Source organism: Pogonomyrmex barbatus, unplaced genomic scaffold (genome assembly GCF_055798465.1).
Source record: "Pogonomyrmex barbatus isolate J1 unplaced genomic scaffold, ASM5579846v1 scaffold11, whole genome shotgun sequence".
Classification (NCBI taxonomy): Eukaryota; Metazoa; Arthropoda; class Insecta; order Hymenoptera; family Formicidae; genus Pogonomyrmex; species Pogonomyrmex barbatus.
Window position 1 is genome coordinate 7040375 of NW_028297107.1, and position 144179 is coordinate 7184553.

Sequence of the window (144179 nt, forward strand, 5' to 3'; positions counted from 1 at the left end):
ATCGCATGTTTCTAAAACGGCCACTCATTTTACTCGGGATCCTGCTCGATGTTGCTTAATTTCTATCCTAAGATAAAACATGCTACTGAAATGATAATATAAATAAAGTAAACTCCCTAATAGCACATGATATCATTCCAATATTCTACATTCGTAATGAAAGTACTGTGATCATACGTACTATTGCCTAATATACTAGAGAACATTTATATGACATCTTGATGGTATATCATTTCTTGTATATTCTTAATCTCATCTTCAGAATATACCGAATATAGCAACTCCCTAACAGAATATAGCAACTCCCTACATGATATCATATGAATATTCTGTATTTATACTGAATATACTGTGATCATATCGAATATACCAAGATTATTTGTATAAAATCTATGTATCCCAAATATCAAGATGACGTCATTATGACAATGATTTAAGGTTATTTTTTGCCAGTGTATTAAAAAACGACATAAAATAAATGTAACATTTGTCACGAAATATTATCGTCATAAATATATTGTCATTTAATTGTCATTTTTAAATCATTTTTAATGAATAAATAATGAAATAATGTTATTAATTGAAATAATATAATTAATTAAACTATCTTTCTTAATTAACTATAATATATAAATAAGAAAAATATTTCCCATATTTAATACAATTATTAACAAATTCATAAATAAATAAACAAAATATATTCAACAATTTATAAACAATTTTTATAATAACAATGATTCTCATTAAACATAATATAGGTTCATGGCTCTATGTATGTAATTAAATTATCCACAAGAATTATATACGAAACCGAGATTTTAAAATTAAGGCTATTTATATGACAATATAGTAACATTTATTAACTGGAGCTATTATATTTTATGTCAAAATTTCGTGTTCACTTATATTATTGCAGATTTCATCCCATTATAGAAGTTAAGCAGCATCGAGCAGGATCCCAAGTAGAATGGGTTGGATCGCTTTAAAAACATGCAATGATACAAGATAAAAAATGTTTCATTATTTTCTTTCATTTTTTTAAATTTTTTTCACTTATTTTCCGTAAGAGATGTCACGTATATTATAGATTTTCACGATCTATATGGCTGTCTGGGATATCCTTATGCATACTCTACATGATGTACTGTTTTTAAATCGTTTTCATCCTATGGCCACATTGTGGGATATTCTCCAGTACATAATAGGGATTAATTTAGTGAGCGGTAATAACTAAGTACATTCCACAGTATATCACAGTATTTCGAATATTCGGAGAATATCATATACTTGTATGATATTATGGAACGTTCTTAGAATAGACGAGTGCTATTAGGGAACGTACTGTCAACCGTATATTTTTCTGATTTTTTTGACATTAAAGATTACAAGATTACAAAATTCAGATTAGAAAAAAAATTAAAATTGGATTTATTTTTTAATAAAATATAAAAAAATAAAAAAATGGATGAAATGGTTTTTATTATTTAATAGGTTTTTTTATTTAATAGTTTTTATTATTCTTTTTATGGTTTTTTGTCAAGGAAAAGTGAATTAAAAACTTACCTTTCTTGTTATATAAATATTGTTCACTATCAATTTCTATTATTTCATTTCTATTATTAGACTTGTGAATGCAGCCATGATAACTGATAACTCTGATAACTGTTTACACTGGCTGCTTTTCTTTTAAGTGATACTCTCTATACAAATGTTATTCTATCTTCAACAACAAAACAGTTCTATCTTCAAAAACAGTTCTATCTTCAAAAACAGTTGAAAAACAGTTTACGCGCTCAAATTTTAATTTAGGCGCGTAAAATTAAATTATCTCTGCGAGCTCGGTTTTTGAATCCGAAGTGAAGTCGAAGAACTTAATTCGCTCTAAAATTAATACCGAATGCAGATGAAATGACATCTAGCAGAAAGATGTGAATTGCTGAACGATTTTCGAGGTGAAAGAACAAACAGATGTCTCTGATTTATTAGGTGTAACAAATTAGTTAGGTATAACAAAAAAGTTCTGAGCTTTAGATTTCATACAACCGAAATAACAATTTAAATTTTATATATCTTCCCACCCTTTTGCGGTTTTAAAGCGTTGACATTTAGCCTTCTAAAATGCCATACAGTTTGGCGTTTGATGCATATAACCTCAAAAATCAGTAGTGTTCACGATGGCAATAACAAAAGAGCATATTCGATTTTCCATCCACTTCGCGTTTCATCTGAAGAAAAATGCTGCTGAAGCCACTGCAATGATTTGTGCTGCATATGGAGAAAACGCTGTAAGTTATACTACATGTAAAAGATGGTATCAAAAATTTCGCCAAGGAGATTTCAGTCTTGAAGATAAACCGCGTGCTGGACGCCCTCAAAAGATTGAAACGGATGAATTGCAAGCACTGCTGGATATAAACTCTGCGCAAACTGAAAAGGAGCTTGCAGAACAGCTTGGCGTTACGCAGCAAACCATTTCCGTACGTTTACATACGATGGGAAAGGTTCAAAAGGAAGGCAGATGGGTTCCGCTGAATTGTCCGAAGACAACAAAAATCATCGGCGTGACACTGCATTCACTTTGCTTTCAAAGTTCCGGAAAAAAGATTTTTCGCACAAAATCATTACAGGCGATGAAAAGTGGATTCTTTATGATAACCCTAAACATAGAAAATCATGGGTTGACCCTGGTCAACCTTCGACATCGACGTCAAAGCCCAATATCTACGCCAAGAAGGTTTTGCTTTATATCTGGTGGGATTGGAAAGGTGTGTTGTATTACGAGTTGTTACAACCGGATGAAACAATCACGGCAGACTGCTACCAACAACAATTGACCAATTTGAGCGATGAGAAGAAAAGAGGCCATTTACTGGCCAAGGTCATAAAGAGACGTCATAAAGTGATCTTGCTTCATGACAATGCTCGACCACATGTTGTGAAAGCGACTGAGCGACCATATCTTTGCGTTAGGCTGGGAACTTCTCCCGCACGCGGCGTATAGCCCAGACATGGCGCCTTCTGATTACTATCTATTCCGGTTGCTGCAGCATCATTTGGCTGATACACATTTCGTGAGATTTGAAGAGATACGAAAATGCATTGATGATTTTATCGCTTCGAAGCTGGTAAGCTTCTATCGTCAAGGAATTCGCAAGCTACCCGAAAGATGGCAAAAGGTCGTTGATGCAAACAGGGAAATATTTCACTGATTAATATTTTTTTGTTTGTTTTTGAATAAAGATTGAATTTTACAAAAAAAAGCTCAGAACTTTTTTGTATACCTAATATAAAACCGAACGCAGTAACTGAATGTACTGTGATCATACCGAATATACTAAAATTATTCGTATAAAATTTATGTATCTCAAATAGATGACGTCATTATGACGATGACCCAAGCAAGCAAAACGCTAGCAATTTGCTAGCAGATTAGCAACAAATTCGACCAGATATTGATCTATAGTCATCTGTGTGCGCATTAGGCTCGGGATTTGTCAACAAAGCCTGCTAACATGCTATACCAGCAGATTGGCGGCAAAAATTGAGCAGAATCTGTTGACATGTTATGCGAACAGATTTGACAAAAACCGAGCAGAGCCTGCTGACATGCTATGCCAGCAGATTGGCGGCAAAAATCGAGCAGAGTTTGCCTTAACATCCTTGTTGGACGATTACGTCTTGCATCAAATACATACATAAAAATATATAAATAATAAATGCATGTTTAAATTTTGATTATGATTTCGCTTATATAGAAAGTTTGATAAAGTTTGCATACGAGAAACAGACGCCATCTAGCAATAGTTTTCGACGGAATATCATACAAGTATATTCGAGATATTCTCCGAACATTCGAAATATTGCGATATACTGTGGAATGTACTTAGTTTTCCAATTATTGTGTTTAAATATGTGTGACAGGCTCTGCTTGGTTTTTGCTGGAGAGATTTTTGAAGAGAGTTTGCTCACATTGTCAGATATTACAGACTCTGTGTGCAATTTGTTGCCTTTTTGCAATCAAACGATGATAACAGGCTCTGCTTGATTTTTGCTAGCAATCTGCTGGCATAGCATATCAGCAAGTTTTGTCCTATTTTTGAGGACAGTTTGCTTACAACATCAGATATTACAGACTTTGTGTGCAATTTGTGGCTTTTTTATCACCAAATATTGGTAGCAGCTCAAAATCTGTTTCTGTAGGTTTTGCCAATGGGGAATTTAAGATCATTTTTTGTCAGTGTACTAAAAAATAACGTAAAATAAATGTAACATTTGTCACGAAATATTATCGTTATAAATATATTGTCATTTAATGGTCATTTTTAAATTATTTTTAATGAATAAATAATGAAATAACATTATTACTCTAATAGCACTTGTCTATTCTGAGAACGTTCGACGGAATATCATACAAATATATTCGAGATATTCTCCGAACATTCGAAATACTGCGATATACTGTGGAATGTACTTAGATCGTTACTACCGCTCACTAACCTAATCCCTAGTATGTACTGGAAAATATCCGGCAGTATGGTCATAGGATGAAAATGGTTTAAAAACAGTATCATGTAGGGCATGCATAAGTGTATCCCAAACAGCCATATAGATCGTGAAAATCTATAATATACCTCTTATGATACCTCTTATGGAAAATAAGTAAAAAGAAATGAAAAAAAATGAGAGAAAGAAATAAAACATTTTTTATCTCGTATCATTGCATGTTTTTAAAACGGTCACCCATCTTACTTGGGATCCCGCTCGATACTGCTTAACTTCTACAATGAGATGAAATTTGCAACTGGAATGATGATATAAATAAACACGGAATTTTGACATAAAGTATGATAGACCTGGTTAACGAATGCTACTATATTGTCATATAAATAGTTTTAAATAATTTTAAAGCCTCGATTGCATATGTAATTCTTATAAATAATTAAATTACATATATAGAGCCGTGAACCTACATTATGTTTAATGAGAATCATTTTTATTATGAAAATTATTTATAAATTGTTGTATATATTTTATTTACTTTTTTATGAATTTGTTAATAATTGTATTAAATATGGGAAATATTTTTCTTATTTATTTATTATAGTTAATTAAGAAAGATAGTAATTAATAATGTTATTTCATTAAAAATGACTTAAAAATGACGATTAAATGACACTATATTTATGATATATAATATTTCGTGACAAATTTTACATTTATTTTACGTTTTTTAGTACACTGTGTACATAAAAAATCTAAATCATCATAATGACATCTTGCTACTTGGAATACATAGATTTTATACGAATAATCTTAGTATATTCGATATGATCACAGTACATTTAGTATAAATACAGAATATTTATATCATGTGCTGCTAGAATATATACGATATAGACAAGCTTAAGAATATACGAGAAATGATATACCAGATGTCATATGAATGATGTTCTCTAGTATATTAAGCAATAGTACGTATGACCACAGTACTTTCAATACGAGTGTAGAATATTCGAATAATATCATGTGCTATTAAGATAATTGAAACATTAATTAAATATCTTTCTTAATTAACTGTAATATATAAATAAGAAAAATATTTCCCATATTTAATACAATTATTGACAAATTCATAAGCAAATAAACAAAATATATTCAACAATTTATAAACAATTTTTAAAATAAAAATGATTCTCATTAAACATAATATATTTACGGCTTTATATATGTAATTAAATTATCTACAAGAATTACATATGCAATTACATATACCGAGATTTTAAAATTGAGACTGTTATAGTAACATTCATTAATCAGATCTATCATATTTTATGCCAAAATTTTGTATTTAATTATATCATTATTTCATTCAGTAGCAGCTTTCATTCCAACATAGAAGTGAGGCAGCATTGAGCCAGGAGTTAGATAGTCCCAACTTAGATGTGTGGTCGTTTTAGAAACATGCGATCGTATCAAGATAAAAGATGTTTCATTCTCTTCTTCTTATTTTTTTAAATTTTTTCATTATTTTCACTTATTTTTCCGTAAGGAGTGTCACGTATATTATAGATTTTCAGTACTAGCAATCAATATCGGAACATAATCATAATCTATTGAAAATTTCCCGTTTTCTTTCCTAATACTGTCATCATTTGCTGCGAATATTCACGGCGAAATTCCATGGAAAGTGTTACCCCGGACATAGGAACGTACTTAGTCGATCGCAGTACGTATGAGAATATTCTGAGATGATCGCAATATACGCATATTGCGATCTTCTCAGAACATACTCAGAACGTACGCGTGCTGTTAGGGATAATACAAAATAAAAAATGTTTTGTCACTTTCTCTCATTTTTTTCATTTATTTTCCGTAAGAGATGTCACGTATATTATAGATTTTCACGATCTATATGTCTGTTTAGGGTATCTTTGTGCATGCCCTACATGATATACTGTTTTTAAACTATTTTCATCCGATGGCCATACTGCGGGATATTCTCTAGTACATACTACGCATTAGGTTAGTGAGCGGTAATAACATCCCAGTCAGCAAAATGTTAGCAGAATTTGCAGTCGGCAAACTGGCAACAGATTTAACCAGAAAATGTTAGCAGATGGACTTCATCTGAGGTCTCATTCTGCTTACATTTTGTTGAAGACAGAACCTGTTGACATTTTGTGTCAGCAGACTGGCAGCAGAAATTGAGCAGATCTTGCCATCAAATTGTGTCGTGCAAGTCCTGTTCGCTTTCTGCCGCCAATTTAACGGCAAACTGCAACAGGGTCTGCTCGACTTCTGCTGCCAATCTGCTGGCATAGAATGTCAACAGATTCTGTCAGGTTTTTGGCAGCAGTTTGCTAACATTGTCAGATATTACAGAATCTTAGCTTTCTAACAGCAAAAATTTATAACAGACTTTGCGTATAATTTGTCCTTTCAGGTTTGGCTCGGGGATTCTAAGTATATTTCATAGTATATCATAGTACATATTTCGAATGTTCGGAGAATATCTTGAATATACTTATAATATCCCGTGGAACATTCTCAGAATAGACAAGTGCTATTAGGACACTTGCTGAGTTCGTTAAGCGTTATAGCTCTTGAAGATTTCTACTTATGGAATTCTAATAAATTTATTAATTTTTTTTCTTGGTAAATGATTGTATATCTTTTTCGTAGCAAATGATTGTATATCGGACAGAAGATCAGTGTTGGAAGATCAGAAGCCAAAACAAAATATATACATTCCACAATGCATGTCCGATGGAAGGTATCATCGAGTGCAATGCTATTCAGGTTATTGTTGGTGCGTATATCAAGATACAGGTAAGCCAATACCAGGAACATCCTCCAAGGATCGTTCGCCGAATTGTAATCCAGCTCCGACTCCTAGTAGACCTATGAAAGGTAATCATAGTACAAGTATATTTTCTTGAAAGTTACGTACTCACGCATACACAAATGTATTTGTTATAAATTCATACATTACATTAATCGTAATGTTCATAGGATGTCCAGAGTTGAAAAAACAATTATTCCTTCGGGATTTAATGGATCTCATGCAGGAGAAAATGGAAACCTCTAGCAACGATTCTAATGAAACTACAGTTAAATGGGAGGCTTCTAAGGAGGAAAGGATAGCCACGTGGCATTTTGTAATGCTTGATAAGAATAAAAATAAGGTATACTAAGCCAAAAACAGTTACTATTTCATATTTTCTCATTAATAAATATAAGGTGATATATCGTCATCATATTCGGAGCTTAATATAGATTTTGACAATTTTTCAATTAATTATGTTATAATTCTAAGGAGAAGAGAATATCTTTCCTTCTTTTTTTAATTAGATGATTTTCCGAATTAAAATTAGTGTTTCCTGATCTGTATTTTCCTGTAATCTTTTTCCTATCATGATTCTTTAATAGTTTTTGGTATATGCTTATCTATAGGTTTTAGAAAGAAAAGAATGGAAAAGTTTTCGTACAATGGTAGCGAATAATAAACAACTTCGGAGATGTGGTAAAAAATTACCGAAATATTGTGACATCAACAATGATAGAAGGATCAGTATGACAGAATGGCTCAGCTGTCTCAATGCTCAGCGTCCAACAACAGGTAAAACAATATCTTTTACTTTTCTTCTTTTTTATCATACATGTAAATTATTGCCTAACAATTGTAAATTTTACGCATATTTCAGTCGATGATCCAGCGAAAACATTAATTACTCCAAAAAGAATAGGTCCAAATCCATTAGACCGATTCCTCAATGATGATGACTAGTATATGATGTGATATAATAAATTGTGTTCGCAATTTCATCAAGAAGCACTTCTTCTTATTACACTCTAATTACTAAGCGATTACTATTTTTGAAATTTTACCGTAAGCCTACAAAGATGTTTCTTCAATATTTTACTAATTTTTGAAAGTTCAAGTTTTAGCAGTTTCGCAAATCTTTTGAAAGTTCAAGTTTTAACTAGTTTCGCAAATCCTTAAACTTAAAATTTTCAGAACTCTTGGCGTTTCCAAGAATGATTTTTATTTGATCATTTATACTTTTTTGTCTATTTTCGAGAATTTAAATATTTACGATCGACGAATTTTCTGACAAATATCGACATCATCGTATGTGTATGTGTGCATAATCGTCAATTGTATGTATATGCCCTTGTGTATCACCTAGTCCATAAATAATCCTTTAATAATTAAGCTATCTCTTATACTAAAGATAAAATCAATACAATTTAGAAAAGTTTTCAATAAAACAACTTTCATAGCATTTTTTTCAAAACTGAACTTTCGTTACATATCTTAATCCATTTGTCCCTTTGATCATATAAAATAGTATCTAATATTAAGCATTTTTTTTAAATTTATGTTAATAATCCTGAAAAAATATCTAGTAAATTTTATTTACAGCTACATATTTCTTATGAACACAATATTTCATTCAAATGATTTTCAAATGATTGACAAGTAGTTTTTACAGAAATAGGCCTGTTCTTTTTAATTGAACTTTTCCATCTTTTTTTCTTTTTTCCTTCAATGTGCAATAAGTTCAACCAAGAAGAATAAGCTTAATGAGAATACTAACTGCATCTTTTAAAAATAGAGAGAGAAAGAAAGGGGAAAGGAGTGAGATAGGTAGATATAAATAGCATGTTCAAATCATCCATTAATGTATGCAATAAACATTTATAATAACGTATTATTTTAATAAAATGTATGTTTAATTCCTGTGTGTAGTATGTATCTTTATTCTTTCTCTCTCTTTTATACGCGCACGTGGCATACATACATACATATATGTATATACACAAATGCAATGATATTCTCTCATTCATATACATTTCTTTTTCTAGATTTTACAGTTCTTGCACAAAACAATAGTGTATTTTTTCTTTTTTATCGTAAACAGCACCGTACCGACTCACATTACAAGATGCACATCCATAGTTTATATAAACATAATTTTTGGAGAGTCAATTGCTCTCGAAATTGCTTCTCGAGCTTAGTCCATTTTTTTGGCACCTCGCATTTTCCATGCGACTAGCAAATTCCATGAAAAATACAATGAGAAACTATGAACTTGTGAGGCTAAAAGAATAAAACCATACCAAAGTACACCATATGGTAGGCTCTGAAAAACAAAATATATATGTAAACAAAAGATTTGCATACAAAATTAAAGAGTAAAATCATTTCGTCCAAAATAGATATTTGCAAGTATGTAAAATAAATATACATACACATACAATTTTATTTAATAAAAAGTTTAATTAAGAAACTCTGGATTGAAAATAATTATACCTGCCACAAATGAATGTCTTCAGATTCGCCTACAGTCAAATATGTCCAGACATCCTTAAAATAATATACTATGGCATAAAGTAATGGACCATAACCTAGCAAAATGATACCTATCATATATTTCTGCAGTGTTTTGATCTTATTTTTTTTAATCGCAGAGAGACCGAGAAAAGATAATAACAAACTAGTGCACCATATGTATTCCCACCATAATGGCTGAAATAGAAGAAAAAATTAATTCATTAAGCGATCAAACATAAATATACATATAAGAACTACAAAATAAAAAAGAAAATTTACAAAAAGTATGCTTTATTGCATTGCATCTATGATGAAATTAATTCACAATTAAAAATATAAAAGATTCATGTTATATAATTGTTTAAAATAAATTTCCAATCAATTAAACAACAATTATTGAGTTTTATCAATAGGCAATTGAAATATTTCTTTATTATACCTGTGGTATTTGTAATTCTTCAATTTCCAAGATAAATATATCCAGATGATCTAATATATCTGCAGACAGTTTGGCGAGCATGACGAAAAATAATAGGTAATGAAAAAATATACAATACTTAAGTCTTGATTTGTTTGTCGCACTGGAAATAAGTATAGTTAATATTTTTATAAATTTTTAAATGAAAATAAAACTACATGTACATACTCTTCCATAACTTTATATCTCATATTCCATACACATTTGTTTACATTTTTCACCTTCAAATCTTATTCATTCAATATGCGATAAGAGATTATACTCTGAATTTTTACTCGATTTTTTACAGACTGTATTAAAGCTTGATTGATATATAAGATATATGTGATATGCATTGACATAAATAATAGTTCTTGAAACAGGTGCATTCAGCCAAATATAAATAATTATCGCGTGCTATTGAATGAATGAGAATTGCCGAAAAATGATTCCGCGTTTCTCTCGAGTTTTCTCACCTGATTTGGTAGTGTGTGGCGATTTTCTGTCGATGACTGTAATCATTCCCATCTGTTCCCAGAGTCTGGGAAAGCGTAACTTTCGAAGCCATAATCAGCAAGACTCGCGTCGGTCTCGAATAATCTGAGGATACGGAAAAAATTCACGTTCGAACCAAAAACTAGAATCTAAGCCAATTTATGCCTAGTTGTTCATCAGCGCGTATTTAACTATTTTTAAACCTTGCGCAGTCAGATGGGAAACCAAGTTGCCCCTAACGGCCTTGTCGGGCCTTGTCAGGCCTTGTACTCGTACCTCGCGCCTTGTATATCATCACGGGAGTGAAACCAGTGACACGGTATATACAGTAGCGCAACTCTCCCGATTTCAGCGTATGTAAAAATGAACTGCATATGCGCGAGCGAGGTATGTAACCAATCAGGGCACGGATATTCCGTCTCACTTTTCCTCTATAATTTCTCCGTTTGTTAGCATGAGATGCCTATACAAGCATTTAATGTTCAACAGAAAGTGGCGGGAATATACATCTCGTAGATGTTATAAAAAATTAAAATTTTAATTTTAATTGTTAATTGTAAATTTCTTTCTTTACTGCTCTTTCCTTGATTTGTATCGAAATGAATCGACTAGCTAGAGGCACGAACTAATGATTGATGAGTTGTATGGAAGAAATAAATAATAAATAAAACATTAATTTATAAATATTAGAAGTTAAAGCATCTTAATTTGTTTAACATTGCATCTGCATTTAAATTTCATGTTTATTGTATTATTGTAATATTATTGTAATATTTTTTAATATGACACTTTTAATTATATTAATATTTGTCAATATTGTTTCTTCATTTTCTAAATCCCCTAATAGCACATAATATCATTCGAATATTTTACACTCGTACTGAAAGTACTGTGGTCATACGTACTATTGCCTAATCAGAGAACATTCATATGACATCTTGATGATATATCATTTCTCGTATATTCTTAAACTTATCTTCAGAATATACCGAATATACCCTATCAGCATATGATCTCATACGAATATTTTGTATTTATACTGAATGTACTGTGATCATACCGAAGATATTAAGATTATTTATACTTATTCGTACAAAATCTGTGTAGAATATCATCGTATCCCAAGTAGCAAGATGACATCATTATGACAATGATTTAAGATTATTTTTCGTCATTCGACGTCAGTGTACTAAATAATAATGTAAAATAAACGTAAATCCCGAGGACGTAATGAGGCGCTTATTTACTAATCCATAGGACGTCCAGAAATTTTTGTCTAAGTATAATGTGTCCTAAACATGTCTTACATATGTCTCGGGATATTCAGGACTTATACAGGATCATCCTGAGGACGTCCTGTGCTTAGGGTTCCTACGGGAGTTTTGAAGAAAAAAATATCGCGCTTGATTAAAAAATGTACTAGTCCTTCTTAACACTATGATATGTAACTATGATATGTGTATATAATATATTTATATACAATACCCGCGCGGTGCGGAGGAGGGAAAGGGGAGAAAAAATTCTTTCCCTGCACACATGTACTTTGCCAACGCAAAGCCTACAATTCCACATCGATTTACAACTTTCATCACACAGCAAAAGATAGAAAATAAAAGTTTTCCCTGCGTACGTCTATTCAGCAAATATTTTTTAACATTCATAATAAAAGTCTATTATTAAATATATATTGTAAATATATTGTATATATTATATACAAATATACACATATCACATATTGTTAAGAAGGACTAGTACATTTTTAGTATTGACTCATCTTTTTAGTAAGACCAACATGATGTTTGGCGTGTATAATTTTATGTCTCGCAATAATAACTGTTGGTTCTCTTTTTTGTATTATTAAGTTTAAATTTCATGCATATCTGATTGCATAGCATGCGTGCATAGCAAGCCGAGCATGCAAACGTGGTCACTGCGCATACTCAGTTCACTGCATTATATCGGTATGACAGATTTCTTTAAAAAAAAGTGGTCAACTTTAACTCTTAATATCTCGGTTCGCAACACAGTATAAGTACAATAGTTCATTCAGCTCACTATTCGTGAAATGATTGTTATTCGCGCGTGACAGAAATGTACTCAACAATATGGCGGTTCAAAGAAATTGTACATACCATAACCGGTACTGTGGTATAAATTTGTCAAAGTGGTGTATATAAATTTGTCAAAGGCCAACACACAATTTAAATATCCTATAGTATACAAAATTTACATAAACATGAATAAAGTGGATATCGAACTGAATATTCGTTATTCTATTTTAGATATTATATAAGGCGTATCTTCGTTTGGATTCTAGCACCGACGAAATACTACTTAAAGACCGACAACCGTGGATAAATTTTCATCACCACTAAAGGGGCTTCGGGGGGCCGAGGATAATTGAAGAACGTTGATATTACTGACCGTTTTGACTGTTCCGTAGATAAATTAATGAAGATATAACTGTGATAAAATGGATATGAAAGATAAAACAGGAATTATAAGTCATATGAGTTAAATTAGAAAATATTTTATAATTTCTTTAATATTTAAATTTGTTTATTTAGTTAACAATTATATAAAAATGTATACACTGACATATATTAAATAAAATTATATATGTATAATGATTATAAATGTATATATATATATATATATATATATATATATATATATATCATTTATAAAATGATAAAATGATTGATAAAATGATATATTGTATAATGATTATAAAAGTAATAAATTGTTATTTTTATGTCAAAAATATGTGACATTTAAAAAAAAAGATTCTATTATTTTCTCCTTGTTGTACTTGTATTCCTTTTATATACTCTGTCAATATATTACAATATATTACTTTGTCACTCTGTTGCTATATTCTATCTATTTTATTTTGCCACAATTACAATAATGTTATTAATGATTTTATGATTTTTTAATTATTTTTTTAACCTATTATTATTTTTTTGTAGATAAGTGAAATTATATAATAAGAAAAATATACGTATAAATATATTTTATATACAATTATATGTATATATATGTATATATGTTCTCATTTATATATAAACAATTAATTTTTTGCTGGAAAAGTAGTAAGTTAAAACATTAAATTATTATTTTTTTAAAGCTGGAAACAATATTAATTAATTATTACATAAAATTGATCTAATTTGCATCGTCTTTTAAAAGAGCTATCCATGTGTTTATTCAGCAAACTTGCATAACTGCATAACCATATATATATATATAAAGAACCATATAAAAAAATTATGCAATCGTATTTTTATTATAAAGACGCGCATAAGATAATTGAATAATTTTCTTTATGCGTATGATTATGCAACTTGAGATCTCATAAGAAGGGAGGGTGTGCGTCACAGCGGGGCCCGACCACGAATCAGTCGTGAAAACTCGTAATTATTTTGCGAAAAAATACCACCTCAGCTAGGAATCGAACCTGGATCTCCTGCTTACCGGGCAGGCATCTTATCCCTTCGACTACCGAGGCATGTAATGATATTTATCGCAAATAACATGTTTAGAATAACACGTCAACAATACAATGATACACATATATATGTATATTATATTACATATATACGTATATTATATTACATATACATATATACATGTATTTTCTCGAATCCCCACGACCGGTACTCCAGAGAGATGATGGTCCTATTCTCTCGATGCAAATTTGACTGGATGGGTCCTAACAGGTCGGAAAAATAGTTATCTTTGATAAATGTTTATAATTAATAATTTACTGTAAATATATATTTATCTTGGTATGACTTAAAAATTTACGTTTTATATTAAAGAAATATTATTAAAGAAAAATTATTTAAAGTCTTAAAATAATTTTTGGCTGAGATATAATACAATAAAAAATACATTGTTATAAAATCCGGTTGACATGATAACTTCATTTCTAAGCATAAAATAAATGATTTTAGTATAATAAATAAATAAATGTGTGAGTCATATATGTATAAATAGGATCTTTTAAAACCAGATTTCATTTGAAAAGCAGATTTTTTGGAATATAAGAAAATCTTAATAAAAATGATTATAACAATTTTTAAATTATTTGTGATTAAAGTTTACAAATCATAGATCTGTAATTTTTCGGCAATATAAAATAGAAGTTCTTTAATAACTTCGAATAATATTGAAATACAATTTCTTCAACAATGTCGAGATGTCGAGATGAAACAATTTTTTTTAAATTGTTTCTGCTTCTATACATTATATATATATATATATATATATATATATATATATATATATATATATATGTACAGAATTATATAATTAATGTCAGCATATAATATTACAAAATATCAAACAAAATGTTAATGAAATAACATGGAGTCATCTGTCAGTATCATATTTTTTACGTATAGTAAAAAATTTTAGAATAATATTATTTTAATAAAAATATCATTACGTATTTATATAATGAACTCGACGTTGTTAAAAGAGTCCGATTCATGAAAACATTTGTCATGTTTGAGTGCGTAAAACATTATCTCTATGATTAATAAACTTTTGCTAATAATGTAAAAATCATTATAGCGTACACATTTTTGTCATATTAGGATTTTTGTCTTACAATTAGAATATGTCAAAATCTAATTTCAAAAAATTTTTAGACATCCTGTATATTTGTAATAAAACAAAATAATAATTTGTAATAAAATAATTTGGAAACCATTGCATTTAATAACAAAAGATCTGGAATATAATTACTTTATTTTTTGCATTTTCTTCTTTTTTCTGTTTTCGCGCGCTGAGAGCATTGTATTATCATACAATGAGAAAAAAATGCTGTTGAATTAACAGCATTAGTCTTATTGAAAATTTGTAATTATTGAAAATTTGTAAAAAAAAACATCGGAGGTTTTCTCGATTATTTGATATGGACCTGTCCATGGTACTTCCAATTTCTTTGATCGTTCTCTGCGCACTGTTTCGTCATGTAGGAGGATCTTATCTCCTACTTTGAAGGTTTTAGTGTTCGTATTTTTATCTGCATAGTTTTTTGCCTTTTGTTTTGCTTCGCGGATATGTTCTTTTGTTAATTTTTATGGCTCGGAATCATTCTCTTAGTTCTTGCGCGTAGTTGTCATATGTGTAGTATGGTCGGTGGCACTGTCAGGGCTGTAGGTAGTGTTGCTCGGTGCCCGTACATCAATTCGAACGGTGTATAGTCCGTTGCTGTATGCGATGTCGTATTGTACGTGAACATCGCATATGGGATCCATTCATCCCAGTTAGTTTGATCTTCGTTTATATAATGCCTTAAATATTCGGTCAAAGTCCTATGCGATCTCTCCAGAGCTCTGTTGCTTTCAGGATAAAAGCGGTTTAGGTGGCATGATACGCGGTTGTTTAGATTTTTGTTATTTTTAGGAGGGTGCATACATCCCTGAACATGTCACTGATGAAGTTTGTTCCTTGATCTGTCACTTTCTCCGGAATTCCGAATTCGCATTTTATTTTTATAGTGAACTCTTTGACAATCGTGCTTGCTTCCTGGTCTGATATCGGTATTGCTTTATTTTGTTAAGTCGGAATGTTAGTAGATATTTATTTCCTTTCATAGTGACCGTGAGTAGTCCTACAATGTCTAGGGTGAATTTTTGAAACGATCTTTCCGCCATGTCGGTTAGTACCAGAGGCATTTTGGTTTTCCTGCTCAGTTTGTTTTTCTGGCAATATTCGCATTTGGTGATGTATTCTTCCACGTCTCTTGTTAGTCCGTGCCAGTTGTGCGTTAATCGTATCCGATTCACAATACGTGTTATGCCTTGGTGTCCTCCAAGGGGGGCATTATGATATTCATACATTATTTGCTCCTTTTCCTCTTTGTTATATTCGCGCTCTTTCTTGTCGCGTTCGATGCTGTTTATCTGTGTGTCGGGCGCGATCGGGTTTCTGCTGAACGCGTCAGTGTTTGTATTGCCTTTGCCGGCCTTGTGTATTACCTCATAATCGTACTCTTCTAATTTGAATCTCCATCTGATTAATTGTGAGCCAGAGTTTGTCTTGTTGATCTGTAACTATTTGGAATTTTGTTCCATACAAGTACGGTCGAAAGTGTTTGACGGCCCATATTATGGCTAGCAATTCTTTCTCTGTTGTATTATAGTTCTGTTCCGTTTTATTCAGAATTCTGCTCGCGTAGGCAATTGGTCGGTCTTGGTCTATTGGCCCTTGCGACAATACCGCTCCGATGGCGTAACTGGATGCGTCTGTCGTTAACATAAATTGTTTAGTGAAGTCAGGGTAGGCTAGAACTGGTGCGGTCGTTAGCTTTTCCTTTAATGTTTCAAATGCGTTTTGTTGCTCCGCTGTCCAAGTGAATTTTTCGTCCTTTTTTGTTAATTTTGTCAGTGGCTTCGCTATCTTCGAAAAATTCTCAATGAATTTTCTATAATAACCGGCTAATCCTATGAAAAATTGCATGTCTTGTACCTTTTTAGATACTGAAAAGTTTGTTACGGCCGTTATTTTTAATGAATCCGGGATTATACTATTTTCGGAGATAATGTGACCTAGGTATGTCACCTTTCTTAAAAATTCAACATTTATTCGATTGTAGTTTCAGATTGTAGTCTCTTAGTTTTTTGAATACTTCAATTAGTCTTTTGTTATGTTCTTTTAAATTTGATCCGTATATTACGATGTCATCTAGATAGACCAGGCATTTGAGGCCTTGTAGTCCGGTTAGCACGGAATTCATAAGTCTCTGGAATGTTGCAGGCACATTTTATAATTCAAAGGGCATTCTATTAAATTTTTAATGTCCGTAGGATATGGAAAACGCTGTTTTTTGTTTGTGTTCCTCATGCATTTGATGGTATCCTGATGCTAAATTCAATGTTATAAAATATTTCGCGTTTCTTAATTGGTCTAATATGTCGGTGATATTCGGAAGCGGGAAAGAATCGCCAGTCATTAAGTCATTGTTAAGTCGTTTAGTTTCCAAAAATCTACAACTATTCGTAGTTTTCGTTCTTCAGATGCGTCTAATTTTTTTGGTACTACTAGTAAGGGCGCGTTCCACTAATTCGTGCTGGGACGGATTATCTCGTCATCCAGCATTTTTGCTATCTGTTTATTTACTTCTGCCTTGTACTTCTCTGGCAATCTATACGGTCGAACATTCATCGGCGCGCTATCTGTTCGTGTATTAATTTCGTGTGCTACGGTGTGAGTGTGCGATAAACGATCGTTTTCTAGATAGAAGATATCACAAAAACCTTTGCAAATCTGGTATAAGGCCTTCTTTTCCTCATCATTTAAATGCTCGGTTCGCAATTGTCTGTGCAATTTTTCTTCACGAGTCTGAATAGGTTCGTTGTTACTTGACACCTCCACGGTATGCATGTGTGCGGCGTCTCTTGTCTTTATCTTATCCACCGTGAGAGGCGTTGTTATCTTTACGGATTCTCCCGTGGTATTTATTACACTTATTAGGCACACATTTTCTTCTGGTACGACCAAACAATTTCCTATGAAAACTCCGGGTTTAATTTCGACTGCGTTTACTATTCCAATGCTATTCCGATCGGTTACCGCTTGGATTATGGTTTCGCTGCGAAGTGTTAGCACGGTTTTCTTATATGGGTAGAGTTTGAAGGTTGCGTTACCAATATGGACTTGTTTTTTTCCCGTGGTCGCATTTTACTGTTTATTTAAAAAATCTAGTTCCAATATCCTCTCATAATTTATTGGGAAATCATCTCTCACCATATACATAGTATATCGTATCTCTCGGTCTCCTAGCGTTATCGTTGCTCTTATCTTTCCGAATGTGAATCTTGTGGCCTGTAACTTCGGTTAGAGCTAATCGCTCCTCGCGCATTAGTGTGTTTCCCTTTAAATTTCTTATTTTTATTAATATCAGGATGGCGCCTGTGTTTAGGAGGAAGCTCATTTTTCCCTTTTTCGTCTCTCATAAGATCTCTCGGCAAGGTAATCAAATCTAACATGGCGTGTGAGGCGTATTCACCTGTCACTTGATGCTCGCGTATGGCTCGCATTATTTTTGTTCTCGATTTCTCTTCTTCTTTGTTGTCGCCGCTGCTTGTGAACGACAGGTCATCGCCCCCTTCACTGCTTATTCTTTTTCATTATTACGGCGGTATTTATTTGTTGCTCTTTTCCGTTATCCTGTCTCGTCCGTCTCGGCTGTTCTTTTCTCGGACGGTTCAGTGATCAGCACTCGTCGCGCTTATGGCCTGCCTTTTTGCAATACGAGTAGTATTTCTCGATATTATTTACGTTCGCTGGTTTTTCGGTTCGCGGTAGCGGATATCTGTTTGTGTATTGGCTTGAACGACAATCACGCGCCAGATGTCCTAGTCTACCGCATTTGTGGCACTCCAATTTTTGATTGCAATTTTTATTCTGTTCTTGATTGCCTCTTGCTTCCTCGTTATTATAGACTTTGGTAGGTTGACTACCTTTTAATTTTTCTTCGGCTGTCGCGTCTAGAATCGGCTGTTAAATTCGTATAATTCCTGGAACGTACTATTGTTTGTATTTCGTCACATAATTCTAATTGGAAATTTTCTAGGGCTAATTCCTGGCTAATTCCTTCGTATCTAGGATTGCCTTCCATTGCTCAGCGGTGTGCTCGCAGCCTTCTACCATAGATTGATAAAGTTCCATCGCTAGTTTATCAATGCGGAGTTCGTATTTTCGCACACTTTCTCCGGGTTTTTAGCGGGTTATGTTAAACTCTCACTGAATGTGCGTAGTGCTATGCTTTGCCAAATAACACATCTCGATTTCTCGCTTCAATTGCGCGAACGTGCGTATGTCCCTCGTTTGGAAATCGTGCATGGCTTCCCCGCTAGCTTCGTGCACAAGATTGCTTTTAATGATGATTTTTCGTCGGCAGGATTTATTTCGCTCATCGCGTAAGTGCCGCGTTAAAAAATTTTTGAACTTGGTTCCGCGACGATCCATCCATCTCCGGGATCATATCGCGCGCTTCTTTTAGCTTCATAAACGTATTTACGGGGTCTCGCGAATTTCGGACGTCGTCCATTGTGCGCCCGTATATTTCTATCGGTTCGTCTTTTTCTGCACTCCGATCGTAATTTGCGGCTTCTACTTGGTTTAGGCGGCCCTGTAATGCTCGCATGCTTTCTAGTAACTCGGCCAACATTATATCTCGCATGTCGATGCTTCTTGGAAGCCCGGATCGGGTTTCCAATGTGACTGACTTAGAGTGGTTCTCATTCTTTTTACTTCGTCTTTCAATTCTCTGTTTATTACTTATTGCTCTTCCGCGATCGGTTTTAATGATGTGCCTGAGGGTTGATTTGCCATTTTCGCTGGATTTGTGTTTCGTGAAGCGGTGTGGAATTCGATTGGATCGAATACACTACTATCGTAAGACGTCAACGAAAATTCTCTGCGACTAGGATTACTGCGTTCGTGCCGTCACTATTATCAGATCTCATGTCAGTTGATCGTAATAGAGCGTCGTCGCGTCTCTCACTCGGTAGTAGGGTAGTGACTATATCGCTGAGCGAAAACACGCGTTCAATTACAATATTCGGATGTAGTTCCGGTTGACTCGCCAGACTATCGTCGAAATAATAATTAACTTAAACGCGACGTATATTATCGCGCGGGTCGCGTGAATTTTCCATCTGCTCGAGACTCGGGCTGAGCGCTCGGCTGGCTGACTCGCGGTGTAGCCACGACGTATTCCTTTTGGCGGGAGTTTGGTCAACTTCCTCATCCGACATCTATTTAATCGCTTCTCTCGATATCTAATGCGCTTGCCTTAATTTTTTATAACTTACGTTACGATCGCAATTCATATGTTGGTGACGTAGCGCTGGCTGTTGCGTTGATAGGTCGCTACTTTTCCGGTGTCGCTGATATGCTTGGCGTTGTCTCTCTACCGGCTCTCTCTCTCTCATCGCTGGGATGTCAGCTCCGTTTTCGGCTTTCTCCTTACGGCTGGTCGTTTGCCTTTTCCAGATCACTGGGTGCTGCTGCTGCTCCGATCCCACCACTGCCACCAGATTATGTTGTGCGGGTCGTTTCGAAGGAGGATCGATCGGAAGTCGGCGTTCAAAAGCACTGACACTTGTTTTCCTTTCCAATAAATTTTATTAAATAATACACTTTGTCCTTATTAATTCGGACCGCGACAGACGTGACGGCAAGACAAAATCTCAACGAGTCTCGCTCTTAGCACCGGTCTCCCGTTTTTATCCTATTCCAGGTGGCCGGTCCTTGCAACGTAGTCAAAAATGCTCGTCAGTGTTCGTGATATATTTCGGAGTCGCGCGACAACTTTCCGCGTAAGGGCTGCGCAACCCGATTGGCAATTACTTTACATGGTTACAAAATAAATGCACGATTAGCAATGCAGTTTAGTGATCACTATCGATTAACAAACGTAATAATAGTGGATGGATAAAGTATCGCACGCTTGCCGCAATCCGCTTCGTCAACGGTGGGCGCGATTGCGTTCTTGACGCCCGCGACATCCCTCTCTCTTTGATAGAGGGAACTACGAAGAGTTTTGAATTCCGTGTGTTCCTACTTGGCGCTCCTGACATGCCGTTTAGCTTTATAAGTTTTTAGCTGCAGAGTTTCAGCTGCATTATTAACTGCAGGAACAATAGGAGAAATTGATACTGAAACTGTTATGTATACTGTTGAATTTTTTACAATTCTTAATAATAATTTCGATTCTTTAAACAATCGCAATTGTAATGATCCAAATCCAAATGCTTGTGCTCTATCAGAAATTCGACTTTATGTGGAAAATGATCTAAAATAATTATTAAATGATTGTTCTAAGTGGCGCACCATTACAGATAAAGGTCTCAAAATACCGTCATGTTTTGAAGGATTACAAATTAGTGTTACGTTTATTTTACAATTGTAGAACGATTTAAAACGCGACAAAATTAAATTTTTCATGACTTCTACAGTTAATCAAGATCTGTTGGAAAATCTTTTTTCCATGATACGTACATATGGCGGAATATAATCAATATCAAAGATATAATCAAAATCAAATATCAAACATATAATCAAAATCCGAGTGCAAAAGCCTTTCGATTATTGTTACAACAAAAGTATTATAGTATTAAAGTATACATAGTATTAAATTTGTGTAAGTACAATCTTCAAATTGCTTAGATGATAAAGATGAAATTTTATTTCCAAATATGAATACATCTACATCTCTTCATCGAATAACATTCGATACGATCACATCAATTAATACATCTAACGATTATGAAAATAATGATAAACAAAATGTACTAAATAAATGTTAAAAATATTAAACGTTAAAAAAATTGTTACTGATACATCATATACAATATAAATAATGAAACTCTAGAAGCGTCTGCTATTGAATATTTTGCAGGATTTGTCGCTAAAAAATGTGTTGCAAAATCAAATTGTGATCAATGTCATGTCTCATTTATTAATACAAATCACGAACTGACAGACGCAAGACAAATATTAATATATTTTCGAGTATATGAGACCAATAATGAGGAATTAAAACATCTATATGTACAGAAGAATTTTCATTTGTATTTTGATTAATGAATGCAGTATTTGATGCAGATTATCCTAATATGAGAGGAAATTATAATACATTAGATATTCTATTTCTATTCATGATACAAGCTGTACACACAAAGTATCCAAATTGGTTTTAACATGAAACTTGTAGCATTCATCGAAAAAATTTGGCATATTATTTGATGAAAATTAAGATACATAAAGATTTATTATAGTTTGATTAGAAGAGTGATTAAGATTTTAAAAAAGTCGTCATAAACTTACACAGAAATTAAAAAAATGTACAAAACATTTAAAAATTTTTTAACATTTAGCTACTTATGAATATACTCGCGGCAGTACGTGCAGAACGAGTATGTACTGTATGTACAGAAGGATTGCGGTTCTATCAGTGGTACAATCTAAAACATTTCTTTACATTTACTCTCACTTTGTATCGATCAAGTAAAAGGATCGCGGTTTTTTAAGCGGAACGATCTGCAAAAATTCTAAATATTACTCGCGGCATTTTATACGGATCGAGTAAGAAAATTGTGGCTCTTTGAGCGGAACAAGAATTTTATACATTTAGGGTTTCCAAATTAATTTGTTACATAACTGTATGCATAAAGAAAATTATCAAATCGTAATTCTATTCTCTAAATAGAATATGTAAAATGCAATTGGATAATTTTTTTATGAATATGTTTATATAACTATATAAATTATTCTGGGTATATCTTTTCTCATGGCACTTTGTGCGGATCGAATAAGAAGATCGCAGCTCTTTGAGCGGAACGATCTATGAAAAGCATTATAATGCAGTTCGCAGCCTTATGGCAGATCGAATAAATATGGGAGACAAACTTGGAATTCTTTCATATTAAAATATTGTATTTCTTTTTTCACGTGGCATCTCCTGAAAATGCTCTATATGAGTAGTTAACAATTGACACGTGAATCTTATTATAGGTATTATTATACATGTAATAAGATATATATATATATATATATATATATATATATATTAGGTGTACAAAAAAGTTCTGAGCTTTAGATTTCATACAACCGAAATAACAATTTAAATTTTATATATCTTCCCGCCATTTTGCGGTTTTAAAGCATTGACATTTGGCCTTTTAAAATGCCATATTTTGGCGTTTGATGCACATAACCTCAAAAATCAGTGTTCACGATGGCAATAACAAACGAGTATATTCGATTTTCCATCCACTTGGCGTTTCATCTGAAGAAAAATGCTACTGAAGCCACTGCAATGATTTGTGCTGCATATGGAGAGAACGCTGTAAGTCATACTACATGTAAAAGATGATCAAAAATGATTAAAAATTTCGCCAAGGAGATTTCAGTCTTGAAGATGAACCGCGTACTGGACGCCCTCAAAAGATTGAAACGGACGAATTGCAAGCACTGCTGGATATAAACTCTGCGCAAACTGAAAAGGGGTTTGCAGAACAGCTTGGCATTATGGCAGCAAACCATTTCCGTATGTTTACATACGATGGGAAAGGTTTAGAAGGAAGTCAGATGGATTCCGCATGAATTGTCCGAAGACAACAAAAATCGTCGGCGTGACACTGCACTCACTTTGCTTTCAAAGTTCCGGAAAAAATATTTTCTGCACAAAATCATTACAGACGATGAAAAGTGTATTCTTTATGATAACTCTAAACGTAGAAAATCATGAGTTGACCCTGGTCAACCTTCGACATCGACGCCAAAGCCCAATATCCAAGAAGGTTTTGCTCTGTATCTGGTGGGATTGGAAAGGTGTGTTGTATTACGAATTGTTACAACCGGGTGAAACAATCACGGCAGACTGCTGCCAACAACAATTGACCAATTTGAGCGATGCATTAGAAGAAAAGAGGCCATTTACTGGCCAAGGATGTCATAAAGTGATCTTGCTTCATGACAATGCTCGACCACATGTTGCGAAAGCGACTCAGGACCATATCTTTGCGTTAGGCTGGGAACTTCTCCCGCACGCGGCGTATAGCCCAGACATGGCGCCTTCTGATTACTACTTATTCCGGTCGCTGCAGCATCGTTTGGCTGATACACATTTCGTGAGATTTGAAGAGATACGAAAATGCATTGATGACTTTATCGCTTCGAAGCCGGTGAGCTTCTATCGTCAAGGAATTCGCAAGCTATCCGAAAGATGGCAAAAGGTTGATGCAAACGAAATATTTCGCTAATTAATATTTTTTTGTTTGTTTTTGAATAAAGATTGAATTTTACAAAAAAAAGCTCAGGACTTTTTCGTACACCTAATATATATATATGTATATATATATATATATATATATATATATATATATATATATATAATTTTTTAAATATGTAATATAAATCTTATTATACGTATACATATTATATATATATATATATATATATATATATATATATATATATATTTTGTATAAGTCAGTGATAAATATTTTTAAAACTCTAAGAAATTCTTATCATGCATTAATTTTTTATATCCATTTAGGTAAAGCCGATGCCATAAAGATAGTAAATTAGTAAGAGCGTTTACTATAAGCGTAAGAACATGTAGTCGAACATGTAGTCGAACTATTGAAAGATTTTCATAAAGATGAAGTAAGACAATTGGGATGTAATCTTGGATTGTCGGTGGCGCGTCATCCGTTCCTATGATTTGCATTTGCAATACGAATTTTTTGCGTGGATGAGCCTTACATAGAGAAGGATTTCTCTGAAACATAGGTATTACAAGCGCGAAATAAAAAATATTAAATTTCACGTTTGTTTTTTTAATAAATTTTATATGAATTGTTGCTAATAAATCATAATTGCGTTTATTTGTAAATGATAGTGAAAATCCAATAAGTATCAACCAAGTATCAACAGATGCTTTAGAAAAAATAACATTATTAAATCGTGTGGAAGGTGCGATGAAATGAAATAACGTCAGCAACTCCGCAAGGTTTTGTCATATCGTGGCAACTCTCTTGCCTATTCGTAACGTAGAAGTTTTGGTATTAGAAATTATATCACGATAATCAACAATATAAAAACATATTATATAACGATTTCTAATTCGTATTTTAGATATTTAAACATTTTTTAACCTTTATAGGATGATCGAGGAACTTATAATTAACTACGTAATAGGTTGTGCGAGGAAACTGTATTCAAGAGTATGGAGTGAGAAAATGTTATTCCTTGCAAAACTAATTCCACGTGTGTGTAAAATAATAAAGACATATTAAAATTTTGGTAAAAATGAAGATTAGGGGACCACCCTTCAATGGCTTTGACCTTGATATATGTTATTAAGATTATGACTCTGAGTGACCTTCAAAAAGTTTTATCCGTCGGACATCTTTCGTTAAAAAGTTATAATCATAAAAAGTTAATTAATATTATTATTAATTAACTATTATTATTATTAATTAATATTAGAAGGGCAATAAAATATAGTCAAGCATATGAAATAAATGGTAATTAATATATTAATATATTTGTACAATAAAAAATATGATTTTCAGCAACATTCGTTAATATTAGTACATTTTGGCATTTCGAACATGTCACTTCACTTTGTACAACTTTCTTCTCATATAGAAAATTCCACAAACAATCAAAATTATACGTCATATTAATAAATTCATGCAAATGCATATTAAAATATCATATATGTAATTATATATGTAATTATCTTACATGTATTAAAGTTCTTTAAGTGCCTGACTGGCTAATATATATTGTCAGTATGATAGTAATATCGGTACGATACTGGTGATCATAACACTACTGATCTGTGAAAATCGTTGATATCTGTAAACAGGGTATCTGTAAGTGTACAATAAACATGTCCTTCAACATTGAATTGTAATTGTTGTTTATTTCTATCGACATTTTTCACAGATCGGTAGTACCGGTATTTTTGGTATTCAAACTTATATGTATTTTTTTTTTTATATATGGTTTTTATATATGATTTGAAATTTAATTTTTATCAGTGTATCAGCATATAGATTTGAATTAAACTTCGTGCACTTATTACAGTGATAAGGATTGGGTTAGGTTAGGTTATTCCTTTCGGTAGTGGAGCTCCCTCGTAGGGGGGAGGCGAAACATACTGATTCCACGCATACACTTTTTAATACAAAACAGGGTTCCACATGGGTTTACAACTTTCTACGCAAAGTTGAATTTAAATGTATACATCAAGCGACGGCTAGAATCTTTTGATTGTTACTCAGAATGATGACCTTGACAATATATGTCAACGTCATTGAAATCCGTGAGGCCGCCCAACTTATGCAGTTTTATTTTTATTTCATACGCTTGACTATATCTTATTGTCCTTCTAATATTAACTAATATTAATTAACTTTTTATGATTATAAGTTTTTAAGGAAGAACGTTCGACGGATAAAACTTTTTGAAGGTTACTCAAGTCATGACCTTGACAACATATGTCAAGATCAAGATCATTGGAGGGTGATCCCCTAATCTTCATTTTTATTCCTCCTCTTTCTCCTCTTTCCTCTCTTCCAAATATGTGTATCTAAACATTTAAGATCTAGCTTCACGCTTCGCGTATAAACCTATCGTTTTATTGTCATCGTATTCATTGTTACGTCCGGTGGACTTCACGATTCTTCTCTCTTTTCGGAGCGAATGGGCGAGCTCCGATACAGCATAAAAAAAATCATTCTGAATAAGTAAACTAAAACAATTTCTACGAGTTCCGTGGAAATTGCCAGTCTGTCGAACATGAATCTCAGACTGTTGAGGCTCGCTTTTCGAACTAATAAATAAACTATAAAACCCGATTGAATTGCAACTAAGTTAAAATAATATTTGACAGCCATATGTCGAACGCAAAGAAACCCTTAGTACATGGGCGACGACGGAAAATCATAAATTGTCAAGTATCTATTTTCTTTCATGGCAAGCTCCGTACTCGAATAGCCTTCGTGGCGTCGATTATTTAATCCGCCGACCATCCATTCGGCCAAAAATATTTGGACAATGCCATATGTTGATAAAGGCTCAGACTCACTAAGACTCTATCATCCCTAAAAATTCTCTCCGTACCAATCAAACTCTTTTTCCAAAATTCAGAACTATGGTAGGTTAACTCCCCCTACATCCCTAATGACTTGCTAATTCCTATTCGTTAAAGAGATATTCTTAATTTCCGAACCGAAGCAACAGCTTTTTACTAAGATCCTCGAAGGAAACGCACTTGGCACCTTACTCTTTGATCGACAATCTCTACGCGCTTTGATCCGTCAATTTTTTCACGAGCAAATCTTTTTTCTTACGGACATTCATGTGCCTTCGCGTTCGTTCGCATTCGTTTTTTAACTTTCGGATGGATACGATCTATAATCTATCCATCACCACTTAAATATCGATTGTGTCCCCTTGCTCTTCTCCCCCTTACTTATCTTTCTGAATCTACCGTGCTTAAAGTTTAACACTTTTACACTTACATTGTTTGTTTAAATTATTCTATTACTTTTTTTTGTTTATTTACTTATATTGTAAAAACCGGGCATGGCTCTAAATATTTTAACGTAGAGTCTTATTCCGAACTGCCATGCCCGACGACCTCCACACTTTTGTAACATCCGCGTGCTACACTTACATGCAATTTTATTCCACTCTCATGCGCCTATTCGAAAAGATATTAACCGTTACCATTATCTACCGAGTAATCATTATGCGTATCATTTCTCCTTTATGTTAAGTATTTTGTGTTTTAATTTTGTATCTTGCTCGTTTCACATTAATTAATTAAATGTTGACTTTAATAATAAATTAATTTATTCATTAATAATTTAACCCTCTTGTCACGCTCGTTCCCGCCCGCTCTCGGGGATCGCATATGGTCCTAGCAAAAGAGATTAAATTCTCTTGCTTAAATTAACGGACGTACGTCACGCAGTCGGAGTCATAGCGTCTTTTTCAAAACGTTGACCCGTATCGGCTGACCTGTATGGTGCGTTCGAACTGACTTGTAGGCACGCTCCAGAGCGGCTATCTGCGAGAGAATTCGATGCGTCCTTCCTTGCCTCAACTTTTCAACTAATAATTTCGGGGTCTGAACGTAATATCATGTTTAATATAATAAAGATATGCAATAAATATATTGTATACACAGAAGAGAGAGAGAGAGAGAGAGAGAGAGAGAGAGAGAGAGAGAGAGAGAGAGAGAGAGAGAGAGAGAGAGAAAAGAGACAAAGGAAGGACCAAATCAATAAAGGTAAAAGAACAAGTTTGTGTATATTTCGTTTTTAATTCTTGTCTATTTTTAAATGTAACACACACACACACACACACACACGCGCGCGCGCGCGCGCGCGCGCGCACACGCACGCACGCACACACGCACGCACGCACGCACGCACGCACGCACAGATAGTTTACTTTTTTTTTATTTTTATATACCTAAAGAAAATGAAACACCAAATATCAGCAGAGGTGGAATGAAGCGTGCCGAATGAGATGAAAAGAGAATATTTTTTTTTATCAAATTTTATTGCGTGATTGAATTTTAAAAGAAAAAAACAAAGTTAATATGAAGGAAATAACGTTTTTAATGTTATTTATGTAGTTTTGTGTGTGTGTGTGTGTGTGTGTGTGTGTGTGTGTGTTACATCTAAATCACATACTGAAGCGTGAGTCTATGTCGTGTACGCTACACAGTATAACACGACGGTTAACCGGGCTAGCTTCGAGAAGAAATAAAAGAGAATAATGATATGACAATAAATCATATGATTTTTGTTCTTTCTTTTTAGCTTGTATATAATATTAACAATGTACGATGTGATGACTTTAAGTTGTTGAGTTGACGACGCGAGATATTATTCTTTCTAAACTTTTATATTTCTGTGTGAAATTATTATGATATATATTTTGTAGAAATACATATGTAAAAATCAATATATTTATTTTCTAATTTAAAAAAGTGTCTCTTTATTTTAAAAAATTAATTGTAGTACTTTTATTAATATTTAGATATTAATTAAAAAAATATTTTAAAAAATTACAATTTTTAATAATTGTTATTATTAATAGTTTGCAATAATTATAGTTTAAAAATTCTTTTTAGTCTCAAATTTATTTTCTTTTAATACATATATAATGTACATATTATATATTGTTCAATGAAAACCATAAGATAATCACTTTTTTATCAGAAGAGAAATGTAAAAAATTATTATTACTTAAAGATATTAGACATGTGATACAATATATATGTATAATTTAAATACTAAAATTATTGTATTATTAATTACAAATTACTTTTTTAGACAATAATTTTAACAAAAGACATAAATAATATTTTAATAAATAATAAATTCAAAGTAAATATACAATACTATGATGTAGAGAGAGAGAAAGAGTAAAATTGACCTTACGGAAAATACGAAAGAAAATGTTAACTATATCGCAGAATGTAGTGGTGTGTTTCTTCTGTTTTGTATCTTCGAAAATCAATTTACAATAGTTTTTTAATTCAACAAATAATAAAATAACACAAACTTTGAAAAAGTTTAACTTAATTAAAACATACATAACTAGTAACAAATTATTAAAATTCAAATCTCAACTTTTTGTTATTTTATTAAATTGTTATATTATTAAAAATCCGGTATTTCTCGAAAAAAGAGTATAAGGCAATAATTTTATTTACCATACGCACGCCACATTTTAAATTACATTTTGCTCCATGACAAAATTATAAAACCACAATAACTTTTGGATGTCTTATCACATTAAAGAGTCATTTAATTAAACTAATGCTTCAACATTCAATATTTCAAAAAATTGTTGTACACAAAGTTTTAAAAAAAATGTTCGACAAATACGATCACAGGCAAAAATTAGTGGCATTTTTTGATGCCATGATTATAAAATTGTAAAATCTTGTAATAGAAATGGAAAATTATGAGAATAATTTTGAAAAAGTTAAAAAAGTTTAATATGCACATTAGTTTTATTTTAACATCTCATTTTTGTCATGTAATTTTAAACAAGACACATTTTATTATCTTCTTTTTATTTGAATTGAAACAGTTTTTATTTTTATTTTTATCGAAAAAATGAACATTGAAACAGTTTTTATTTTTATTTTTATCGAAGAAATGATCCTTAAGATGGTTCGAATCGAGACATCAAGAGAATATTCCATTCTTACTAGAGCAATCGATTTGACTGATGGTGAATGGAATTTGTGAATAATTTATCTTTTATCTCTTAACCAAAAGTTTGACATCCTTCGGGTACTTTTTTTCGTATATATTGTTCAAGACTTTTTAAATAATTAGACACGACATTATGAAATCGACATAGAATGGGAGAAATGCATCTAACACTGTATCCTGTCCGATACATTTTATTTGCAACGCTATCTTCCTCATATTTATTAAGTTCATTTCTATAAAACCGATAAATACGACACATAATATGTGAAAAAATATTACAAAAATTATAATTATATTTTATAATTTTGTCATGGCTTCAAAATTAATTTTTAGTGTGATCGTATTCGTCAAACGTTTTCCTTAAAACTTTACGTGCAGCAATTTTTTAGGATACTATTGAATCATTGATTTAATTAAACACCTCTTTAATGTGGCAAAAGATTTTTGAAATTGATAGTAGTTTTATAATTTTATAATACAAAAAATGTATTAAAATAAAAAGTTAAAGAATTAAAAATAAAGTGTTCCTAAAGAATGTATTAATAATTAATGAAAATATATCCAAAGTCTATTTTCTATCTATTAAAAAATTATATAATATCTTATATGTTAAATAAAAATTTTTTAACTTCGTATTATTTCTTCGTATTATTTCTTCGTATTATTTCTTCTTAGTAGTATTATTATATATCTTTAACAGCTTGAAGCGTTACGATAGCTAATCAGCTTACAATTGTTCGTAAGAATGAAAAACTGCCATGATGCTTTTCGCTGCTAATGACATCAATTATTATCGATAGTTATTTACGGAATATGACCTGAGAAATTAAATGAGATAATTTGTTACAAAACAGATGTTCTAAAACATGTAAATTTTAAACATTAAATTCTTTTTAAAAAATCCTTCTTTTCTTCTTTTCTTCCTTTCTCCTTTTTCTTATTGTTTTCTCTTAAGTAATTGTTCGTAAGAGCGAAAAACTGCCATAATGCTTTTCGCTGCTGACATCAATTATTATCGATAATTACTTACGGAATATGACTTGAGAAATTAAATGAGATAATTTGTTACAAAACAGATGTTCTAAAATATGTAAATTAATTGAGAAAATTTAACGAAGGTTTAATAATACATATTTATAGTATGGAAATCTAAGAACTATTTTTATTTACAATGAAAAAATTATGAGATTATCTTAGATCGCATTTAAAAATAATACAAAAAGTTTTGTGGTGGTTTAGAAACTTGAATTTAAACTTGAATTACTTAAATATAAAATAAAAATATGTTTCAATCAAAATGTAATTAAGAAATAATGATAAAAATTACAATTTTTTTTTATATAAGTACTTTGAGAAAAGATTTATGTAAACTTTCATCGTAATGCGAAATTAATTATTCTGCTAACTTAAATTTTTATTAATCTGAGAATAGTTACCTGGAGTATTTTCTACATCCTATCGTCAAAAAAATGAAATCACATCACAGCTTAATGTCCTTCACTTAATGTCCTTCTTCCGTTTGTTCATTATTTTCTTGGTTTTTCCTTACTTTTTTAAAAAAATGTTGATTAAATCTATATCCATAATATCCTTAGATATTAATAAATTATAGAACAATCAATAATTTACAATAAGTAATGAATAACAATGACTTTTAATTGGGGTGTAAAAACATCCCAGGTTCTGTTTATGCAAAAAAATGAAGTGACTATTCTCGGATTAAAAGTACAAACAAAAGAATAGTGTACAAATTAAATAAAGTTTTTTTCTACAAAACAACTAATTTCGGCATAAAAGTTTACATGAAAAATCATGAATAGTTATATAAAAAGAATTGAGATTTTCGTTATTATTTATTAATTACATTTCGATTAGAGCAGGGGTCGGCAAAACGTTGAAATTGGGCATAGGTGCTCGCGAGTGCCCGCTTGTTGTGCACGTCTCAGGAGCGTATCTAATATTTTTAGTACCTTGGGATTATATTCTGCATTTCACACTTACAAAAATAGCGTTGCGTGTATATATGAATGATAGTGTAGTCTTAAACTACTAATACTTGAATCTTTGTAACATCATAAAATTTTTTATTTTTATAACAGTAGTTTTTTTATAACAGTTTTAGCTAAACCGTTTAAAGATAAAATATGCAAAAATATATTGTAATATATAGGACTTAAAATGCATAAGTTTTTATGAATTCAACTTATATCTAATTAATTTTTTATTAAATATCAAATAAGAAAATACGCCCTAGCATGTTTTGATTGTCCTAATAATAATAATAATAATAAGCATTCATTATAGGCAAATTTTAATTAAAATGCTTATCTCTATTTTTAAATATTGTAAGTTGTTAAAATTTGTGCTAAATTAAAAATTGTGTAATTAATACATTTAAATATGTTTAACGAAAATTTAAATATAACAAAGAAATAAACAATAATATAAACAATAAACAATAATATAAACAATAACAATGTATTAAAATATAAACTTACAATACAATTATAAAATTATGAATACATATATCACGTTTAACAGAACTTAGCGCACATTAAATTGATTATTTTATATGTTATGCAACAATCTCGTCGACATTGTAATTATTATTAACTAAAACATAGTAAACTTTTAATTTATTTCGAATTTTTAAAAAAATAACGAAATATATACTACTGTGATCAAATATAAACGAGATTTTTAAATTTAAACTGCGCGGGTTCATCGATTCTGAGAAATATTTTTTTGATTAAGTTGGTAGTACTGATTTTGACATCTGTGTGAAATTTTATGTCATTCTCTTCATTTGTTTAATAGTGAACGCTCATTTTTGTGAATATCCAAAAGTATTTTTTTCGATTTTTATGATGTGTGATTTTGTTGGGCAAAGAAATTGTATTTTATTTTGTTTGCGGAATGAAATTTCTGCTACTGAAACATTCAGAATGTTGCAGAAGGCTTTTAGTGACCAGGTTCTATCAAGACCAAGGATATTTGACTGGTATAAAATGTTGAAAAATGGTCGAGAAAGCGTAGAAAACGAACCACATCAAAGACGACCAAAAACATCAATTGATGAACAACATATGAAGTAAATCAAGGATTTGGTGCTCCAAAATCATCGATTGACAATTAGAGAACTTGCCGACTGTAAACATTTCATTTGGATCAGTCCAGACCATTTTGAAAGACCATTTGTGCTTGAGAAGAATTAAATCTCGTTTGGTTCCGAAAACACTCAATTTTTTGGAAAAACTGTGTCGCGTGAAGTGTGAAACAATGATTTCTGACTACCAGGACAAGATGAAACGCATGATAACTGGAGATGAGACTTGGATCTATGCGTACGACCCGGGAACAACCGACCAATCGAGCGAATATCATGCAAAAGGTGAGGCAAGACCAAAAAGATTGTGCCAAAGTCGCTCAAAAATCAAGGTTTTGTTAACAGTTTTCTTTGATTATCGTGGTGTGGTGCATTATGAATTCCTTCCGCCGGGCCAAACTGTCAACAAGAAATATTATTTGAGTGTTATGCGTCGTTTGCGTGAAGCTATTCGCCTCAAGAGGCCAGATTTATGGGCAGACAACTCATGGTTTTTGCACCACGATAATGCGCCATCTCACACTGCACTGGTTCTTCGTGACCATTTCGCCAAAAAACTCGACCCATATCGTTCCACAATCACCGTACTCGCTTGATTTAGCACCGTGTGACTTCTGGCTATTCAGTAAACTCAAAAGACCGCTCCGGGGACACCGTTTTGAATCGATTGAGGAGACACAAGCCGAAACAAAGAGGGTATTGAAGGCCATTCCGAAAGAAGAGTTTTCAGAGTATTTCGAGGATTGGAAAAAGCGTTGGCATAAGTGTATTGCATCGGGAGGGGATTATTTTGAAGGCGACGAATTTGATTTTGAAGAATAAATAAAGATTTTTTTCACTCTATAACAAAAATCTCATTTATATTTGATCACAGTAGTACGTAATCGTATTAAGAAAATAATTTTATATATATTCTTATTTATTATATTGTTTATTAATTTTTATACATAAAGTTATATATCAGCTTATTGTAATAAATATTATACGTAAAATATAATAATCATAAGGATTTTCGTTTCGTACTATCAATTCTGCAATTCATATTATTAATTCATTATTAATACTGTTTATTTTTTTCAATGGATACGCTATATGTCAACAATAGCGAACAGTAACCGAGAACGTAGGAGACATCGAACATCGTACAGCGCATCGCATCGAGAGCGAGAAAGTACGATAGTATCTCTATTCTCCTCGCGCAACGCTTCGAGTGTGAGAGAGTAGGATAGTAGTCTTATTCTTTTCTACCGTCCGAGGGTAGTCGAAATTGACACTATGCAACGTACACGGATATAGGCTCACGGTTCAGTGTATGCTGACACACACATTGAAGCATGAACCCATGTTCGTGTATTCTGCACGGCGTAACGCTGCGTAAACACGATGGCCCGCCAGGCTAGCCGAATCAGGCATTAGCTTCGAGTGGTAGAAAAGGATCTGTTCTGTTTTCTCTCTCGAGCTTATAGCAAAACTAACAATATGATATTGGACTTTAAGTTGCCGAATTGGCGACGTGCGACATTATTATCAATTTATTTTCAAAACTTTTACATATTTCTGTAAAATTATGATATATATTTTGTACAAATATGTAAATATAAAAATCCGTTGAATGTTTATTTTTAATTAATTATTTAATTTAAAGTAATTACCCAAGTAGCATGACGCCATTATGATGATGATTTAAAGTCAGATTTTTTCGTCATTCTACGTCAGTATACCAAATAATGATGTAAAATAAATATAACATTTGTCACGAAATATTATCGTCATAAATATATCGTTCTTTAATCATTATTTTTAAGTCATTTTTAATGAATAAATGAAATAACATTATTATTTACTATCTTTCTTAATTATAATATATAAATAAGAAAAATATTTCCCATATTTAACATACAATTATTAACAAATTCATAAACAAATAAATAAAATATATACAACAATTTATAAATAATTTTTATAAAAACAATGATTCTTATTAAAAATAATATAAATTTACGGCTCTATATATGTAATTAAATTATCTACAAGAATTACATATGCAATCGAGATTTTAAAATTGAGACTATTTATACAACATAATAACATTCATTAATCAGATCTATCATATTTTATGTCAAGATTTCATATTCACTTATATCATCATTTCAGTAGCAGGTTTTATCCCACATGCAAGTTAAGCAGCATCGAGCAAGGTTCCAAGTAAGAATGAGTGGTTAGAAACATGTGGCGATAAAAGATAAAAGATGTTTTTAGCACTTTCACTTTTTTTCATTTTTTCATTTTTTTTACTTATTTTTCATAAAAGATGTCGCATATATTATAGATTTTTAGTACTAACAGTCAATATTGGAACGTAACCGTTATTTTGTCGTCATAAGTATCACATCATCGGTCTGTCACTTATAGACGTCATTATGTGTTCCTTTTTGACGTCTTTTATGACGTGAATTTGATGATATTAATGACTTAAAATAGACATTATATTGACGACATCTTGCTATTTGGGTATTTAGTTAATTTAATTAATTTATTATTTAGTTAATTTAATTATTATAATTATTACTGTTATTTTATTAATTTACTGTTATTTAATTAATTTAATTATTTAGTTAATTTAAAAGATGTCCCTTATATTAAAACAAATTATTTCTAGTACTTTTAATAATACTTAAATATTAACTATAAAAATTATAGTTTTTAATATAGTTTTTTTATTTTTTTTTTAGAACAAATATCCACAAATACTTTTTCAAAACAATAATTTTAACAAATAAATTAATTATATTTTAATAACTAAGTGATTCAGAGTAATATACAATACTATTATAGATATATAAATATTTTAGTCTTACCGACAATGAGAATAAAAAAATGTGTGTAAAGCTGGCATCCCATTTTGCGGAAAAAATCGTACAAATTATTGAGAGATCTGATTTCCTTTTTAATAATTCTACAGTTCATGATAGGTTAAACAAATAGTTTTTGCATTAAAGCGAAAAAGTCGATTTGGACAAAGTGAGACGCCAGGTTCACGCTGTGGCTCATTTTGTCCTAAACGAGTTCCGACGTTTGTAAACGTAAGATTTTGAAAAATTTATAGTTCTATAAGAGTTCTATAAAGAGTTCTCTCATATAAAAACAAAAAAAATTTTAAATAAGTTGAAGTTAATTATCAGTGCAATAAACAAACTGAACAGACCAATAATTCAGAGTTTTGATTTAACAACTATACTTTTCTATATAGTTCTATTTAGTTATTATTATTCTATTCTATTATAGTTCTTATTCTATATAGTAGTAGTTAATAGTATAGTTCTGAACATATTAAAGGATTTTCTAAAGAGTTCTAGGCATTGGCGATGATGTACGATTTTTAAATAAAGATTTTTAAATAAAGAAAAATCAGTCAAACGTCACATTCTTAAACAGAAATATATATATATATATATATATATAATCATATGAAAAATATGAAACGGTTGAAATCTCGAAATTCTGATTTAACAAATATACTTTTCGTATAATCCTGAACATGTCAAAATGTTTTCCAAAGAGTTCTAGACATTGGCGATAATGTAAAAAAATGTATGATTTTTAAATAAATAAATACAGCCCAAATAAGTATTAATATGAGACACTGTTTAAATATCGACACATCTGATACACTTTTCGTGTACTTCTGAATGTATTCTGATGCTTTGATAAGAATTCTAATCACAAAAAATATTTCGACCAGCGTCTCATACTTTTCCGTTTGTCTCTTTGTTAATTTTATTTTAATTTATTAATTATACGGAGTTCTCAAATTGTATTGTTTTTAAGACAGCTTGTATTCCCAGACAACACGCATGTCTTAGTGTCGGTCCACAATAAGTATTTAATCTTTAGTCATAAGAAATTGACCAATCATAGTAGATTATTCTTTTCATATTCGATTATAATTGGTCAATTTCTTACTTCTTAAAGCTTAAATCACCTATTGTGGACCGACACTAAGCCATTTAAAAGACGTCTTATAACAGACGTCTTTAAGACTTTACCAAAAGAAGTCATAAATACGTCTTTTGGACATGTCTTAAAGACGTCTTGAGAAAGACGTCTTAAAAATATCTTTTTAAGACTATATGAGTGTCGGTCCACAATAAGTATTTAATCTTTAAGTCGTAAGAAATTGACTAATCATAGTCGAGTATTCTTTTCATATTCGATTATAATTGGTCAATTTCTTACTTCTTAAAGCTTAAATCATTTATTGTGGACCGACACTGAAGATTATAAAAGACATCTTTCTGACATCTTAAAGACATCTTTTCTAAGCATATGTTCCATAACCTCAATCTATCATCAATATAACTTCTAAAAGTTCTAAATGACAGTTCCAAACATAATTATTTACATTACCGATTGTGACATTTATCGAGAAGCGATTACACATTTATTAATTGGAATAAATGACCAATTTTGATATAATGTAACCTATAAAAATATTGGCAGTCAGTTTATCTAGTACTCCAATATTTTATATTATTATAATATACAAAAACGCAATTAAGATGAACTATTCGGAAATGTATTGACAAGAGGAAAAATACGAAACAGAAACTGGAATTACTTGATAAATTGGTATATCAATGATTTAAGTGGTCCACAATAAATATTTAATCTTTAAGCCGTAAGAAATTGACTAATCATAGTCGAGTATTCTTTTCATATTCGATTATAATTGGTCAATTTCTTACTTCTTAAAGCTTAAATCACTTATTGTGGACCGATACTAATAGCTACACAAAATTTCTAATGACAAAATTGATTTCTGATAAATAGATAAATCAAAGTGTAACTATTGAACGATGTACCAATTTATTTAATAATTCCAAATTCTGCATCGTATGCTTCTTCTTGTCAATATTTTTCGTATAAATAATTTTTATGTCATTATAGAATGTCCAAAAATTCCAAATAAGACGTCTGAAAGATGTCTAAAAAATGTCATTTATTGAAAAATAATAATAAGACGTTTTTAAAACATCCAAAGATAAATCGGATCATAAATATCGGTCCACAATAGGTGATTTAAGCTTTAAGAAGTAAGAAATTGACCAATTATAATCGAATATGAAAAGAATACTCGACTATGATTGGTCAATTTCTTACGACTTAAAGATTAAATACTTATTGTGGACCGACACTTAAAGACGTCTTAAAGACGTCTTTTTTTTTATAATTTAATAAGACGTCTCATAATATTTAAGACGTCTTTTAGACGTCTTTAAGACGTCATAATGTTCTCTGGGTTATGTTTTTTTCTTATTTAATATAATTTTGACATTTATAAATATAACATATAATTTATATAGTTATTTTTTTTAACTTAAATCTATTTTTATTTTCATAAACTATTATTACTTTATTAATTTTACGTATTTGATGTGCCGTACGAATTCCTTAACACTAATAACATTTTAGAATAAGGAAAGCGAAACATATTCATTCTGTGAGTCTAATAATATCTTATCGATATGTTTCTCATTTTGTTTCCTACTCTGACTAACTTTTCGAAGAGGGCGTTAGCGTACAGTGAATTTTTTCTGCCTCGCTAACTCTTGTAAGATCATTAGTCTTTAATAGTCTCATCGGTGATTCTAGTAATAATCTCATCGGTAATTCTAGTAAAAAAAGGAAAATTTTTTAACAGCACACGACATATTGTGAATCATTCCATTTACGCTTTTCTATCGCGCGCGTATATTCTATAGACGTAACATTTATCACGAAATATTATCATAAATATATCATAAATATATCATCATTTAATCATTATTTTTAAGCCATTTTTAATAAATAAATAATAAAATAATATTATTAATTACTATCTTTTTTAATTAATTATAATATATTAATAAAAAAATATTTTGCATATTTAATACAATTATTAATAAATTCATAAATAAATAAATAAAATATATACAACAATTTATAAACAATTTTCATAAGAAAAATGATTCTCATTAAACATAATATATTCATGGCTTTATATATGTAATTAAATTATCTACAAGAATTACATATGCAATCGAGATTTTAAAATTAATACTGTTTATGCGACAATATTAACATTCGATTGTTTATACGACAATAGTAACATTCATTAATCAGATCTGTCATATTTTATGCCTTTGTATTCACTTGTATCATCATTTCAGTAGCATCATTTTATCCCAACATAAAAGTGGAGCAGCATCGAGTCAAGATCCCAAATTGAATGGGTGATCATTTTAGAAACATGCGATGGTACCAAGATAAAAGATGTTTCATCACTTTCTCTTATTTTTTTTTAATTTTTTGATTTTTTTTACTTATTTTCCATAAGAGGTGTCACATATATTATAAATTTTTAGTGCTAACAATCAATCGGAACGCAACCATAATCTACTGAAATCTATTTCCTGTTTTCATCCTTTCCTAATACTGTCGCTGCGAATGTTCGCGGCGAAATTCCATAGAAGATGTTACCCTGGACTTATGTACGTTCTTATGAACATACTTAGAACGTACTTGATCGCAGTACGTATGAGAATATTCTGAGATGATCGCAATATACGCATTGCGATCTTCTCAAAACATACTCAGAACGTACGCGTGCTGTTAGGGTTAAGTATAGAAAGAATTATGAGAAGTAAATTCAAAATTAACACATATCTACAACATAGAATGAATCAATGACAAACTTCATAAAGTTTCAATTCATTTCTTTTGTAATTGTACACACACACGCACACACACACACACACACACACACACACACACACACACACACACACACACACACACACACACACACACACACACACACAAATACGCATACCATAAATCTTATCAATTAATAGATTTTTTTTAATTCTATAATTTTTATCTAAAATTTTATTTTTAATATGTACAACGATATATACATATATATCGTAAATATACATTTTTTATATTTAATAATTGTGTTCATATTTGTATATACATGTATATACATATGACAATGGAAATAAACTTATATATGAATTAAATGCAAGTTAAAAATTTTGAATAATCTTTTTCTGATTGTATTTGTTAATTTGCATAAATTATTGCATTTGTTTCTCTTTAATTACATATATAGTTTTATTTTATTTTATGTTTATTACTTTAAACTATCCGCGCTGCACACTCAATATTATGGCCGACCATTTCACTTCAGATCAAAGGTACCGACCATAGACCTTATAGATATGGACTGGCAATTGCTACAGTTTCTGCATAAGAAATAGTGTCTGCGGGAGATTAGACAGAGAGAGACATAGTTTTTGATACATCTTTCTTTTAAGATGTCCGGAAATATGTATTGCGCATGAGTTCGAAGCATATGGCGAATTAATATAATAATATTGTCGCACTCGCGGCAATATTGTTATAATATTTGTTATAATATTGTTTGCTCGCGTCACTCTCGCGCAAGGAAAGGAAGAGACGGTTAAAAAGAAAACACACTTTATTAAATGCTAAGTACAGGAGCGATAATAAGAGCTTTACGTAGTTAAATAATAATTCGCCGCAACACAGCTCAAACTCGCGTGCCGCGCCGACGAGTCTCTCGCCAAAATAACCACTTGACAACCACTTGACAACCGCTTGATGACTGCGTCGGCAAGGAATGATCTTCAAATTGGAAATGTATGAAGGTAGCGTCGAGCAGAACACCGCTCGGTTGTAACACTACCCCCCTCCTCTTTGAAATTGTCGTCCTGACAATTCCAGGGAACTCCCTCGCAGAAAACTCGGCTTCTTCTTCCATGGTGAAGCTCTCAGGGAATCTGTCGGTTTCCTGCTCTACCCCTGCTGCTGCGGGTTATCGAGCGCCGAACCAGTCCCTTCACCCTTCCCGGAAGTTCCGTGCCGCTGCGAGGTCAACTTCCTCTTCTTTCTTCTTGATGCTTCTTTAACTTATGCTTGTGTCTTGCGCACTTCTCTCTTGAATCTTCGGACAAGGGGGGAGAAGCTTCTATGGATCCTTTCATCCTTACGGACACCCCAAGTCCCCATCTCGGCATTTGCCCTAAGTCCCTCGGAAAAACCACGGTTCAAAAAAATCGAGGGCGAGGCAAACTTCTTAAAAAAAAGATTTCCTTAGCCGGATGTTCGGGCAGATAGTAGAAGATCTTCCTCTTAAGCGATGTCAACTAACCTCAAACAAGAAACACAAACATAAACAGTATCTATAGTTTCTACTATTAAAGAACTTTTTTTTAAACCTTATCTCTTTACATATCTCTGTACATATTTTTGTACACACTTACAGGTTCAGTTTCGATTCTTTTTCTTTCCTCAAATGGAGCTAATCTATCTAAATATACTACCTTATTTTTATGCCTTTTCGTTTTTCGAATAAATGCAATATTGCAATAAACTACATCGTTCATTTTCCTAACCACCTCATAAGGTCCTTCCCAACTACTTTGCAACTTGGGAGCCCTATCTCGCATTCTTTGAGGATTATAAAATCAAACTTTCTGGCCAGGCACAAAATTCAGTCGCCTATTCTTCCGATTATAATTCATTTTTATTCTTTGCGACCTTAAATTCATACGTTGACTCGCAACATTATGGATATTAATCATTCTCTTTCTTAATCTAATATCCTCCTTCTTGGGGAACATCATCGGTTTTAGGAGGGCAACCACGAAGATCTAATGGTAATCTTAATTCTCTACCTAAATTCAAATTCTGCAAGAGAAAAACTTGTGACTTCATGCTTAGAAGATCTGTAAGCTAATAATCCTAAAGGGACCCAACGATCCCAATTTTTCTGAAACAAATTTAGACAAATAATTTAACAAAGTCTGATGTTGTCGTTCCACCTGATCATTAGATTGTGGATGAAGAGGAGTAGTGCGAGTTTTCTTTATCCTTAAAATTCGACATAATTCCTGAAACATTCACGATTCGAAATTCCTTCCTTGATTCGTATGTCTCTCCAATGGCACTCCATGCCTGGACTATTTGACTTATAAAGACTTCCGCTACCGTACAGGCTTTGATATTTTTCAGTAAAAAAGCTTCCACCCATTTTGAAAAACAATCAGTAACTACTAATAAATATTTATTCCCGGAAAAAGAAATCGGTAAGGGGCCTAAGTGTCGGTCCATAATAAGTATTTAATCTTTAAGCCATAAGAAATTGACTAATCATAGTCGAGTATTCTTTTCATATTCGATTATAATTGGTCAATTTCTTACTTCTTAAAGCTTAAATCACCTATTGTGGACCGACATTACACATTCATCTGCACCCTCTCAAAGGGAGCACCTACATGATAAATCTGAAAAGCAGATTTTCCCTTTCCAGCAGGACCTTTTTTAGCTACACAAATTTTGCATTTCCTGATCCAATGTTCCACATCTTGCTTGCAAGTCGCCCAAAAGAAACGCTTCCGAATCTTTTTAAGAATTTTATTTACTCCAAAATGTCCTCCTGTAGGAGAATCATGAGTCTCTTCCAAAACCTGTTGCATCATTTTATGAGGAACAACAATTTGAAGAATAACAGTTTTTAAATCAAGAGACTCCCATTTCCTACAAAGAACTCCATCCTTAATAACCAAAGAATCCCATTGAGATCAATAAATTTTCGAAGAAGCATTCGGAAATAATCTTATGTTGAAGAGGACGTCTACTTATTTCCTTACTCCGAAGAATTTCAACAATCGAAGGATCTTCAAACTGCGCTGACCGCCAATTCTTCGATTCTCTTCCTTCTAAAACTATTCTTCTTAAATATTCCTCTTTGTTTTCCTCCTTTTTTCTTTCCACTCTGGCGCAATAATTGCAATCACCTTCCACACAGGGGCGTCTTGACAATCCATCAGCGTTTCCATGCAATTTCCCTGCTCGATGAGAAATTTCAAAGTTATATTGCTGAAGGACGTTCCAACCAGCGGGCCAACTGATCTTCCAATTCCCTAAAAGACATCAACCAACAGAGAGAAACATGGTCAGTTCTTATTAAGAATTCTCCATATAAATATAATTCTCGTCCATAAATGATGAAAACTTTTCAAAGACTCAACTATAGCTAACAACTTTCTTCGAGTTACACAATACTTTCTTTCGGTTTTACTTAAAACCCTACTAAAATAAGCAATTACTCTCTCCTCTCCTTCTTGAATCTGAAATAAAACAGCACCAATGTCATGATTCGAGGCGTCAGTATCCAAAATGAATTTTCCTGTCTCAATTGGAAAGAATAAGACAGGGGAAGAAATCAAACATCGCTTAACAAAAGCTTTACAAATGCCTCCTGACAATGTTCATTCCAAACAAACCTATACTGTTTCTCTGTCAAAGAAAATAGGGGTTTTGCAATTTGCGAAAATCCTTTAATAAATTTTCTATAATAGGAGCATAACCCTAAGAAACGAACTTGCTTCTTATTCCGCAGAACAGGCCATTCCTGTACGGAAGCTATCTTTTCAAAGTCAGTAGAGATTCCTTCTTCCAAGACTTCATATCCTAAATATTTAACTTTCCTTCCAAACAGGGAACATTTCTTTGGATTTATTTCTAAATTTGTCCTGAGACGAAGAAAAACCTCCCGTAAATTAGCCAACATCTCTTCAAAGATTTTATTGAAAATCACAACATCATCTAAATAAACCAAACAGATTTTATTTAATATCTGATGAAGAACCCTTTCCATTAACCTGTCAAAAGTCGCCGGGACATTACATAATCCAAATGGCATCACAGTAAATTGCCACAAACCGTTACCTACTGAGAATGCCGTTTTTTCCTTATCTTCTGGACGAAGCTTCACCTGCCAGTACTCACTTTTCAAATCTAACATGAAAAACCAAGAATTTCCTGACAATTGATCAAGAAGATCATTAATTCTTGACAATAGGTAACAATTCTTCTCAGTAATTGCATTGAGCTTTTTGTAATCCACACAGAACCTCAATGTTCCTTCTTCTTCACCATAACCGCAGGTGAAACCCAAGGACTGTGGGATTCTTCAATCACCCCTTGCTGTTTCATCTCTTCAAGAATTTTTTCTACCTCATCTCGCATCTGTAAGGGAATTCGTCTAGGAGTCTGCTTAATAGGACTTGATTTTTCTACAGAAATTGAGTGCTCTATTACCGAGCAATTTCCCGCTACAATATTTTCCGAAAAGATTTCCTAAAATTTCTCGAGAAATTAAAAAAAACTTTCCTTTTGCAAATCATTTAACCCTTCCGAATTTCTATCAAAGAAATTTAATAAAAATTCAGGAATTTTCCTTTCTGGGAAACTAATTCGAGAACAAAATAGGTTCCCCTTTTTTCTATAATTGTCATTACTAAAGAGTGAATTAAAGATCCTATTCCCAACTTTAACAAGAAAATCTGCTCCCAAGATGCACTCATCCTCAATTTCCGCCACATACATCGGAAATTCTAAGGAAAACTTCCCTAACTTGACTTTTACATTTGTTTTAAAATCAATGGGAATTTCTTGCCCAGTTGGATATCTCAATTTTTTTTTCCTACCCAAAACCGTTGCCTTCCCCTAACTAACCTTTTATTAAGAATCGAAACATCTGAGCCTGTGTCAATTTTGAAAACACAATTTTGATCATCTAACCTTTCTTGAAAACAAAAATTTCCTGACTTTCCACTTAAATTTCCAAAAGAAAAATTCCTTTCCCCTGCGGTATTACATTTCCGCGCCGAATCCTGCATTACATCGCTGCAAAGCTCGGCGAGTCTGAGTTTCCCTTCCTGAATTAACTAATGAAGGGCACTCTGTTCGGAAGTGTCCCTTTGCTCCGCATTGCCAACATTCGTTGGCTTCTCTTTTAGGACCGGACGTCTCTTTTTGTTTTCTATTAAAATTACTAAATTTCCCACGATTTTGTTTATAATCACGTGCGAAAATTTCTCCTTTGTTCAAATAATTTCGTTCATGTCCGACCTCAAAACTAATTTTACTCTTACGATCTCTCTCCTGAAATTTGGGAAAACTATTTTCTTTAATAATTTTTACCGCTATAGCTCTTTCCATAGCGACTCTCAAAGATATGCTCCTCCATTTGAAGGGTCTGCTTAATAAAACCGTCTGTCATGCGACAATAAATTGCGAGCACGCAATTTTATCCTGTACGTAGAGTACGTACAGGAGAGAACTCCGGATAGGCCAAACGAGACAATCGCTCCAAGTCCGAGCCAAGCGCAGCCAATTCCTCCCCAAATTCCAATTTATAAACTGCATATAATAATTTTGCGCCGAAAGTTTTTCCTCAAAACGTAATTCTAGTCTAGAAATTAATTCGCTCTATTGCGAATTTTCCAATTCTGTTCCCCCCTCTAAAACTGAAGCCAATTCCGCGCCTTCCCTCTCAAACAGGAAGCCAATATAACCACTTTCTCCGAATTTCCCCATCTGTTTATCCGAGTGATCAATTCGAGATTGAGATAAAAATTCTCGTAAAGGAACACTCCCGTCATATATATCGGGCTTTAATTTTAAACCGAGACCGAGATTTAAAATTGGATTTGACTGGTCTGGTATAGGTGATTCATGCTCCTCAGACTGCCGCACCGATCCTTCCTGCTCTTCCGCTCCGTGTCGCCGCTCCGCTCGCTCCTTTCTAAGAAGGCGAAGCTCCTCGATAGTCATTCAGAGAACCATTTCCAGGTTCGGAGTCGTTTTCGATTCCTCCGTTCGCACGCAAGCTCTCTTCCTAGTCGAGACAACCCGTTTCTCTGACGCTCCTTCCTGTCCCTCCTTCGTGACTGTTTCCTTTCCTTTCTGTTCCGCCTGACGCTCCGTCATGTTTTTCATATCCCGGACGAGCCTCCAAAAATGTCGCACTCGCGGCGGATTCGCTCGCGTCACTCTCGCGCAAGGAAAGGAAGAGACGGTTAAAAAGGAAACACACTTTATTAAACACTAAGCACAGGAGCGATAACAAGAGCAATTAAATAATAATTCGTCGCGACACAGCTCAAACTCGCACACCGCGCCGACGACTCTTTCGCCAAAACACTTGACAACCGCTTGATGACCGCTTGACGACTGCGTCGGCAAGGAATGATCTTCAAGTTGGAAATGTATGAAGGTAGCGTCAAGCGGAACACCGCTCGATCGTAACAATGATCAAAAACAATAAATGTTGATGAAGAGTAAAGAATGAAAGATTTCATAGTCAAACATATAAAATGCAATAAAATAAAATATATATAAGAAAAGTGAAAAAATATATTAGATAAAACTTTAGGTTACTTTGTGGAAAGAGTTTTAAAATAAACGTTTAAATACATATGTAATTCTATATCGAAGTTTTTATTTTTTATGGTAAAATAATCTGTAAAATAAAAAAAAAGTAAAATAAGAATTACAATATTTAACGAATCATGCATGGCATACTTGCTGCATATTTAAATTTTAGTTTTATATAGTTTTTAATGTTGTTTTATTTTATATACATGATACACAATACTTTTTTAAATAATGAAATTATAGAGAATAATTTTCTTTTTAAAAATGCGAGTTTTTGGAAAAATATAATAGTTATAATTATTTTGAACAATAAATGTTTTGAGATTAATAATAAATGGTTTTCTATAAATAAGCGGTTCGTGTTGTTTATACTTATTGCACTTAAATTTCTTGTTCTTTTTTTTCCATTGCTTACAAATATATCTGTTCTACTTTAAATATTGAAAATTCTAAGCAACGCAAACCTAATGTTTTAATGTTTTAATGTTTTAATTAATAAAATCTGTTAAAAAAGTGGGTAATAGAATGTAAATTTTTTTTTAATTTTAAATGAAACAGTTAAATAACTTTTTTTCTAAAAATTATTATATATTAAGAATATGATAATTGAATTGAATTTATAATTTAAAGCTCTCAAAATTTATAAAATTTATTTATTTATTTGTAAAATAAAAAAATTTCACAAATGCTTCTATAATTATTAAAATATGCTTAATGTATGTTACTTTACAATAAGTTCTGCTTCATTATTACTTACGAATGAAAAAAAACACTATTTTCTGCAGAATAACTCACTCTGCAAATAACATACTTTCGAACCATTATTTCTTTTTAGAAATATAATATGATATTCCTATCGATATTTCGCAAATACGATACTCTGCAAATAACATACAAATAACCTCAAACTTTCCTTTAACTTGTATAAGTATACACCAATAAGAATGCATTAATAGTATGTCAAGCATGCGCAAAATTTCCGGATACTTTTAGAAAAAGAGAGACGTTTCTCTTTTCAACCTTCCGCGGCATAATCATATCTGTATTACCAGTCCATACATATAAGGTCTATGATCTACTGTGGTTCAAACGCTATGAGTGGTCAATTGCAACGTGATCAAAGGGATCCCACCGACGAAAACAAAAAAAAGTATAACTTTTTCTCAAACATATAGTTGCTTAAATATGAGGCGGTGATTAATTGTTACGTCTGACAGTGAGTTGTGCGGCCATTGCTTAGTTCTTGTATTCATCCTGTGATAAAAAAACTATCTTTTGTTATAATTAAAAAAATTTGTTTTTGAGCAAAGTTTTGTAAAAAAAAAAAAAAGTCTCAGAATCTAATCAGGATTATGTTATATATTGGATATTGGCTCATTCTTACATGACCCACGACATACGACGTTGTAGAACAGGTTTTAAGGCTATATCAGATTAGCGGTTGCCAGATTACGGTTGCTGATTAATGATTTTACTATTATCAATCACATTGATCATAACTAGAATCTGCTACATTGTGATTGGCTGAAATAGAATCGTCAACCGGCAACTGTTGCGGCACAACCGCTACTAGTCTGATATGGCTTTTAAGCCCGTTCTACAATGCGTCGTGTGTCGGTGTCGTGAGCCGTAAAAATGGATCAATCACAATTAAGTATTCTCACATTCGACTATGACTGGTCAATTCTTGTGGCTTGCGGTTTGCGACACCAACACATAACACATTGTAGAATAGGCCTTAGAAAGCTGTTCTTAATAATTAATATTTCAATATAATGTTTCTGAAATTTTTGTTATATAGCACAAAAAGTTTCAAAAAGTTTTCAGATATTTTTCAAAAATATTTCAACCTTCTGAAAGTTTTCTGAACCTTCTATTGTGTATTCTATTTTATTTTAGAAATCAAATAAGAAATATTTCTATTAAATATCTTGGTAACACATTAGGAACATTTCAATATTAGCTATTACATAAAAGTGAGATCCAATCGGACACATTGCTGATTGGTCGATTAAATAAAAAAATTTTTGATAGGTGGCTTACTAGAAAATTTCTAGACATCGGTTGTGAATGGTGTGTTCAATTGAAAATGTATGCATCTAGGACGCTCTCATTACATAATATTTCAATGTAATATTTCTGAAATTTTTCAATGATATATGTTTTTAAACATTACGTAATATAAACATTACGAAATATTTCTATGAAATGTTTCAAAATATTTCTGAAATATTTTAGTAACAAAAGTAAGAAATGATTTCAACGAAATATTTCCCAAACATTTCTAAAATATTTCTATGTTATATTTCAATATTAACTTCCGATTTATCTTCCCGAAAGGTTTCTAAAAAATATTGTGCTGTGTAGGTTATGTATATAAAGTCATAACTTCAATTTATCAACATCGAGAATATAAATGATGAACTGCAATTGTTGTAATCTTTTAAAGCTTGTTTGTTATAAGTGATCTTATAATTTAAAAAGTTATAGTTTAATTTAAAAAAAAAATTTTTTTGATGATTTTTTACTTTTTAATTTAATGGAAAATTACATACTTTATGTAACTTAAGAATACATTTTTAAATGTGTTATTTAAGCATGTCCAAAAAAGCATTGTGTGCCGCCGGCTTAATACGATGCTTACTTCTTTTCATGAACAGCAAATGCAGCAGAAGTCGTTCTAAAAAAATTTGAATCACGTGACATTCTTGCTGCCGCAGTGTACTGAGTATGAAAAGATACCTTTACACGTCAGTTCTGACTTGCATTAGTTCAGTTTAATTAAGTTCTAGTGCAGCTCTAGTGCGGGAATAAAAAACAAACCGCTCGTGCTGTCTTGGAACTAGGCGATGTTCCTCACTAACCAATTTCTCGAAAAAAAAAAAAACCAATAGCTCTTCTTCAAGATTTTGTCGATTAATTTTCTTTTCGATTAATCGATATTTTTTTCTCGACATTAATACATTAATTCTTTATTTTAAAGACCTGTTCTACAATGCGTCGTGTGTCAGTCGCAAGCCGCAAGCCACAAGAATTGATCAGTCACAGTCGAGTGTGGGGAGAATACTTGATTGTGATTGGCCCATTTTTACGGCCCACGACAGTAACATGACGCATTGTAGAACAGGCCTAAAGATCTATCTTTGCTTCATTTTGAATCCTCTTCTTTTGATAAAAATGCCTCTAAAAATAGCTTCCAATTGGCTGTGTGTTTTTAGAGGCATCTTTATATCTTATAAAAGAGAATTGAAAATATGGGCCTTTGATTATGGATCGAAAATCGGCATGTTCCAGAACACGACTGTCGAAAAGATCATAATCGTTGTCGCTCACTGCCGACGACTATGAATTTTCAGCCTTAATATTTTAGCACGTTCCAAAAACGTTCAAAAGAAAATGTTGCACTTTTTAATATGCTCGCATATATACAAATATGAATACAAATTTATATTCGTATGTAAATACAAGTTACGTATTTTTTTAATTGAAATGCACCATTTTTGTACAAAAAATATATATTATATTCGATACGTTGAATTTATGAGATAATAATTCTTCCTTCAATGTTGAACTTTATTTTTTAATTTTTTTTTATGGTGTAGAGAAGGTACCAAAGGCGCACCTCTTTCTCTTCCTCCTTTCTTTTTCTCCTTCTTCTCTTCTCACATTTTCATTCTCATCGAATCATGTATAGATATCAATTCTCTTTCGAGTTTAAAATTACGTCTGTTTTAAAATTACGTCTCACCACTTATGCTCGCTATTAATCATTACATGTGATTATAAAGCTCGCTCAAGCTTCGATCAAGATACAAATATCTTTATCGTTCTACAGAGAAAAGACAAGATGAATAATTCGAGCTGCTCTCAACAACGCGAGCCGAATTTTCTCGAACATGCGTTTTAAGACTTGTGTTCTTCGAGGTTTATACATCAAGTATTGAAAAATATTATAGATGATCGAGATATCTACAATGTGTTCACAAACTAAACTCCTTTTCTTCAAACATTTGTTTGGATAATTTTTTTAGAATGCAAATACAGACATTATAATCAAGCATTATAACTATAAATAGTCTTCAAGATTACAAGATTACTGCGCCTCATTTTGGGAAGAGAATTTTTATCACTAGATGAAAAAAAAGAAATCAGGTACGTGTAATAGTATGAATAGTAAAAATAGTAAAAATAGTAAAAAAAAAACATCATCCTGTCAATCGGCCGCAGTTATCAATGATTGCGCATCTAATAGACTCTCGGTTAGAAGAATCGAATTATTCATAATTGGGGCACTAACGGTATCGCCAATTCTGTTGTTACTGAAGGGATAAAAGCTGTCGATATTCGTTTGAAGAGAATAAATACCGACCTTATCTACCGGTGAAACGCAGTTGTCGTTTATTCGAAGTTGATTTATGTCGTTTTGTAATAATCTAATGTAAAGTTCGATATGTCTTTGTCCGCCATTACGGATCTCAAGAGTTGGTATCCAACGAAAGTAGCACTGCGTCCAAAGTTCTAGACTAGAAACCGTGTATAAAGGTTTTATAATTGTCCTATTTTCTTTCTTGTCGCTACTATGGGGAATAAATAAAGGGTTATAAAATAACAAGATGTCTTGATCGTTGAATTGCTCTCGCCAGTCCCAAACACTACGCAGTACGAGAGGTGTGTTAGGATCCTAAAAAATCCAAGAGGTAATGCTCATATTATTTATTATTGATTTGACACTTGCGGCAATGTAAGTGATTTCTGAACTGAAATTGTTACCATAGCTGCCACTGCTCGATCTCTCTCGCAGTTGAAAATAAAGGTATCGAAAATAGAGACATGTGCCGCGTCCCATAGTGTAGTTAAATACGTTTCCGTGAATTCAAATTCCGTTGGATATTGCTGACATAATTGCCAAACACAGTCAAGATATAAGAGAAATAATGGAGACTGTGTAAATCCATGAAAATAATTTGCCAGCATAAATACGTCTTGAGCGTTTTAACTAAAATTTAGCCGAGCTAGATGCTATGCGTACCTTTTCCGAATTAGCTTTCACGATATGGCCTAATCTATCGCAAAACGGATGGCCACCAGCGACCCATTCTTTTTGTAACAACGATTGGAAACCTGTTATAGTACGAAAGTGGTGATCCAGTAACAGTTGTGCTAAACTCGATATAACACAGCACAAGTCTCTGGCAGCACCTTCTAAAAAGAACTTTTGTTTACAAGAGATCATTGCTCGTTTGACAAACTTAATTTCTTTTTTTCTCTTCTTTAGAAAGATTACATTTTTCTTTTATGCCAGCCGCATTTGAAATAGAACTCAACAGCTACCTTGTAAGATGACAGAAATTCCTAAATTAAGACGATCGCAGACTTCGACAGTCTTTTGTAGGCAATACGATATGTATTTAAGCCATTTTGTATTCTCTAATAACGAATAAAAATTATTATCTTGAATCCAGAATTGTCGAATGTTTTCTGAAATAAATATTTAATTTTTAGAAACATTCCTTTCCTTAATTCTTTTTCTTTTGCAGTTTAGATAGTCGGTACTATCATTCGCGATGCTGCACGCACGCACACACGTACACGTACGCATACGCATACGCATACGCATGCACACACAAGATCACATACAAGATGAAAGATTTACCTGGTGCACATAAACTAATAAATTTAGTGAAACTTGCCGCTATTAACTTTACGTTAATTTCTTTATTCAATTCGATAACAACTGGAGGTATTTTTTGAGGATGGCTTTTACGAACGTTTTCAAACATAATATTTTCCTGCATCCTCTCTGTAATCGTTGGTAATAATTCTGACATTTTTACTAATGCAGCACCATGTTCATTTGTCCATGACCATACTGGTGGTCTATTACCTTGAAAATGTCTAGCTGCATCTGTTAATTGATTGTCAGTCACAGACGCAGGTACCACTACATATTGTGATAAACTGTAAACAATGGTAATGAATTCACCCATGTGATGCTTCAAACATTTATATACGTTATACAATGAATTGTGTTGTATAACAAACAAGTTACCTAGGACAAAAGTGAAACTTGGCGTTAACCATGGATAATCTCCAACCTTTTCTCATCTCATCGCTACATAACGTTCTCTTTAATTCATTTTGCCAGTCTGAGACATCTCGAAATAGTTGTACATTTTTATCAAGACTACTGTAATAAGCTTCTCTATAATTAGATAAAGATGCATATATATCATGAGAAAAGAGATAGAATGAAAGGAATGGAAGGAAGGCTCTCTCTTTATGATATAACATTGTAACTTTGACACAATGTCACTTGAAATTGAAGTACAATACTAACTTGTAATCATAGGCAAATAACAGTTGATGTCTGCTAGGGAAAGCATGATGCAACAGCGCAGTTAGAAGATTCTTACCATGCCCAAGGGGTGAAAATTTGAAAGAAAACAACCATGTCCTTAGATTCTGCAATATACAATACAATACATAATTCTTATGACAATGACAATCATATTGTACAATAAAATTACTTGTTTTAAATAACTCTTAGCTAATTATAAATTAAAGTGACAAAAAGCTATATATTTTTCCATTATAGAGTTTCTTAATGTCAACTCAAATTAGTTACTACGATATATATCATAAGAAAGCGTACTTTGCAAATAATAAATATCCCTTTCACTTTGGACGGCACTGTATTACCAGGAATTAGCTTTCTTTTCTTATCACCCACTACTATATAAATTTCATCAATATTTGTCAAACATGTATCCATATATCCATACAAATGGTTTTGTTGATGAATAACATTCTGTAACAAATTTTATATAATTTTATCAATCATTTAAAGATTTACCTTTCATAATAAAATTTTTAAGTTAATGATGTTTATTATTATACCTCTCCGTTTGAATCACTACTAGTAACAAAAGTAAGTTTAAAATTGGTCACTGACAAAACACCAGATATGCCTTGTTTCAGGTCACTGACGGGTGAAAACATAAGGACACTTTGAGCCTCGGCAATAAGAACTTCTCCTGGCAATAATTTTATGTTATTTTCAATTAATGAATTACGTCGACTGGAACTGAAAATCTATGAAAAAGAAAGAGAAAAGGTTAGCAATCGAGTAGCGATTTAAATTCAGATTTATCTCAAATCTCATTGATTGAGATTTCGAATGAGAATTTATAATAACGAAAGATCACAATTATATGGACGAGAATATTTATGTAGCTAAATACAGTTGGCAATTACCTGCATCTCATGTTCTTCCAATCCCACATAACTAATAAAATTGTTACTACTTTTGTTTTCCATGACAGATATTTGATATTTTCACGATGTGATAAAAACTGAAATTTACAGTTTTATCACGGATCGTGTAGACGCATAGACGCATAGATGTATAGATGAACAAACATGCAGACGTGCAGATGTGCAAATTTGCAGACGCATAGAAGCGCAGACGCGTGATGACGAGAAATGCAAATGTGAAATAATGATTTGTTTAATTTTTTTCGCATAGTTGAATCTTAATTTATTAGTAATTTTTATCAATTTTGATATCGTGTTCGGAAAAAACAATAAACCCTGCTTGATAAAAATGATACACCGATGTACGAGCACAGTATATACAGTAGCGCAACTCTCTCGATTTTAGCGTGTACAAAATTGAACTGCACATGCGCGAGTTAAATAGGTAACCAATCACGTAACTAATTTTCTATCACATTTCTTCTTGGATTTTTCTATAGCGTTCTCTGTCATTTAAATGCTTGACAAACTGGCGAGAACAAACGTTTGACATATAGGGTGCAGTCCACTTGGTGCTACAAATGCTTCGAAGCATTTTTTGATTGGTCAATTCATAAAATTCTTTATTCTGATTGATTAATCAAACGCTTCGAATTTTTGTAGCGTTAAGTAGACCTTTTGTAGCCACAGAAATGAAATAAAAAGTTTACTCTGTGAGTGTCGGTCCACAATAGGTGATTTAAGCTTTAAGAAGTAAGAAATTGACCAATTATAATCGAATATGAAAAAAATAATCGACTATAATTGGTCAATTTCTTACGACTTAAAGATTAAATACTTATTGTGGACCGACACTTAAGTGTCAGTCCACAATAGGTGATTTAAGCTTTAAGAAGTAAGAAATTGACCAATTATAATCGAATATGAAAAGAATAATCGACTATGATTGGTCAATTTCTTACGGCTTAAAGATTAAATACTTATTGTGGACCGACACTAAGGCGTGTTAGTGTCGGTCCACAATAAGTATTTAATCTTTAAATCGTAAGAAATTGACCAATCATAGTCGATTATTCTTTTCATATTTGATTATAATTGGTCAATTTCTTACTTCTTAAAGCTTAAATCACCTATTGTGGATCGACACTTAAAAAAAATAAATAGAAGTGTTCAGTGTTGAGTGGATATTGAATATTGATTAATGAATAGTGTTCAGTGAATAGTGATTAATAAAAGAAAATAAAATAAACTAAAAACGAAGAGTTATTTTTTCTTTGAAGAATAATTAATTTGTATAAAGATTTATACAGATTTTTTATTATAAATTTAGAATATTGAAAATTTAATTTAAAAAATATTATTTTCTTTTGAAAATAATTATTTGTTCTTATTCTAAAAATAAATGAACATTATATTTAATATAATTGTAATTGTATATATGTATAAGTATATTTATAATACTTTTAAAATAAATTGTTCTTTCTCAATACAAAAATATTTTTTATTATTGTATACTATTGTATACTTACATTTCTATTTATTCATTAAATTTTGTATTATTTCTAAATTTTATAAATATAATTGTATTTTTTAAATTTTATAAATTTAAGAATATGTTATATATTTACATTAATTTTTTTATTTTAAAATAATAATATTATTTAAATACGTTTATTTACATACGTTTATATATTATTTTCTTATGTTAAATATTTTTCTTATATTTTATGCAATTTTTTACCAAAGTTAATAATATAATATAGTTTCTTTTTATTAATCAATATTTATATATTTTTACGTATATTTTTTAAATTATTTTCTTTTATATTTCAAATTTGATATTTATATTTTATATTGTCTATAAAATATTTTTTATTATTAACTACGTATTTATATCATATTTATATTATTTTTATTTAATTTATCTCTTAAGCCAGCAGCACACGATGCTTTTTTTCTTGCTGGTTTGCTAGCTGAATTTGCGTGCTTGCTGAGTTCTTGTCTTTGATTGGTATATTTTTTTAGATCTAAAAAAATATACCAATCGAAGACAAGAGTTCAGCAAACACGCGAATCCGAAGAAAAAAAAGCACTGTGTGCCGCTGGCTTTAAATATGATGCTAGCATAAATATAAATATATATAAATATATATAAATATATATAAATAATAAGTTGGAAAAAGAGAGGAAGTAGTATATACATTCGATGTACTTAAAATAAAATAGATATATATTTAAAATTTGGTAAAAGCGAGATAGAGCATTTTAGTGCAGTCTAGTATAGCACCGAAGAGCAGATCTAGGATTGATTATCTACTTAGCTCGCGCATGTGCAGTTCAATTTCGTACACGCTATATCAAAGGTGCCGACAAGGAGTTGCGCTACTGTATGTACTGTGGTACGAGCTAGACTGATGGCCATATTTTGAGCAATCTTGAGATCATTATAGGAGACTCTATAAGAAGAGACTTGCTAACTCATCACATGACATTAATAAACTCTGATTGGCTGGGGTATGGATTGCATATCTGTGCTCCATGAAACGAAATAGATGTTTCAATAATCTATTTTGACAAATACATGTTATGTACTGTTACAGTATTGTGTCATAGTTATACGTCATATGTAAGTTAATTTATTATATCATTACAATTATGAAAGAAAGCAATATATGTAGCAATAGCAATATATGCAATACACAGGATGTCCCATAATTCTTAATTAATATTTTAAGGGGTGAAGGAGGATGAAATTTTGAACTAAAAATTCCTTTCTCAATTTTGACTCAGATCATTATTTACCGAGTATTAACGATTAAAATTGATCAATCAGATTGCGCCCAATCGGAATATATAGAAGCGTAGCGTGTTGTGAGGCCCCTCGTGCTTTTTGTACATTCTCCCGATTAAAATTTGTTTTTCTAATTTTTTATATTAATAAATAAATGAAATAAAATTAATTAATTAATAAATAAAGTAAATAAATAATGAGTAAATAAATAAATAAGATAAATAAATAAATAAATAAATAAGTGAAAAAAGTTACAATTAGAAATTTATCTAATTTCTGATTGTTTTTTAAATATTATTTATTTATTTGTTTATTTATTTAATTCAATTATTTAATCCATTTATTCAATAGTTATTTAATTTTCATAGCTAACCTAGCAGCGATGGGAAAAAAATAATTACGGAATATTTGTTATAAGTGCAAAAAAAGACTATTAGCAAAAAACATTATCAAAATAAATTGTTTCTAAATAAATTGTTTAAACGATCTCTTCAAAAATTGTTTTGACACGTGTCATAGTTCTTATGTATAAATATTATAAATTAATATTGTTGTAAATAAATTAATTAATAAATTAATTACGTAGATTAAATTATTTACGTATTCGTTAATTTCGGATTTTAAAACGATAACGCCATAGAATTGTAAGAATCGAATTGTAAGAAAAAATACGTAAGAATCATACATGCCAACATTATGAAATAATCAAAATAAATTTTTCACAAGCAATTTGTTTAAACAATTTTTTACAAAAACTAATTTTAATTGGAAACTGATAGTTCCATCGATTTCTAAAAAAAAAATACGTAAGAATACATAATACATGTCAAAACAATTTTTGAAGAAATTGTTTAAATAATTTATTTACAAACAATTTATTTTGATAATGTTTTTTGCCAGTCTTTTTTTGTATCCATAATAAATTAGAAATAAAATAAAATAAAATTTTAATTGAAAGAATGTATAGAAAGCGCGAGGAGTCTTAAAGCACGCTACACTTCTGCGCTACACTCTGACTGGGTGTAATCTGATTGATCAACTTTAATTGTCAAAACTCGGTAAATAATGGTCTGAGTCAAAATTGGAAAAGGAATTTTAAATTCAAAATTCCATCCTCTTTCACTCGTTGAAATATTAATTAAGAGTTATAGGACACCCTGTATAAGCAATATATGTATCTACATTTATTAATTTAAAGTAGTTGTAGATGTATAAAATCAGTGGCACCTGATGCTTTTTTCCTGTTGGTTGTTAGCTGGATTTGCGTGCTTACTGAGCTCTTGTTTTTGATTGATATATTCTTTTAGATTTAAAAAAATATATCAATCGAAGACAAGAGCTCAGCAAGAGTTAAGAAATTGGCCAACCACAATCAATTATTCTTTTATAAATCGATTATGATTGGCCAATTTCTTAAGTTTTACGCTTTAAAATCTCATTAGTGTCGGTTCACAATTGTATTTTTTAAAGCTTAAATTATTGTGGATCGACACTTAGACGCCGCTTTAGTATCGGTCCATAATAGGTGATTTAAGCTTTAAGAAGTAAGAAATTGACCAATTATAATCGAATATGAAAAGAATAATCGACTATGATTGGTCAATTTCTTACGGTTTAAAGATTAAATACTTATTGTGGACCGACACTTAGGCTGATGGCAAAGAATGAGACGTAAGCACTTATGTTTATCAGATTAATCTCGAGCATCAATTACGTATTTTTCAGTGACATAGTTCACTTTTAGATTTTCATCGGTAGCCATCTCACGGTTTCACCGTTTGTCATTTTCATTGCGATCACGCAGCGAAAGAAATTATTAGTACCAATAAGTGTCGGTCCACAATAGGTGATTTAAGCTTTAAGAAGTAAGAAATTATAATCGAATATGAAAAGAATACTCGACTATGATTAATCAATTTCTACGGCTTAAAGATTAAATACTTATTGGACCGACACTAACATAACTAGAAATAGTGAAGACCTATTCACATCAAAATATTCCAAAATCTACACTGAAAACAACTTCACGATTGTAAATATAATCTTAATATTTAGCAAAATAAAGAGGTACGAACTTAGAAATAGATATTTATATCCATGCAAAGAAGATAAATACATCAACGGCAATAAGGAAGACAATTACTAATAATTGTAAGTTGCAACAATTTGTTCATTTATTTGAAATATATAAACTTTTATTTAAAAAATTTCTCTATTTCAGTATCTGTATTTCAAACAAACAGGAGCATAAGAGATAAACTTTGAGAGCTAAGCCCGCTTGAAAACGTCCAAAATGATGAGCTGCAACTTATCGAAGAGTATGAGTCGTTAAATGAGTCTGCATCTAACGAAGGAGTCTACACATCAAATTTTGCAGGAAAAAAACTTTAATCATAGAAATTACAAATCATAATTCAGGTAATGAAGCTGATAAAGAAAATATAAATGGCAGAAATGGTAACTATTTTAAATGTGATATTAAATAAGTTTCCTGAAAATGTCATAATTGACTAAATGACGTTTATTTATGGCAAGTTTAATAAATAATAAAAAATGTAATTACAATTTGATTTCCTTTCTGATTCACTCTATTTTTTAAGTATTACATCTTCTTAGTTTACATCTTGACAATAATGTGTTATATATATTAGCAATTTATCTTTGTAAAAAATTTGAATATTTATCTACAACAGAATACATAGTCATTAAAAATTAAAATTAAAATTTTCTATTGCCAGATTTAAAACCCAAAAAACTGCGGCCATTTTATCAATTAATATGCCGTGTAGGTAAGAAACACTAGATTTTCATCGTTTAATCGGATGCATTCGTTTACGTAGTGTTTTGTGCATTCTCTGTGCTTTCTTATCTGCTTGTCACGTGATCGAAATTTACCGAACGGATAACTGCGTGAATAACACGGATCTTACCTTCCAATAGAAATTGAGCCGATTGTTTGAATGATAAATAAAGACAATTTTATACATAAATTTATATTCAAATAATTAAAATGTAATAAAACTTTTTTATTGTATAAAAGATATTTTATTGATATTAAATTTAATTGATATAAATAATGGATATTATAAAAAATATTTAATTTATAAAGTTTACTTAAACGTCAGATATTAATTTTTTGTGAATTATATTTTATGAATTATATTATTATTTTTTCTGATTTCTTTTTATTTTTATTCTTATTTTTTCTTATTTTTTTATTTCATCTTATTTTAATTATATTATTATTCTTATATAAGTAAACTTGGATTAATTATTTGTTTCTGATCCTTTTCGCTATTCTAAAATTCATTTTGGTGTTCGTTTACGCAGTACTGCAAGCAAAACATCCAAAGTAGGATTTCTGAGATAGCTGCACAGATGAGATACATCCCTGCGTAAACGAACGATGAACTGCGCTGCAGTCACTTTTGCAGACGGAATAAACGAACGACATCTACGGTGAGTGCATAAACTAGTGACTGCATAAACGAATGCACCCACTATGGGTGCGTTCCACTTATCTCTCGCAACGATTACGACCACGACTGCAATATTTACCGTTTCACTACCTTGTGGACGCTGTGGACAAAATTTTAAACAATCGTGCCGACCCACCTACGAATCGTGGACTCGATGCGGTCGCGATTAATAACGTCATCTATAACGTTCGCGATCACAACGGTCGTTATGTGGAATGAGTTTGCGGACGCTGCGAGCGTTAAGTGGAACGCACCCAAAATGATGAAATCCATCTGAGACTCGTCACTTCTCACTGATTCGTTCTAAGAGAAAACTTACGATCGATGCCCGGGACTTACACGATATTTTCTCGAAAAGTAGAGAGGATAATGTTGGTAACAACGAAAACTTTCAGGTAACATAATTTTAATTTGCATGCAGGTTAGTAAAACTATTCAAGTAGTAATCTATTAGTTTGTATAATCTTTTTCTGATATATGACATTTTTTGACATATGTGCACACGTATGTATGATAAATATTTTATTATTGTAATATTTTGTAAATGTAACTTTAAAAAATATTGTGACATTTAAATAAAATTAAATAAAAATGACACACAAAGATAAAAAATATAAATAGAGACATGCATAGAGATGAACAAAGTGAAAAATAATAGTATTATTTTTATTATATGTATATATGAGTGGATAAATTATTATTACACGTAATAAAACAATTTTAATTTGTCAATGTTTTGACGTGTCCTGATAAATATCATTCATAGTTGTCATGCATCGATTTTTTGCATTGGAATTAATTTTCCATCATTGTCAATTGCAGAATAAAATCTGTGCGAGATGAAAATAACATAAATAGAGAGATAAGAAGAAGAAGATAAGAAGAAGAAGATGAGAATAAACAAATACATATCAGATAAGTAGCTAATATTTTTATAAAATAAAAGATTATGTTTCTATATGCTGTCTGTAATTGTAGATATTGTTGGATCAATTCTTTGATTAATTTGTTTGTTCCAGTTAATCACATGCTTGCAGAATATTAATAGTCAGAAAATGATTTCCTGCGGAGCAAGATCATCAAATTTTGAGTGTGAATTTTTATTCCCGAGTGCGTTTCAATTGTGAACAAAAATTGAAATCACATCCTAACGTCGAATATCAAAGCAGGACATTGATCACGTAAGTTTTTCCTTAGAACGAATCAGTGAGAAGTGATGAGTCTCATGGATTTTATCATTTTATGATCACATAATTTTAATTCCGGTAAAAGCGTGAGATATTTAGCCCCATACATCACAACATCCTTTAGAAACCTTTTTAGAAAGATAAGTCGGAAGTTAATATTGAAATATAACATAGAAATATTTCAGAAATGTTTGGGAAATATTTCGTTGAAATCATTTTTTACTTTTGTTACTAAAATATTTCAGAAATATTTTGAAACATTTCATAGACTTAGTTTATATTTAGCCGTCTAATCCCGGTTCACTTCAAAATGAAGTGGATTTAGGGAGCGTTTACACCAGATTGATCTCTGCTAAGAAAAGAGGATTAAAGTGGATCGAAAATTAATCTGTTTACACTTAAGAAATATTATTTCATTCCGAAGTGAATCGGGATTGAGCGGCTTGGTGTAAACTAAGTCATAGAAATACGTAATATTTAAAACGGGAATGTCCCATTTGACCATGTTGTTATTGATCACAGCCACTCACAGCGGCCGGTGCTTAGAGGTTTTCCTCTGTTCAAATGTTATGAATAGCTGGTGGTCAATTGCAACGTGGTCAAACGGGTGCCACCCGTTTAAAACATATATCATTGAAAAATTTCAGAAATGTTACATCGAAATATTATATAACAGTTAATATTGAAATGTTCCTAACAAGTTACCAAGACATTTAATAGAAATATTTCTTATTTGATTTCTAAAATAAAATATAGAATATAAATATAGAATTTACACAATAAAAAGTTTCACAGAACTTTCAAAAGGTTGAAATGTTTTTGAAAAATATCTGAAAACTTTGAAACTTTTTGTGCTGTATAACAAAAATTTCAGAAAACATTATATTGAAATATAATTATTAAAAACAGCTTTCTAAGGCCTGTTCTACAATGCGTTGTGTGTCGGTGTCGTGGGTCGTGGACCGTAAGAATGAACCAATCACAATCAAGTATTTTCCCATATTTGTCTGTGATTGGCCCATTCTTACCCAGTCCACGACTCACGACACCGACATACAACGCATTGTAGAACAGGCCTTATAAAGAATTCAATTCTCCATTGGAATGCTATTCTTCTATTGAATATCGTATATCGTACTCGTATGTCGTATGTCGCTGTGTATATTTATCTATACAGCATAATTAGAAACTTTCAAAAAGTTTTTAGAAAGATTTAAATATTTTTGAAAGTTTTCAGAAAGCTTTCAAAAATATTTAAATCTTTACAAGTCGACTTAAAGTCGACTAAAAAAAAAATCAGCAAATAGTAATTTGTGCTGTGTGGAAATTGACAACCGCCTCATATTTAAGCGACTATATGTCTAAGACAGAAGTTGGCAAAACGATGAAATTGAGCACGGGCCCGCGAGTGCCCGCCTGTTGTGCACATCTCAGGAGCGTATCTAATATTTTTTGTACCTTGGAAAAGTTTCGTATTTCACATTTCCAAAAATAGCGTTGCATGTATATATAAACGATAGTGCAGTCTTAAATTACTAGTACTCGAATCTTTGTAATATCATAAAATTTTTTTATAACAGTTTAGCTAAACCGTTTAAAAATGAAATAATATGCAAAAATATGTTGTAATATATAGGACTCAAAATGCATTTTTCTTATAAATTCACTTCTTACAAACTCAACTTATATTTAATTAATTTTTTTATTAGTCAAATAAAGAAATGTGTAAAGCATGCTTTGATTGTCCTAATAATAAGCATTCATTATAGGAAAATTTTAATTAAAATGCTTATCTCTATTTTTAAATATTGTAAGTTGTCAAAATTTGTGCTTTAGCATATAATTTATTAAAAATTGTAATATAATTATTACATTTAAATAACGAAAATTTAACGAAAATTTAAATATAACAAAGAAATAAAACAATAATATAAACAATAACAATGTATTAAAATATAAATTTATAATGCAATCATAAAATTATGAATACATATATCATGTTTAACAGAAATTAGCACTTTAAAATTATATTTTTAAATCCAGAAGAATAGTTCTTTTTCCGCGAAGAAAACTTCCAACAGTCTGAAAATAAACATCTGCTAAACATCAATCTGTTAAACACTCAAAATAAAAGAAAAACAGTAATTAAGCAAAGGCATGATCAAATTTTGCTCTTGTCTAGAACAGTCAGACACATTTGCGATCTTGTAATTTAACGTGATGGATAATCAAAGTAATAATAATAAGTATAATGAGTATAGTATAATGAGTATGTATAATGAGTATATTCGGTTCTATATATTCATACATGAATAATTATTTTTTATTATGAAATTAAATAAATCGTGATTACGCGAACAGATTCACATTTGAATGCAATAATTCGTTTAAGTTGTGCCAAAACAATAATACCTAGTATATCGTATATAATATCGAAAAACTATGAATCAAATACTAATTAAATGTTATAAGCATTGTTTATTTAATATTGTTGTAAGAAATGTTTATTTAAAATATAGATAGTTATTATTTTATGCTAATTCTGGGTCTGAATTTGTGCGACACAATATTTTTTGACTCCTTGAACAACACGTTCAACGAACAGACGTTTCTGCTATCCCCTCTCCTTTCTTTATTGAGCCTAGCAACCTAACGCTAGCCCTAGCGCGCTCAACTGTTGCCCGCAGGCATTGGGCGCCCGCGAGCAGTGCCCACTTGCCGACCCCTGATTTAAGAAAAAGTTATCGCCACTGTTTATCTCTTGTATTCGTCCTGTGATAATAAGATTATTTCTTTATAATTAAAAAACTAGACTCCAGGCAAAATTTTGTAAGAAAAAAAATTATCTCAGAATATAATCACAATCTTTTCATAAATCTAGAATTCCAATCATTCTCTATATTTCATAGAAATAATATACCCACAAAATGTTTCAGAAAATATTCAGAAAGCAAAAAAGCAGACATAACGTAAATATGAAACATGCTTGAAATATTTTTAATTTTATTGATAAGTTTCTGCAAGCTTTCTAACATATTTCGGCATTGTGTGAAAAAATTATAACTGAAATATTTCCGACATATTTCAAAGATTTATTATTGAAATATTTCATAAATATTTCAGAAATTACATTTTTGAAATTACATCAAAGCGAACATATTGTTGTAGCCAGGCCTACAACCAATAATAAAAGTAGTCCGCATGGCAACAAAATTAGGTTGCACGAACCTCGAAAAGTCTTTCGAAAGATTACACAAATGTGTGATCGCCGAAATTGCGACCAGTCTTTCGAAAGACCACAGAAATGCATCGCGAGAACATTGCGAAAAAGCTGATCAGCAAATTCCTAAATTTAATGCTCAAATCGAGCGTAATATTGATTAATCAATATCACGCAACCGATCGACGCAATCGATTAGAATGCTGACCGGGCATCGATCAGACTATATAACCGATTATACAAGACGGAATAGTCAGAGTCGGGAATCAATCAAACATTACGTGTCGTTCGGAATCGTTACTATAATTATCGCGCAAGATATTACACGAGCACAGCGAAGTTCACGCGAGCCGTACTATCAACGTCTCAGGTGACATACTCGGTCGACGGCCGCCAGAGTAACGCGATACGCGCCCGCCGACGTTTAACCGTGTGTGAAAGAAATAATATAAGCAATCCAAGAAATTGTGCAGTTGTTAAATAAATCAAGTATCCTAAAGAAAGTGTGTTAGTGATTTCAAGATTTCCTTCCATTCGTTCGATCCTGCTCGGAGTCCCAACTCCTTAGGCTTAACGGACCCGACTATCTCTAAAAATTAACGTTGTAGCCCATCCGGGGTACAACATTTTGGTGGCAGCGGTGGGATGGTCAAAATCATCCCCAAGAACAACTTGAGAGGATCATCGTTAATCAAGCCAGCAGAATCAAACGAGTAAGCCCCGACGCATTGCATTACGGGCAGAAGAAAAAATTTTTTTTTCTTGAAGAAACAAGACCTGTAGAAAACAGGCGGACGGAAAAAAATAAGCCGCCCAAACAAAATAAGACCTGCAGTAATAGACAGGCAGAAGAATCAAATTCTCAATAAGCAGAAAATACGAGACCTGTAGAAAACAGGCGGACGGAAAAGGCCCCGTCAAAAAATAAGCCGCCCACGAAATTGTGTCAAGTGTACAGTGCAATATTAGTAGAGTGCCGACCTACGACAACGAGTGTCCAGTGGCAGCGGAGCAACGACCAGAGAGTCCACGAGCACCGAGAGCCAGCCAGCGCTGACCGTGTACAACGATACCAGGCAGCAAGGACGCTTCACCGACACGCACTACTACACGCAGCCAATTGACGCACCAGCACAAGCAGCGAACATGCGAGCGTATGCGATTTATCTACTAATGTAAGTCAAAGAAATTATATTTTGAAAAAGGCGAATGTCCGCAGCGAAGGACAACGTAGCAAATGCGACTTGGCCAAAATCTCGGTCAATAAATAATTCTGTAAACTTTCCGCATACTATCTCCGCGTTAAATACCGCGAGAAACGCATTAAAAGAAATACGCGATAACGTGCGCCGCGTACTACAATACGATAGTGACGAAGACGTCCACGTAATAACAGAACGCGAATTTTCATACGACGAAAAAGATTACAGCTTGCTCGAACTGAACGACACCGACTCTCACATTAACACACACGTACAAGCGCGAAAAAACATACATACAAACCTACGAGACGGAAGCATATTCAATTCTTTTAATATATACCAATCATTAATAAACGAAATGGCTCACTCACCTGTCGAACAACAGAATGAAATCGACAACGAAATTTTACAATTACGACATTCGGTCGAGAGACATGGACCGCAAGAAAGTCGAACGAACCGCCGCGTCACAATCGACGCACCGCCCGATAACAGTCTCATTCGAGAATTAATGGACGAAATACGCGATCTCCGTGTGCAAGTCAACGGATTAAGACAACAAACACAATTGCCTATGGGCGAACGAACGAGAATATCTCAGGATTTTCTACCGCACCCGTTAGATCTAACTTACGGACGTTCGTATCAAGATATACGAAACCAGCCGGGAAATGCACTGGCATTCCTCACACTGAAAGACGCGCGTAACATGATCCCAGAGATCGACGGCACGTCACGAGGACGCGTGTACGAATTTCTAAACGCAAGTACGTACGCGATAAAAAATATACATCCCGCGGATGAACATTCTCTATTAGAAGCCATTCTTTGCACTAAATTCAAAGGCAAGGCCATGATGGATTTCCGTACGCGAGATATAATAAACTTTGAACAATTGAAACGAGAATTAGAAAAAGAATATTTGAGCAAACGAAGCACCGCACATTTGCAACTCGAATTCAACTCGCTCAAACAAAAAGCAAACGAGAATGCACAAGAATTCGGCAGACGAACCGAAAATATAGCCATGGAATTATACGAATCCATGGAAGAAGGAAAAAATCATACGGTCGAACAGCAACGCGCGATCTTAGAAAATATAAAAGAGCAGGCGCTCCACAATTACCAGAATGGTTTACACGAAGAAATTAAATTAATTGTACGATCGCAGCGATATCATACAGGAAGCAATCGCAGGAGCAACCGCGGAAGAAAAAACGCGAGGACCTAGCATGCGAACGCTAACCTATCGAAACCGGCCAGTATTTAAAACGCATACACCTAGTCCGCGTTGTGAAAAATGCGGAAAAATCGGTCATTACGGATACGATTGTAGGACTAGCCGTTTTTCAAATAGATATACCCTGCCTAAGCCAGAAAGGTAACCACGAATAAATACAATTGAAAAACAGTGTAGCTATTGCAAAAAGATAGGACATTTACGGCACGAATGTTGGACATTAAATGGAAAACCGGAAAACAGCAAAATTTCCGGAAAAATTTTTTCGAATTCGCGAAGAGAAAATTCCGCGAAGAATTTTAAAAATAAAAAGAGCGAAACCGGCGAAGATAAATCGACCGTCCCGCGTCCCGCGTCAGAGTATCGCGTGGCACACGTCAAGGGGACACCGCTCGTTAACACTGGATTAAATGCAATCACATTACCGATTGCAGAAGCCAAAGGTAGAAAAATAAATTTCTTGTTTGATACAGGAGCATCAGCAACAATAATAAAACTGAAACATGTTCTAGACCACGTCCTAATATATGAAGAAAAAACTAAGCTAACAGGCATAACAGGACATGAATTAATAACATTGGGCAAAACACATATTACGGTGCAACTGTCGCGAGAAAAGATACGACACCCCGTATACATAGTGCGAGATAATGCGCCAATGGAATATGATGCAATCCTAGGAGCAGATTTTATTTGGAAATACATGACTGCGTTCAATCCAAGAATAAATTTAGTACAATTTCAAAATACGAAATTCAGACTGTACCCATACAGGCGCGTAACCTTAGGGCCGCGCAGCGAAACAATCGTGCAAGTCACGACTAACCAAAATATAATGGGATTGACAAAACCAGAGGAAATGATACCTGGAATTTTTATTGGATGTTGCCTAGTCGAACCACGAAATTATACGTGCCCAATAAGTATAATAAATATTACAGAAGAAGAAAAAATTGTGCAAGTACCACAAGTAATAATAGAAGAAATAAATACACAAGAAAAAATAATACAAGAATCTGTAAACGCAATACAGACAAAAAATAAAGAGACAAAATCAATAGCTCGAGAAGAGCAAATAAACAATTCCTTGCGCACAGAACATTTAAATGAAGAAGAACGAAAATCTATATTAAAATTATGTCACGAATACAATGACGTGTTCCACCTAGAAGGGGATACATTATCATGCACAACAAAGATTAAGCATGAAATATCTGTACGAACAGATTCGTCACCAGTAAACGTACGACCTTACCGTTTACCGGAAAAACACAAAGACGAGGTAAATAAACAAATTCAAGAAATGTTGAAACAAGAAATTATCAGACCGAGCGTCAGCCAATGGAACGCACCACTATTAGTCGTGCCCAAAAAGACAGATGCGTCAGGAAAAACAAAATTACGAATTGTAATAGACTTCAGAAAATTAAACGATCTCACAATCGGAGATTCATTTCCGTTGCCCAATATAACGGATATACTTGATCAGCTGGGTAACGCAAAATACTTCACGACACTGGATCTCGCATCAGGTTACCATCAGATATCAATGGCGGAGCGAGATAAAAATAAAACAGCATTCTCTACACCACACGGTCATTATGAATTTAATAGAATGCCATTTGGTCTGAAAAACGCACCTGCAACCTTCCAACGATTAATGAATTCAATTTTAACAGGGTTGCAAGGAATTAAATGTCTAGTGTATCTGGATGATGGACGATATTGTAATATACGGTCCTAGCTTAATAGAGCATAACAAAAGATTAAAATTAGTTCTCCAGAGATTAAGAGAGAACAATCTAAAGCTCCAACCGGACAAGTGCGAATTTTTAAGAAAAGAAGTGATTTATTTAGGACACATAATTACGGAAAATGGAATTTCGCCAGATCCATCAAAACTGCACGCCGTAAAAAATTTTCCTATGCCCAAAAAAGTAAAAGATGTGCAATCATTTATCGGATTAGCCGGATATTACCGAAAATTTATCGAAGATTTCTCACGAATAGCAAAACCTCTAACAAAACTCACAAAAAAGGGAGAGAAATTCGAATGGACCGAAAAACAGCAAAACGCATTTGATACATTAAAAAATAAATTAACGACGGCACCGATATTAAAATATCCAGACTTTACGAGAGAATTTCTCCTAACAACGGATGCATCGGACTATGCAATAGGAGCCGTCTTATCGCAAGGCGAGGTAGGTCAAGACCAACCCGTCGCGTACGCCAGCCGTGTACTATCGCGAGCAGAACAGAATTATAATACAACTGAAAAGGAATTACTCGCAATAGTATGGGCAGTAAAACATTTCAGACCTTATTTATACGGGACAAAATTTAAAATAATTACCGATCATAAACCGTTAATATGGTTATTTAACGTAACAGATCCCGGATCACGTTTAGTCAGATGGAGATTAAAATTGGAAGAATTCGATTATGAAATAATACATAAAGCTGGGAAAGCAAACGCTAACGCCGACGCATTGAGCCGTAACGTAGCAACAATAACAGAAGGGCAGCAAACTGACGACGTCGCGTCAGAAAAACAATATAAAGAAGAAGAAAAGAAACAAATATTATATGAATATCACAACGCACCTATAGGAGGACACCAGGGCGTTGAACGAACAATAAATAGAATACGATTACACCACAACTGGCCAGGATTAAAAAGAGACGTTGAGCAATACATCTCAAAATGCGAATATTGCCAGAAAAATAAATTGCAACGACGCGCTAAAGCACCATTAATGATAACAGATACGCCAACAAAACCATTTGAGAAATGCGCGTTAGATATTGTAGGACCTTTGCCTATAACAACGATGGAAAACAAATATGTATTGACATTCCAGGACAGTTTAACAAAATTTAGCAAAGGAATACCAATACAAAATCAAGAGGCGACAACAGTAGCGAAAGAATTTGTCACAAAAATTATATTAGAATATGGAATTCCAGACAAAATATTAACCGACCAAGGAACAAATTTTACAAGCGAATTATTTAAGAATACGTGCAAATTACTAAAAATACACAAATTACAAACGACGGCCTATCATCCAGAAACAAACGGAGCACTCGAAAGATCACATCGGACATTAACCGAATATTTACGGCATTATATTAATAATGATCAGACAGACTGGGACGAATGGATACCGTATGCGATGTTCGCATATAATACGACACCGCACACCGCTACGGGATTCACGCCGTTCGAACTGGTATACGGGCACCAGGCACCACTACCTACGGCCCTAACTAGCTCACCGAAATCATCGTATACATACGATGACTATGCGCAAGAACTCCGTGAAAGAATACGAGCCGCGAATCAAATAGCAAAGGAAAATATAAAAGAAGAAAAACAAAAAGCGAAGGAAACATACGACAGGAAAACAAAAATACGCACGTTCGAAATAGGAGATAAAGTCCTACTACACGACGAAACAGTTCGGCGAGGGAGATCAAAAAAGCTAGACGCGTTATGGATCGGACCCTACACAATTCTAGAAAAATTAAGCGATTTAAATTATAAAATAAAAATGGGCCGCCGAACGATAAACATGCACGCGAACCGAATTAAACCGTTCGTGGAAAATTAAAAAGGAAATAAAAAGAAAAAAGCACACAGTACAAAATAATATAAGAAAAATAATAGGAAAATAAAAATAAAAGTATTAGGACTTACTGAAGAAGAATCTCAGCAGGTCCGGAAAATAATCCAACATCCACAGGTCCGGAAAATAATCCACAGTTATAAAAACACTATAGCACTACACTAAAGTACTACACTACAATACTACACTACAAACTATAAAACACATAAAAAATTAAGCCCCAGGAGAGCGGTCCCTCGCCTGCGCAGGGTTGGCCGCGGGGTCATCCCCCATATCGTCCTCGTCATTGGCCGGTAAATCCTCCAAAGGAGCATCCTCAGGGTTGTCAGCCACTTCGATATCTGCCGAAACGGCCTCGGGCATACAAATTAATAGTTCATACAATTCTACCGACCAGGGTAACTCAACCACCCTACCGGCACCATTGGCGACAAAATAAATAGAATCCTCGCCGACGAGGAACACTCCGTCACAATAGAATCGGTTCACGATCCACAACCACTCCCGCACACGACGGAAGTGGTCCTGAGCAGCAGGACTATCCATGAACTCGCGAGCCTCGGCATCATCAACCTCGACGTCGAATTCGTCATCCGACGCTTCCGCCGCGGCCCGATCGTCAAAAATCGGCGGCGACGCGTCTCGACCATAATTCCCTTGAGAACCCATGGTGTCACAAGGAAAGCACTTCGACAACTGGCGAAATGCAGCCAGAGGGCTCATCGCGAAAATGAAATATTAGAAGGATCGCACCGATATAATAAATACGACACCAAGAGAAACAATATACGTCGTAAAAAAGCAAGCTAAACAGATTCACAGGAGAATCGTTTAACTAAGATAACAAATTCAGAATAAAGTAATATTACACCTGGGAACAGGATAAAAAAGAAAAAACGCCGAATTCGAGCATCAAAAAATTTTCATGAGAAATAAGAATTTTTTTTTAACATTGCAGAATAAGGATATGGATAATCAATGGAGAAGAAGAGAAAAAACTACCATTTGAAGTAGAAAACTTCAAGCATCACCCCGGAATATATTTCGAGGAAATAGGAAAACTAAACATAATCGAGTCTGGAAGATAATTATAAAAATAGATATTTCGCCAATCGAAAAGCGAACAGAACAAATAGAAGAATACATTCAAAAAACGCAAAATATATGCACGATGTTACACCTCACAAACAAGGGGTCATGTCAAAACTATAATATCATCATTGAAAACAATTATCAGCGGTTAAAACACTTAATAAAAAGAATAAACGCTCTGTATAAAGCACAAGAGACAAAAACGAAAAGAGGACTAATAGATGGAATAGGAACTATTGCCAAAACATTATTTAGAACAATGGACAATGAAGATAGAAAATTAATCAATGAGCAACTAAGTATCCTAGACAACAAACAAAAAACGACAGAGCACATAATAAAGAACCAAATCAAGATTATAAACGCGACAATAGCGCACATAAATAACTATGAAGAAATAATTCAGAATAACGAAAACATTTTAGCTAATGCAATCAAAAAATTAGAAATGACGCTAACAACAGAAATAAGTAGCGAAAATATAAAAGAACACTTTATAATCACCAACGCAATACTTGCAGCAGTGACACAAAACGCGGAAGACACGTTAGAATACCTAACGGCGATAAAAAGTGGAATATTACACCCACGACTAATACCGTTAGAAGAAATAATAAAAAGTCTTAAAGAAGCAATCACACAAATACCACAAGGATCATATTTCCCATTTAAAATAAGGGAAGAGGATTGGCAGACAATAGAAAAAGTAACGACAATGAGCGCGCACTGCGACAAAACAAACGTATACACAATCCTACATTTCCCATTAATTACACTTCCGCTATATGAAATATTAAACGTAATACCACTACCGGTACCATACAAACAAAATATATCCGCACTAATTGAGACGAACAATCCATTAATCGCTTTGGATACTAACAGACACACGTACGCAAAACTAACTCACGAAAAATTAAAACAATGCAAGCAAATAAATACAAATTACTTGTGCGAACAAATCTTTCCAATAAGAAATGTAAAAACCGACCCGCTATGCGAAATAGATATATATATAGAAAACGACAACGGTTATAATAATTGTAAAATTAAATATATAACAATAAAAAATAGCATATGGATAGCCTTAAGCAATTCATATTCTTGGCTATATTCCACACCAGCGAAACAAACTATTACAATTTCATGCAAAAATAATAAAGAAACGCGTACAACCATTACAAACACAGGAAAAATAACGTTATCAGACAATTGCAAAATAGTCACATCAGACGCGACAATAAAATCTACAAGCACCAATAAAGGAAAAGAGATAAAAACATATCTACCAAAATATAATATCACACTACTAAGCGAAACGTTCAAGGCAAATAAGACAGAGAAATTAAAATTAAAAGTTACAAGACGCAACAGACCTGACAGAATTAACAAAGAAATTAAATGACATGAAAAACGAAATAAACAATAACGAGACACCTTTTTTCCAACAAAAACACTTTGTATCCAGTATCAATTACCAGCTCATTAATAATAATCATTGTTATCGCAACAATAATAATTGTATTAAGGAAGAAAAAACAAAACGAAACAATAACGCACGCAATGTAAATCGCGCCGTTAGAATAAGCGAAAGTATTCGATTCTAAGTAAACGATTATACCAAAAAATGTATCGGGAAAAAACAAAAATTATGTAAAAAGCGAAAACTTCGTACCTCCGTTTTCTTTTAATAACAAGGGGGGGATGTTGTAGCCAGGCCTACAACCAATAATAAAAGTAGTCCGCATGGCAACAAAATTAGGTTGCACGAACCTCGAAAAGTCTTTCGAAAGATTACACAAATGTGTGATCGCCGAAATTGCGACCAGTCTTTCGAAAGACCACAGAAATGCATCGCGAGAACATTGCGAAAAAGCTGATCAGCAAATTCCTAAATTTAATGCTCAAATCGAGCGTAATATTGATTAATCAATATCACGCAACCGATCGACGCAATCGATTAGAATGCTGACCGGGCATCGATCAGACTATATAACCGATTATACAAGACGGAATAGTCAGAGTCGGGAATCAATCAAACATTACGTGTCGTTCGGAATCGTTACTATAATTATCGCGCAAGATATTACACGAGCACAGCGAAGTTCACGCGAGCCGTACTATCAACGTCTCAGGTGACATACTCGGTCGACGGCCGCCAGAGTAACGCGATACGCGCCCGCCGACGTTTAACCGTGTGTGAAAGAAATAATATAAGCAATCCAAGAAATTGTGCAGTTGTTAAATAAATCAAGTATCCTAAAGAAAGTGTGTTAGTGATTTCAAGATTTCCTTCCATTCGTTCAATCCTGCTCGGAGTCCCAACTCCTTAGGCTTAACGGACCCGACTATCTCTAAAAATTAACGTTGTAGCCCATCCGGGGTACAACAATATTATGTATCTGAAACATGTCTGAAATATTTTTTTGAAAGGTTTCATATTTCATTGATAGTTTTCTGAAAGCTTTCCGAAATTTTTCGGTGCTGTGTGGGATGAAACTTTTCATCATCAACGACATAGAGTGCTTACGATAATCCAAGTTTCGAGTTAGATTCACTAGGACCAAAAAATATAATATATATAACCATCTAGTATCTTCATGAGTCATGACAACTCACTCAACGCTGTCTTATATTCCCTGAGTTGAGTTAGCTGTGATTAACTAATAGAAGATATCGAAGATACTATAAGTAAAGTAATTTTGCAAATTTAAAATATTTATAATTATAATTATAATTATTTATGTTATTAACATTATTGTTACATAATTAAAAAATGTTATCTAAATTATTGTAATATCTCAATATTTAATTAAAACTTATATATAATAATAAACTTATATATAATTATGTTTATTAAGACACATACATACCAACATTATTTTTTTTTGTATATATCTGCAGTATAATGCAAATATATCTACAGTAGACATTTTCTTCTTAAATCAGATTTGCTTGTGTAAATAAACTAACTAATTTAATTCGCTGAATATAAGACAATATATAAGTAATATATTATATTACTTATAATATTTTCGATATCTTCTGCCAGCTAATCACAGCTTTTTTTCTTTTTTTTTTAGAGAGGAGTAATCTTCGAAAGACCTCCAACGGACGACAGTTGGAGAGTATGGGAAGTGAGTGGCATATCGGACAAAAAACCATCCAGCCTCGTCTATCCACTAAACCTCCTATAGAGGAGCCAGCACGACCATGGGGAGGGCCCCTGGAATGTTGATGGAACAACTCATCACGGACCCCTCCCCTGAACTAACCACAGCTAACTCAACTCAATGAATATAAGACAATGTCACATCCGTAGTCAGTACGGAAGAAATTTTTCCCTTCAATCTCTACTTATGTCAAGAAGCGCGTTCTACAATATCACCAAATGTCGAAGGTCGGGCATTTCGGGCTCTCATCGACGCCTCTTCGTGCGCGGACACCATTCCTCCCAGTTAGTCTTAGAACTCGCGTCGAACCAAAGGGATCTAAAACTCAGACCCTAGCTGTAGTTAAAATTCATTCGAAGTGTCTCTATATATATAGCTTTAAGTTTAAACTCGGATAGAATAAATTAAACTAATAGAAGTCACTAGTGCTAGTAAGTTTTCATTAAGCCCTGTGTAACAACAATTAAATCTCGAACATTAAACATTATTGGAGTGTAACAGATTGTTGATTTTTTAACTATACCTCATCTAACATTCGAAAATTCCGCGTTCGCGAGGATCCGTGTGCACCAGGATCTAAACTGCGTTCCACGTCATGTTTCGTAGCAACGGAGTCGGGTGAGGTCCAATCGGACACATTGCCGATTGATCGATTAAATAAACAAATTTTTGATAGGTGGCTCATTAGAAAATTCCTAGGCATCGGCTGATGTGAATGATGTGTCCGATTGAAAATGTGCGCATCTGGAACGCTTCCTCGACAAGAAGCTGGGAAAAATCAAGGTAAAAAATTCTCTTAAATTCTAAAGCTACGTTCCGATGTGGCCGCGATCGCGTGACAACAGCGTTGAGTTGAATTATCATAACTCATGAAAATACTAGACGGATATGTGTATTATATTTTTTAGTCATGTAATCTAGTGGAACTAATTCAAATTGGATTATCGTAAACATCCATAGTTAAACGAAAATCTAGTGTTTCTTAACCTACAACATATTAATTGGTAAAATGGCCGCAGTTTTTTGAGTTTCCAATCTTGGAGTTTTAAATCTAGCAATAGAAAATTTTAATTTTTAATGACTATGTATTTCGTTGTAGATAAATATTCAAATTTTTTACGAAGATAAATTGCTCGTATATATAATACATTATTGTCAAGATGTAAACTGAAAAGATGTAATACTTAAAAAATAGAGTGAATCAGAAAGGAAACAAAATATTGGAATTACATTTTTTATTATTTATTAAACTTCTCATAAGTAAACGTCATTTAGTCAACTATAACATTTTCAGAAAACTTATCTAGATAGAGAAATATTCAGATTCATCATAACCTGCAAAGAGAGAATTTCCAAATGAAACATCTTCAACATTTTTGCAGATTATGATAGAACAGTTCTTGGTTTAGTTACATGACAACCAAGATTTAGGAAAAAAAGAAGCTAAACTATCATCGCGTTCGGAATACCCTTGATGTGAATAGGTCTTCATTACTTTTAGTTATGTCACTAATAATTTCTTTCGCTGCGTGATCGCAGTGAAAATTACGAATGGTGAGATAGTCACCGGTGAAAATCTAAAAGTGAACTATGTTATTGAAAAATACGTCGATGCCCTGACGAATACAGGGCATCTTAGGCCTGTTCTTTTTGGCTTGGTTATACTAGTTTACAGTTTATCTTTCTTTCTTACACTAAAAGAAGAAGTCTCTGAACCAGTTCAGCTAAAAAAAATAGATCCCTAGTCTTCTTCATCATGGATATATTATGGCTATATTTGGGGAGCGCACTATTAGAATTATCGTAGCATTCTTAATTTATAAATAAATGAACAATAAAGATGAAATAATGTGATAGTGCTAATAGCGCGCTTCTCGAACACAGCCTATATACAGGGTGTCCCAAAAAAATAGCCAAGCGATCATATGCAGGTAGAGCAGATTAAACTGAATCGAAAAGTCCTGTATTATTTTGCGATTTTTGCAATAGTTAACAAGTTATTAATTTATAAAAATAGTCAAATTGCAAACACGCGATGAGATAGGACTGCCCAGTGAGACACGCGTCTGCCAAGCGTGGAGTTGTTGATTGCAAGCAGCATTGGCTATGCTTTCATCTACGTATAGGTGCGCCTGGTGTGCTCCACGCGTATCTAGCAATGGCGAATGCATGTCTCAGTGGGCGATTTTATCTCATCGTGCGCTTGCAACTTTTGATTATTCCATACACATATATATATATATATATATATGCTTGATTTTTGCTGCGTTTTTGCCGACACAGTTGATAAAGAGGGAACGTCCCGTTGACCATGTTGTGATTGATCACTCATAGCGGCCGGTGCCTAGAGGTTTTCCTCTGTTCAAACGCTATGGCTGGTAATCAATTGCCTCACCCGATAAAGCAGATCGCGCCTATATCCGCCGCGTCGTGTTATCGTTAATTTTATCGTCGTGACAGCACACTGAGCTCGATTTCTGCTGCGTTTCTGCCGACACACTGATAAGGCAGATCGTGCTTTATACCTCGAAATTTTGTCGTTACGATGTGATGGCACACTGTATTCTGTTTCTGCTACCAGTATCTGATGTTACAAATCGTGTTGCATTCTTGCCGCATTTCTGCTGTCACAGCGTGAAAGATTAAATATGCCAGATATTTACTACATTTTGCAACATGTCTTTACGGCATATCATGCTAAATTTTAGAGTATTTTTTGTTGAATACTGTGGCAAAACAAAAATGTTTGAATTTTGATGTATTTATGATGACAAGCTTTGTTTAATTTTTACAGCATCTTTGCAGCATGTTATAATGCAGTTTGTTCGATATGCTGCATTTTTGCTGGCAGTATCTATTACAATATAGCAGTTTATGCTGGATTGATGCTCGATTTTTGCCGGCATAACATGTATCATAACTTCACAATTTGTGCACGTTTGCTATCTGGGATATTATAATTGTATTAAGTAACACGTAATTAACGTGTAATTGATATGATTTAGAATGTCTCGTGCAACTTTCGACTATATTCAATAAAAATAGTCAATAATTATTTATTTTAAGTATTAAAATTACTAAACAACATTCTTTTAATACTTAAAATAAATAATTTTTAATATTAAATTGGCCAGTAATAAATTAGATTTCTATAAGGAATGAGTCACATTTTATATCTAAATCTAGAAAGTCGAAGTATAACCATAACCATAATTACATGACTGTCATCATGTGCCACTTATTACTACCAGAGAGAAGCCTAAGAATGATCATGAACACGTTTTAGCTGTACCCTTATTCGCGTAGGTAATGTGCAGGATAGACAGTCGTGTCTTTATCTGTTGCGTCTAGCACGGAAGAGAACCACAAAAATGTGCACATTACCTACGCGAATAAGGGTACATCTAAGACTGCGTTCGAAAATACATTAGTGTAGCACTAATCACACCGGTCATTCGGAAAACTCAGGCTGGTGTCCCATGGCGCGGAAATCCACAGCGGAACGGAACGCTCGAACCAATCATAGCAAAAGCACGAACGGAATGAACGAGTTTTCTTTGGTTCTTTCGCTGTGATTGGTTTGCGCGTTCCGTTCCGCTGTGGATCTCCGCGCCATGGGACACCAGCCTCAGTGTGTACTCGTGTACATTCGGGTAAGATCGTTCGGAAATATCGAAAAAGATCACACCATGTGCCACGAAACCACTCTTCGAAAAAGCAGGAGGAGTCAGTGTGAGCTAGTATTTTGTTAAAGTTTAATTCAATAACCTGTCATAAACCTCGAAAAAAAAAATAGTCGGTGTTTGACCGTTGAGTGGATATGATGTCTTTTGTCTCCACATAAATTTTTGTGTTGTGTGATGCAATTTTTTAAGGATAAAGAGAAAGTAGATAGAAGTAGATAGAAGAATATAGATAAATTTATAAAGAAGGGTATAAGCAAGAAAAAAAGGGAAAAAAGTGAGAAGAGGAGATAGAGGATCTGTATCATATACCCTGGAGTTGAAGACACATAATCAAGGATATATCTGGCACTCTCCACCCCTTAAAGTATAGTTCCCCAGATGTTGAGTGTCTCCGTTTGGGAACACTCACACTCGAGGGCACACGGTACCCCTATTACTTTCCCACTGAAATCACCAAAACATACCAATGAACGATGTTTCCGAACGCAGCCTAAAACGCATCCGTGACCACTCTCAGGCTTCTCTCTGCTACCAACAGTGTTCATGGAGCTCGTCGAACATTAACGCTACCAATGGGATGACACCCATTTGACTACGTCCCGATTGATCACTAGCCATTCACAGCGCTTGAACAGTGGAAAAATTCTAGACATTGGCCCCTGTGAGTGGCTAGTCAATTGAAACATGGTCAACGGATGTCATCCCGTCATGATAACATTGATAGCGTTCCTAGCTAGCTCCGTGAACAGATGTTAGTGCTAAATAGCGCTGACAGCGAACTCCATGAACGCATCTTATATGCATAAGAAAAATTACCCAATCGCATTTCTATCATAAAGACACATGTAGACTGCGTTCCGATATTCACTGTCAGTACTGAAAATCTATAATATACGTGATATGAACTATATATTTTCAGTATTGGCAGTGAATATCGGAACGCAGCCGTAAAATGCAATTGGATAATTTTCCTTATGCATATGGTTATGTTGCTATATAAGTTTATCTGAATAGGCCCTTACTGCTACAAAATCTCGAAGCATTTGATTAATCAATCGGAACAAAAAATATTATGAATTGACCAATCAAAGTTGCTTTGAAGCATTTGTAGCACCGCAGATTACGTTTCATGCATTTTGGGGATGGAAATAAAGAACTATTATATTGGTTTGTTTCCTTCTGCGCTATGCAGAAGAAGTCTGCACTCCGACTCTCATTTCGGAATTGCATTTCGAATTTTGTGTGTCTTGTACCTGTCATTTTAAACTAAATAAGAAATTGAACATTATTATGGATATGATTAATTATGCAACAAACATGGGTTTTTTATTTTTATTAATATAATTGGTCTACACAAAAAAATTCATTTGTTTCCGAATGAATAAAATAAAAAATATGGTACATACATTTCGCTACCTTTCTTTTGGTAATCTTACATGCGAAAAGGAATATGACGAACGATATAAATATTACAAAGTCTATAGACAGGCGTTTGGCGTCATCTTATAGCGATGAGATACTTAGATACATACAGTTTGGTCTCTCTTGCTAGTAATAGCTCACACGCGATAATTTACAATAAAAGAATAATTTTCGTTTAAAGTGCAAATATTTCGTTTTTAATAAATATTGCTACACGAATTTCGAATAAATAATGTATCAGAATGTGTGTATACATTTGAGAGAAGGGGAAGGGAGAAGGAAGAGGAAGGAGATTGTTTGCAAAGTAATATACTCTTATTGTTTATACGCTGACAAAATTTAACAATTTAAAAAACAACGTTACTTAACCCTCTATAACTCACAATTATTATTATGGAATTTCATAACATATATCAAATTAAATTAATAAAATATGAATAATCGTACAGCGCGCATCATTTCTTGATAAATTTTATTTGGATCAATATTCATTGGAAAAAGATTGGCGGGGAACGAGTGCTGAAAAGGAAAGGAGAGGAAGAAAAAGCTAGAAAGATAAAGTTTTCTTAATTTTAGTACAATAGTATCGCGCTATTATCTAATAGTCCAGTAAAATAACAATTATTACAATGCATTAAAAATTATTATTACTTGGAAAAATTACACCGAGTTATATAGGGTTAAACAGATGATTGTCAGCTTATGTAAAAAAAAGCTACTCACATTCGTACAATTTGTATATATAATATATAATCTGTTGTCGCGCAGAATGCCGTACACTTCAATAATACTTAGTAAAAAACAATATGTGTATCTTCATTTTACATATAACATGATAAACTGGATATAATATTTTTTAATAGCCCCACGGAGAATATGTCTGATATCTGATATAAATAACGATAGGCTTGTAAATTAATTGGAGTCACTGGGAATATATATCTTAAATAGATTCGAGAAGAGAGTAGACCGAAATTGAATTATTTACAAAGATATGAAATCAATGCTATATACAGGAATGACAATTCCTTTCGTGTGATGCATCGATCGCCGGACCGAAAAAAAACGAGAAAACAAAATACGAATACGTGATATCTTTATATCTTAAGATTCTTAAGTAACGGAAGATAGGCGGATCATTCGATTCTATCGATAAGTACAATGATACGTTCACTTTGTACGTATCTCTTCCAATCGCAATCGTAAACTATATTAAACTATATTAAACTTTATTCCACTTTTGTCCATTATTTGATGTACAGTGAATAATATGTTTTATATATATATATATATATATATATATATATATATATAGTATGGTGTGTGTGTGCGCGCGCGCGCTATATACATATTATATGTGTGTATATGTGTCACTCACTCACTCACTCACTCACTCACTCACTCACTCACTCACTCACTCACTCACTCACTCACTCACTCACTCACTCACTCACTCACTCACTCACTCACTCACTCTCTCACACACACACACACACACACACACACACACACACACACACACACACACACACACACACACACACACACACACACACACACACACACACACACACACACACACACACACACACACACCACAAAATATGTTCTACGGTACTTTTTAAGACGATACGATACGATTAAATTGCATAATATTGACATCTCTTCTCTTCATTTAGAATAAGGTTGCCGATTTGATAATAATCATCGATAACAATAATTTGAAATGTGTATCCAGAAAACAAATGTGTGCGCATGTCCATACATCCATCCATACATACATACATACATACATACATACATACATACATACATACATACATACATACATACATACATACATACATACATACATACATACATACATGCGCATGCACACACATATCACCGCTAATAAATGGACGCGCGAAAATATTTAAAATATAATCGAGCGCGAATGTTTTATGCGACATCTTATTATGATTTTTATTTAATATAGTCGCACATCATTCAACTTTTTAATGTTGGATATCTTTACTTTTTATGAATCAAGAAATTGAATGAGAGAAAGAGAGACAGAGAGGGGGGAGAGGGAGAGGGAGGAGGAGAAAGCGAGGGGAGGAAGGAAGAGAGAAGGGGAGAGGGGGAGAAAGAAGGAGAAAGGGAGGAGGGAGAGAGGGGAAGGGAAGGGGGAGAGAAAGATGGGAGGGAGGGGAGAGGGAGGAAGGGGAAAAGGGAGAGAGGGGAAGGGGGAGATGGGGAGATGGAGGGAGGGAGGGAGGGGAGGAGAGAGAGAGAGAGAGAGAGAGAGAGAGAGAGAGGGGGGGGAGACGTGTGCAGAATAACGAGCATAAAATTATTATCATCAGTTTGTTCAAGTCTTGATCGTTCATGTTACCATACTTAAACTACTGGCATAACATCCTGAGACAGTTGTCTTCTTGTGATTCTTGTGACCAAAATTCTTATAATTTTCTACTTCGACTCTTTTCTCTCTTTCCTCCTTTTTTTAGTAAATACGTGTAATTATATCTTTTTTTATATTTCGAAACGTACAGAACGTAATTTGCATTTAAAGTAATTTAAATTTGCATAATTTATCTTTGTTTTTTGCATTTTCTTCTAGGATAACAATAGTTATAAAGAGAATTGATATTAGTCATATAAACTTGTTGTTATTACAAAGATGAGGAATATGTTTGTTGGTTGAAATAAATTAATTCCATTTGGTTATATATTTTGCATACTGGCACTCTGCCCACTCGTTATACATACAAAAGTAACGAAAGCATGTTGCAATCTCGTTATATACACGTTATATTGTTTAAAACCTAATTCATACATATTAATTTACAAAGGAGAAAAACTATTTAGAACATCCTAACTGCATCTCAATACTTGGTTTTCGCTTTTTCATTATTTTAACATTATCTTTAATTTCGATACATTGCACTTAAATATATTTGCATATGTGTAATATTTTATGTGTCTAGTAATTGCCATAGTAATATGTTCCTTTCTACTAACTAGCGTTTTCAAATGATCCGCGCTAAGATTCTGTTGATGGATTATGCTTTCTGATGATCGATGGATTATGCTTTCGATCCAAGACTGAACATTAAAATTGTCAAAATTGTCAAGAAACAATACTCTCTCGTTCTATTTCCAATTGGAATATACGCATCGATATACACACGATACATATTTCTATTGTGTATTTTTGACACAACATCACGTATGTCTATAGCATACACGTGAGTGCAATGTCCGTTCTTAATGATTATTTATTATCAGTGGGAGTTCGTGACACGTTACACGATCATTATACTATTCACATGTCGAATAATACCATGTACATTAGTGCATTATGACGTGTAGAAAAGTTTAGTCATAAGGCATCGAATCAATTTGCGCTCCATTTAATTTATCGTCTCATTAAACCGGAAATAGTCGCGCAACAAGCGTTACTTTAATAGCAAGAAAACAACTACCAAAGTTTATATATAAATATTTTTCGATTTTGTTTCTAATTTATTATAAAATAATCAATCATACTGTAGAGAGCGGAGCGGAGGGGAGGGGATGAGAGAAGAGAGAGAGAGAGAGAGAGAGAGAGGGGAGAGGGAGAGAGAGAGAGAGGAGAGGGAGAGAGAGAGAGAGAGAGAGGAGAGGGAGAGAGAGAGAGAGAGAGAGAATATTAATGATTGGATTGATTGATTGATTGATTATTCATGCAGTGAAAAGAAAAATTAAAGAGAATCTGTCACATTATTGCGCAGTTATTCCCCGTATGACATTAATATACTTAAGTATACTTATACGTTCACTATGCTACTATTTACGCTTAATATCGAGAATACACATGATATATTAAATAGTGTAAATTTTATTGCTAATTAATTTGACTGAGATTCCAATTTTGTTATGTAAAATGCAAAATCATTCTTATCGAAATAAAAAATGATAACTACCGAAAGAAATAGATATGGCATCGCAAAGCAACTCAACAATATATCGTTTCTCTCGTCGGAGTGTAAAGTATTTACAATAGTTTATTAATGGATGTCTTCATTAAGTGTATCATAAATTATTATATTTAAATTCTTAAAAGTGAGAAAATTATAAAAATGCACTATTGCATTTCTTACGAAGGAAATTTGCTGCAGTTGATTTATATGTATATGTAATTACGCAACACGTGTGATTTGACTCATTTTACATTAAGTATGCATAATTATGCATACTTATGCATTGTAATATAATTATATTGCACGATGGTAAGATGATACGTGAAATAACTTTCCACTTCAAAGATCAAACGATACTGGGTATCTCTAACATTTAAATTATAAATATATGACTATATATGTTAGGCTCGAGTTTGAAATTAATTTTCTTCGATTTCTAATTTACCGAATAAGAGAGATTTGTACATTGATAAGTTAACGCAGTTAAAATATTAATGATGACGATAAATTATAATTATCGATTATCAAACTTTATAACAATGAAAAGATAGATAAAGAATGAAGAAATATGTGTATAAGAATATAAGAGCTCCACACACACACACACACACACACACACACACACACACACACACACACACACACACACACACACACACACACACACACAAATATAATATACACACATTGTGTGTATGTATGTGTGTGTGTGTGTGTGTGTGTGTGTGTGTGTGTACTGTAAGGATGCGCACAAGTGCACGTGCATATATTTATACCAAATTAATTATTCTTCTCAAAGATGTACTCTAGATACATACCGTTTATTTAGATCCTCATAAATGTTAAATGAATTTACGAATCGTACGATGATGATCCATGATCGTGGGCGGGACTTGGTGGAGTTGATGGATTTGAGCTATTGTTCGAAGCTATCGAGTGTCTAGGACTGCCACCAGACGGATGCTCCTATATAAAAAAGATGTGCGTGTATATATATATACGTGGCGTACACACGCACGCACAATTTTATATATATATATATATATATATATATATATATATATATATATATAAAATCCTTTTCTTATGCGCCGTATCCTTTTATCTTATGCGCGTATAGATATTGTATTGATAATTGCAAAATTGAAATTCATCTTTAAATCGTATGACATCAAATTATATACGAATACGATAAACTCATTAGTCATGTTGTTTCCAACCTATTCTTTAACTTCTTAACGATAGTTTCACTAGGTATGTCGTTACGCAGCTTTTTCCCCATATATTATACCTGCGCGACGACAACATAGTGATAACGACTGTCGTTAAGAAGTTAGAGAATAGGCCTACAGGGTTGGGAAGTAACTCGTCATTTATTTCGTCAACGAAGTTACAGTTAGAGTTACTTTTTTTCAATAACTTAACTTCGTTTCTTTTTTCCATTTATAACTGTAACTTAACTTAATTACATTTTTTTTTAGTAATTAATAATTTAATAGTTACTTTCACCGTTACTTTATATTTCAAATTTATTTGTCATTTAGCGCTATTGTGTCATTCCATTCTTGTTTTATATTTAATGATAAAATAATACAATAGCTACGTTCAGCAGAGAAAGCAGCTTTGCAACTGTTGTAAAAGTCTTTGATATGATGAATTTTTGTTAGTTTCTCCTTTAGTTTCTCATGGATCTAAATGTATAAACTAATCACATTTAATACGATGGCTCCGGTCCTTAGCTGATCTTTTCGTTTGGCCGGCGCCGGTCCTAGGGCCTGACATTGCATTTTTCGTCTAGGTGTTGGTCCGTGGCCGTAGACCGACGCTATCAAACTTATCAAATAAGATTAGTGATTCATAAAATATAAAAACGACATATTTATACTTTTTCAATAATAGTTTATTAAAGTAGTCTAAATATAAATTTGATTTTTTTTTTCACGCGTATCGCAAAACGTTACAACGTAAATTTACGTTACGTTTATTTATTTTTGTGTTTTTATTTTCTATGTTAATGTATTGGCCAAATTTTAGAAAAAGATTGGAACAGAATAGTCGCGTCGAGCGTATCATTTTTTGTTTATGCTCTATATGACTTAGCTTGCGCTCAACTCTGCGCCGGTCGAACGGAAAGAACACCGAAATTGGTTCCGGAGCCAATATGTTAAGAATCTTACACAGTTGCAAAGCTGTTTGAGTTGAACACAGCTAATAGCACTAACAGTCTGCTTCTCACACTTTTAGACTATGTTCGAAAACATTTGAATACCCCATGTATCATTTTATCTTTTTATCCATCATTTTATCTTTGTTTTTCACCGAATGTTAAACAAGAATAAAATGATGCGTAGGAATACTCGGATGACGTTTCTGAACTTAGTCTTAATGTGATTGCTTAGATGTAAAATAAAAACCAATCAAATTCGACTGTTATAATAAATTTAAAGTTTTAAATTTCGTTTAATGTTGTTGCAATCAGTCCTTAGAAATATATTACAAGAAATATATTAGAAATATAAGGTTTTATATTTAAAATAGCAATGCACAAAACATTATAGGAAGTAAACAGAGAAAGTAATTAAAAGAGAAGTAACTAAAAAGTAACAATTCGTTACTTTTTGAGTAATTATAATTGTAACATGTTATTTTTTAAAATCGGTAACTTGTAACGATAACTAGTTACTTTTACAAGGCAACTTTCCCAACCCTGATTGTTTCTATGTATTACGACTATAATCAATTTGTATCAGTATATATGAAAATGATAAATTTACCTTGTTATGTAAAGATGCGATACTGCCAAGAGAGAGTGGAGTGTGCGAGCGCAAGTGTATCGATTCGGAATCAATTTGATCTACTGGAGTACGCGGTAAGGAAGGAGGCGTGGCAGTTGGTCGTGGTGGTGCAGGACCTCTTCGTGATGTTGTCGAACCTATATATATATATATATATATATATATATATATATATATATATATATATATATATATATATATAATGTTAAGTGAAATATATATATATATATACACACACACACACACACACAAAATACACGCATACACGCACGCACGCACGCATATATTTTATATGTACATATATTTAATCTGATTAATTATTATCCAATAGCTAATTAACTGAAAAGTATATAAAAGTATATTTCTCACATACATAATTTCATTTGTAACATTATAAATATGAGAAAATTGAATTGAACTTGTTACAGAATTGGACTTTATAATGGATTAGTTTATGCAAATTATTTTAGATAAATTTACCGTTGTGCGGTGAATATCCAGAATTTCTTGACATATGCGAACTCAAGCGACGCGCATCGGAAGGGGGATGCCTTGGAGGCAATGGTGCTGGTTTGTTGGGTGTTTGAAGTGTAGAATCATATAACTATAAAGAAAATATCAAGTGAAAAGAGAGATATTTGTGTTTGCCTTGTTAGAATAAACTTATTCGATCGAGAAAAATTATTGATTCATTGTTATTTAAAAAAAGAAAATTTACTTACTCTTTGTTGACTACTGTGGAGATGAGAACTGCCATGATGACTCGTATGTTGTTGATCAGCAGTTTCCAATGTCGTGGGCAAATCTAATAAACGCTGTATCTATAATATAAAAAAAAAATATATATATATGTATGTGTGTGTGTGTGTGTGTGTGTGTGTGTGTGTACATGCGAATACACATATGTGGATGTCGTAATATTAGAGATTATTGAATGCCTTAGTAATCTTTTAAAATGTACATGTTTATATTTATGAATCATCTATAATGTATAATAATAAAGTCATTTATATAATAAAATCAAAATTTTTGAATATCAAACTTTCCACGCACTTGTATCCCATTTCCTGGACCCATATGACTAATATGATTGAAATTTGTTGGCGCAGAAATCATTTTGGAACGTCTGTCTGTGGGTCGAACGGCTCTATTGCCTTCTCGCAATGAAAATCTTCGTCGTGGTCTTGTCATTTGCCTACCACTTGCATCCAGCGGTATCAAATTTAACACTTCTATTCCTAGAACAACATTTATAATGTTAAGTGATGAAATTAATTTGTACCTATCCAACTAAAATCACTTGACAAACGATACAGCGTATAACGTAGCAAAAGCTGTGCCACATATAGTTCAGATGTGAAATTTACTTACGCTGACGTAAATTGACGTTGCTGAGATAAATAACATAAGGCATGTCATTTATTACGCAAGACGTAAGAGAACCCGAAACATTTAACGGTCGAGCTCGTTTCACATTAAGCGTTTGTAGCCAGTCTCCAGTTGTACAGTCAAATACGTCGATATGAGTCTCGCTATATACTAACAGATATTCATCGCAATAGCCTAAAATTTAAAAAACAATTCATAAGCGTAATGAGGATAATAAATGTCTTGTATCTTGTACAAAGTAGAAGCCAAAATTCCGATAATCGTATTTAAGTAGTAATATAACGTGTCAAAATTCAATAACTATAATTCGCGATGATCGCACTTACTAACTGCCGTAGGAACTGCAGGATACATTATCTCTCGATCTCGACTCTTTCTTCCCTGACTATCGACATATACTGCTAATGTATGGAAGACTAATAAGAATTCACCACGTGGCAATTCGATGCAACGTAATGCATCCACGGCGCTATAGGTAAGGAAACCCAAGAGTGTATTCTCAGCATGGACCAAAGCTGAAGTAAGTATAAGGAAATTGAATAAAGGTGCCAGTTTCGACAATAAGAATGAATGATGACCAATAAAGAGAATATGTTTGTTTTTCTTTGGATTATACTTACAAATAGGATGATGATCTCCTAAAATACTGTAAATAGTAAAACCAGACGGATAGCCAACACACAAGCGACCTTCGGAAAGGACTTGTAAGGTTTGTGCGTGACATGGTAACATTAATTCGCGTATACGTTTATGTCTCGTTTTCGTACGTGTTATCTCATAGATAATAATCTGCGACGCATTCTGTGAAAATAAGATGTGTATGTTGATTGAGCTAATGTACAATATATCAAGAATATATTGAGTACATATCGCACATGTCACGAGTCTTGTCACTTACTTGTTTCTTTATTGCAACGCATAAGCAGTAATTAAGTGGATTACGACGTACTACTCCTGTCGTTAACGTGATACACCCTTTGGTCTCTGCGACTTTAATCCATTCGACTTCGTCTCCATCCAAGGCACGTACTGGAACTAGCCGTACATGACGTTGTTTTCCGCTTAACACTACAATTAGTTGTTCCTCATTAACATATTCGAGAAGATATATCTTTTTCCCTTCTCCGACTCTTGCAATTTCTGTAAATTTATTAAAATTTACGCTCGTCTATCATCAAATATCATCAGATATAATTTAAATAATCATAATTTTTCATGTAAACGAGTAAGTTCTTTCGCAATTTTAAATATCTACGAAGAAAAAAAGGTCAAAATTGTTCACGGTAAAAAAAGAGTCTAAAGAGTGAAGCATCGGTTTCATTGGATGATTTCAATAACTTACCACTACGATCTAAATCTAAACAGAAGAGACCTTCTTCTGTACCAATGACTAGACGATCCGGATCAATAATAGCTCCTGACATTACATTTTTAATGAATGCCAAGGTATTGTCCAACAGTTCCTTCGCTCTAAAAATCTACAATGAAAGAGAATAATAATATATCAATGTAATGTTAAAAGCAGCAAGTTTAATATTTACATATGTAAGAGACAACTCTCTCATTTTCTGTAATAAACATGTGATAATAATTAAAGAACAAATATAGAAAATAGATATAAGAAATGGAAAAAAAAATAACGACCAAAATGTAACGTGTACTGTATTGTACTGTCTAAATTTCTAACTATATCCTAATTTCTACCGTTGTGTTTGGAAGATTGTTTCTTTTCAAAATCCTATGGAGTTCGCTCAAGGCTACTACCCATTTTGTTTTCTCGCTCTCCGTATCTGCCAACATTAACGTGTGATTTCTCAAACCAGGAGGCTCCAATAGTGATGTAGTTATCTAAATAGAAAACCAGAACATTCCATACAATTTTCAGATAAACGATATATATTATCGCTATTATTAATGGCTCAAAATCAGAATACACCGGAGGAGCTTTTATCGTAACTATAGTTTGATTAAAATGTTGCATTTTTACCCTAAATATACACGGAATGTCCTTTTTTGTAGCGTGTATCACATCCGAATCGCGAACAGAGCTGACACTGAATTCTTCATCTCGCATATCCAAAACTTGCGAAACATATATGGATGGCAAAGCATTACGATCTGGTGAAATGTCATAAAGAAATAATTTAAAGTCGCAAACTACGACGAATTGACGCACCCAACCCTTCTTGACACCACCCATTTTTGGCACTTTAACGTATCCTTCGTACGCAGTACCTATTCCACGTGTAGGATCGATTCCCAATGGTCGTTTGGCTGAAACAGACATGTTACTGGTTAAGTGACAAAAAACTACAGAGGTATATATCACGAAGGTACAAAGACGCGATAGTTTTAACATATCCCAAATTATCTTTTATGCACGAGACCGATTGAGAGTCGATTTCGTATGTATCGACCGTCTCTAGAATCGCTATTTTTGATCAACGTTGAATCGAACAAAATTATATCTTTCAGATGAATCTATATGAATAGTCATTTTGAATTACTTACTTTGATCATGGGGTACAGGGCACATTGGAGGTACTTTATCGCAACAAGGCATGTGGCAGGCAAAACCGCAAACTTCACATACGACTCCTTGCCTCGTTAAACCGACCATTAAAGACGTGCAGTGATTACACTTTGTAGGTGCTGAAAATGTTCGTACGAGAAATTGATGTGACTTAGGCTTTGGTTGTAAATTAGTTTGACCGTGAGAAGACGAAGATTTGTTCAAAAGTTCGTGGGATAACGGCGAAGTTGGATCCTAGAAAAATATCATTATACACACTGCATTCAAGAACATTATAATTTTACTTCTTGAAAAAGTTGCACTTACGATACTAAGTTCAGACAAATTACTTTTACTGCTCGTAATACTAGGTGCACGATTGTCCTCAATATCACCTTCTACACTGTCGACACTTCCATGACGTGTACTACTGGTTGTTTCCTTAAGAAAGTGTTCGAGATAGGACATCTGTGACGTAGGACGTTCTAGAACTAACAAAAGACAAAGATCGAATTAATAATACGGATTGATTAATAATCAAAAATATCACTTGACAATAAATATAAAATATTTGCAATCAATATATATAAAATATTTGCAAGAGTGAGAGAGAAATAATATCATTGTCTTAAATATTACAGTTTCAGTAATCATGTTTTACCTGAAAACGAGCATGATAAACTTCTTAGTATAACATAAAGTATAAACATACATGCTTCTCAAGGAAGAAAAAAAAAAAAAAAAAAAAAAAAAAAAAAAAAAAAAAAAAAAAAAAAAAGTTTTCCTCCTTCGCTATGTCAGAGATATAACAAAATCGCAAGAATGTAGCACATTTTAGCACATGCTTCATTATGGCAAATATCGCATGTCTCGTATGTGAGCTAATACAGACTGGATATGCGATTACCCGGAATAATGGATCGCTAGTGAAACTGGAAATGTTAAGAGTTTTAACCGATCTTTACACAAAGCGAAATAACTCACACAATGCACATAACTGTTAATCGGTCGATTAAGACAGTCAATCAAGATCGATCGAATAAAAATTACCAAAACTACGTCATTGGAAAACATAACATTTATAACATTCATCAACACAGTTACAAGTCGGACAAGAGCAATATCGGGCGTGACATACCATATTCGTTTATCACAGGTGTTAAAGGTAACACAGTGCTATGTTCTCGGTAAAACGAAATGACAAAGCGAATAAAGTTGCAGGAATATATGACATTTTCCTCTTTTCTTCATTTCATTTTGTCAGATTTTCCTTCGGGAATAGAAGATAGATAACAATAAAATAATAAACGGAAAATAAAACATAGCGCTGCGCTTTATAATTAGCAGTAAAACTTCCAATCCAAAGTCGCTTTTTGCTGCCACATCATTTACCAGGCGGCGATACGATGGCGACGGCATTCTGACCGACGAACGTGTTGACTGGAACGAATCTAGTTAATAAGCGACAAGTCGTGATGCGGGGACCACGCATTACTGGTAAGGGTGATGACGGCTGATGTACGATGATACGTTGGGGTTTGGTGCTAACGATGTTTGGAGATTTGCTTGTTGTATCGCTGGATGAGACAGCTGTCACAAATATAGTTTGAAGATGAGCAATAAGAGGCCCCACACGCAGCTCGTTACGCCAATAAACAGAGGCACTTTGTAGTCTAGAAATCAGAATCGCATACCGTACTGGAGAATCGAGTTACTATACTTCACAGATCCCAGTAATAACGATCTCTATCATTCGTATTTTGCACATCAATACGAAATTAATGTAACATTCGCATTTTTCAAAATTCCTTTCGCGCGATAGATAGAAATGATATATTTTTTATTTTGGAAAAATTGAAGCGTCACGTTACATAGTAAACAAGATTGTCGCTTTTACTGAATAACGATCGTGACGAGCGAATATCTTTATAATCGTCCTTTCTATATCCTTTACTTCAGTACTATAATAATACACATACATACGCACACATTTATATATGTATCTGTATGCGCGTGTGTGTACGTGTAAACGTATACGTGCGTGTGTATATAGTATATATTGTATAGTATATATGTATATATATGTGTGACGTGCACGTACGCGTGTATGTGAACGCGCGCTCGCTCATGCACACCAAGATCAATTCATTTTCTCATAATTTACGATTTTCTTCATGTTGTATTAACTATGCCTTTCCACCAGAGTTGGATAATAACTAGTTAAAAAGTTTTAAATTAACTAATAAAGTTAAAAAATTAATAACTTGCAACATAACTCAGTTAATTTTAAATGAATTTATTTAGAATAATTAGTTATTTTATATTTACGAATATACTTTAATTAGTTATTTTTGAAACACATAAACTTTAACTTATTAATTTTTCTTCATTGTTACAAATTTAAGAACATAGAAAAAAAAATTTGTAAAAGAAAAACCCTGATTCCTTGATATAAAAATAAAATTTCTTCTTGCTATTTCATAACAAACTTATTATACTAATTTACACATAAAATATTAAATTCACTTGATGATCGATATTGTAATTGTTTTGTTATGTAGAATATTTTAGTTTTATAAAGTTAGTAGTTTTATAAATTACAACATTTTAATTTATATCAAAATTAAATTTAATTTATATCAAAATTTATCATATTCTGATATAAATAATGCTTTTTAAAATTAACTTTTAATTTAATTAATTAAAAAATAATATTAGTTCAATTCTATTTTTCACGCATTCTCCAGTAAGTTTATATCAAGCTGAGATTAGTAAAATCGGTGAAAGAAATCATCTCATCATCATCAAGTATGATATTATATATATATATATATAATATCGTATAATATATATATTAAAAGTTTATATTATATATATTTTAATATTACACACACACACACACACACACACACACACACACACACACACACACACACACACACACACACACACACACACACACACATATATATATTAAAAGTTTGTATTAGATACGATATTACAGCAAATAAGTTTTATATCATAATATTTTCTCTTTGCTCATCACACATCTTCGATTTTATATATAACGAGAATAGATATTTGTTCAAATAGACGCTACAATAATTGCATTCATATTTTACATCAAGTAATTGAGATAAATATATCGAGAGAAGAAACAAATAAAAAAGAAAAAAGAAAAAAGAAAAAAAAAATCGTTTGTCCAATACGCTGTCTTTCTTCTCTTACCAGCATGTAGAAAAAATTGACAAAACATAGTTGCAACACAAGTCTTGTTAAGAAAGAACTGAATGTGTTCGAAACTTATAAAATCAAGAAAGAAGTAGAATAAATATTAAGTTTGGAAGAACATTTAGTAAAAGAAGTAAACGGTGTAATGTATTACAGACATGACAAGATATTATTAAAAAATATTATTAAAAAAAGAAAAAAAAATGGAGGACTTGTCTCGCGAATATCCAAATCTTATAATACTTATAAACTAATAGAAAAATAAAATTGATTGTCGAGAATAGACATCACATTATTTTGTGATAATTTCATTACATTTTCATAGCATTCCTATCATTTTATGATAATTAGGCCATATAGAATTCTATAAAACTATTGTACTATATACGTGATTATTCTATATACGTGAAGCAATATCCTTTCATTTCGAGGTACTAAGTATTTTAAAATAAAGAAACAATCTTCTTCCGATTGTATACATGTAACATTCTAAATTTTGTCTCATCTCGAAGACTTATTTTGTGTATGATAAATTATTTTAGATAAAAAACAAATTAAAACAAAATATACTAAAATAAACTAAAAAGATTACTTGAATATTGTAAATCATTTTCCAGTAAAAATATAGCGAACCTCTTGTATCTATCCGAAGTTAAAAATACGTAATCAAAAATTTTTAAATAAAACGTAAATATAAGTGTAACTTGAAAGAAATAATTGCATGTAAAGAAAAATAAAACAACTATCTATATAAATACATATGTATGTATACATATGTATTCGCAAAACAACTATATCAGTTCGAAAATATTCATGCAAAAGCTGTTATCGAAAGTGCAAGTATAATTATAAAAGAATTTCTATAAAATTAGAATAGCTTCAATAAAATATTTGATATACGATATCGTATCGCGCGAGCACGCGCGTATATGTATTAGTACATTTTTATGATACGAAACTGGAAATCGAAGACATATTCAATGCTTGAATAGAGATCGACACATTTGCAAATCAAGTAACATAACAGCTGCGACTTGCATAACAAAAACAGACGTAATGTTTCCATAATGACATAACGAATGAATTTTTGTGCATTTCCCGTTTTCCACATTGTCAGTCGAAATATACTTACAGCCATCCCCGGTATCGAGACGCGCTTGCAATTCTTTTACTTGCATGTCTTTTCGCTTCAATTCATGGGACATGGTATCTAATCGTTGCTTGAAGTCCCTCAATTCCCTAAAAGAAAAGAAAACGATGGAGAAAAAAAACTCGTATTCGTAATAATTCGCATAATTTCTCTTTCTTTCATCAATAAAAAATCGTTATCAAGGAAAAATTACTTTTGTGCGGCTATCAAATCGGAGCGAGTCTTAGTGAGTTCCTCAGAAATCGCTTGCTTCGCTTGTATCTCACTTTGCAAAGAGCTCTGCAAATTCAAAAGTTCCATCTTATCGAGTTTCTGCGATCGACGGTTTCGCCAATTTTTGTCCGCCATAGTTGTTCCACTTCCAACGCCGCTGACTCCACCGGAATGCTTCAGGAATTCCAATTCTTCCGTCATTTTAGTAGCCAAGGCCTGTAATTAGAATAAATAATTTAAAATAACAATTAGGAAAGTTAAAATAAAAAATTTTTCCTCTATGAATAGACCAACATAAATCTTCCTCACACGTTGGTATCTGCGACAAACATTTGAGAACGTTCAAACTTAGAGCATGAGCGCATACCTGCAAGTAACCACGAGCATCTTTCTCGTCCGATACCCATTGAATAATTTCGGTAATTTGAGCTTCCCATTGAGTGATAGCTTCCTTTTTGTTTCTCAATTCCTCATATTCATCATCTAACTGTCTTCTTTCACCTTGTAATCTATTAACGCTGTCACTGAGAGCACCAAGTTCCAATACGAGTTTCTTATTTTCTTCGACCAGCATAATCTTTTCTCTCTCGTGACGTCTGTTTAACTCGTTTATAGTTTCTTCGCTGTCCGTAATGTTCTCCAATCTCGCAGCATCCAATTTCTCCTTGGTGAGCTGTACCTCTCTCTCCAATAATTCTCTTCTAGTTTCCGCTTCATGCAATTGTTCTTGCAGACTTCGAATCTCGAGATTAAATCTGCTTTGTTGTTGAGTTAAGTTTTCGTTATATTGAACCTCAAGTTTCTCAACTTCCGCTTTTAACCTATTAATTTCCTGAGTGGCCAAAGCGTGATTCGCACTGGCGTCGTTTCCAAGAGATCGTTGTCTGATTTTTTCCGTTTCTTCTTGCATTTGTTTGCAATATTCCTCGCTGCGTTCCCTCAATTTTCTCTCTTTGCTAGTCTCCGCCATCGCTTCGTCGATTCTATTCTCCAACTCTCTACGTAGTTTCTCGGCTTTTCGAATATCGTGACGCAAAGTGTCGACCTTTTGCATCGCAACTTCCAATTCTTCCTCTTTATCTCGAACCTGCCTTGATAACTTTTGCTTCTGTTGTCGTAGTTCGGACAATTTATCCGAGACTTCCGTATATTCCGCCATCGCGAGTTTACGTTGCGTGAGCGCATCCTTCAACTCCTTGTCCTGAAGTTTTAGTTTCTCTTGCGCGTCCAACTTGTCCTTGATAGCTTCTTCTTTCTCCGAGCGTAAACAACGAACTAGTTTCTCCAGTTCCCGGAATTTCATCATGTCGCCGTTATCCAAAGTTCGCAATTCTCGTGGAACGTCCATAGATTTCAATTGCGATTCCAATTCTGTACAAAAGAAGCAGGTCTCGCGTCAACACCGCGACGAAAACGTTATATGCGATCGATATACACAAATTACGACAATTACGACTATAACTTTACCACAATTGCGTTTCGTAAGCGTATTTATTTCATCCTGAAGCTTTCTGGTAGCATTACTAGAATCGGGCGAGATACCAGGCGAAGAATGGCTTATACCCGACTGATTTTTCATATCGTCGATAATTTGTGTCAATCGTGCGTTTTCTTCTTCGAGTATCTGCAAGCGCTTGTCTGTTTGAGATAGAGTGGAAACACAACCAAGATCCGATATGCAACTGTAACCAGTTCAAAATTAAAACCGTAGCGGCAAAGATATGCCATTGATAAAAGTCGGCATATTTTCTCAATCAAACTCAAAGAAACAATGAAAACATTAACGTGGACATCGCATTGCCATACGCGTTATAGAAATATTACGTAAAACAAAGCAAATAAATGTTTCGTACCTTCCTTGCGTAAAACTAAACCCAACGAATGGTAAATGAAGCGCGGAAAAGGCAGAATTAGCGGCTGGCGGAACGGCATCGGAAGTGCGAACATCAGTATCGTCAACGTCAAAATTCGACGTATCGCTGGGTGACGAAACTTCAGGAATGTACGGTGCGGTGCTATCTCTGAGCGTATCCCAATCGACTCCGTCGAACCAAGGATGCTTCTGCATTAAAAAGAAAAATATAACATATGGGTTAGGAATCGACACGATAAGTCATAATTATCACAGTGACAATTTTTCGAAGTTTACCTTGAAATCGTCAATTCCGTTTTGACCTAATCTAAATTCAGAGCTGCAAATCAATTTCCGCATCAGATCTTTGGCTTCTTCAGAAACATCATACATAGCGTCCGTAGGAAAGTCAAAACAATTCTACAAAAAAAAAAAAAAAACCGTTTATGCCAACAAGCGACGAGTCTTCGAAAATCAAATAAACACAATCGAGCAATCGGGACGAGATTTAAAAGCATTACCTTGTGATTCATAATTTTTCCATAAGTTTCGACTAGAGATTCCGCATAAAAAGGTGTCTCACCATAGAGCATTTCGTACATGCATACTCCGAGGGACCACCAATCGCACTCAGGACCATACTGTCCCTGACCGTCCTCCATTGCCTGATAAGTATATACAGAATGATAGAAATAACAACGAGTGCATCGTGACGCGATATACACATACGGGAAACATATAAGAGGATGAAAGTCGTACTATCGAAATTATGGTCGTAACGGGATATTTATCGGCGCAAGGCGCAATATGTAGAGTCTTTTACCCTCAATATCTCTGGTGAAATGTAGTCCGGGGTACCAACTGCGACGTTACTCTGCACCGTACCATCCTCAAATAGTCGCAAACAAGAACCAAAATCAGCTAATCTGATATGACCATTCGCGTCTAGTAAAACATTGTCGGGCTTAATGTCACGATGCACATAGCGCAAGTCATGTATAGAACCTATAGCTAGCACCATCTCCGCTATATAAAATCGAGCCATATCCTCGGGTAGACGATCCTCAAATTTGCTCAGTAACGTCAATAAATCTCCACCGCAATAGTAATCCATGACGAGATACTGTAGAAACGCGATACACATAAAAGTAACAGTCAGACAAATGGTTAATCGATATCTCGTAAAACGACGCAACTATCTAATCTATTACCAAGTTATTGTCATCTTGAAAGGCATAGTGCAGATTTGTGATCCATCTGCGATCACCATACACCAATACATCCCTCTCTTCTCTAAAGCATGCGGTTTCAGCACGTTTCAACATCTCCCATTTGTTCAAAATCTTCATAGCAAACACCTTGTCCGAGCCGCGCATTCTCACTACGCATACTTCCCCGAACGCCCCTCTGCCAATGACTTTGACGATTTCAAAATCTTCTCGCGTCAACTGCAAACTCTTTATGCATGAAGCTATCGGTTTTACTGCAAGCAAACAAAGCCGTGTGATCAATGAACGTTCGCACACAACAGCCGCGCATAATGCTCGAAGGGAAGTTTTCTTACCAAACTCAATAAAATCAGAAACAGTCTTCTCGCGACGTAACGAAGAGTTGCAGCACTCGTCGTACAACACGAGTAAAACATCGATAAGCGTCTCGATTGAGACGGTGTGACCCGCTCGTCCACCTTGGGCAGAGCAGCCAATGAACAGACCTTCAAGTTGGCGTAACTTTCCTCCTACGCCTATGTAGCATATTTCCAATTCAAACATAAATCGAGACGAAAACAAACAAGAGTAGAGATTTGTATAAGCATATGTCGACACATATCACAAATGCAATCTTTTATCAAATCTAACATACAAAATGCTATCTCGTTCGATATGTGGCCACACACGATCGTAGTATCGTTACCATTGTTGGGAAGTTCTTTCGGCATAATATCAGAAGGAAGATGGCCATAAAGATATCGCGACGAATCCGACATGTCGCTTCGTCGACAAGGCTGCTTTTTACCACAATCCAGAACAGACGTTTCCATTATCATTATTCATCATCTCCTTACGCCACATGATTACGTTCTGATAAAATTCCTGTAACATACAATGTTTCTATGATACACATATCTATGATACACAACGATCACTCAATGCAATTATCTCTTAAATATATACATTTGTAAGACACATATAAATCAAATAATTCTTGTTCCCATAAAGCAATGCTCTTGCAAAAAACGCAAAGATAATGGAAGCGAGATATCTTGACATATCTTTCTCTTTTCCAAATAATATATGGAATAATCTTCCTTTCACAATCTTAATGCTACATCAGCTTTTATTATCCAGTTCAATTACAAATCAAAGATTATGGAGAAAGAGCAAAAAAGGAAAATGCACAAGAAAACAAAGGAAAAGATGAAAGAAAAAAAGAAAAAAATTCAAAAGGTACTTGGAAAAAAAATACAGAAAACAAAAATAATCAGAGTGAAAACGCACCAAACAGAATTTATGCGCAAAATATATGTGTAAAAATTCTCTATCGAAAAAGACATTTCCATATTTCAACAATCAACTTAAAAAAAAATCTATTTAGAATACTATCTTGGAAATATCGAATCGCGTATCGAATGCTCGAAAATAAAAAAAAAAAAATCGAAATATATCAACATAAGAAGACATAATCGAATAAATCAACTTTCGTCCTTTCTCTCTTTCTTTTTCTCTTCACATCGCTATGAAACTGTCGATGGATAAAATACGTTAATACGCACGAAACATTCCAGTTTCATTTATTTCGTTCTCGGTCATCGCACTGGGATTATTCATGTAGAAAATTACGTAACTGCTACAAAGATAGCTAAAATATTCGACGAAAACGTGCAACGAGAGAAATACGTCTAAATAAAAACGCGCAGGGGTAAAAATAGTGCACCGAAACAGACATCATAGCTACGAACGAAATCTAGAATTTGACAAAATTGCGAAAAGTTGTGTCGCGATTCGTCACTATCGAAACGCATAATGAGATATCACATCATCGTACAACATCGTAAAGACGCGTAAGAGATGTTGTTGCGAGAGAAGTCGCGAATCATCCTAAATTTCAGATTTATAACCTCGCTAGACACACCACATTGCCATCCGAGCAAACGCGTGACGCATAACTCTCTACTATTGTATAGCAAGTAATTACAACCGCGAAAGATCTTCGTTCCAATCAACCGATTTCCCGAATATACCTGTTGAAATGAGACGCGCCCTGCTTTCAATGCTCTCCTCAATCGTTCATTACGCGCACCATTCGGTTATCACAAACCATCTTGTACAGCCATCTCCGAACACCAACAATTCAATTGACCCCCTAGCAAGCTCTACGAAGAAAAAATATGGCAGCTTTACGTCATTAAACGTAACCGTTACAAATGAAACGTAGATGGATAACGCTATATAATATCCGGACACATGCGAGCCGTAGATATAGGAATATAGAGATAGGGCACTTTCTTCCTTCGCACTTTCTTTTTCCTGTCAGGACACAGTATAAGTAGATAGTAGATTCATTCTATGTCGGCATCTTTTGATCTGGGAGTCGATCATGTAACTTTTCCCCTAGGGCGGAAACGTGAAAAGTGAAAAGTTTCACGTGAACTTACGATCATGTACTTTGCGGGATCATGTAACTCTTTCAAACGTGAAAATGTGAAATTTTTCTGAAAACGTGAACTTTTCTGCTATGTATCTTGATGACGGAAAGGTGGAAATCTAGGGAATTAATAAATATGCTTCGGAATAGACAAGGTTAGGGCTGCGTTAGGATTAAGTGTAATACATATACAATTACAATACGTAATACATATACAATTGGTTATTAAAAGATGTATATAATACTGTACCAATAAAATAATTTTCATTATAAAACCTATAAAACCTATGAAACTATGTTTCATAATTTCACTTTCCATCCGATTTCGCATCCAAGCTACATACATAATCGCTGTACATGAAAAGTTTCATGTGAAATGTCAAACGTGAAAAATGAAAAGTAAAAAGTGAAAAATGAAAAGTGAAAAATTTCACGTAAAGTTACATGATTGACCCCCTGAAGTGAAATGGTCGGCCATAATGTTGAATGTGCAGCGCGGACAGTTTAAAATAATAAATAAAGTAATAAAATAAAATAAAATAATATATGTAATTAAAGAGAAACAAATGCAATAATTTATGCAAATTAACAAATACAATAAAAAAAAGATTATTCAAAATTTTTAATTCGCATTTAATTCACATATAAGTTTATTTCCATTGCCATATGTATATACAAATATGCAAAACACAATTATTAAATATAAAAAAATGTATATTTACGATATATATGTGTACATATTGTTGTACATATTAAAAAATAAAATTTTAGATAAAAGTTATAGAATTCAAAAAGATCTATTAATTGATAAGATTATTTATGATATGTGTGTGTGTGTGTGTGTGTGTGTGTGTGTGTGTGTGTGTGTGTGTGTGTGTGTGTGTGTGTGTGTGTGTGTGTGTGTGTGTGTGCGTGTGTGTATAATTACAAAAAAAATGAGATGAAACTTTTTGAAGTTTTTTCTTTTCATTGACTCATCCTATGTAGGTGTGTGTTAATTTTGAATTCACTTCTCAATAATTCTTTCTATACTTAATTTTTTTTCTTTTACTAGAGTCCAAGTGAAGATATGCCTTATATAATATCTAAAACAGAATAATGAATATTCAGTTCAATATCACAGTATATATAGTAGTGCAACTCTCCGTCGGTGCCTTTGATGTTGCATATATTAAAATAAATTGCGCATGCGTGAAAGAAGTATGTAACTAATCAGGGCATGATATTTCGTCTTACTTCCTCTTTTTATTATAACTTTATTTCTCTTTCTAACTTGTACACAATGTACATTTAGAATAGAAATGTACAATGCGGTGCAATGATTCGCTACTATCATAATAGCGTATAACATTACTGATATTGAGTCGATGACCACATGCGCGCGATTTTATTAGCAATTATAAAAATAATAGGTAACTTTTTTTTAGGGTTTTTTTTTAATAACAGTTAATTATTTAAAATTTAAATTTTTATTATTACTATTTATTCCTTGTTTAAAAATGTACATGTAAAACAAAAAATATACCGTAAAGTACAACATGATAAAATAAAAGTGAAAATATTCTTAAAATATAACTAAGTATGATCTAGTTATTTTATTTTGTTTTAATTTCAAATAAAAAATATTGCGTTAAATCTTTTATGTTCTTTGCGTATACAACTATACATATATCCATACATACATATCTCTGTTATACATCACTTTTTCAGATCTAACTATATAAATTTATAATTTATATGTTACATTAGAAATTATATATTTTATAGATATATACTTACAATTATGTAGAATAAATTAGTATTATGTAAAATAAATGAGTATGAGGAAGAAAGATAAAGGAATAGATCATTTATTAATGTTGAAGTATTAATTTTTCAAAACTTTTCTTTTTGTAGATAATAAAATTATATGTAATTATGCTGAGTGTGTTTCTTTATCAAACAATTTGGTGATTCTGAAAAGGACATCTGGTAGTTCTGAAAAGAATTGTTTAAATATTACTGGAACTCAGTACTTACAAGGGAAGTATTGGAAGTTTCCCCCTCCTCCCCGATTTTAATGAGCTTCGAGTATGTTAAAATATGGCCAAAAATAAGAGATACATATTTTTTTTATCTGCGTTCTCGAACGTTAAGAGGGTGAAATTACCGAAAAAAATCAGTTCTTTTCTTCCTGAGTAAAATCGTTATCATCCAAATCGTTAAACATATAAAAAAAATTTTAAACAAAAGTTTTACGGCTACAAATGCACTTTACAACAACGTACTTGAATTTTTCAAAAATGTTACATTTTCGAGCCCCCCCACTCTCTTCCCTTAATTTTCCCCTTAAAAATTTTTTAATTTTTATAAGGACATGAATTCAAGAGCATTTTATGCTGAATACAACGGTATGTAATAAAATCATTTTCCGAAATCGCATTTTTGAGAAATAAGCGAGAAATACCTCTATATACCCGCATCATTTGTATTCGTCTCATATCGCGTTGGTTGCGCGGGTTAAAGGGGGGGTTGAATACGCAGTTCGTCAGTACAGTATCAGTGCAACAATAATTATTGAAATAAGAGCTTTTTAATACTTTTTTAATACTTGTTTTATACTTTTCAAATACTTTTTATTATAATAATAATAATCATCAGAGCAAAATTGTATCAGACAGCTCGTATAAATTAACAAGAGGAAAGAGAGGCCAGCGAACAAGCGAAAACGAAGTGACGTGATAAAAACAAATTCGAATAAACAATATTTATTGTAAAAATAACAATTAGCAGATTTTACTTTCAATATAAATTTGATTATCCATTTCGGCTTTGCAGAGCCTTCTTCAGCAATTTTTCTTAATAAAAGCGATAAAAAACAAAGGGGAATTGTAAGTGCATAAAAACTGGTTCAGTGAAATTATAGAATATATTTAGATTCAAGCGCAAATAGATAAAAGATTATAAAAATGTGAAAAATATAATAATTATAAGAGTGAAATTAAGAGTTAATAGTCAGACACATAAGTTTGTATGCATTTAAAATTTCCCTTTGTTTTTTATCGTTTTTGTTAAGAAAAATTGCTAAAGAAGGCCCCGTGAAGCCGAAACATACAATATCAAATTTATATTGAAGGTGACACTGCTAATTATTGTTTTTACAATAATTTTAGTTTTTACAATATTGTTACTCGAATTTGTTTTTGTCACGTCATTTCATTTTCGCTCGTTCATTGGCCTCTCTTTCCTTTTATTAATAATAATCATAAGTATAATCATAATCTTAATAATGATAGTGGGTTTATTAAACAATATTTTTGATGATATATCAAAGAATGTATGTAGTACCGTGAACAATTAAAAACAAGTTACAAATAAAGAGATGATTATTTTTATAAAATATCGTTCATTTAATTTTGGTCGTACGGCAACTATTGTAGTGCTTACAGTAGCTATTGCAATGTTATGAATATATTTTATTGATCAACATTTATATTTCATAATATCTTATTATCGCAACTTTACGCAAGAAATAGATTTGTGAAGATGTAATTTTATTTATGCATATATTGTTTACATAAGCATCAAATAAAATTTTGATAAAAATTTTGAAATCTTTGTTTTATTCCTTCAATTCTTCTTGAATTTGTCTTACTACTTCTTCAAAATTCAATTGCTTTTCTTTATATATTTTACCGAGATATCGACGTTACATAACATTTTTTTACATTGTATGCGTAATTTTCTTCGTCGTCAGTGAGTTCTATTTTTTCTGCATTTGATATATCAAATGCGATTTGAAAATCCAATGATTCTTCCTCTTCCATTTTATGTTAATTATTAAATAATTACTTATTTAACTAGCTAATTTATAATGAATTTAATATATTTTTGTAATAACTGATTATTTTACAAAAAATTTGTTGAACAAGAAGATTGAATAATCTTGTATAATATATTAGATCATGTATTACTATGTTTAAAAATCTTTAAAAAATATTATCAAAATTAATAAATTATTGATTAAAAAATTCTTAAGTTAATTAAAATAAATAACTATAATTTCAACTTAAAGAATTTATAAAATAAAAATTGTATGAAAATATAAACAGTAATAAAAACTTCCATAACTTTTTTTTTAGTACATATATTTAAGTACATATTCATTTATAAAGCTCGTATCTCTCATTTGTATCAATTGATAGTATTTTAGAGAATGAAATTAATTATAAAACTGCGAATTCGCTGCGATTTGCATTCTTTTATACTTAATATTTGCAAACAATGTTCATGTAAATAATATATGCAAATAAAGCTATGCCTTAGCAAATATATTTCTTGCGTAGCGTTGCGATAATAAGACATTAAGATACGAAACATAAATGTTGATCAATAAAATATATTCATAATATTGCAATAGCTACCGTAAGCATTGCGATAGCTACCATACGACAAAAATTAAATAAACCATATTATATAAAATTAAATAAGTCATATTTTATAATCATTTCTTTATTTGTAACTTGTTTCTAAATATCCAAAGTGCTTCGTACGTTTTCTAATACTTCATCAAAAATATTTGACTTCCGTTTAATAAAATCTGCTTTATTACTATTATTACTATTCTCATTATTATTATTATAAAAAAGCTCTTATTTCAATAATTATTGTTGCACTAATACAGTATTACATATATTGTTACACTGATACAGTGACAAACTGCATCATATTCACCTTCACCAACGTTGTCCCGCGCATCCAACGCGGTATGAGATGAATACGTATGGAGCGCGTATATAGAGGTATTTCTCGCTTATTTCCCAAAAATGCGATTTCGGAAAATAACTTTATTATATATCGTTGTATTCAGCATAAAATGCTCTTGAATTCATTCTTATAAAAATTAAAAAATTTTTAAAAATTATGGGGAGGGAGTGAGAAGGGTTAAAAAATATAACATTTTTAAAAAATTCGAATGTTGTAAAGTACACTTGCAGCCGTAAAATTTTTGTTTAAAAATTTTTTTTTGATATCTTTAACGATTTGGACAATATTTACTCAGGAAGAAAAAAAATTGATTTTTTTCATATCTTTATCATCTCTTATTTTCCATATTTCAACATACTCGAAGCTCATTAAAATCGAGGGGGACACTTCCGATACTTCCCTTGTTAGTCCAGTGAAATGAATACTTAGTATGAAAAGCGATATATAATGGAGATATAATTAATGTATGGATATATGTATAATAATAATTATATACGCAATGAAAAGAACAATAATATTTATATATTGAATTAATAAAATTCAACGCAATATTTTTTGTTTAAAATTGAAAATAAAATAAGGTCATATTTAGTTGTATTTTATTTTTATTTTTATTTTATGTTGTACTTTACGGTTTTACGTATACATTTTTAAACAAGGAATAAAGAATAATAAAAATATTTAAATTTTAAATAATTAACTTTTATTGAAAAGAAAACCCCTAAAAAAAGTTACCTATTATTTTTATAATTGCTGATGTTCTAATAAAATCGCGCGCATGTAGTTGTCGACTCAATGTCGACAATGTTACGCGCTACTATGATCCCGCGAATCATTGCACCGCATTGTACATAGGCGCATAAAAAAAATTTATTTCTTGGTATTTATTTCATTATATATTCTTCAATGAAATATACATACAGAAATAAAGTTAAATTTTAAATAAAAATTATTTTAAATAAATTTTATCAATTTGTATTGCTATACTATATTATGTATTACACAAATAAAATTATACATGGCTTTTCTAAAAATAAAAATTAACAATCGTTATTAACGAACTTAGAGAGAAAGAACCTTCCCCCTCTTAATTATGGGTTTGAAAGAAGGAAGTGGTGAGAAGCTCGCGCGGGGATTCTGACCATTTCCACCTATAAATATGCGTGCGGAAAAAGCGGCCGCGGGCTTTCTTCGGTATTAACTAGGCGATGACATTAGTTTGTGGCGCGTGATCAACTTTAGGGTTAAATTCTTAAATTTATAATCAATTTCTGTAATATTTCTCTTAGGAGAATTTAAAAGCCTCCTCGACTAAATAAAAGTAATTTTAAATTAAAATAATTGAGAAAACTGAAATCTTAAATTCTTCTTAATTAAAATCAAGATCATAATTCTAGATCCAAAACCGCTAACAATAGCGTAGCGTACCATTTAGTCGCAGCCAATGGTGTTGCGACTGAATAATTTGAATTTAGAATCTTAATAATAAATAATTATTTTCAAACGTATTCATGCCCAAAAGAGGAGGGCGCAAAGTTCAAATTAAAAGATTAAGATTTCAGTTAAATCAAACGATAATTTTAAATAAGAATCCCTTCTCATTGTTCCTAAAATTTAAAAATTTGATAAAAAAAAAACAAACTAAAATTAAGAAAGACAAACTAAAATTAAAATAATTAAGCAAATTCTTAAATATAAATTAAGAAAAATTGATTTCTATGTAAATTATTCAAATTATAATCAAATTAATAAGAAGGATCCTCGATACAAAATTTATAAAATTCGTTTCTTATTTGGGGTTGATTAATTCACAAACCGGTCCAATCCCAGGGTAAAGTACTTAAATGTATTGAAAACAGACAATCAGGACGTAACAATGTACTCTTAGCGCTCCTCGTGAGTTATAATCCTTCAGGCGGACCAAATCCCATATTTTTTCCTTGTTGCATCGAGAAGAGATACAAAAATTGGTGACAGCGGATTCACGAAGCGAAGATTTTGAAATCCAGATTCGTAAAGCACCTTGAAGAGAGTGTCGAAGAAGATCCGAACGCGCTTGCTGTAGAGGAGACGCAATAAAGACCTGAAAAATTACGCAGTAGTAACGGAGTGGAGAAAAATCTCCATTGATTGTCTTTTCATTGAAAGAAAACAAATAAATTACTGACAGATACTGCAGCACGCCGCATCTGATAGAGAACTAGATGAGAGTACCGTGAGAGGACGAAAGGGATTCTACTAGCAACAAACGGTCGACGTCTAGAGCTACCGACACAGGAAAGCAGAGGAATCGCCGAATCGTACGACTACCAAACTACGAGGAAAATAGCACGACGTCAGCAGCAGTTGCCGCACGCAGTACACAAAGGATTCGAGGGATTTCCAGCCAAGCGAGCCGAGAGCAATATGCGGATCGTCCTAATAAACTGTAAATCTTTTGTAATTTTCTGCAGAGTAAATGTCCAAAGAGAAGGATATTCATGTCATACCGACCCCGAATAAATCGTGACTACTTAAATCAGCGCGACGCATGCTTGAATTTAACCACGAACTCCTGTACAAATCGCGACTGACGCTTTAGCCGAAATCTGAAAGAGCTCATCAAAACTTTAATTTCATATGATTCAAGCGACAGCAAAATTACTTACGCCGGTAAACGTTATAAAACAACGCGAATTTTCCTTTGACGAAATCGACACAAGTATATTAGTCACTGATGAAACTGATGTCCAACCGAATAACGGACTTATGAGATTTGAGTAGAACTCCGAGTCAAGTGAGCCATAAACCATAGGCGTGAATTTTCATCAACCTTATACGAAAGTAATATCTTTAATTCCGAAGAAATTTATAAAATACAAAAAATGGCACAAAATCCAATTGATTCAGCAATGGAAGAAATTCGTGAAATTCGCCCAGAGAATATTCAAAGTCGCTCGACTACACATGCTGAAATGGCAAAACGGAATAAAATCGACGTGAATATGGAGACACCCGCATTATTAAATGAGTTGCTACGGGAAATCAGAGAAATAAGAGCGCGCATGGATCTTTTAGAAGAGCGCATTGAGTTCAATTGCACACATTTAGATGAACGTAACAGAGCATATCGCAATTATAGGAGTAACGCTATGGATATTACCTACAGACGCATGCAAGACAATATCCGAAACCGACCGGAACATCTGGAAATTATTTAAGATTAGGAGGCGCGAGATATGAGATCAGAATTTGACGGTACCTCGCGAAGCCGCGTTCGAGAATTTTTAAATGCAAATGACTATGCTATGAAAAATATTGATCCGACAGAAGAACAAACATTATTAGAAACTAAAGTATGCACTAACCTCAAAGGAAAGAAAATGTTAAACTTTTACACTCGCGATATTCGAAGCTACGCACAAATAAAAGCTGAACTCGAGAGTGAATATCCTAGCAAACGCAGTGCATTTACAAATAGAGTTTAATTTTCTTAAACAAGAAAACGGAGAAAACGCTCAAAATTTTAGTCGAAGAGTAGACGTACTGGCCATAGAATTGTATGAATCCATGATCGAAGGAGAGAAACGTAACTCTGGGCAGCAACATACTATATTAGAAACAATTAAACTTCAAGCTTTGCATAATTTTCGGATTAAATGACGAAATAAAGTTAATTGTTCGATCACAAAAGTACCGAACTCTGCAAGAAGCTATAGCAGGTGCGAGCGCGGAGGAAAAGGTGAGAGGTCCAAGCAACCGAGTAAATTTTCAATATGGAAATAAAACTGACGCTACGCGACAGATAAAAATCTCCATCCCTCAATGTCAAAAATGCGGGAGAAAAGAATGGGTCACTACATACGAGATTGTCGTAGTAAATTCACATTATCAAAGGTCGAAGGACATCCCCGCGTGAACACTGTAAATAAATACTGTAAGCATTGAAAGAAAATCGGGCACGATGAATGCTGGTCATTGCACGGCCGACCCGTGAAAGATAATACTACGCGTCAAAACGCGATCGAATAAAACTACTTGTGAAAATCATAACACGAAGGACAATCGCAAGATAAAAGGAAGATCAGAGTCACAAGCTAGCGATGACGAGGATAGCGAGAGCTAGAATTGTCCGCATCACCGTTGAATTTCTCATGTTAAGAAAATGTCATGCGTAGAAATCGAGCTAAATCTAATTAATCTGCCCATTCAAGAAGCTGAAAGCGGAAAAATATATTTTTTATTTGACACAGGTGCGACTATCTCACTTTTAAAACTAAAAGCGTTAAAAGGAAAAATTCAAAATTTACGAAAAAAAATTAAATTAACCGGGATAACGGGACACGGAATTTCCACTATTGGAAAAACTTATCTAATGATATTATTAAAAACCAGTGAAATTCGACATCCGGTATATATAGTAAAAGATGATGTATCTATGGAGTACAATGGAATCTTAGGAATGGATTTCATACGAAAAAATATAATTGCGATTACGGGAATAAACTCGTGAAAATCAAAGGAATAAATTTTAAACTTTATCCCTGTAAAAAGGTTACCTTGAAACCGCGCAGTGAAACTATTATACAGGTTACAACCGAATCGAAATATGATCGGTATTATGCAATCGGAAGAAATGTCGCCGGGTATTTTCATCGGAAACTATCTAGAGCCTCGCGAATACTTCTGTCCCGTGAGTATTCTAAACACTATGGAAGCAACAGTAGAAATTCAAGTGCCACACGTGATTATCGATGAATTAATGGATAAATCTATCGAAACGCGATAAATACGTAGTTGCTAGGCAACCGCGTATTGCCAAGCGTTCGAACGCATGGATTGCTAGGCAATCACGGACGCTTTCGCGGCACGCGTGTTTCTGCGCACTTCGAAGGAAAAGTCCAAGAATGCTCCGACTTTTCGGATAAGAGGAAACGGAAATACCGCGAGCGTCCGGTATTCCACAGGAGAAAAGTCCGAGAATGCTCCGACTTTTTCGGACGGGAGGAGGCAAAAATACTGCGAGCACCCGATATTTTGCAGAATAAAAGTTCGGGAATTCTTCGATTTTCCGGACGGGAAGGAAACGAGAATACTGAGAACGCTCGGTTTTCCGTGGATGAAAAACTCGAGAACACTCCGATTTTCCATATAAGGATAGAACATGAATATTGAGAATGCTCGGTATTCGGACGAGAGGAATTCTTGCGTCGTTCGGATCGGATCGGTGATTCGGAAACGGACGGGTCGGATTTTTTCTGTAAAATTCGCCGGGTTTATATACCTATTTTTGTGCTGACGCGTCAACACGCGATTTGTTAAATTGTTTAAACGATCAACTGATCTGTCATACCGTCGGCGCGTGACCGATCCGCAGCACGCATTGTTCGGTCGCAGTCGGGGATGTTCGGGCGGCCAGAGATGACGTGGGCCGTATAGCGCGCGCTAGTAACGGAACCTTTACATATGCTCCGTTACAAACATAAGTATGAAGTTGATAAACAAATCCGCGAAATGTTAGAGCATGGAATTATACCTAGCCTAAAGGCCTACTTAATCTAACATTAGTCAATGGAATGCGCCCCTTCTAGTAATACCAAAGAAAGCCGACGCATCCGAAAAATCGAAATTAAGAATTAGTAGATTTTCGAAAATTAAATAATCCTACGATCGGACTCGTTTCCTCTTCCTAATATAACCGATATATTAGATCAATTAGAGAACGCAAAATATTTTACGTTAGATCTTGCTTCCGGTTACCAGATATCGATGGCTAAACACGACAAAGATAAGACAGCTTTTTCTTCGCCCTACGGTCACTACGAATTTAATTGTATGCTGTTTAAGTTAAAAAATGCGCCCGCCACATTTCAACGATTGATGAATACAATCCTAATGGGAATACAAAGATTGAAATGTCTAGTATACCTAGATGATATCATAATTTATCTAAGCTTAAAAGAATCCAAGCTTAAAAGAACACAATCAAAGGCTCGTAGAAATACTTAAGAGATTACGGCAAAACAATTTAAAATTATGACCGGATAAATTTTTGAGAAAAAAAATAATCTACTTAGAGCATATTATAACCGAAAATGGAATATTGCCCGATCCGACTAAATTAGAAGCCGTGAATAAATTTCCAGTACCAAAAAAGATAAAAGATACAATCATTTATACAGTCATTTATCGGACTAGCTGGATATTATCGAAAATTTATTGAAGACTTTTCTAAAATAGCTAAATCTCTAACGAAATTAACAAAGAAAGACGCAAAGTTTGTCTAGACATCAGAACAGTAATACGTTTGAAACATTAAAAAATAAATGAACGTCTGTGCTAAATTATCCAGATTTTTCACGAGAGTTCATTGTCACGACGAAGCATCCAATTACGTGATAGGAGCCATGTTATCCCAAGGTATGGTAGAACAAGATCGTTCGATCGCGTATGCTAGCTGAGTGCTATCGTGAGCCGAACAAAATTACAATATCACTGAAAAGGAACTACTTACGATAGTTTGGGCTGGAAAACATTTTAGACCGTATCTATACGGGACGAAATTTAAGATAATAACGGATCATAAACCGTTAATATAGTTGTTTAACGTCAATGATCCCAGATCAAGACTGATCCGATGGAGACTGCAACTGAAGAATATGATTACGAGATATTCATAATTATTCATAAGGCAGGGAAAGCCAACGCGAATGCGAATGCATTAGAAATATATTGACGGTTACACGAGACGAAGAGATAACTAATTCAACCCCCGTAAAAAAATAACGAAAAAGAGAAGCAACAAATATTATACGAATATCACGATGCGCCCACAGGAAGACATCAAGGAATCGAGCATACTTTAAATCGAATTCGAATGCATCATATCTGATCAGGCATCATTAAGGATGTAGAAAGACAAAATGCGAGTATTGTCAAAAGAATAAAGAAAAAAATAAAAGCATCTTTAGTAATTATGGAGAAAAGCACTTTTAGTAATTATGCCTGAAAAACCTTTCGAAAAATGTACTTTGGATATCCTTTGGATAGAACCCCTGACTATAACTAACAGAGGTAACAAATATGTATTAACATTTCAAGAGTGCCTAACAAAATTTAATAAGTCAATACCCATCCCTAATCAAGAAGCCGCCACAGTCGCAAAAGAATTTATTACTAAAAACATCTCATATAGAACAAAACTCTCCAGTAGACATCCATTAGATGTCGATCATGGATATTCGAAACATCCATTTAGACAGCCATTAAATTTCCAATAAACGTCCAGAAAAAATCTACAGTTCCGCTTTGTGGAAGTCTATGAGACTTCCATTAGATATCTTTCATAGACGTCTGTTAGGTAGATCGTTAATAAAGGATCCATGGAATCTCGGTAGACAACCCCATATGCAACAAAAACCTCTAATAGATGTCCATTAGAGATTTATCATGGAGGTTTGTAATCTTAGACGTCCATGAACCCTTCAGAAGACCTCTACAGAAAAAGTTAATAAAAAGAATTTTTTATGATGCTGAACAAAAATATTTCTTTGAAGGAACGAAGCGCACATACGTAACGTGCAATAGAAATCTAATGAAATCTTTTTTTATTTTGTAAATGTCGGTAACGTCACATAATTTTTCCGAGGGTCATCCATCCTTGTATTAGGTGTACAAAAAAGTTCTGAGCTTTAGATTTCATACAATCGAAATAACAATTTAAATTTTATATATCTTCCCGCCCTTTTGCGGTTTTAAAGCGTTGACATTTGGCCTTCTAAAATGCCATACGGTTTGGCGTTTGATGCACATAACCTCAAAAATTAGTAGTGTTCACGATGGCAATAATAAAATAGCATATTCGATTTTCTATCCACTTCGCGTTTCATCTGAAGAAAAATGCTGCTGAAGCCACTGCAATGATTTGTGCTGCATATGGAGACAACGCTGTAAGTCATACTACATGTAAAAAATGGTATCAAAAATTTTGTCAAAGAGATTTCAGTCTTGAAGATGAACCGCGTGCTGGACGCCCTCAAAAAATTGAAACGGACGAATTGCAAGCACTGCTGGATATAAACTCTGCGCAAACTGAAAAGGAACTTGCAGAACAGCTTGGCGTTACGCAGCAAACCATTTCCGTACGTTTACATACGATGGGAAAGGTTCAGAAGGAGGGCAGATGAGTTCCGCATGAATTGTCAGAAGACAACAAAAATCGTCGGCGTGATACTGCACTCACTTTGCTTTCAAAGTTCCGCAAAAAAGATTTTCTGCACAAAATCATTACAAGCGATGAAAAGTGGATTCTTTATGATAACCCTAAACGTAGAAAATCATGGGTTGACCTTGGTCAACCTTCGACATCGACGCCAAAGCCCAATATCCACGCCAAGAAGGTTTTGCTCCGTATCTGGTGGGATTGGAAAGGTGTGTTGTATTACGAATTGTTACAACCGGGTGAAACAATCACGGCAGACCGCTACCAACAACAATTGACCAATTTGAGCGATGCATTAGAAGAAAAGAGGCCATTTACTGGCCAAGGACGTCGTAAAGTGATCTTGCTTCATGACAATGCTCGATAATGCTCGACCACATGTTGCGAAAACGACTCAGGACCATATCTTTGCGTTAGGCTGGGAACTTCTCCCGCACGCGGCGTATAGTCCAGACATGGCGCCTTCCGATTACTACCTATTCCGGTCGCTGTAGTATCATTTGGCTGATACACATTTCATGAGATTTGAAGAGATACGAAAATGCATTGACTTTATCGCTTCGAAGCCGGTGAGCTTCTATCGTCAAGGAATTCGCAAGCTACCCGAAAGATGGTAAAAGGTCGTTGATGCAAACGGGGAATATTTCGCTGATTAATATTTTTTTGTTTGTTTTTGAATAAAGATTGAATTTTACAAAAAAAAGCTCAGAACTTTTTTGTACACCTAATAGTATACACGGTCAAGCTTGCTTCACCTACGTGATCGGCTGAAATCAGATACTAAAACAATAGTATAATTAAACTTAGAATTTTGTAAAAATATAACAGATCTTCGATCAGTAATTGTTATCACATTGTCATAAAATTCAAATAGTCTCAATGTTAATGTCCTGATAGCGTGGATAATTTTTGTAGATAATTTAATTAAATACATAAAGGAAAATTATATGTTATATGTTATATGTAAAGATTATATGTTATATGGATTTTTAATATCATGTTCCATGTGAGTAGTGTTTATAAATTTACGTATACATTCTATTTACTCATTTATATATTTATTGATCGTTAAATACATGAGATATTTTTCTTATTCGATATATGTTTTCTTGTATTTGGTATAATCATCTATATACAATCAAATACGAATAAATAAGATGCAATAAATTTTTAATTTATTTATAAGTATATATTCTCAATTTTTATCATAAGTAATCATCTGCAAAGGATCTAAAACCTCCAATTAAACTTTGTATATGATCCATGACAGTTTCATAAAACATCTGTAATTTATCCATACACTCTCCATAAGATTTGGTACTATCTCCATTAGAGCTTCATCATGGAGATAGTATAGATCTTCATGAGAGACTTATCTGACTTTCATCATAGAGATAGATGTCGCATAGAGGCCGTGGAGATTATATAGACCTCTAATGGATGTCATATTCCGTGTGGGACCATCTACGTGAAGGTTCGCTGGATGGCTAATGAACATCCATGATGGAATCCTTGAAGACCGTCCACCGTGGAGGTTCGCTGGATGGTTAATGGATGTTCACGGTGGAATCCTAGAGCACCATCCTCCGTGGAAGTTTGCTGGACGGCTAATGGACGTCCACAATAGAATTCTAGAGCATCGTGAAGGTTCGCTGGATAGCTAATGAACGTCTACGGTAGAATCCTAGAGCACTGTCCACTGTGGAGGTTCCCTGGACTTTCAATGAACGTCTATCTAACTTCCATCATGGAGATAGATATTCGATGGAAGTTTAATGGAGTCATGGAGGTTCAATGGACGTCCACTGGAGGTTATGTTCTATGTGGGATACTTGAACACGAGATACTAGAAAGGATATTAACCGATCAAGGCACTAACTTTGTAAATGAGATATTTAAAAATGTGTGTCGACTAATGAAAATTGACAAAATACAGACAACAGTCTATCATCCCGAAAGTATTCCTTGAACATATGCATCGAACACTGACAGAGTACCTTCGCCATTATATAAACGCTGATCAAACAGATTGGGACGAATGGATACTGTACGCGATTTTTACCTTCAATATTACACCATATACGGCAACGGAGTAAACGCCATTTGAATTAGGACACCATGCTACCCTACCGTCAGCCCTAACCCCGCCAAAATTGTCGTATACCTATGACAATTCAGGAACAACAGAAACTAAAAGAACGACTATGAGCAACAAATCAAATCGCAAAGAAACATTTAAAAGAAGAAAAACAAAAGACAAAAGAATATTGTGATAAAAAAGTGAAGGAAATAAAATTTAAAGTAGGACAAAGTATTGTACGACGAAGCATTACGCGGGAGATCAAAAAAGCTTCATTATGGATAGGTCCGTATGTAATCATAGAAAAGAATTCTGATAATCTGAATTCTGTAAACTATACATTAAAAACTGGACGTAAAAAATTGCGGATGCACATAAATCGATTAAAAGCATTTATAACAAATTAAGTCGAAAGTTAATGCAATTGATAAAATATTATCTTACAGAGTAATTATATGTGCTATCTAAGGATTACAGGAATTGAGCACAGAGATGCCATTTAAAATAGAAAATTTCAATCATCGTCCTGGAATATACTTTGAAAAAATAGGACATCTACATCAAGTGGAATCATACTGGAAACTTGTCATCCAAGTAAACGTTGCCTCATTAACGAAAAAGTTAGAACAAATGCAAGGGTGCATAAAACAAAAAATATGTGCCAACTTATCGCGTTTGCGGATAAAGAAACGTGCCTATCTTAACAAAATCATAGAAAAGGAGTATGACAGATTAAATTGTTTAACAACCAGAATGATATCTATGCATAATTCAGAAAAGAAAAAGAGATTTAATTAATGCAATAGGCTCAATCTCAAAAACATTATTTGGTATTATGGACGCAAATGATGAAAAGTTAATAAACGAACAACTGACTATACTACATGACACAGGTAACATTACACGCCTTAAAAAATCAAATAAAAGTACAAGCGCCCATATAAATGATATTGAAAAAACGATACAGACAAATGAATAGCTTCTCGCGAATACTACAAAGAAATTGAGAGAACAATTATTAGTGAATAAAAAGCGAATTGATATATACGAACAATTCATTGCGATTAGTATAGTTTTAGCCGACTTAACATGCGTGTGACGCGATGAAGACATCTTAAAATATTTAATATCAATAAAAAAACGCCTGATCATATATTAGAAATTCTTAGAGATACAAGTTTACAATTATCAGAAAGACTCCCATTTAGAATAAAAATACTTTCTATTTAGAATAAAGAAAAGAGTATTGTCGATAATAGAATAATCGATAATAGAATGGTCGATAATAGAAAAATCAACCGTTAGTGCATACCATGATATATACACTATCCTACAATTTCCTTTAATTTCACTTCCAAAATATAAAATATTAAACATACTTTTGTTATCCGTTCCAGATCAGGGAAATTCTTTTGCGGTTATAGAAATAAATAATCCACTATTAGCCACTATTAAACACGGAAGGACATACTTATGTAACACACGCGGAGCGAATTACAAAAATGTATCAAAATCCACGACGAATATTTATGCGAAATTCTCCTATATATCGTGTCAATGCCGATCCAATTTACGAAATTGAAATTTATTTGAAAACTAAGAAACATAAAAATTGTAATGTAAAAAACATTATATCAAACAATACTATATGGATAACATTAAGCAATTTCCATTTATGATTATATTCTTCAGCGACAAAGCAAATAATTATTATTCAATGTAAAGACCATGGAGAAATAAAAAAAACGATTGAGAATACAGACAAAATCACATTAGAAAATTGCAAAGTAATAAAGATACTATAGTAAAATCGCAAAAAATATCGCATGAAGCGAAAATAGAGTTATATTTGCTACAATATAATATTTCATTATTATAGAATAATATTTCATTATTATAGAATAATATTTCATTATTATAGAATAAATCAAATTTCGAAAGTAATACATAATAATGTAACACCAATAAAAATACAAAAGATTATTCAAAATTCTTCGGAATTAAATAATTTACAAATAAAATTAAATAAAGTAAATGATGATCTTGCTAAAAACGAGAGTTTATTTTATCAAAATTCTTTATCCAATGGCAACTAGCGGGCTTACTAATGTTAGTTATTAGAGGAATAATAATAAGCGTAACAATATTTATATTGAGGAAAAAAAAACAGAGCAAGCCTACGAAACGTGTAACCTTAGAATTACCCAAACAACACAAAGTCGACTGTTAATCGACTATAAGTCGGCAGAAGAAGTCTAAAATCGACTTTAAAGTTAGACTGAATGTCAACTTATAGCCGACGATTAGTCGATAAATGTCCCAACCATAGTTGACTATAAGTCACTCATATCAGTCGACTTAAGATTGACTTTATGACAACTACAAGCTGATATTTTTTATTTAGTTATGGCGAATAGACTGACTTTTGCCCGACAATAAGTCGACTATTAGTTAAAGTCAACTTTTAGGCAATATTCATAGCAGTATTAATAGTGGTATTATATAATAAAAAATTAAATGAAATTCTTTTTACAAAGCTTTTTATTATAAAATATAAAACGTTTCAATGTCAACACGAACATAAACTTTTACATTATGAAACTTTCAAATAGACAGAGAAAACAGCGCAGGAACTAGAAAGCAGAAAATCGCAATCGTTCCTTCAAATCTGTTCTGTAAAAGCAGATAAAAAATAAATAGCAAATATTTTTTTATGTAGATATAAAAAAACATAAAATTGTAGTATTAATTTATGAAAGAACTTATCTCTGAATAGAGAAGACAGAGAAGACAGCGCAGGCACCAGAGAACAGAAAATCGCAATTGCTCCTTCGAATCTGTCCTGTAAAAGCAAATTGAAAATTAAATAGCAGACTTTTTTACATAGATGAAAAGAACATGAAATTGTAGTGTTAATTTATAAAAGCACTTACCTCTGAACAGAGAAGACAGAGAAGACAGCGCAGGCACCAGAGCAGAAAATCGTTAATTGTTTGAATCTATTCCATAAAAGCAGATTGAAAGTTAAATAGCAAATATTTTTTTACATAGATATGAAAAGAACATAAAATTGTAATATTAATTTATAACAACGTTCATCAAAAAGTAACAAAAAAAGATAATATTACTTTATTAATTTTACAATTTTTACAATGTAACCTCAAATTTTGAAAGGCACTAATTTTTCAAGAAATTAGCAAATATATAAAAAAATATTTTTTAAATGTATTTTTAGTAACATTTTTTAAATTTATTTTATAGTTTTTATTAATAATAGCAAGAAAAAAAAGAATTACTTTGGATTATATCGCTGGTCACATCGAGTCACGTTTTATTAATATCGCGCGTTGCGTTGCAACATAATCTAATGTGAACGCCGAATAGAAATCAAATAAACTCAGAAAGAAGTATACTAGCGCTTAATTTAGTGCGTTCCACTTAACGCTCGCAATATTGACTTGGCGTCAAATATAAATAACAAATTAGAATTCTTATAGTTTAATAACGCATTTGTATAATTAAAAATGAACATAAATTTGACAATATTACTCGATTAAAAGTCTCGATAAAAAGTCGACTTTAATATCCTCGGAAATAGTTGACTTTAAGTCGACTTATTGTAAGACTTATTGTAAGACAAATAAAGTCGACAAAAATTACAGAAACATTACAGAAACAGTTGGCTAAACGTCGACTTTACAAGTCAACTTCAAGTCGACTAAAAAAAGTCGATAATTAGTCGGCAAACAGTCATTTGTGCTGTATGGGTAGATACAGAAAATGAATCATCTTCCTAGATTTATTCTCAGATGCAGTAATAGTACACGTTTCTAGCATAAAAGAGTAGCTGTGATAAGAAAAACTCCGTTCCTCCGTTTTTCTTTCCTAACGGAGGAAGGACAGTGATGCTAGATTCAAGACGAAAGTTACGAGAGAGTCAGAGAGTGGGGATGCCGCACACAAGGAGAAAATATGTTCGTGAGAGTTCGGAAGTTCGGCCGTCATCGGGTAATAGACGAGGCTAGCAAACCTAATCCTGATTCTTTCGCTCTTTATTCTCACAACTAGCCTGCTCGTTCGGCGATTCTGATTTCTGACCATCGAAACAATCGCGCTTTATGATATAGACTACATTCGCTTTAGCACTTACAATTGTAAGCATTATATTAATAACATTGACATACAATGTTCGTTATATTAAAAAAAAATGGAAATTATATCTGTTATTTTAGGAAGAGTTATATCTGTAATTAGAAAATAATAAAGAATAGATATAAGAAGATAGAAGATAGAAAAATTAGAAAAATTTTATTATATTGTTGCGGCCGTGTGGTATTCCGTTCGGCGCTGCTAAGAAATAATCAATATCAATCGATAAGAGTTCGAATAGAGGATCGGCCCTTGGCAACGCGTCGTTCTCCGACTGTTTTTCAGATTTGACGGCCGGATTCTGCGGTGGCCGGACGCGTTTCTGTACCGTTGGTTTAATAAAGAGCGAGTCTTTCTTAAAACAGTGTTCTTCTTTTCCGAGAGCGCTCCGCCGAGTATCGCGATCACGGGAAGTAACGCCGCGAACGCGACAATTTTGGGGGCTCGTCCGGGATCGAATTTTTCGATTCGTGTGTGTGTGTGAGAGAGAGATAATGGCGGAGCGACAAACAGAAGAGACGGGGACTGGACAGGAAGAGGCGAAAAGTCGGAGAGTGATCTCTGCGAGGAAAAGGGCCTGCACTCGAGCGGAAGGACCGGAGGCGTCTCCGAATTTGGAGGAGATTCTTCGCTTAACGCTAGAGGAGCTTCGCTCTCTGAGGGAGGAGCGCGCTCGTCGAGAGACAGAAACATTTTCTATGCCCGGTCCGCAGGAAGAGATTTCGCAACGTCCGATATCAGGCCAGTCATTTCCTTTTTCAAATTTTAATTCCGACTTGAAGCTTAAGCCCGATATTTATGATGGTAGTGTTCCGTTGCGCGAATATCTTACGCAATTTAATTTAATTGCGCGGGCGAATAATTTGGGAAACGCGGAAAAGGCTGTCGTATTAGCGTCATGTCTCCGAGGAAAAGCGCGTGCGATTTTGGAAGGGGGCACGGATTTTGAGAACTCTCAATTTGAAAATTTAGTCGCGCGTTTAGAACTACGTTTTGGAGAAAATTTATCCTCGCAAAATTATTATTATCAATTTACGAATCGAAAACAGAGATTCGGAGAAGATTTAGCTGCATTAGGCTCGGATATCGAGCGTTTATCTCGATTAGCTTATCCTGAATGTTCTCCTGGAGTTCGTGACAAAATTGCTTGTTCTCAGTTTGTACTTGCATTGTCTGATGTGAATGTTAAACAGACATTGCAGCTAGAAGGGTTAACGTCTTTGAGGGCTGCGGTAGAAAGAGCTTTGGCTATTAAAATTATTAGGGAGAATTGTTTAAAAGAGCGGAGAAATTTTAATTTTAAGGAGGTTAAAGATTGCTCGAATTATAAGAGCAATCCTGATTTGAACGGGTTCAAAGTAGAATCTCGTGGAACGAGGGGATTAAATTTTATGAAAAAGAAGAATTTTAAAATTCAAAAGAAACAGGAATGTTGGCAGTGCGGAAAACAAGGGCACTTCCGTTCCGAGTGTCCATCACTTTCTATTTCACAGCAGGGAAAATAGGTTTTGTCGAACTTACAGGGGCGGGCTCGACAAATGGAAGAAATGCCCCGGGTGTTTGTAGGCGTTTTGAGAGAGGGTGTGAAAAATCAAGAAATTTTGTTTTTCAAGGCTCTCTTAATGGGAAAGATTGTTTTTTTAAATTGGATACGGGCTCCGATGTGACCTTAGTGAGTAGTAAATTTATAGGGAGAAAAGGGAAGCGTTTTTCAGCTAAGGAAGAAAATTTGAGATATCCTACGGGGGAAAGAGTCCCGATTAATTTTAAAATATTTGCTAAGATAAAGTTAGGGAGATTTGATTTAGAGTTACCGATTTTCGTTGCCGATATTGGAGAGGATTGTATTTTGGGCGCGGATTTCTTTTCACGAATAGGGATGCAAACTGTTATAGAATCTTTTCTCCGTGGAGGTCATAGGGAAGATTTTTGTCGTCGAATTAAGCAAGAGGACGAAGCTGTGCCCGCGGAGTTGGAAGAATTCTTTAATAATAATTCCCGAGAGTTGGAGGAAGATCAGAGATTAGTTTTCGCTACATTGTTGCGAGAATTTCGTGACGTGTTTTCGGAGCAAGCTGTTGCAGGAAAGTGTGAAGTTCTTCAACATAAAATTGAATTAATGGATTCTTGTCCTATCAAACAGGCTCCTAGGAGAATTCCAATTCATATGCGTTCAGAAGTTGAAAAAATTATGGAGGACATGAAAGAACAAGGGGTAATTGAAGAATCTTCAAGCCCTTGGGTTTCTCCAGCAGTTTTGGTAAAGAAGAAAGATGGATCTCTTAGATTTTGCATTGATTTTCGGAAATTGAATGCGGTTACGAAAAAAGATTCTTATCCGCTACCAAGGGTTGACGATCTTCTTGATCAGTTATCGGGAAATGCCTGGTTTTCTACTCTAGATTTGAAGAGTGGTTATTGGCAACTGAAAATTCGTCCCGAAGATAGGGAAAAGACTGCTTTTTCTGTGGAGAATGGACTTTGGCAATTTGTTGCGATGCCTTTTGGTCTGTGTAATGCCCCAGCTACCTTTGAACGTCTTATGGAACGGGTGTTACGGGGTTTACTTTCGAAAATTTGCCTGGTTTATTTAGATGATGTGATAGTTTTTGGCAAAACCTTTGAGAAAATGAAAGAGAATTTAAGAGAGGTTCTTCTGAGATTTCGTGCTGCGAAACTTAGTGTTAACCCAAAGAAATGTGATTTATTTAAGAGATAGGTAAAATATTTGGGTCATATTGTTTCTTCTGCCGGGATCACTACGGATCCTGAGAAGACTGAAGCGGTCACTGAGTGGCCAGTTCCTCAGAATAAGAAACAGGTCCGGAGTTTTCTTGGATTTTGCTCTTATTATCGGAAGTTTGTTAAAGGATTTTCTTCAATTGCGAAGCCTCTATTTAAATTAACTGAGAATTTGACTAAATTTGAATGGACTGAGCAATGTCAAGAAGCATTTTTGAGGTTAAAACAGGCATTAACGTCTGCACCTCTTCTTTCCTTTCCGAAGGGGGAAGGAAAGATGATTTTGGATACGGATGCTTCAGGTTTTGGAATAGGGGCGGTACTTTCACAAGTTCAGGACGGCTGTGAGAGGGTCATTGCTTATTATAGTCGAGTTTTGAACAAACCTGAGCGGAATTATTGCACAACAAGAAGAGAGTTATTAGCTTTGGTAGATTCGATGAAACATTTTCATCATTATTTGTACGGAAAGAGTTTCTCTATTCGAACTGATCATGCTTCTTTGAGATGGTTGATGTCCTTCAAAGACTTGGAGGGACAATTGGCTCGCTGGATGGAAAGGTTACAACAATACAATTTTGATGTTGCTCATCGAAAGGGGATTATACACGGTAATGCCGATGGTCTTTCGAGACGCCCTTGTGTAGAAGAAAAATGTAGATTCTGTTCTAAAGTGGAAGTTCAGAGAGGGCTTTTGGAGGATAAAGTAGTTGCTCGTATTGTTTTGCGTGAGGATTCTTCTGAGGATTGGCGAAGGGCTCAAATAGAGGATCAGGAACTGGCAATGTTTTTACTTGCGAAAGAAAATGATTTGCGACCTTCTTGGGAGGAAGTTTCTTCGAAAGGATTGTCAGCCAAGATCTATTGGCATCAATGGCATGCCTTGGAAGTCCAAAATGGGATTTTGCATAAGAGATGGGAGGCTCCTAATTTGAAAAACAGTTTTCTTCAGTTGATGGTCCCGCGAAGCAAAGTGAAGCAGATTTTAGAAGAAGCTCATGATACTCCTTCTGGAGGGCATTTCGGGATCAATAAAACGCTGGAAAAGATCCGGAAACGTTTTTATTGGGCAACCTGTAAGAAGGATGTTGAGGAATGGTGCAGAACCTGTAAGATTTGTATTGCGAAGAGGGGTGCTGCAGATAAGGGGAAATCTCCTTTGCAGATCTTTAATTCGGGAGCTCCTTTTGAGAGGATTCAGATGGATATTTTAGGCCCGTTACCTGTTTCTTCTTCAGGCAACAAGTATCTCCTAGTTGTTGTTGATTGTTTCACTAAATGGGTAGAAGCTTTTCCTTTGAAAAATATGAGAGCTACTACGGTAGCAGAAATTTTTGTTAATCAGGTTGTTTCTAGATATGGGGTCCCGTTGGAACTTCATACTGATCAGGGAAGGAATTTTGAATCACAGCTCTTTCAAGAATTGATGAGAATTTTGGGAATTAGGAAAACGAGGACGACCGCTCTTCATCCTCAGTCTGATGGTCAAGTTGAAAGACAACATCAGACGATTTTACAGTATTTGTCAAAGTTTATTGAAGAGAATCAAAAGGATTGGGATCGTTGGATTCCCATGTTTCTTCTTGCCTATAGGACCTCTAAACATGAGGCTACAGGCGTAACTCCTTCAGAATTATTTTGCGGAAGAGATCTTACCTTGCCGATGGATTTGCTAAGAGGTACTCCTCCCAGTTATGGTTTTTCCGAGTCAGCGGAGGAGTACGTTCGAAATTTGCGGCAGAAGCTGGATGAAATTCATCAGAGAGTAAGAGAGAGATTAGAATCAAGGTCTTTGAAGATCAAGTGCCGCTATGATCGAAAGGCTAGGCATCCCGTTTTTGAGGAAGGACAGAAGGTTTGGTTATTTAATCCTCATCGTAAGAAGGGTAGGTCTCCCAAACTACAGAACGATTGGGAGGGGCCTTTTGAGATAATTAAGAAAATTAGTGATGTAGTTTTCTGTATTTCTCGTTCAGGTGGTCGGAAAAGCAAGGTTGTGCATGCTGACAGGTTAGCTCCGTATAGGGAAAGGGAAGAATTTTAAGTAGAGATTTTCGGGGCCCGGTTTTCCAATTTCGACATTACTTTTATTTCTTGTTAATTGTTTTGAGTTACTGTGTTCTGTTTTATTTTTCTTTAAGCTTCCTTCCGTCGTGAGAAGCGTCGTGGGGAGATCCTCGAGCCTGACCACCAAGCAAGATCTTCAGGCTCGTGCTTCAAACTGAAAAGAAGTCTGCCTCGCCCCCGGTTTTCCGAGTCGTGGTTTTTCCGGGGGACGATGGGCGAATGCCGAGGCAGGGGCTTAGTGTGTCTTTTAGAAAGACGAAAGGGTCCACGACGATTACCCCCACTTTGCCCGAAAAATAGAAGAGAGAAGTGCGCAAAGCTCAAGACGAAGAGTCAAGAGTGAAACGCGCGAGAATTTCAAGAACAAGATTCTTCTGAAGAGTAGAGAAGACTGGGATTGGAAGTAGCGGCGCCCGGTAACCTGAGGCAGCAGCCCAGGGTAGGGCAGGAAGTCGCCAGGAGCCCAAAAGTCTTTTCCTAAGAAGAAGTTCTTGAAAGAGGAAGAATTGTCGGGACGACAATTTTATGAAGAGGGGGGCAGTGTTGCGGCCGTGCGATATTCCGTTCGGCGCTGCTAAGAAATAATCAATATCAATCGATAAGAGTTCGAATAGAGGATCGGCCCTTGGCAACGCGTCGTTCTCCGACTGTTTTTCAGATTTGACGGCCGGATTCTGCGGTGGCCGGACGCGTTTCTGTACCGTTGGTTTAATAAAGAGCGAGTCTTTCTTAAAACAGTGTTCTTCTTTTCCGAGAGCGCTCCGCCGAGTATCGCGATCACGGGAAGTAACGCCGCGAACGCGACAATATTTTTTTGTATTTTTGTATTTTTTATATTTTTTAATTTTATTTTTCATTATATTTTTGCACATTTAACAAGTGTAATATGTGCACATTAAAACAAGATAAAGTCTTGTGCAGATGCGATGTTCTTTATAGATATTGTATATTATTTATTTAAACTTATTGCTATTATTTACTATTATTATTACTATTATTATTATTATTTACTATTATTATTAGTATTTATTTAACTTAATGCTTTAATGCATTTTATGAAACACAAGCAATTATCCTTTTTATTGTTGTATATTAGACGAAGATGGACCAGCAATATCGTCTGCAGCATCTAGGTGAAAACTTTTCTTTTATTTTACCGAAGAAGTAATATATAATTTATCTGCCGACATAAAAGATAAATGCTTTTCATCGAGCTTCATGTTTAAAGCAGTTTCGTTTCTTGCTTTTAATGCTGACTTCAATACACAAATGGCATTTGCAGTAATTGACGATATCTGTTTCATTTTTTAACATCTGTTAAGAGGGAAAATATTCTTTCCGGAGCTGCATTTGAATTTGGGAGTGCTCTAATAGAATCTAATAGAAGAAGGCTCTTAAATTGGGATATTTGGTTTCATTATTTAAATATTGTCTTTGTAAAATCTCCTTCCACATCAAAATTTAATTTTAACAAATCTTGTTTCTCTGTTACTGAAAAATCTGAATTTAAGGCAAACCACTTCTTTCTTTAAATCGTTTTCGTCAAAACCACCTATTCTTGCAGCAATAAAAGAAAAATCATGAAATGATGTTTTCCTATCAGTACTCAATAAAGCTATATGTGGTAAAAGAATTTGTAATTTTGATAAAAATGTATCACTTAATCTTTTGAAAATTTCTTCGACTGCAGTTATGTAAAATCGCAAACAATTCTCTCGAACAGTTGCAACCATGTTTGCGTGTCCAGCCTCTATCAATTGATGAAGATATTCTTCGCACTCCGATCCTAAAAAAATATCATTTAAAGATTTATGATTTTCTGTCTTACAAAATGTTATATTTGGCAAATGTTTCAAAATTTCTTTTATAAAATTTGTACAAATTTCTTTTAAAAAATCAATTGATTTTGACTGTAACAGATGTATCCTCGTTTCCTCAGCTTGAAAAAATGCATTAAATACATTAAAAAAATGTAATGTATATTTTAAGAATAGCAAATATGCTTTTGTGCATCTACATTCTGCATGACACGTAACAAATTTTCCGCAGATGTACCTTTTTCGCTCACGATCATTTCATTCAAAAAAATGTTGTATCGTATTCCAAGATTGAAGAAGTCTGTCGATACACGCGTGGTGAGAAAGCCATTATGTATTACGTAACTTTACAATTTTGTGAGTCCTTTCTTCAAAACTTAATTTGGTGAAAATAGATCATCGCTTGGGACTACAAGTTATATAGCTTGTAATTCTTTTCAAGAATTCCTCACAAGCTTGAGATATCTTGAGATAGCTTGAGCACACGCGGCATGCGAAGCTAATGAAGCAGAATGGTATGGACATGATAATGTCAATACATTATTGCACATCTCTTCCAATTTTTTCTTGAAAGATAAATGTTTTCCGATCATAACGGATTGTCACATGACAAGGCAACAAAAAGATATTGAAAAAAGTATTTGTAGTTTCACATATTTCATATTTAAATGCATTAAACAATTTTTCCGCGCTGCAATCTGTTGCATCGATATCAATTAATTTTACTAGTTGCGAATGAACTTCTAATGTTTCAATATGAACGTATCGAACGTGAAATGTCATCCATTTTTCACTAGAACTATTACTACTATTTGTTGATTCATCTATAAAAATAGAAAATTTTGTATTTTGAATATTGTTTTGAATATTGAATACGTGTCATGCAGAATGTAGATGCACAAAAGCATATTTGCTATTCTTAAAATATACATTACATTTTTTTAATGTATTTAATGCATTTTTTCAAGCTGAGGAAACGAGGATACATCTGTTACAGTCAAAATCAATTGATTTTTTAAAAGAAATTTGTACAAATTTTATAAAAGAAATTTTGAAACATTTGCCAAATATAACATTTTGTAAGACAGAAAATCATAAATCTTTAAATGATATTTTTTTAGGATCGGAGTGCGAAGAATATCTTCATCAATTGATAGAGGCTGGACACGCAAACATGGTTGCAACTGTTCGAGAGAATTGTTTGCGATTTTACATAACTGCAGTCGAAGAAATTTTCAAAAGATTAAGTGATACATTTTTATCAAAATTACAAATTCTTTTACCACATATAGCTTTATTGAGTACTGATAGGAAAACATCATTTCATGATTTTTCTTTTATTGCTGCAAGAATAGGTGGTTTTGACGAAAACGATTTAAAGAAAGAAGTGGTTTGCCTTAAATTCAGATTTTTCAGTAACAGAGAAACAAGATTTGTTAAAATTAAATTTTGATGTGGAAGGAGATTTTACAAAGACAATATTTAAATAATGAAACCAAATATCCCAATTTAAGAGCCTTCTTCTATTAGATTCTATTAGAGCACTCCCAAATTCAAATGCAGCTCCGGAAAGAATATTTTCCCTCTTAACAGATGTTAAAAAATGAAACAGATATCGTCAATTACTGCAAATGCCATTTGTGTATTGAAGTCAGCATTAAAAGCAAGAAACGAAACTGCTTTAAACATGAAGCTCGATGAAAAGCATTTATCTTTTATGTCGGCAGATAAATTATATGTTACTTCTTCGGTAAAATAAAAGAAAAGTTTTCACCTACATGCTGCAGACGATATTGCTGGTCCATCTTCGTCTAATATACAACAATAAAAAGGATAATTGCTTGTGTTTCATAAAATGCATTAAAGCATTAAGTTAAATAAATACTAATAATAATAGTAAATAATAATAATAATAGTAATAATAATAGTAAATAATAGTAATAAGTTTAAATAAATAATATACAATATCTATAAAGAACATCGCATCTGCACAAGACTTTATCTTGTTTTAATGTGCACATATTACACTTGTTAAATGTGCAAAAATATAATGAAAAATAAAATTAAAAAATATAAAAAATACAAAAATACAAAAAAATATAATAAAATTTTTTATTTTTCTAATTTTTCTATCTTCTATCTTCTTATATCTATTCTTTATTATTTTCTAATTACAGATATAATTCTTCCTAATAACAGATATAATTTCCATTTTTTTTTTAATATAACGAACATTGTATGTCAATGTTATTAATATAATGCTTACAACTGTAAGCGCTAAAGCGAATGTAGTCTATATCATAAAGCGCGATCGTTTCGATGGTCAGAAATCAGAATCGCCGAACGAGCAGGCTAGTTGTGAGAATAAAGAGCGAAAGAATCAGGATTAGGTTTGTTAGCCTCGTCTATTACTCGACGACGGCCGAACTTTCGAACTCTCACGGACATGCTTTCTCCTTGTGTGCGGCATCCCCACTCCCTGACTCTCTCGTGACTCTCGTCTTGAATCTAGGAGAGGGGTGTTGTAGCACGAACAGCTACCACGATAAGTCTTGCATAGTAACGAGTCCGCGTTACGCCGGCAAGTTTGCGAATTCCTGAACAGCGTGCGAAGGTCCCTCGCTGCATTTTACCATATATGGTCCGAATGAGAGCTTTAGCGCGAAGCTGTTCGAAACCGCGGATATTATAAAAACGGCTAACTAATCGTCGCCCGCGAGAATTTGTTTCTAAATTTCTGACATATTGTCTCGATCTGCGAAATTATACTTTAACGCGAGTGTGTATGGGAATGTAATATATTATCTACGAAATGTTAATTATTTTAAGAGATATAATCTGTAATAACGGGGAAAATAAAAGGCATTTACAAGAATAGTGAGTGTTACTGCAAGTTTTTCGTGTACTGCTATCAGCGCTCCTTGTGGATTCCAACCCTTCAGGTGGACCGAATCCAATATTTTTTCCTTATTGCACAGAGAGACAACAAAATTTATTATATAAAACTAAGTTATTACATGATAATGTATATGCAAATATGCAAATTAAAAAAATAAAAAGAAAAAATACATTAAATAAAATAATATGTTAAACGCATTGTGAATATATAAATAATATATTAATTGTTAATAAGTTTTTTAAAAAATAGTAGTATTTGTTAGTATTTTGTATCTTTATCAATGTTAACTCTATAAAATATATAAAATATATAAAACAAGTATTATACTATGTAAATAATGAATGAATGAAATAAGTAAATAATTAATAGAAATAAAAAGTTCATAAATCATAGACTTATACAAAACAATATAGATTTAAAAAATAAAAAAACAAATATTGACAAATATTAATATAATTAAAAGAATGTCATATTAAAAGATACAATAATACAATAAATTTAAATGCAGATGCAATGTTAAACCTTAAATTAAGATGCCTTAACTTTTAATATTCATAAATTAATGTTTTATTTATTTCTTCCATACAACTCATCAATCATTAGTTCGTGCCTTAGCTAGTCAATTTATCTCGAATCAAGGAAAGAGCAATAAGGGAAAAAATTTAACAATTAAAGTTAAAATTTTAATTTTTTTATAACACCTACGAGATGTATGTTCCTGCTATTTTCTGAACTTCTTGAACGTTAAATGCTTGTATAAGCATTTCATACTAACAAACGGAGAAATTATAGAGAAGAAGTGAGACGGAATATCCGTGTCCTGATTGGTTACATACTTCGCTCGCGCATGTGCAGTTTATTTTTACATACGCTGAAATCGAGAAAGTTGCGCTACTGTATATATTGTGTCAATATCCACTTTTTTAATTCATGTTTATGTAATTGTTTATTCATGTTTATGTAAATTTTGCACACTATAGAGTATTTAAATTGTTGTGTTGGCCTTTGACATATTTATACCACAGTACTGTGGTTATGGTATGTACAATTTCTTTGAACCACTATATTGTTGAGTGTGCATTTCTGTCATGCGCGAGTGACAACCATTTCACAGATATTGAAATGGTTGTCACTCGCGCATGACTTTTTTTTTATCCGGGAGAATGTAGAACTCATAGTAGAGCATAGATCTTATATGTATGGACTGATAATACAGATATGTCCGTGGGAAGTTGGAGAAAGAAATGTCTTTCTTTTTCTAAAAGTGTCCGAAAATAGAGTTATGCGCATGCTTGATATATACTATACATTAATGCATTCTTGTTGGTGTATACTTGTATGCAAGTTAAAGAAAAGTTTGAGGTTATTTGTACGTTAATCGTATTTGCGGAATATCACATCATATTTCTAAAAAAATAATGGTTCGAACATTAGATTTTGCGTTGCTTAGAATTTTTAATATTTAAAGCACGATAGATATATTTGTGAACAGAAAAAGAAAGAACAAGAAGTTTAAGTGAAATAAGTATAAACAACACGAATCGCCTATTTATAAAAAACCATTTATTATTAGTCTCAAAACATTTTTTATTAACATATTGTTTAAAATAATTATTAAATTATTAAATAATTATTAAATATCTATCATATTTTTCCGAGAACTCGCATTTTTAAAAGGAAAATTATTCTTTTATATTTTTTCATTATTTAAAAAACAAATGTATTGTGTGTTATGTATATGTTACGGCCAATGTGTTTAACGTGGCCATTTTGTAAAATGACCGGACATTGTATGTTGTTGACCAATTGTTTTCTGTTTGGGCATTCTGTTTGGGCATTTGTGTATAATGGGCAGATATTTCACAAATGGCCCGGACATTATACAGAATGTCTATTAGAGGGTGATGGTCAATGTATTGAATCGCTCTGACAAGGAAATTAAAAAATGTGTTTTTTATTGAGACAACAAATTTTTAATTAAAATTTGTTTTAATTAATTTGCTTTAATTAAAATCAACATACAGTCATTATAATCATAATTAATCAGTTAAGGATCATTTATTGAAGCAAGGAAACAAAGAATTATGGCACTTGGAATTACAGAGCTGATTACGGTAGCTCTGCACGCGCACTTTCTTGAAACACTTTTTTGGTTTTGCAGTTGCATTTCTTATATGTTGTTGTAGTCAGATCTACAACCAATAATAAAATAACAATCAATAATAAAAGTAGTCCGCATGGCAACAAAATTAGGTTGCATGAATCTCGAAAAGTCTTTCGAAAGACGCCACAAATGTGTGATCGCCGAAATTGCGATCAGTCTTTCGAAAGACCGCAGAAATGCACCACGCGAGAACATTGCGAAAAAGCCTATCAGCAAATTCCTAAATTTGATGATCAAACCGAGCGTAATATTGATTAATCAATATCACGCAACCAATCGACGCAATCGATCAGAATGCTGATCGAGCATCGATCAGACTATATAACCGGTTACACAAGGCGGAATCGGGAGAGTCAAGAGTCAAGAATCAAGCATAACGTGTCGTTCGGAATCGTTATTATAATTATCGCGCAAGATATTACAAGAGCGCGGCGAAGTTCACGCGAGCCGTACTATCAGCGTCTCAGGTGACATATTCGATCGTCGGCCGCCAGAGTAACGCGATACGCGCCGAGCCGCCCGCCGACGTTTAACCGTGTGTAAAGAAATAAAATAAGAAATGCTAAACTCAAGAATTTGTGCATTTATTAAATAAACCAGTAAAAATAAAGAAAGTGTATTAGTGAATTCAAGAAGATTTCCTTCCATTCTTTTGATCCTACTCGGAGTCCCAACTCCTTAGGCTTAACGAACCCGACTATCTCTAATATTATCGTTGTAGCCCATCCGGGGTACAACAATGTTCTCCCTGTAACTCTGACATGCTGTTGTAAGAAATGCAGCCTCCCTCAGAGAAATTTGAGAAGTTTGCTATCCTCGCCTTTGCAATAATAGCAGCTAAGTCTAATAATCTTTCTTTGCACGGATGTATTTCTGCACGCATATACTTGTGTTGCTTGAGTTGGCCATGTTCAGAACACATGAGTGTGTACAAGTCATTATCAACTCTTCATCACTGCTAAGATATATTTAAGAATATGTGAGGAGCGATAGGCAGAGTACAAGCGATAACAGATGAAGATAAAAGAATGTTAGTTATAGGCAGAGTATATGAAGCGATGAAAGGTAAAGATAAAAGAATGTCAACATGGATTCAACATACACTGCCCAACGAACCGTGCATTATATAAAATGTCTGGGCCATTTGTGAAATACCTGCCCATTATACACACTGCCCAAAACAATTGGGCATTCTATACAATGCCCGGTCATTTTACAAAATGCCCATTAAACACATTACCTTAATATATATAAAATAAAACAAAATTGGAAATAACATTAAAACCAAAATTTAAATATGCAGCAAGTATCTCATGTATGATTCACTAAATATTATAATTTTTATTTTACTCTATTTTACAAAATTACGGTAAAAATAAAAACTTTGATATAGAATTACATATCGTTTATTTTAAAACTCTTTTCACAAATTAATCTGAAAGTTTTATGTCCGATATGTTTTTTCATTTTTTTAAATATATTTTTTATTTTATTGCATTTTATATGTTCGATTATGAAGTTTTTCATTCTTCACTACAATATATATTGTTTTCGATCATATTATTATTATATTAATCCGCTTATTATGCTTCGAACTCATGCGCAATACATATTTCCGGACATTTTAAAAGAAAGAAATATTAAAAAATATGTCTCTCTGTTTAACCTCGCGCGGTTACGCGGACATTGTTTCTTATGCAGAAACTATAGCAATTGCTAGTCCATATCTATAAGGTCTATGCTCAGGAGAGAAAAGATCTTCCCCACTACTCACTAAACTCACTAAAACTCCACGGTGGCCACCACCGGCGCTACACGGGTGGGGGTCCGGGAATACCAGCGGCATATTTTTAGACCCCTCCACCGCGCTAATTCGTCCCTACCAGGAGGGGAGTGCGGTCACGACACCCCCCTCTTTACCTCCCGAAGGGTGGCCACGGATATTGAGCTGAGTGAACCTACTGTATCTACTTATACTATAGTCCAGGCAGAACGAAGGAAAGAAAAAGGGGCGGATTCATCGGAAGGGGTGGGGCCCATTTGACCACTTTGCAATTGATCACCAGCCACTCATAGCGTTTAAACAGAGGAAAACCTCTAAGCACTGGCCGCTGTGAGTGGCTGTGATCAATCGCAACGTGGTCAAACGGGATGCTTCCAGGCGGAATATACTAATTTGTGAATACGAGAAGTGTATTTCTTGTACAGCACAATGAAATTTTATACAGCAGGTAGACATTAAAGGTAGATACAAGAGTACTGACGTGTGAAATATTACAAAAGTCTGATACTTGCGACCTCGGTCGATAAATATTGATATGGACGATGAATATGCTGAGTATCGGTGCTCCACATATAAAAATATAATAAAGAACTGCGCGGTGACATTCAAATCGTGCTTTAAACTTTTTATCCAGGATGTGCAAGTAAACATAAGATTTATGACAAAAATAGAGAATTGATGCCATACCCTGGTTTATTTGAGAAAATTGTATTGGAAAGTGAAAAAGAAATTAATATGAAAAAATTATCGACGCTGTTGGGGAACAGTAGACTAGATTCTACAGGATGAAGCTAGGATGGCATCGAGCAATGAGAGTAAGACGTCTACTGAGTAAATATTTGACGATTGACGGAAGATAGACTGGCTTAAAACTATGATGGAAATGAAAGATGAAACAGCATGCAAAAAGAAAATCAAAAGATGATTCAAGGAAGTAATCTAAAAAAAAAAAAAAAATTGGGAAATATTAAACGAGAATTAAAAGACTTGAGAAGATAATACAAAGAGGAGCAAGTAGATTAATAAAAGGAGGACAAGGGAGCTACGATGAAGAGTGAAGGTTCCATCAGCGCACAGTGCGATATGCACATATCAGCCGCTGCTTAGGAATTTTCCAATGGATCACCAATCAGAAAATTTTATATTTAATTGGTCAATCAGCGTTGTGTGCTATCGAATCCCTTTCACAGTGAAGCAATGAAAGAAAAAAAAAAAATGTTACAATTATTAAGTCCAAGATTCAATTAGAAAATAAGACTACAAAAAAGTTGATAAAAGAAAAAGTAGATATCAAAAATATGAATAAAGGAATAACAATTAAAAAAAGGAAGGGAATAGTAATCATGAGTGAGACTGAAGAGGAAATGCAAAGATTAAAGGCAACAGTACAGAACAGATTAGGTGAAAACTTTAAAGTGACGGAATCAATCCAAATGAAACCAAAGATAAAAATTATCAATATTGAAGAAGAAGAAATAGAGATGAATGATGATAGCTTAATAGTTACTATCAAGAAACAGAACAGAATTGATGCAGTCAATGAAAGTTTGTATATGCAAATTTTAGTGAATAATGAAAAGAATAGTTAGAAAAAAAAGAATGACAAGAGCCAACTCAGAAAGTAGAAAGAGAAGAACGTTCCCTAATAATTGAAACAGATGAAGAAACACATGATTTATTGCTGAAGAAAGAGAAATTGAATGTAAAATGGAGGAAATGTGCTGTATTTAATTATATTAACGTTAAAAGATGCTGTAAGTGTTGGGGATATTGTTGTACCTTTCGGTGCAACAAGGAAAAAATTCAGGATTTGATCCGCTTGAAGAGTTGGAACCCATGAGAAGCGCTGGTAGGAGTATGCAAAAAACTTGCAGTAACATTCACTATTCTTATAAATTCCCTTTATTTTCCCCATTATTACAAATTATTTCTTTTAAAATAATTATGTTTCCGTAGATAATATATTATATTTCCGCACTCGCGTTAAATTATAATTTCAATCGCGAACCGAGACGATATGTCAGAAATTTAGAAACAAACTCCCGCGATCGGCGACTAGTCAGCCGTTTTTATAATATCCACGATTTCGTATAGTTTCGTGCTAAAATCCTCATTCGAACCATATATGGTAAAAGGTGATCTTCATTCGCAGGCTGTTCAAGAATTCGCAAACTTGTATTTCCGGTGTAGCATGGATTCATTGCTATGTCGAAATGCAAGACTTATCGTGGAAGCTATTCGGGCCTACAATCTAGCTACAACACCTCTCCTCCATTGGAAAAGAAAAATAGAGGAACGTTTTCTTCTCACAGTTACTTTTTTATATTAGAAACGAGTACTATTACTGCATCTGAGGATAGAAATTTAGGAAGATGATATTAATTTTCTCTATCTTTCTCTATCTTAATTCTAAGGTTACACATTTCGTGGGTTTACTCTGGTTTCTTTTTCCTCAATATAAATATCATTACGCTTATTATTATTCCTATAATAACTAACATAGTAAGCTTATCAGTTGTCATTGAATAAATAAAGAATTTTGATTCATAAAATAGACTCTCATTTTTATCAAGATCATTATTTACTTCATTTAATTTTATTTGTAAATTATTTAATTCTAAAGGATTTTGAATAATCTTTTATATTTTTATTTGTGTTACATTTGTAACACAATTATCTTCGAAATTTGATTTATTCTCTAATAATAAAATATTATATTGTGACAAATATGACTATATTCTCGCTTTATCGATATTTTTTGCGATTTTATTATAGTATTTGGTGTTATTAATTTGCAATTATTTTCTAATGTAATTTTGCCTGTGTTCTCAATCGTTTTCTTTATTTCTCCGTGGTCTTTACATTGAATAGTAATTACTTGCTTTGTCGCTGAAGAATATAATTATGAATGTGAATTGCTTAATGCTATCCATACAGTATTATTTGATATAGAAAAAGAAGTTTATTTATTTATATTTCTAACATACAAGCCAAAGAAGGGGACTTGGTTTACAATCAGTCTAATCCATTCATCCATCCAACCTTCGCGGCACTATTATGTATATACCCCTAAAAAACGAAACTGTCTTTAATAATTAATATCTAAAACTTTTCCTATGCTATCCTATCAACTAACTAAATTACTTAATTCTATCCTGTTCTTACATACTCTGCTCCTCTTTAATCTATTTTGTACCTATTACTCTATAACCTCTGCTGTGTCCTTTGCTATTTTCTCTATCTTCGCTTCCTGCTGTTGCCTTTGTCCTCTCCTTATTTTTTCGCTCTTGTGTATTCCACTCTAAACTTCTTCTTGTCTTTCCTCTCTTCCTCACAGTCCTCCATGCAGCATTCCTTTTCTTTCCTTTATTTTCTTTTCTTGCTCTACTTCCTCTCCTTGACTTCTAGTTAATTTCCTTGTACCAGAATTCTTCTCTTTCCTTTACATCTTCGTCTCTTATTCCTCCTTTACTTTCTCTTTCTCCTTTCTTCTTTTGTTTCTCTTATTTAATTCCTCCTCTATTATTCCTTTCTTCTATATCTCCCTTCCCTTAACGTTTCCTTTCCTCTTCTCCTGTGAGTCCTCCTATATTTTTTCTTTTCCATACCTTTTCCATTTTACCAACCAATGTCTTCATTTCTTCCTCCGTTTCTTTTTCCTTCAGATCTTCTTTTTTCTCTTTTTTTCCTTGCATCTTTCCTATTTCTTTCCTATTTCCAATATCCTGTATCCTTTTCATAATTTATCTTCTTTCCTATCATTACCTTATATTATTCTCTTCATTTATTCTTTCGCATTCCTACTTCCCTTCTGTCTTCCTTTTCCTCCTCTTTCTTCTTATCTGTTGCCTATACTTTCTTCTTTCTTTTCTTTCCTTTTCTTTTGGTTACTTTTCCTGTTTTCTCTTGCCTCATTGAGAAGGTTTCCTCTCCTCTGTTTTGTTCTGTTCCTCTCTTCTTCTCTTCTTCTCCCTCCTTTGTTCTCTTCTATCTCCATCTCCTAAGTCTTCTGGATCTGAACTTCTATTCTCCTATTTTACAATCCTATGCTCTTATAATCTTACAAGCAATCTTACTATCTAATAATAAACTTACAATCTTACAATATACAATTTCTTACCTGCTCCCTTTTTCTCAATTATCTACAGTCTCACATTTCCTTCCTGTCTCCTATTCTACTTATTATTCTCTGCCTTTCATTGATCCTGCTATGCTACTTTTTGTTTGCCTATAATTATACCAACTTCTTACCTTGCTTCGTTCACTAATCTCCTTTTCACTTACCTCAGATTTTTCTTTTGCTTCCGCTGCTCTTCCGATCTCCTTTTCTAACGCCTCTAATCTATCTTCTATGTTCCTTTGTCCGTACATTATTTCTTTGTCCGTACATCCTCCTTTGTCCTTATCTTTTCTAGGTATTCCCTGAACATTTTTCTATCCTTCTTTATTTTTGTAACCTCTCTCTCTCTCTTTCTCTCTCTAACTGTTCGCGTAATTCTTTTTCAACGTCTCGATCTCATTCCTGCCTTCTTTCTCATATCCTACTCTAAACTACTCTACTCCTTACTCTTTTACTTCCTCTCTTTTCCTTTTCCTTTTCCTCTAACACTATTTTTGACTATTTTCCTTTCTTTAATTTTCCTATTCTACTTATACTTCCTATTTTATCCGCCTCTTTTTCCGCCATAACTTCTCTTCTTTATGCTTAAAAAATGTCCTAAAACTTCTTATTTCTCATGTTACGTCCAAATCCCAGGATTTCCTTATTCAAAGGATGAAGAGTTTATTACTTAAAATAATGGAATCTAGGAAGGAATAGAGAGGTTAACGGAAGGACAACCTCTTGCTCCTCACGCGGTAGGCGATCAGAACGAGTCGCTCGCGTATTAAGGTTCCCGAAATGAGATTAACGTCACGTCGCTATAACACTTCCCTCGAGAACGTTGTTTCGCTTTAACGTCTCTGAATGTTTGCATTAACGTTCGTTAATTCGACTCAAGGAATTCAACTTCTAACTAGGGATTGGACCTTGTGCGATCTTCGATGATTGGAATGGTTGAGGTTTTAATTTAAGTGAAAAACACGAATTTTAATTAAACAAATAAAATTAAAAATTAAAATTAAAATTAAAATTAAAATTTAATTAAACAAACTCTTAACATCGAATTTTAATTAAACAAATAAAAATAATTTAAACAAATAAAACAAATACAATATGACGTAATTTTACAAATAATCAGAGTAAAAGTTTATTGGAAGTTACATTCAAAAAAAAAATAATAATAATAGATTGGCTACATAATATTTTATAGTATTACAACAAATCTGAGTAAAAGTTTGTTAGAAGGTACATCCCCCATAAAGTAAAGATAATAATAATAATAATAATAATAATAATAATAATAATAATAATAATAACAACAACTTATGATTAACATTTTAAGAATGTAGTTATTTTCTTAATATTATTTGTGTGTGTGCGTGTGTGTGTGTGTGTGTGTGTGTGTGTGTGTGTGTGTGTGTGTGTGTGTGTGGTATTGAAGATAGAGGGGAAGAAGGAAGGTGCGTGTGGATTTAGCTAAACTCTCGAAGTTTAATAGTCGATGGAGGGAACATTTTGTAAACGAATCGGATAGGGATTAAAAATGGATAAGGAACTTCGGGGATGTACATAGGGATGATGTCATCGGAGCGGTTTGTGGTTACGTAGTTTCAGTTAATGAATTCGGGACCTGGTAAAAGAATCCGGAGCGAGAGTTTCGGTGGTTATAGGAAATTGGAATAGGATGTCTTGGAACGTGAGTTTCTGTCCGAAGAATACCGGCGGTACCGGTGGAACCTCTCCAATGAATTTCACGCTCGACGTGAAACTCGCTGGTGAAAGTGAAGTTTGTAGGCGAGGTAGCGACGGTAGGGACGGAATGGGAGGTGTTGAGGCCCGCGAGAGTGAGGGAGAGGTTCCCGGGTGGATAGGGGACGGAGTGCGAGGCGTTCAGACTCGCGAAGGTGAAGAGGAGGTTGTGCGGAGAACAGGAGATGGAGTACGAAGCGTTGAGATTTGCGAGGGTGACGGGCAAGAGACGCGCGTCGCAAGTTCTTCTGATGAGCGCGAGATCTGTCCTCGGACGATGGTTTCCGACGCTTGGACTTGATGGACTTAAGGAATTGTTGATAACCCTGATCTAACAGGCTTCGCGCCCGCTGTCTAGCTTCCCGCCTTAGACGCCTCACAATTTTGCGGTTAACTCTTGTTCACTATAAAATTTTTAGCAGATGTTAAGTTTTGCGAAGATACCGCGGAAAAAAACCGAAAAAAGGAAATGAATAATTTGACTTACTTTTGGATGTGCTGATAGTCTGTACTAGTCCGCCGAAACACTTACTCGGATTAAAATTGAAAAAGACATTCGAGAACATTGGCGAGATTCCGGGGAGCACTATGAGAGTTCAAGATAGCAGAGAGAGAGAGAGAGAGAACTCCGGTGGAAGTTATCGTTTATATAAGATTTTTGGAGGAACGGGGAGGTTCTAGGGCGTGTTCCTTATACCTAATCAAATTTTTGGATTTTAGGCTTTAATTTATTTGGATTTTATTATTTTGAATTTTAGGCCGTTTAGCATATTAAAACTAACTTATCTGCTAAAGTAGTACATATCCCGAAAAAATACTTCTCGGCTTTTCCGAATTGGTTAAGTCTCCGCCCCGAGTTGGGGGAAAGATAAATTTTCGATTTTGCAAATAAGATAGCAAAAGATTTACGGCTTTCGTTACGTGATGGAATTTTCACCATTTATTGCTCTATATTATAAATTCGCTAGATAAATTTTTATCTTTGTTAGGTTTTTCCGTTTTATCGGCGCCGAGACTATTTGTTTAAGAGAAATAAGCAATATAGTTTTTTCACTGAGAAACGAATCCTTCGAGATTGTTCGAGACTTTTCAAAATTGTTCGAAAGAGAGGAATCGTGGAATATGTAGAACTTAACACTTGCTTATTCTCTTTTATTCCTCTCTACCTTCATTCATTCAGCTTTTACTCACTCTAATCTTTTCCCTTTACACCTACTAAGTCTTACTATTTCTCTATAAGTATTATTTAATTTAAGATATAATGTTTTTTATATTACAATTTTTATGTTTTTCAGTTTTTAAATAAATTTTAATTTTGCAAATTAAATCGGCATTGACACGATGTATAGGAGAATTTTGTGCACATAAGTATTCGTCATTGATTTTTACATATTTTTAATTCGCTCCACGAAAGTGTTACAAGTATGCCCTTCCGTATTTATGGCTAATAATGGATAGTTTATTTCTATAATCATAAAAGAATTTCCATGGGATGGGTAAGTACGGGAAATTACGTTTAATATTTTATATTTTGAAAGCGAAATTAAAGGAAATTGTAGGATAGCGTATATATTTGTCATATCGTAGTATAGGGGTTGGCAAATGGACACTGCTCGCGCCCAATGCTCGCGGGCAACAGTTAAGCGCGCTAGGGCTAGCGTTAGGCCGCTAGACGAACAATAAAGTGAGGAGAAGGGATAACAGGAACGTCTGTTCGTTGAACGTGTTGTTCAAGGAGTCAAAAAATATTGTGTCGCACAAATTCAGACCCAGAATTAGCATAAAATAATAACTCTCTATATTTTAAATAAATTCTTATAACATTTAATTAGTATTTGATTCATGGTTTTCCGATATTATATACGATATATCAAGTGTTTTGGCACAACTTAAACGAATTATTGTATTCAAATGTAAAACTGTTAACTGTTCGCGTAATCGCGATTTATTTAATTTCATAATAGAAAATAATTGTTCACATGAATATGTAGAACCGAACATACTCATTATATAATACATACTCATTATACTATACTCATGATACTTATTATTATTACTTTAATTATCCGTCACAAATGTTAAATTATAAGATCGCAAATGTGACTGTTTTAGACAATTTGATTATTATTGCTTACTGTTGTTATTGTAGTTACTGTTTTTCTTTTATTTTAGCAGTTTAGCGTTTAGCAGATTGATGTTTAGCAGATGTTTATTTTGAAAGTTGGAAGTTTTTTTCGTGGAAAAAGGACTATTCTTCTGGATTTAAAAATATAATTTTAAAGCGCTAATTTTTGTTAAACGTGATATATGTATTCATAATTTTATGATTGTATTGTAAGTTTATATTTCAATACATTGTTATTGTTTATATTATTATTTCTTTATTATATTTAAATTTTCTTTTAATATTTAAATGTAATAATTATATTACACAATTTTTAATAAATTATATACTAAAACACAAATTTTTATAACTTACAATAATTAAAAATAGAGATAAGCATTTTAATTAAAATTTTCCTACAATGAATGCTTATTATTAGAATCAAAATGCTAGAACACATTTTTTTATTTGACTAACAAAAAATTACTAGATATAAGTTGAATTCATAAGAACTTATGCATTTTAAGTTCTATATATTATTACGTATTTTTGCATATTTCATTCTTAAACGTTTAGCTAAAAATTATTATAAAAAAATTTTATGGTATTACAAAGATTCGAGTATTAATAATTTAAGACTGAATCATCAGCAACGCTATTTTTGTAAGTGTGAAATGCGAAACTTTATCCCAAGGTACAAAAAATATTAGATACGTTCCTGAGATGTGCACACAGGCGGGCATTCGCGGGCATTCGCGGGCGCCCGTGTCTAATTTTTGTTGATCCCTGTCGTAGTATGCGCTAACGGTAATTGATTTTTCTGTTATCGACCAATACTCCTCTTTTATTCTAAATGGGAAGTAGAGTCCTTCTGATAATTGTAAACTTGCGTCTCTAAGAATTTCTATTATATGATCAACGGACGTTAGTCGGGAGTGTAATATTCCCTTTTTTATTGATACTAAATATTCTAAAATGTCTTCAGTGTCGCGTGTCGGCTAAAACTGTATTAATAATAGTGAATTGTTCGTATGTATCAGTTCGCTTTTCGTTTGCTAATAATTGTCCTCTCAATTTCTTTGTGATATTCGTGAGGAGGTAATCGTGTGTCTGTATCGTTTTTTCAATGTCGTCTATGGGCTATGGTCGCTTTTATTTGATTTTTTACGGTGTGTAATGTTGCCTGTTGTGTGTCACGTAGTCAATTGTTCGTTTATTAACTTGGATTGTAAATTACTATGTTATCTAGGTATACTAGGCATTTCAATCCTTGTATTCTCGTTAAAACTATTCATCAATCGTTGAAATATAGTGGATGCATTTTTTAACCCGAACGGCATGCGATTACATTTATAGTGACCGTAGAAAAAACTGTCTTATGTTTGTTGCGTTCGGCCATCGGTATTTGATGGTAACGGAAGCGAGATTTAACGTAGTAAAATATTTTCTCTAATATATCGGTTATGTAAGTGTCGGTCCACAATAAGTATTTAATCTTTAAGCCGTAAGAAATTGACTAATCATAGTCGAGTTCTTCTTTTCATATTCGATTATAATTGGTCAATTTCTTACTTCTTAAAGCTTAAATTATCTATTGTGGACAGTTAGGGAGAGGAAACGAGTCTCCGATCGTAGGATTATTTAATTTTCGAAAATCTACTACAATTCTTAATTTCGATTTTTCGGATGCGTCGGCCTTCTTTGGTACTACTAGAAGGGGCGCATTCCAATGACTAATGTTAGATTAAGTAGATCTTAATGCTAGGTATAATTCCATGCTCTAACATTTCGCGAATTTGTTTATCAACTTCATGTTTGAACGGAGCATAAGTAAAGGTTACTAGCACGCGCTATACGGCCCACGTCATCCAGAGCCGTCCGAACATCTGACTGCGACCGAACGATGCGCGCTGCGGATCGGTTACGCGCCGACGGTATGACAGATCAACTGATCGTTTAAATAATTTAACAAATCGCGTGTTGACGCGTCAAGCGTCCGTGGTTGCCTAGCAACCCGTGCGTTCGAACGCTTGGCAACATGCGGTTGCCTACGTATTTATCGCGTTTCAATGGATTAATTCATCATAATCATGGCACTTGAATTTTTACTATTGTCTCCGTAGTGTTTAGAATACTCACAGGACAGAAGTATTCGCGAAGCTCTACTAGACAGTTTCCGATGAAAATACCCGGTGACGTTTCTTCTGATTGCATAATACCGATCATATTTCGATCCGTTGTAACCTGTATAATAGTTTCGCTGCGCAGTTTCAAGGTAACCTTCTTACAGAGATAAAGTTTAAAATTTATTCCTTTGATTTTCACGAATTTATTCTCGTAATTACAATTAATTATATTTTTTCGTATGAAATCCACTCTTAAGATTTTATCGTACTTCATAGGTATGTCATCTTTTATATATAATATATATATCGGGTGTTGAATTTTACCGGTTTTTAATGCTATCGTTAAATAAGTTTTTCCGATAGTGGAAA

At 33.2% G+C, this 144179-nt stretch overlaps 4 protein-coding genes and 2 long non-coding RNA genes across 16 annotated transcripts in view; 3 read left to right on the top strand and 3 right to left on the bottom strand.

Moving 5' to 3' along the window:
* The window catches only part of magu (SPARC related modular calcium binding-like protein magu), a 16852-nt gene extending 8520 nt beyond the window's left edge, over positions 1–8332 (top strand). For all 6 annotated transcript variants that reach the window (XM_089071353.1, XM_089071354.1, XM_089071356.1 and 3 more), the window contains 4 exons: positions 7183–7410; positions 7513–7685; positions 7954–8119; positions 8205–8332. In XM_089071353.1, the coding sequence (XP_088927479.1) occupies positions 7183–7410; positions 7513–7685; positions 7954–8119; positions 8205–8287 (650 nt within the window). In that variant the 3' untranslated portion in view covers positions 8288–8332. The remainder of the gene's footprint in view (positions 1–7182; positions 7411–7512; positions 7686–7953; positions 8120–8204) is intronic.
* Positions 8333–9235: 903 nt separating this feature from the next.
* jagn (jagunal) lies at positions 9236–11130 on the bottom strand. Of its 2 annotated transcripts, none has more exons than XM_025218111.2 (5): positions 10994–11130; positions 10772–10895; positions 10278–10419; positions 9818–10033; positions 9236–9647 (listed from the first exon to the last, which is right to left on the bottom strand). In XM_025218111.2, exons 2-5 carry the CDS (start codon positions 10861–10863, stop codon positions 9519–9521), a joined length of 579 nt encoding a protein of 192 aa, XP_025073896.2. In that variant the 5' UTR covers positions 10864–10895; positions 10994–11130; the 3' UTR covers positions 9236–9518. The 2 variants fall into 2 exon arrangements, with proteins under 2 accessions (XP_025073896.2, XP_088927486.1); XM_089071360.1 differs by having other exon boundaries at positions 11067–11085.
* A 39266-nt stretch (positions 11131–50396) lies between these two features.
* LOC105423482 (myotubularin-related protein 10-B) lies at positions 50397–54601 on the bottom strand. Of its 3 annotated transcripts, none has more exons than XM_011633237.3 (10): positions 54225–54601; positions 53868–54062; positions 53623–53778; positions 53308–53432; positions 53020–53157; positions 52624–52928; positions 52302–52448; positions 52000–52172; positions 51741–51911; positions 50397–51651 (listed from the first exon to the last, which is right to left on the bottom strand). In XM_011633237.3, the coding sequence occupies exons 1-10, from the start codon at positions 54285–54287 to the stop codon at positions 51184–51186; spliced, it is 1941 nt and encodes a 646-aa protein (XP_011631539.2). In that variant the 5' UTR covers positions 54288–54601; the 3' UTR covers positions 50397–51183. The 3 variants fall into 3 exon arrangements, with proteins under 3 accessions (XP_011631539.2, XP_011631537.2, XP_011631536.2); XM_011633235.3 differs by having other exon boundaries at positions 52000–52169; positions 53020–53172; positions 54225–54600; XM_011633234.3 differs by having other exon boundaries at positions 53020–53172; positions 54225–54599.
* A 4082-nt stretch (positions 54602–58683) lies between these two features.
* On the top strand, positions 58684–59580 carry LOC148937749 (uncharacterized). The gene is made up of 2 exons (XR_016137980.1): positions 58684–59166; positions 59237–59580. It is a non-coding gene; the product is annotated as an uncharacterized LOC148937749 (long non-coding RNA).
* Positions 59581–60239: 659 nt separating this feature from the next.
* Positions 60240–75738, top strand: LOC148937750 (uncharacterized). The gene is made up of 2 exons (XR_016137960.1): positions 60240–61675; positions 75151–75738. It is a non-coding gene; the product is annotated as an uncharacterized LOC148937750 (long non-coding RNA).
* A 7305-nt stretch (positions 75739–83043) lies between these two features.
* On the bottom strand, positions 83044–100839 carry gek (serine/threonine-protein kinase gek). Of its 3 annotated transcripts, XM_089070769.1 has the most exons (27): positions 100679–100839; positions 99352–99530; positions 99002–99181; positions 98649–98920; positions 98261–98560; positions 97959–98102; positions 97735–97857; positions 97439–97647; positions 97053–97267; positions 95953–96956; positions 95566–95801; positions 95355–95461; positions 92384–92581; positions 91319–91482; positions 90991–91246; positions 90467–90753; positions 90184–90327; positions 89822–89957; positions 89378–89619; positions 89100–89280; positions 88806–88994; positions 88462–88653; positions 88144–88328; positions 87813–87911; positions 87571–87694; positions 87070–87227; positions 83044–85261 (listed from the first exon to the last, which is right to left on the bottom strand). In XM_089070769.1, exons 2-27 carry the CDS (start codon positions 99482–99484, stop codon positions 85148–85150), a joined length of 5592 nt encoding a protein of 1863 aa, XP_088926895.1. In that variant the 5' UTR covers positions 99485–99530; positions 100679–100839; the 3' UTR covers positions 83044–85147. The 3 variants fall into 3 exon arrangements, with proteins under 3 accessions (XP_088926895.1, XP_088926894.1, XP_088926892.1); XM_089070768.1 differs by lacking the exon at positions 92384–92581; XM_089070766.1 differs by lacking the exon at positions 92384–92581 and having other exon boundaries at positions 99301–99530.
* Positions 100840–144179: the final 43340 nt, after the last annotated feature.

What these genes read in the sequence shown, in the direction of transcription:
- jagn (XM_089071360.1), bottom strand. An exon ending in GCCACACACTACCAAATCAG is followed by an intron (nt 10,420 to 10,771) that starts GTGAGAAAACTC and finishes ACTTATTTCCAG; the next exon opens with TGCGACAAACAAATCAAGAC. An exon ending in AAGAATTACAAATACCACAG is followed by an intron (nt 10,034 to 10,277) that starts GTATAATAAAGA and finishes CTTCTATTTCAG; the next exon opens with CCATTATGGTGGGAATACAT.
- LOC105423482 (XM_011633234.3), bottom strand. Translation starts at nt 54,287, where the DNA reads ATGGAAAACAAAAGTAGTAACAATTTTATTAGTTATGTGGGATTGGAA. An exon ending in GTAGTGATTCAAACGGAGAG is followed by an intron (nt 53,779 to 53,867) that starts GTATAATAATAA and finishes AATTTGTTACAG; the next exon opens with AATGTTATTCATCAACAAAA. An exon ending in AATTTCTGTCATCTTACAAG is followed by an intron (nt 52,173 to 52,301) that starts GTAGCTGTTGAG and finishes AGTTCTTTTTAG; the next exon opens with AAGGTGCTGCCAGAGACTTG.
- gek (XM_089070769.1), bottom strand. Translation starts at nt 99,484, where the DNA reads ATGATAATGGAAACGTCTGTTCTGGATTGTGGTAAAAAGCAGCCTTGT. An exon ending in AGGAGATCATCATCCTATTT is followed by an intron (nt 88,995 to 89,099) that starts GTAAGTATAATC and finishes TACTTACTTCAG; the next exon opens with CTTTGGTCCATGCTGAGAAT. An exon ending in TGGATATTCACCGCACAACG is followed by an intron (nt 87,228 to 87,570) that starts GTAAATTTATCT and finishes ATATATATATAG; the next exon opens with GTTCGACAACATCACGAAGA.